This window comes from Tachyglossus aculeatus, chromosome 4, assembly GCF_015852505.1.
Source record: "Tachyglossus aculeatus isolate mTacAcu1 chromosome 4, mTacAcu1.pri, whole genome shotgun sequence".
NCBI lineage: Eukaryota > Metazoa > Chordata > Mammalia > Monotremata > Tachyglossidae > Tachyglossus > Tachyglossus aculeatus.
Genome location: NC_052069.1, coordinates 51,519,883 through 51,664,061, shown reverse-complemented (window position 1 = coordinate 51,664,061; position 144,179 = coordinate 51,519,883). Strand labels below are relative to the sequence as shown.

Below are 144,179 nucleotides of genomic sequence, written 5' to 3'. Positions count from 1 at the left end.
AGGTAATCAGGTTATCCCATGTGGGGCTCACAGTCTTAATCCCCGTTTTATAGATGAGGTAACGGAGGCACAGGGAAGTTAAGTGGCTTGCCGAAGGTCACACAGCAGACGAGTGGAGGAGCCGGGATTAGAACCCATGACCTCGGACTCCCAAGCCCGGGCTCCAGGAGGACTAATTCTCTGGAGAAGGCACTAATGCAAGGAAAGGTCCAGGAAAAATGTGGAAGATTTAGCCTGCAGCTAGATGGATAGAGAACATAATAACGATAATGGAAGAACCATTAGAAAGGTTACAAATTATGGCAGAAAACAGGATGTTCTGGAAAAAATACATCCATACAGTCACTACAACGTCACTTGATAAGATTGCTGCTGCCACATGGCTAGCTTGCGACTTGGATCCTGGGGCCCTATTCCCGACCTTGCAGAGATTGGGATGGTTTCCTGGAACCACTTAGACGCCCATGGGTTCCCAATTTATTTTGGAGTCATTCAACCATCTTATTTCATAGCTGCATATTAAAATTCCAAGTACCACCTAAAAGGAGCTTTGTAAAAGCTCTTCAGGGTAAATGTAGGAGAACTAAGAAAGGAAACCAGCATAGACTAGTGGAAAGAACACAGGCCTGAGAGTCTATTTATTTATTTATTACTCTATTTATTTATTTTACTTGTACATATCTATTCTATTTATTTTATTTTGTTAATATGTTTGGTTTTGTTCTCTGTCTCCCCCTTCTAGACTGTGAGCCCACTGTTGGGTAGGGACCGTCTCTATATGTTGCCAACTTGTACTTCCCAAGCGCTTAGTACAGTGCTCTGCAGACAGTAAGCGCTCAATAAATACGGTTGATTGATTGATTGATTAATTCTGACTCTGCCACATGTCTGCTGTGTGATCTTGGGCAAGTCAGTTAACTTCTCTGGGCTTCAGTTATCTCATAAGTAGAATGGGGGCTTAAAACTGTGAGCCCTATGTGGGACAGGGACTGTGGGTTCTACTTCTGGCTGTGCCATACGACTGCTGTGTGACCTTGGGCAAGTCAGTTAACTTCTGTGGGCCTCAGTTACCTCATAAATAGAATGGGGGTTTAAGATTAAGAGCCCTAAGTGGTACAGGGACTGTGTCCAACCCAATTATTTTTTATTTACCCCAGTGCTTAGTACAGTGCTTGACACATAGTAATCAGTTAACAAATATCATTTGCCCTCCTCCAAAAATAAAGAAAAATTTGGGGTTGCTCTCACAGTGAAAATCTTAGACATAGGAATGTTCTTCTGTTTCAAGAGAGCAAAAGAGGGTGAAGCATCTAAATCCCCATTATTACTCTAATCTGGTCAGAGTTCAGTAAGTGTATAGAGAAGCAGTGTGGCCTTGTCAAAAGAGCATAAGCCTGGGAATTAGAGGAACTGGGTTCTAATCCTGGATCTGCCACTTCTCTGCTGTGTGACCTTAGGGAAGTGGCTTAACTTCTCTGTGCCTTAGGTGCAAAATATGTTTCCTTATGTGCAAAATAAGGATTCAATACCTGCTCTTCCTCCTAGCCTAGGCAACGAGCCCCAGGTGAGACTTTAGTATCTTCTGTCGAGTATCTTCTAGACTGTGAGCCCACTGTTGGGTAGGGACTGTCTCTATATGTTGCCAACTTGTACTTCCCAAGCACTTAGTACAGTGCTCTGCACACAGTAAATGCTCAATACATACGATTGATTGATTGATTGATTGATTCTGTCTAACCCAGCGCTTAGTATAGTACTTGACACATGAGAATTGTACTTTCCAAGTGTTAGTACAGGGCTGTGCACACAGTAAGTGCTCAGTAAATACGACTGAATGAATGAAGTGCTTAACAAATTCCACTAATACCACTTCATTGTTATATAAGCTTTCTTAGGAATGACCTCATGGCACAGCCTATATAGGCAGTCACTGGGCTTTTGACAAAACCATTTCTCACAGCAATAGTGTTATAAATAGGTGGTTGGCTCCTGAACCATGGTCAGATAGACTATTCTTACCAAAATTACCAGAATTATATTCTCAATTATTGATGAGTAAAAGAGCTACATTCATGTATTTATAGAGGCAGAAGTTCCAAGAAAGGGTAGCTGACTGCTTCTTCATCATCAATAAAATGGACACGCCAACCTACTCTGGAGACTTTGTCTGGCCAATAGGTAGCTCTGATCCTCAGCCTCTCCAATTTTGGCTCCTCCATCCTCTCCTCTTAAAACTTTATTCCCATTTCTCCCCCTGCCCACCTCCTCATACTCCTCCACAGTTTTGAAAATCATTTCCCCCCTCCGCTGTGCTTCGGCAGCCTCCCCCATCACCTGTTGTAGAGTGGAAATTGCTGTGCTGTCAAGCTGAAATAAACTGTAAATCTACAAAGTGTAAGTGTCATCTGCCATGACTTGAAACGTAATAGACTCCCAGACTAGTTAATCAATCAATTGTATTTATTGAGCGCTTACTGTGTACAGAGCACTGTACTAAGCGCTTGGGAAGTACAAGTTGGCAACATATAGAGACAGTCCCTACCCGACAGTGGGCTCACAGTCTAAAAGGGGGAGACAGAGAACAAAACCAAACATACTAACAAAATAAAATAGAGTAGATACGTACAAGTAAAATAAATAGAGTAATAAATATGTACAAACATATATACATATATACAGGTGCTGTGGGGAAGGGAAGGAGGTAAGATGGGGGGATGGAGAGGGGGAGGAGGGGGGGAGGTACTCGCAGTGTGGCTTAGTGGAAAGAACAAAGAATTGGGAGTCAGAGGTCATGGGTTCTAATTGCAGCTCTGCCACGAGTCTCCTGTGTGACCTTGGGCAAGTCACTTAACTTCTCTGTGCTTGTTACCTCATCTGTAAAATGGGGATTAATAATAATATAGATGGCACTTGTTAAGTGCTTACTATGTGCGTTCTAAGCATTGGGGGGAGGATACAAGGTGATCAGGTTGTCCCACGTGGGGCTCACCGTCTTAATCCCCATTTTACAGATGAGGTAACTGAGGCTCAGAGAAGTGAAGTGACTTGCCCCAAGTCACACAGCTGACAAGCTGCGGAACCGGGATTTGAACCCCTGACTCACTAGCCACTGGCCAAGCTAGGAATGGAAAGGGTAGGCCTCTTCTTGACTCTCCCTCCTGTAGTCGTGACTGGTAGAGGACTGGAAATTCTCCAGTTGCGACCCTGAGAGGACAGGAGGAGCTTACAGTTTAGAAAAGAGACTATGAAAATATGAGGAACAGAATGTCCTCGTTTCCTGAATTTGAGAGCTAATTGGATGAGCTCCTCCTAAGCCCCTGCTGGCCTGACCCACCTCACAGAAGGTTTCCATCCCCAAAATCATTCTGGAAAATCTGGTCCTTGAAGAGCTTGAGAAAAATAGCCTCCTTCGGTTACCTTCAGATATAGTTCTTTCCTCAGTCGGGATGGTAGGAGAAGGAGCAGAAACAGCATGGCCTAGTGGAAAGGAGGTGGGCACCTGGGAGTTAGAGGACCCAGGTTTTTAATTGTAGCTCTGCCGTTTGCCTTCTTTCTGACCTTGGGCAATTCACTTAATTTCTCTGCCTCGGGTTCCTTCTCTGTAAAAAGGGGATAAAATATCAGTTTCTGCCCCCCAGTTAGACTGTGAGCCCCATACGGACAGAGGCGGTGCCTGAGTTGATTAGCGTGGCTCAGTGGAAAGAGCACGGGCTTTGGAGTCGGAGGTCATGGGTTCAGATCCCGGCTCCGCCAATTGTCAGCTGTGTGACTTTGGGCAAGTCACTTATCAATCAATCAATCATATTTATTGAGCGCTTACTGTGTGCAGAGCACTGTACTAAGCGCTTGGGAAGTACAAGTTGGCAACATATAGAGACAGTCCCTACCCAACAGTGGGCTCACAGTCTAAAAGGGGGGAGACAGAGAAAAAAACCAAACATACTAACAAAATAAAATAAATAGAATAGATATGTACACGGAAAATAAATAAATAAATAGAGTAATAAATATGTACAAACATATATACAGGTGCTGTGGGGAAGGGAGCACTTATCTTCCCACTCCCACTTATCTTCTCTGTGCCTCAGTTATCTCATCTGTAAAATGGGGCTTAAGACTGTGAGCCCTCCGTGGGAGAACCTGATCACCTTATAACCTCCCCAGTGCTTAGAACAGTGCTTTGCACATAGTAAGTAATTAATAAATGCCATTATTATTATTATTACCACAGTGCTTGGCAAAGAATGAGCACTTAATAATTATAATTATGATATTTGTTAAGCAACTGCTATGTGACAAGCACTGTTCTAAGTGCTGGGGTTTTTAGACTGTGAGCCCACTGCTGGGTAGGGACTGTCTCTATATGTTGCCAACTTGTACTTCCCAAGCGCTTAGTACAGTGCTCTGCACACAGTAAGCGCTCAATAAATACGATTGATGATGATGATGGGGTAGATACAGGGTAATCAGGTTGTCCCACGTGGGGCTCACACTTTTAATCCCCATTTTACAGATGAGGTAACTGAGGCACAGAGAAGTTAAGTGACTTGCCCAAGGTCACCCAGAAGACATGTGGAGGAGGTGGGATTAGAATCCAGATCCTCTGACTCCCAAGCCCGTTCTCTTTCCACTAAGCCTCACTGCTTCTCTATGAATACCTCAATTATAATTTTTAGTATTATTATTCGTTCATTCAGTTGTACTTATTGAGCACTTAGTGTGTTCAGAGACAATCCCTGCCCACAAAGGGCTCACAGTCTAGAGGAGGGGAGACAGACATCAATACAAGTAAATGGTCATCAATATAAATGAATAGAATTATAGATATGTACATATATACATAATAATAATAATGACAGCATTTATTAAGTGCTTACTATGTGCAATGCTCTGTTCTAAGCACTGGAGAGGTTACAAGGTGATCAGTTTGTCCCACATGGGGCTCACAGTCTTAATCCCCATTTTACAGATGAGGTAACTGAGGCACAGAGATGTTAGGTGACTTGCCCAAGGTCACACAGCTGACAAGTGGCGGAGCTGGGATTTGAACCCATGACCTCTTACTCCAAAGCCCGAGCTCTTTCCACTGAGCCACGCTGCTGCTCTATATAAGTGCTGTGGGGCGGGAAGAGGGGGGAAGAGCACAGGGAGTGAGTCAGGGTGATGGGGAGGGGAGGGGGAGCTGTGGAAAAGTGGGGCTTAGTCTGAGAAGGTCTCCTGGAAGAGGTGAGCTTTCAGTAGGGCTTTGAAGAGGGGGAGAGTGATTGTCTGGCGGATTTGAGGAGGGAGGGCGTTCCTGGTCAGAGGTAGGACGTGGATCATGGGTCGGCGGTGAGATAGGTGAGATGGAGGCACTGCTGAGTCTTCCAATAGTCCCTGAAACAGGACCCACCCAATCCCTCCGAGCGGGTCTAAAAGTCAGGGCAGCTAAATACCACCTTGTCTATGAGAGGTTTCCCCATGGAGTCACCCAGAGACCAAGGGGTCCTGGACCCCCACATACCCCTATATAATAATAACCGCTACCCTGCTCATTCAAGCTCTCATCCTATCCCATCTGGATTACTGTATCAGCCTCCTCTCCAATCTCCCATCCTCCTGTCTCTCCCCACTTCAATCCATACTTCACGCCACCGTCCGGATTGTCTTTGTCCAGAAACGCTCTGGGCATGTTACTCCCCTCCTCAAAAATCTCCAGTGGCTACCAATCAACCTACACATCAGGCAGAAACTCCTCACCCTGGGCTTCAAGGCTGTCCATCCCCTCGCCCCCTCCTACCTCACCTCCCTTCTCTCCTTCTCCAGCTCAGCCCGCACCCTCCGCTCCTCCGCCGCTAATCTCCTCACCGTACCTCGTTCTCGCCTGTCCCACCATTGACCCCAGGCCCACGTCCTCCCCCGGGCCCGGAATGCCCTCCCTCTGCCCATCCGCCAAGCTAGCTCTCTTCCTCCCTTCAAGGCCCTCCTGAGAGCTCACCTCCTCCAGGAGGCCTTCCCACACTGAGCCCCCTCCTTCCTCTCCTCCTCCTCCCCATCCCCCCCGCCTTACCTCCTTCCCTTCCCCACACCATCTGTATATATGTTTGTACATATTTATTACTCTATTTTATTTGTACATGTTTATTCTATTTATTTTATTTTGTTAATATGTTTTGTTTTGTTGTCTGTCTCCCCCTTCTAGACTGTGAGCCTACTGTAGGGTAGGGACCGTCTCTATATGTTGCCAACTTGTACTTCCCAAGCACTTAGTACAGTGCTCTGCACACAGTAAGCGCTCAATAAATACGATTGAATGAATGAATGAATAATAATGATGGCATTTGTTAAGCGCTTACTAAGTGCAAAGCACTGTTCTAAGTGCTGGGGAGGATACAAGGTGATCAGACTGTCCCACGTGGGGCTCACAGTCTTCATCCCCATTTTACGGATGAGGTCACTGAGGCACAGAGAAGTGAAGTGACTTGCCCAAAGTCACACAGCGGACAATTGGAGGAGCCGAAATCTGAACCCATGACCTCTGACTCCCAAGCCCGTGCTCTTTCCATTGAGCCACGCTGCTTCTCTACACCTACATCTATCTGCTCCCCAGAGAGGAGAACGGTGCTCAGTGGCAGGTCTGAAGCTCCTTGGGTTAGCGGTAACAGGTCCAAAATAGAACTCCTTATCTTCCCACCCAAAGCCTGTTCTCCACCCAATCACTGTAAATGGCACCACCAACCTTCCTGTCTCACAAGCCCTTAACCATGACTCCTCTCTCTCATTCAACCCACATATTCAATCCGTCACCAAATCCTGTCAGTCCCCCCTTCACAACATGGCTAAAATCCTCCCTTTCCTCTTCGTTCAAACCACTACCATGTTAATCCAGTCAAACTATCCCACCTTGATTACTGTATTAGCCTCCATGCTGACCTCCCAGCCTCCTGTCTCTCCCCACTCCAGGCCATACTTCACTCTGCTGCCCGGATCATTTTTCTACAATAAAGTTCAGGCCATGTTTCCCCACTCCTCAAGAAACTCCAGTGGTTGCCCTCTGCGTCAAATAAAAACTCATCACTGGCTTCAAAGCACTCAATCTCCTTTCCCCCTCCTATCTCACCTCACTACTCTCCTACTACAACCCAGCCTGAACACTTTGCTCCTCTAAATGCTAACCTTTGCACTGTACCTCGATGTCATCTCTCTCGCCACCGATCCCACACAGGCATCTTGCCTTTGACCTGGAACGCCCTCCCTTCCGATATCTGGCATACTCTCCCCATGCTTCAAAGCCTTATTGAAGGCATATCTCCTCCAAGAGGCCTTCCCTAAGACCCCCTTTTCCTCTTCTCCCACTCATTCATTCACTCATTCAATCGTATTTATTGAGCGCTTACTGTGTGCAGAGCACTGTACTAAGCGCTTGGGAAGTACAAGTTGGCAACATATAGAGATGGTCCCTACTCGACAGTTGGGCTCACTCCCTTCTGGGTCACTCTGACTTCCTCCCTTTATTCTTCCCCCAACCCCACAGCACTTATATATATAGATCTGCAATTTATTTGTTTATATTAACATCTGTCTCCCGCTCTAGACTGTAAGCCCATTGTTGGGTAGGGACCATCTCTATATGTTTCCAACATGTACTTCCCAAGCGCTTAGTACAGTGCTCTGTACACAGTAAGTGCTCAACAAATACGATTGAATGAATGAATGGATCCAGGGTCATCAGTCCCCGCTCAAACGAAGGAAAGGTGAGGAGACATCAGCAGTGCAAGACCCCTGTTGGTCCCCAGGACCACGGAGCCTTGCACCCCGAGAGAGATGCTTCCTTGTCTCCATGCCAGTGGGACTTCCCATCAGCTTCTGCTCCAACTGGTCCAGAGGGATGAGATCTCAACCTCTAGAACGCTGGAAAGTTGCAGTCCGCTAGGACTTCACCATGTCTTTCCCCAATACCCTCTGCTGTGGTGGCTGGGACTGTTATCAGTCAGTTAATTGAATTTATTGAGTGCTTATGGTGTGCAGAGCACTGTACTAAGCACTTGGGAGAGGATAATACAACAATAAACTGGCGCATTGTAGGGCCCTTAGCTGCAAGGAGTCCTCTCTCTCCCTCCCCATCCCCCCTGCCCTACCTCCTTCCCCTCCCCACCTGTATATATGCCCTCCCTCTGCCCATCCGCCAAGCTAGCTCTCTTCCTCCCTTCAAGGCCCTGCTTAGAGCTCACCTCCTCCAGGAGGCCTTCCCAGACTGAGCCCCTTCCTTCCTCTCCCCCTCGTCCCCCTCTCCATCCCCCCATCTTACCTCCTTTCCTTCCCCACAGCACCTGTATATATGTATATATGTTTGTACATATTTATTACTCTATTAATTAATTTATTTTATTTGTACATAGCTATATTATTTATTTTATTTTGTTAGTATGTTTGGTTTTGTTCTCTGTCTCCCCCTTTTAGACTGTGAGCCCACTGTTGGGTAGGGACTGTCTCTATATGTTGCCAATTTGTACTTCCCAAGCGCTTAGTACAGTGCTCTGCACATAGTAAGCGCTCAATAAATACAATTGATGATGATGATGATGTTTGTACAAATTTATACTCTATTTTACTTGTACATATTTACTATTCTGTTATATTTTGTTAATATGTTTTGTTTTGTTGTCTGTCTCCCCCTTCTAGACTGTGAGCCCGCTGTTGGGTAAGGACCGTCTCTATATGTTGCCAACTTGTACTTCCCAAGCGCTTAGTACAGTGCTCTGCACACAGTAAACGCTCAATAAATACGATTGAATGAATGAATGAATGTGTCTGTTAACTGTTATATTGTACTCTCCCAACGCTTAATACAGTGCTCTGTACACAGTAAGTGTTCAATAAATATGACTGAATGAATGAATGAGTGCAACAGCTCCTCTGCTCTTGTACTCAGTGCAATTTGGTGCCTTTTGGGGTCATGCAGGAACCCTGGGCCTGATTGTAGTTAGTAATTCTCAAAATACACACCCCTAAAAAGGCACCCCCCCCAACACACATACCCTAATACCTAAACCCTCTGCTGGTTTGTGTAGCAATCCAGCCCGGGAAACTAGATTTAGTAGCATTCAGCTGACTGTATCTTCGCCTCCGCTCACTAAGAGGTTTGTCCTTCCATACCACCGGCATTTTCATTTTCTAAAGCTCTTAAAACCAGCTTAACTTAATCAATTAGCAAAATCGGCACTGTAAAAGATGAAAGGTTTCAATATCCAACTAGTCAAAATTCCCATTAATGGTGACTCAATTCCTCGGGATCGTGAAGCCAATTTTCATGTAATCTTTCTAGAAATAAAAGCTGGTTTTATCTCTAGTTCTTAAAATGAAAATTAATCTTTCGGAAGAAATTTTACTTCTCCCAGCCAGATTGTAAAAAAAAGTAACTCATTGTTAGGGCTTGTTTCTTTTTCTGCATTTTCCTTTTTAACTGACCGTTTCCACAGTTTAATGAAAAGTGGCCTAATGGAAAGCACACAGGCCTAGGAGTCGGAGAGATTTGGGTTCTAATCCCACCTCTGCCACTTGTCTGCTGTGTGACCTTCGTCAAGTCACTTAACTTCTCTGGGCATCTGTACCGGACCTGTAAAACAGGGATGCAAACTGAGTCCCGTTTGGAACATGGACTGTGTCCAACCTGATTAGTTTGCGTTTGCCCCAGCGCTTAGAACAGTCCCTGACACATAATAAGCGCTTAACAAATACCATAAAGAAAAGAGAAAAGTTTAATAATAGGAAATTGTTTTAAGTCTTTGGCCTCTTAAATATTTTTGCCATGAACCTCTTTTAAATTTTTTTTCTCCTCCCCTACCAGTTTCTTCACTTTCACAGTGTATCAGAAGACCATAATCGATTTACAGTAATTATAGCACCTACTTTGTGCATAATAGGAAATTGTTTTAAGTCTTTGGCCTCTTAAATATTTTTGCCATGAACCTCTTTTAAATTTTTTTTCTCCTCCCCTACCAGTTTCTTCACTTTCACAGTGTATCAGAAGACCATAATCGATTTACAGTAATTATAGCACCTACTTTGTGCATAATGAGAAGCAGTGTGGCTTAGTGGAAAGAGCCCGGGCTTGGGAGTCAGAGGTCATGGGTTCTAATCCCTGCTCCGCCACTTATCAGCTATATAACTTTGGGCAAGCCACTTAACTTCTGTGTCTCAGTTACCTCATCTGTAAAATGGGGATTAAGTCTGTGAGCCCCACGTGGGACAACCTGATTATGCTGTATCGACTCCAGCGCTTAGAAGTGCTTCGCCCGTAGTAAGAGCTGAACAAATACTATTATTATTATTATAATTTCATTTATTATAATACAATATTAGCCTTCTGTAGAGTACCATAGAATTAGAAGACACAATTCCAGCCCTCAAGAACCTTACAGTCTAGTTGGGATGACAAGCACTGAGAGAAATTAAAGATAGAAAAGAAAAACAGAGCAGCAGCTTGGCTCAGTGGACAGACAGCAGGGGCTTTGGAGTCAAAGGTCATGGGTTCAAATCCCGGCTTTGCCACTTGTCAGCTGTGTGACTTTGGGCAAGTCACTTGAGTAAGCGCTCAATAAATACGATTGATTGATTGATTGATTCTCTGGGCCTCAGTTCCCTCATCTGTAAAATGGGGATGAAGACTGTGAGCCCCCCGTGGGACAACCCCATCACCTTGTAACCTCCCCAGCGCTTAGAACAGTGCTTTGCACATAGTAAGCGCTTAATAAATGCCATCATTATTATTATTATTATTATTAAAAACGGTCAGGTGAATGAGTAGGTGCATGAACAGTAAGGAATGAAAGTCAGTGTGTTCAGAAGTACGACAGGTAGGTATGAGTGATAAGTCACTTTTCCTCTGGGCGCGATCAGGAGAACTGTTCTCAGTCGGCAAAACCAGCCACACGATCTCTTACAGCGCTGGGGTATCGACTGCCCAAAACGCTCTCTTACAGCGCCGGGGTATCGACTGCCCAAAACTCGACACACGATGATACAGTCTTACGTAATGGCCGCACATCCACCTCTGCATCAAAGAGAAACTCCTTACCATCAGCTTTAAACAACTTAATCAGCTCATCCCCTCCTACCTCACCTCACTGATCGACTCCAGCCCGGCCCGTACTCTGCTCCTCTAGAACCACCTCACTCGCTGTGACCCCGATCTCATCTCTTCACCGCCCTCCGGCCTGGAAATTCCTCTCCCTCCATATCTGCCAGACCACCACTCTCCTCTCACCTCTAAAGCCTTTTTAAGGTCACATCCCCTCCATGAAGTCTTCCCCGAGACTCCCTCTCCCTGTTGTGCACTTAGATCTGTACCCTTTGGACGCTTACTATCCCATCCTCCCATATGTTGCCGATTTGTACTTCCCAAGAGCTTAGTACAGTGCTCTGCACACAATAAGCGCTCGATAAATACGATTGAGTGATTGATTGACGATTGAATGAATCCTCGGCCCCTCGGCACTGATGTACATATTCATAATTAATTTACATTAATGTCCATCTCCCCCTCTAGACTGTAAGCTCATTGTAGGCTATGTTCCATTGTTATAATAATAATAATAATAGTGGCATTTGTTAAATGCTTACTATGTGCCAAGCACTGCTCTAAATGCCTGGGGCGGGGGAATTCAAGGTAATCAGAATGTCCCACATGGGGCTCACAGTCTTAATCCCCATTTTACAGATGAGGTAACTGAGGCACAGAGAAGTGAAGTGACTTGCCCAAAGTCACACAGCAGACAAGTGGCGGAGCGGGGATTAGAACCCATGACCCCTGACTCCTAAGCCCTACTAGAGAGAAGCAGCATGGCACAGTGGAAAGAGCGCGGGCTTTGGAGTCAGAGGTCATGGGTTCAAACTCCGGCTCCGCCAATTGTCAGCTGTGTGACCTTGGGCAAGTCACTTAACTTCTCTGGGCCTCAGTTACCTCACCTGTAAAATGGGGATGAAGACTGTGAGCCCTCTACGGGACAACCTGATCACGTCGTAACCTCCCCAGCACTTAGAACAGTGCTTTGCACATAGTAAGTGCTTAATAAATGCCATCATTATTATTATTATTATTACTACTCTCCCCAGTGCTTAGTATAGTGCTCTGTACACAATAAGTGCTCAATAAATCCCGTTGGTTGATTGATTGTCTCAGGAGATTTTAAGAGTTATTACCAACTGAACCTTAAGAATATAAGCAATGTGATTCTGGGGTCAAACTACTGATCCGTCCAGCCGGTATGGTCTGGCAACACTGACAGTATGCTATTAGACTGTAAGCTCCTTGAAGGCAGGGATTGTGTATTGTTCTCTCCCAAATGCTCAGTACAGTACTCAGAGGCCTTCGCAGACTGAGCCCCTTCCTTCCTCTTCCCCTCGTCCCCCTCTCCATCCCCCCCATCTTACCTCCTTCCCTTCCCCACAGCACCTGTATATATGTATATATGTTTGTACATATTTATTACTCTATTTATTTATATTTATTTTACTTGTACGTATCTATTTATTTTATTTTGTTAGTATGTTTGGTTTTGTTCTCTATCTCCCCCTTCTAGACTGTGAGCCCACCGTTGGGTAGGGACCGTCTCTATATGTTGCCAACTTGTACTTCCCAAGCGCTTAGTACGGTGCTCTGCACACAGTAAGCGCTCAATAAATACGACTGATGATGATGATGATGATGATGCTCGAAGTGGCTGATTGACTGATAAGACGTTTGGGGGAACTGTGAAATGAACACCCATCCTAACATCCTTTTGTATAGTGGTGTCCACAGCCCCGATTTTCCCTCCACAGCCAATTATCGACCTTTCATCCAACTTACCTCCTTAAAAGGATCGCGCTTCATCTCGGCCACAATCACTTCTTTTTGAAGTGACGGTGGCTTGGATTTCCTCTTTTGAGACTCCGCCAGGAAGTAATCCTACAGCATTCCTATTCTTATCCCCGAGAAAGGGGCATTTCCCAGCCCGACCTTCCTGTCTCTCTCCCTTCCCCACATACTGAACTTGTACTGTGCTGCTTCTCGGTCCCAATCAATCAATCAATCAATCAATGAATCATATTCATTGAGCACTCACTGTTCTAAGCATTGGGGAGGGGAATTATAACAGAGTTGTAGACATGTTCCCTGCCCACAATGAGTTTACAGTCCATGAAGCGACACGGCTTAGTGGAGCAAGCACAGGCCTGGGAGACGGAAGGACCTTTTAGACTGTGACCCACTGTTGGGTAGGGACCGTCTCTATATGTTGCCAACTTGTACTTCCCAAGCGCTTAGTACAGTGCTCTGCACACAGTAAGCGCTCAATAAATGCGATTGATTGATTGACCTGGATTCTAATCTCGGCTCCACTACTTGTCTGCTGTGTGACCTAGGGCAAATCACTTCACCTCTCTGTGCCTCAGACACCCCATCCGTAAAACGTGGGTTAAGACTGTGAGCCCCGTGTGGGACAGAGACTGTGTCCAACCTTAGCGTGTATCTACCCCGGCACTTAGAACAGTGCTTGACAAATAGTAGGCGCTTAACAAATACCATCATTCATTCATTCATTCAATCGTATTTATTGAGCGCTTACTGTGTGCAGAGCAGTGTACTAAGCACTTGGGTAGTACAAGTTGGCAACATATAGAGACTGTCCCTACCCAACAGCGGGCTCACAGTCTAGAAGGGGGAGGCAGAGAACCAAACATATTAACAATATAAAATAAATAGAATAAATATGTACAAGTAAAATAGAGTAATAAACATGTACAAACATATATAGAGGTGCTGTGGGGAGGGGAAGGAGGTAAGGGGGGGGATGGGGAGGGGGAAGGAGGGGAAGCAGCGTGGCTCAGTGGAAAGAGCCCGGGCTTTGGAGTCAGAGGTCATGGGTTCAAATCCCCGCTCCGCCAACTGTCAGCTGTGTGACTTTGGGCAAGTCACTTCTCTGTGCCTCAGTGACCTCATCTGTAAAATGGGGATGAAGACTGTGAGCCCCCCGTGGGACAACCTGATCACCTTGTAACCTCCCCAGCGCTTAGAACAGTGCTTTGCACATAGTAAGTTGCTTAATAAATGCCATTATTATTATTATTATTAAGAAGGAGGGAGAGAGGAAGGAGGGGATTTCTGTTCTGTTGTTTCTGTTGGTTGCTTGGGTAAACAGGTAGTATCTCTCTTGTCCATCTTCCACTGTCTTTGGAGATTCCTTCCTTCCCTGTTTTGGCTGAAGCCTGGGTCTTTCTAAAGAAATTGCTAGGCTGGGGTGCTCACGATATCCGCTCCTTTTAGGTATGGTGACCTGGACGCTTCCCTCTCCAAGTTCTTAAGGCAGCGCTCTGTACAGACCAATCAATCAATCAATCAATCAATCAATCAATCGTATTTATTGAGCGCTTACTGTGTGCAGAGCACTGTACTAAGCGCTTGGGAAGTACAAGTTGGCAACATATAGAGACGGTCCCTACCCAACAGTGGGCTCACAGGCTAAAATGAGATGATGTACCTCAGATGAGGTAACTGAGGCTCAGAGAAGTGAAGTGACTTACCCAAAGTCACACTTCACTATTATTATTAGAGGGGAAGAGACTATCAATCAATCAGTCATATTTATAGAGCACTTATGATGTGTTAAGTGTTTGGGAGAGTACAAAATAACACGTTCCCTGCCCTCAATAACCTTAGTCTAGAGGGAGCTTACAGTAATAATAATAATAATGATGGTATTTGTTCAGCGCTTACTATGTGTAAAGCACTGTTCTAAGCACTGGGGGGATACAAGGTGATCAGGTTGTCCCACGTGGGGCTCACAGTCTTCATCCCCATTTTACAGATGAGGTAACTGAGGCTCAGAGAAGTGAAGTGACTTACCCAAGGTCACACGGCAGACATATGGAGGAGCCAGGATTCGAACCCATGACCTCTAACTCCAAAGCCCATGCTCTTTCCACGGAGCCACGCTGCTTCTCCACAATCCCCTATCTGCTCTTCCAACTAATCTATTTTAGTGCAGTGTTCTGCTAATCAATCAATCAATCAATCAATCGTATTTATTGAGCGCTTACTGTGTGCAGAGCACTGTACTAAGCGCTTGGGAAGTACAAGTTGGCAACATATAGAGACAGTCCCTACCCAACAGTGGGCTCACAGTCTAAAACTGTACTCTGCTAAGTGCTGAGTACAGTTCTCTGCACCAAGTGTTCAATAATCTGTGAGCCCGTTGTGGGCAGGGATTGTCTCTGCTACTGAACTGTACTTTCCAAGCGCTTAGTACAGTGCTCTGCACACAGTAAGTGCTCAATAAATACAACCGGATGAATGAATGTACAACTCAGACACCGCTAGGGCCTAATAGACACCTCGCTGTTCCCGCTCCATGGATGTGCCAACTGTTTTTGGGGTTGGCTGTAACTCTGGGCACTGCAGAGTCAGTCAGCGAATGTATTTATTGAATGTTTACTGTATGCAGAGCACTGTACTAAGTGCTTTGGGGCTAAAGCTGGACTAGGGGGTGTAAAGGGGAATGATTTTAGGGCTTTAGGCATAACTATCTGGGGACGTGCTACATGCATTCAAACGCAAGTATTTTCTTTAAATTTAAGCGGTCACATGAGGGAAAAAATCAATCAATCAATCAATCCTATTTATTGAGTGCTTACGGTGTGCAGAGCACTGTACTAAGCGCTTGGGAAGTACAAGTTGGCAACATATATAGAGCCCTACCCAACAGTGGGCTCACAGTCTAAAAGGCGGAGACAGAGAACAAAACCAAACATACTAACAAAATAAAATAAATAAAATAGATATGTACAAGTAAAATAAATAAATAAATAGAGTAATAAATATGTACAAACATATATACATATATACAGGACCAAGTAGAGGCTAGACAATCAGAGAATAACTATCCACAAAAATCAGGGCTTCTGTTAATGTTTGGCGAGCCTAATCATGGTCTATTGCTTAACATTTTTCAATGGGCTTCTTTGCCAAGATAGTTAACTGGAAAGTAAGCATTAAATTCAAAGTAGAAGTTTGTTCTCAATATTTCCACCGAAATATTAATAGGCAAACTGGGGAAAAGGGGGTCACAGATTGTGAAGCAGCTGTAGGAATCTGGTGTTTAGCCTAATGCTATAAGCGGAGAGAGGAAAAGCTAGACGCCGAAGTGGAAAAAAAAAACGAGAACGGAAAAATCCTATAGAAGAAAAACAACAAATGCCTAATCGGAGATGAATACCAAATTTGCTGAGGTGGTGGAGTTGTTTTTGGGTCCGAGTAAAAGATAATTCAATAAAAGGTTACACAATCTTCCCACCCGAAACTCATCCGCCCCTGACTTTCGAGCCCTCTTTGTCTGAAAAGCCTGTAACCTTGGCATTATCATCATCATCATCAATTGTATTTATTGAGCGCTTACTAGGTGCAGAGCACTGTACTAAGCGCTTGGGAAGTACAAATTGTTAACATATAGAGACAGTCCCTACATATAGAGACAGTGGGCTCACAGTCCTCAACCCGTCTCTCATTGAACCCACTTAATAGATCCGTCACCAAATCCTGTCAGTTCTATCCTCACATCGCTAAAATCCACCCTTTCCCCTCCATTCAAACTGCAACTACACTTATCCAAGCACTTACCCCATCCTGCCTCGTTAAAAGGACGTTAAAAACCTAATCAAAACACTTCTCCTCGTAGATAATGAATTTTCTTTTATTTATGACTGCAGATGGACCTTGAGTGTTCTTATAAGCTTAAAAATATTCAGATCCTTGAATAAAGTTTATTTAAAAATTTCAGTTTGCCTAACCCCCAGCTTCATTTTCTTAGACACCTGAAAGCAAAGAAGAAACAGTCTAAAAGCAGCATGGCTTAGTGGATAGAGCCCGGGCCTGGGAGACAGAAGGACCTGGGTTCTAATCCCGACTCTGCCACTTGTCTGCTGTGTGACCTTGGGCAAGTCGCTTAACTTCTCTGTGCTTCAGTTACCACTCTGTAAAATGGGGATGCAAACTGTGAACTCGATGGGGGACATGGACTGTGTCTGACCTGATTATTCTGTACCTACCCCAGAGCTTAGTACAGTGAGTGGCACATAATAAGCGCTTAACAAATACCATAAAAACAAAAGTACACCCTTTATGAAAACTCTTTCCTAACTAGGTTAACAAAGGGGAAAAAAATCTGTCATGTTAAAAACTGTGAACTACCATTTGCCACCCTAAATCTTTAAAATATTCTCCTTTCCCTACCATTTGTTCATTTTACATAAAAGATGAGAGAACATATTGTTAAGTACAGCATTTCTCCTTCCAAAATCCCAAGATAAAAATATATAGTTTGAAAAGTAAATTTTAATAGTCCCTACAAAGCCCAACAGCTAATGTTAAGTTGACAATGAAAGAAGCTAATTTCTCTTTGTGTTAAGATAAAAAGTAAATATAATACAAAAATGATGTTTCAAGTAGGTAATTGAATTGTCTTTAATTTCTGGTCAAGCCATATTTTAGTATTAGGTTTCTTGTAGCTCACCAATCTGGAGGTAAACTTGTGCTATTTTCTCTGGATGAACAACTCTATTCGTTTAGAAGATCAAGTCAGCCCATAATCCTATTTTTACGGGCTATTCTAATTTGATTCAGCAAATCTCAAATCAGATGACCCAGCCGATGAACAATTTTCAAACATTCTAATAACTACACTGTTCACTGGCATTTTACAACCAAAATAAGATGTAATGTTCATAGTTACCTAAACAATCGAAATATTCATTCAATTGTATTTATTGAGCGCTCACTGGGTGCAGAGCACTGTACTAAGTGCTTGGGAAGTACAAGTCGGCAACATAAATAATAATGGTGGTATTTGTTAAGCGCTTACCATGTGCCAAGCACTGTTCTAGGTGCTGGGGTAGATTCAAGGTAATCAGGTTGTCCCACGTGGGGCTCACGGTCTTCATCCCCATTTTACAGATGAGGGAACTGAGGCACAGAGAAGTTCAATCAATCAATCAATCGTATTTATTGAGCGCTTACTGTGTGCAGAGCACTGTACTAAGTGCTTGGGAAGTACAAGTCGGCAACATAAATAATAATGGTGGTATTTGTTAAGCGCTTACCATGTGCCAAGCACTGTTCTAGGTGCTGGGGTAGATTCAAGGTAATCAGGTTGTCCCACGTGGGGCTCACGGTCTTCATCCCCATTTTACAGATGAGGGAACTGAGGCACAGAGAAGTTAAATCAATCAATCAATTGCATTTATTGAGCGCTCACTGTGTGCAGAGCACTGTACTAAGTGTTTGGGAAGTACAAGTCGGCAACATAAATAATAATGGTGGTATTTGTTAAGCGCTTACCATGTGCCAAGCACTGTTCTAAGTGCTGGGGTAGATTCAAGGTAATCAGGTTGTCCCACGTGGGGCTCACGGTCTTCATCCCCATTTTACAGATGAGGGAACTGAGGCACAGAGAAGTTAAATCAATCAATCAATCGTACTTATTGAGCGCATACTGTGTGCAGAGCACTGTACTAAGCGCTTCTGAAGTACAAGTTGGCAACGTATAGAGACAGTCCCTACCCAACAGTGGGCTCACAGTCTAAAAGACTTGCCCAAAGTCACACAGCAGACAAGTGGTGGAGTCGGGATTAGAACCCATGACTTCTGACTCTCAAGCCCGTGCTCTTTCCAATGAGCCATGCTGCTTCAGCCAAAAAATATTTGTTAAGCACTTACTATGTGCCAAGCACCGTTCTAAGCGCTGGGGTAGATACAAGGTAATCAGGTTGTCTGACGTGGGACTCTTAATCTTAATGGGGAGTCTTAATCCCCATTTTCCCAATGAGGTAATTGAGGCACAGAGAAGTTAAGTGACTTGCCCAGAGCCACACAGCTGACAAGTGGGGTTGTCGGAATTAGAACCCACGACCTCTGACTCTCCCACTCAGCCAGGCTGAAATATCTATATCTCTGCAATGTTGAACCAGTACATTTTCAGCCACACCCACAAAAAATTTCAGTCAGCAATATCATCTTCAAAACCAAACCACTTTACAATTCTAAAATTCCACAATTTCACGTTTGCTAAAATTAATTTTATTTCCATCAGACTCATTCTAGGAGAGACACGATTATCTGTAGAAGTGGGCATCATAAAATTAGTTTTAGCAGGCTAGGGATACGCCCTTAGATTTACCTAATTTTAATCTTCGACCTTGAAGGAGCTGACCCTCATTGACAACCGAGCAAACTTAAAGAATAATAATGATGGTATTTGTTAAGCGCTTACTACGTGCCAAGCACTGTTCTAAGCACTGGGTTAGACACAAGGTTAACCGATTCTCCCACGTGGGGCTCAGTCTCAATCCCCATTTTACAGACGCGGTAACTGAGGCCCAGAGAAGTAAAGCCACTTGCCCAACGTCACACAGCTGACAAATGGTGGAGTCGGGATTAGAACCCACGTCCTCTGACTCCCCCAAGCCCGTGCTTTTTCCACTAAGCCACGCTGCTTCTCATAGATATTAGAATAAATACTAGATTCCCGGATATATAAAGGAGATGGAAGCAGCGTGGAAGCAGCGTATATAGAAGCAGCGTGTCTCAGTGGAAAGAGCACGGACTTTGGAGTCAGAGGTCATGGGTTCGAATCCTGCTCCGCCATATGTATGCTGTGTGACCTTGGGAAAGTCACTTAACTTCTCTGAGCCTCAGTTACCTCATCTGTAAAATGGGGATTAAGACTGTGAGCCCCATGTGGGACAACCTGATCACTTTGCATCTCCCCAGCGCTTAGAACAGTGCTTTGCACATAGTGCTTAACAAATGCCAACATCATTATTATTATTATTATGGAAGCACAGTCTAACGGGACGAAAGTCCGGAGGTCCAGGTTCTGGCCAATCTGGCCACTGATGTGCTGTGTGATCTTGGGCAGATTCCTTGACCTCTCTGCGCCAGTTTCTTCAACGGTAGAATGAGGATGAAATAGATTGTGAGCATCCCTGTGGGCCAGTGACTACATGCTATTTCATTCAATCGTATTTATTACACTGCACAGCACTGTGCTAAGCGCTTGGAAAGTACAATTCAGCAACAGAGACAATCCCTACCCAACAAATGGGCTTGCAGTCTAGAAGGGGGAGACAGTCTATTGATAATCTTGCAACTCTACCAGCGTGGCTCAGTGGAAAGAGCCCGGGCTTAGGAGTCAGAGGTCAGGGGTTCAAATCCCGGCTCCGCCACTTGTCAGCTGTGTGACTTTGGGCCGGTCACTTCACTTCTCCGGGCCTCAGTTCCCTCATCTGCAAAATGGGGATTAAGACTGTGAGCCCCACGTGGGACAACCTGTTCACCTCGTATCCTCCCCAGCACTTAGAACAGTGCGTTGCACATAGTAAGCGCTTAACATATGCTATCATTATTATTATTACTATTACCATTTCTTAGCATGTAGCTTAATAAATGCTATCATTATGATCACTGGCCTGGAATGCCCTCCCTCTGCCCATCCGCCAAGCTAGCTCTCTTCCTCCCTTCAAGGAAGGCCCTACTGAGAGCTCACCTCCTCCAGGAGGCCTTCCCAGACTGAGCCCCTTCCTTCCTCTCCCCCGTCCCCCTCTCCATCCCCCCCATCTTACCTCTTTCCCTTCCCCACAGCACCTGTATATATTTATTACTCTATCTTACTTGTACATATCTATTCTATTTATTTTATTTTGTATGTTTGGTTTTGTTCTCCGTCTCCCCCTTCTAGACTGTGAGCCCGCTGTTGGGTAGGGACTGTCTCTATGTGTTGCCAACTTGTACTTCCCAAGTGCTTAGTACAGTGCTCTGCACACAGTAAGCGCTCAATAAATACGATTGATTGATTGATATCCTGAGGGGTTCCCTGATGACCCAGGCGACGATTAGGCTGCTTACCTCTCACACAGCCCTGTCTTCTCTAATAAGTGTGGACTGATGGTGAAAGAAGGCACGCCGCGGAGAGAGGCCTCACGGCCTTCCGTCTCCCTGCTCGCATCCCAGTCCGTAACCCGTACCTGCTAAAGGAAAAAGTTTCGGAAGTAACAAAATACCACCCTCCTCATTCTTTCCTGGTTTCCCAGCAGGAGCCTCTGCCGCTCTGGTGGGAAGGCATCCCGCTCCCACATTTTTCGCCGGGTTCTGGCTGCCAGCCCAACCTATGAGCTGTGGGCGCCTCTAATAATAATAATGATGGCATTTGTTACGCACTTTCTATGTGCCGAGCATCATCATCATCATCATCATCAATCGTATTTATTGAGCGCTTACTGTGTGCAGAGCACTGTACTAAGCCCTTGGGAAGTACAAGTTGGCAACATATAGAGACAGTCCCTAACCAACAGTGGGCTCACACTGTTCTAAGCACTGGGGTAGATAGAAGGTGATCAGGTTGTCCCACGTGGGGTTCACAATCTTCATCCCCATTTTACAGATGAGGTAACTGAGGCCGAGAGAAGTTAAGTGACTTTCCCAAAGTCAAACAACTGATTAGCTAGCTCTCTTTCTCCCTTCAAAGCCCTACTGAGAGCTCACCTCCTCCAGGAGGCCTTCCCACACTGAGTCCCCTTTTTCCTCTCCCTCTCCCCGACCTCCTTCCCCTCCCCACAGCACCTGTATATATGTTTGTACAGATTTATTACTGTATTTTACTTGTACATATTTACTATTCTACTTAATCAATGACGTGCATCTAGCTTTACTTCTATTTATTCTGATGACTTGACACCTGTCCACGTTTTGTTTTGTTGTCTGTCTCTCCCTCCTGTGAGCCCATTGTTGGGTAGGGACCGCCTCTATATGTTGCCAACTTGTACTTCCCAAGCGCTTAGTACAGTGCTCTGCACACAGTAAGCGCTCAATAAATACAACTGAATGAATGAATGACTAGAGGCGGAGCCAGGATTAGAACCCATGACCTCTGACTCCCAAGCCTGGGCTCTTTCCACTGAGCCACGCTGCTTCTAGGGCAGAAAACCCCGCTTTTCCCTTAATTCCTACAATCTGGTATTATTCATTCATTCATTCATTCAATCGTATTTACTGAGCGCTTACTGTGTGCAGAGCACTGTACTAAGCGCTTGGGAAGTACAAGTCGGCAACATATTACGCTGGTAAAGACTCAATTCATTGAAGCCGCGTGGCCTAGTGGACAGAGTACGGGCCTGAGAATCAGAAGGACCTTGGTTCTAATCCCTATCCACTACTTCATTCATAATAATAATAATAATAAAATAATAATTATATTGTTGGTATTTGTTAAGCGCTTACTATGTGCCAAGCACTGTTCTAAGCACTGGGATAGATACAAGGCAATCAGGTTGTCCCCCTTGGGGCTCACAGTCTTTCTTTTTTTTTATGATGATGATGATTGCATCTATTAAGCGCTTACTATATGCAAAGCACTGTTCTAAGCGCTGGGGAGGTTACAAGGTGATCAGGTTGTCCCACAGGGGGCTCACAGTCTTAATCCCCATTTTACAGATGAGGTAACTGAGGTAAAGAGAAGTTAAGTGACTTGCCCAAAGTCACACAGCTGACAATTGGTGGAGTCGGGATTTGAACCCCTGACCTCTGAGTCCAAAGCCCGGGCTCTTTCCACTGAGCCACGCTGCTTCTCATGGCATTTATTGAGCGCTTACTATGTGCAGAGCACTGTTCTAAGCGCTGATATGTGCAAAGCACTGATATGGGCAAAGCACCGTTCTAAGAGCTGGGGAGGTTACAAGGTGATCAGGTTGTCCCACGGGGGGCTCACAGTCTTAATCCCCATTTTACAGATGAGGGAACTGAGGCAAAGAGAAGTGAAGTGACTTGCCCAAAGTCACACAGCTGACAATTGGTGGTGTCGGGATTTGAACCCCTGACCTCTGACTGCAAAGCCCGGGCTCTTTCCACCGAGCCAAGCTGCTTCTCATGGCATTTATTAAGCGCTTACTATGTGCAGAGCACTGTTCTAAGCGCTGATATGTGCAAAGTACTGCTCTAAGCGCTGGGGGGGGGGTGGTTACCAGGTGAGTTTTCATCCCCATTTTACAGATGAGGGAACCGAGGCACAGAGAAGTGAAGTGACTTGTGTTCGTCGGTTCACTCACCCAGTAAGCGTCCGATAAATAGCACGGATAAATGAAGTGGGCTGGGCAGGGCAGGCCACGCAGGCCGAGGTGGGGAAGGAGTGCGGTTCACGCTCATCATCGATCGTATTTATGGAGCGCTTACTATGTGCAGAGCACTGTACTAAGCGCTTGGGAAGTACAAATTGCCAACATATAGAGACAGTCCCTACCCAACAGTGGGATCACGGTGGGCAACAGTGCTGGGTTGAGGAGCAGCTCTGCGCTGTCGATCGTATTCAATAAATACGATTGAATGGACGTCACAGCTTCGTGGAGCGACGGGAGCCCCGTGGGTGCCGTGGCTGGGCTGGAGGGGGTGGCCCATTGCTCGTCAGGCAGGGCAGGAGTGCAGCGGCGTTCCAGGGAATCTCGCTGTTCCCCAATCCCAGCACCCAAGCTGGGGCCTGGAAGCAACGTGGCCTAGAGGTAAGATCCCGCCTTTGGGAGTCGGAGGACGTGGGTTCTCACCCCGGCTCTGCCGCTCGCCTGCTGGGTGATCTTCCCTCCTCTGGGCCTCAATCACCTTTTCTGTAAAATCAATCAATCAATCAATCGTATTTATTGAGCGCTTACTGTGTGCAGAGCACTGTACCAAGCGCTTGGGAAGTACAAGTTGGCAACATATAGAGACAGTCCCTACCCAACAGTGGGCTCACAGTCTAAAAGGGGGAGACAAAACCACACATACTAACAAAATAAAATAAATAGAATAGATATGTACAAGTAAAATAGAGTAATAAATATGTACAAACATATATACATATATACAGGTGCTGTGGGGAGGGGAAGGAGGTAAGGCGGGGGGGATGGAGAGGGGGACGAGGGGGGGAGGAAGGAAGGGGCTCAGTCTGGGAAAATGGAAATTAATAGATAATAATAACGTATTCGTTAGGCACTTACTATATGAGAGGCACTGAACTAAGCGCTGGGGTGGATACAAGCAAATCGGGTTGGACACTAGTCCCTGTCTCACGTGGGGCTCACAGTCTTAGTCCTCGTTTTACAGACGAGGGAACAGTGGCCCAGAGAAGTGAGGTGACCTGTATATATGTTTGTACATATTTATTACTCTATTTATTTTACTTGTACATATCTATTCTATTGCGTTAGTATGTTTGGTTTTGTTCCCTGTCTCCCCCTTTTAGACTGTGAGCCCACTGTTGGGTAGGGACTGTCTCTATATGTTGCCAACTTGTACTTCCCAAGCGCTTAGTACAGTGCTCTGCACACAGTAAGCGCTCAATAAATACGATTGATTGATTGACTGATTGATTGACTTGCCCGAAGTCACACAGCAGACAAAGTGGCGGAGCCGGGATTAGAACCCATGACCTTCCGACTCCCAGTCCCGGGCTCTATTCATTCATTCATTATTTTATTTTGTTACTATGTTTGGTTTTGCTTTCTGTCTCCCCCTTTTAGACTGTGAGCCCACTGTTGGGTAGGGACTGTCTCTATATGTTGCCAATTTGTACTACCCAAGCGCTTAGTACAGTGCTCTGCACATAGTAAGCGCTCAATAAATACGATTGATGATGATGACGATTCATTCAATCGTATTTATTGAGTGCTCTGCCCACAGTAATGTGCTAATAATGGCAGAGCACTTATTCACTACACCATGCTGCTGATTAGACCGTGAGCCCCATGTGGGACATGGACTGTGTCCAACTTCATTACCTTGTATCTACTCCAGGGCTTAGAACAGTGCTTGACATTTAATAAGCGCTTAACAAGTACCATAATTATTACTACGCTTATTATTAACAGCCCCGGGCCCGGCCCCCCAAAGGTACTAAAGCTGACAGGTGGCGGGTGTGCTGGACGCGGAGGAGGAGGGGGAATCGGTGTCAATGCAGCATTCCCACGGGACTTCGAGATTGAGAAGCCGGGAGAAGGGAATTCATTACAATTAACGCGGTTCTCAGATGTCCATTTATTTATTTATTTTACTTGTACCTAGCTATTCTATTTATTTTATTTTGTTAGCATGTTTGGTTTCGTTCTGTCTCCCCCTTTTAGACTGTGAGCCCACTGTTGGGTAGGGACTGTATATGTTGCCAATTTGTACTTCCCAAGCGCTTAGTACAGTGCTCGGCCCATAGTAAGCGCTCAATAAATAAGATTGATGATGATGTCCATTCAATTATTTACTCTGGATCCTCTATCCGTATTTACTTTTGTGTCCGTCACCCCATTAGAGTGTAAGTTGCTCATGGTCAGCGAAGTCCTTCTTGGATCGGTTGGATTTTCAGAAGTACAGTGTATTGCGCCCAATGCATACCGTTTCCCCCCTCTTTTCCATTCCTCCTCCTCCTTTTTTTACCCTCTTCCTTCTCTTTTTCCTCTTCTCCCCCCCATTCCCAGAGCAGTTACCCTTCAATGCTGGGCCCCGATTCACCCCCTTATCCCACCCCGGAGATGACTTCCAGACAATAAACTCATTGTGGAGCAAGGAATGTGTCCGTTTATTGTTATAGCGTACTCTCCCAAACGCTCAGTACAGTGCTCTGCAGACAGTAAGTGCTCAATACATATGACCGCCTGCCTGACTGATGGAAAAGTGTCCTATAATGCCTACTTGCATTGACGATGTAAATTTCCATCCTTATTTCCCAGAGTTCATTATAATATGTATATATGTTTGTACATATTTATTACTCTATTTATTTTACTTGTACATATCTATTCTATTTATTTTATTTTGTTAGTATGTTTGGTTTTGTTCTCTGTCTCCCCCTTTTAGACTGTGAGCCCACTGTTGGGCAGGGACTGTCTCTATATGTTGCCAATTTGTACTTCCCAAGCGCTTAGTACAGTGCTCTGCACACAGTAAGCGCTCAATAAATACGATTGATGATAATGATGATGATAATAATAATAATGGTATTTGTTAAGCGCTTACTATGTGCAAAGCACTGTTCTAAGCGCTGGGGGGGATACAAGGTGATCAGGCTGTCCTATGTGGGGCTCACAGTCTTCATCCCCATTTTACAGATGAGGCACAGAGAAGTTAAGTAACTTGCCCAAAGTCACGCAGCTGAAAGATTATCAACATACCCGATGTAAACCAACAGATTCTTTTTGGGTAATGTTTCAGCACAGATGGACCCATTTCCCCTTCCTGTCACCGAGTAATGTAGCCTGCTATGCTATTTCGTTCTTTTAGTGTTTCGGTTAATTTTGGGGGAAAACCTCAAAGTGCTTTACGATTAGTAGAGAAATCTTTAGCAGACACAAGAGATGAGAGGTGAAACTGCAGCAAGAGAGCATGGCAAACCTGAAAGATCTATTAGTGCATAAATCTACTTAAAAACAAAACAAAAAAACCAAAAGAGATAGAGAGAGCTAACAAGCTTCGGTACAAGTTATGTCTTTAAAGCAGTAGATTATAGCAGGGTGGGAAACATTTAATATGTGTCCTCCTGTACAACTCTCGCTGTCTTCTTTCAAGTCCAAAACAGCCGGTGTAATTTCACAGCATCTACATCACTGATGGTGTTAAATAATCAAGAAAAATGTAAGATTACTATTCCTTTCCCACCCTGGCAGAGAGTAAACATGAATTCAGAAGCACAGTGGAGTGAAAACAAAGAAGAAGGAGAGAGAAAGAGAGAGAAAAGGCAGCAGAGAGAGACAGAAAAGGTGAATACAGAGCTACAGAAGTGTTTATTGAGCATGCTACAGAGGTAAGCAGAATACACACAGAATGAAATTAAACGACCGTCAAACCTCCCAACTTTGTTAGAAAATTAATTTTTAATTGTGCCGCTTCCAAACTATACTGAATTTTACATTTCTAAAGATGTAAAAACTCAACTAATAGAAAATATACATGACCATTTTGTCTACATAGATTAACAGAATCTATGAATCTTGAAACTAAGTACATCAATTTCAAAAAGTGTTGGTCATCTGAACAGAATCAACAATTCGGATCGACAAGAACTGTTCTCAAATTAATTTTGACCTGGAGATTCTGAGCCATGTTTCTAGTAAAGTCAGATCTATTCCTAAATACAAAATATTTTGAAGATTTATTAAAACTGAATATTACAATGCAAGGTAAATTAAGACTAAAGGCACATAAACTTTGGTCCCACCTGGTTGTCAGTTTTGGAAAACTGCCACAAAATTAACCTTCCTGCAAGTGTCTGCAGTACACTTTCTTTGTCTTTGAAAAATACATGCACCAGTTCCTGAACTAGCTAGACCAGTCTGCACATGCTCAGAAATCCACAACCATATTCCAAATCTTAATTACAAACTAAAGATGGCAATATATAGTTAAATGCACATAAGTCATGTCAACTTCAAAAACATCTACGAAAAATATTCAGCCACAAACAAGACATTACTTAGTGCTGACATTTATGTGATACGTCCCACAAGAGTGTGTACAAAAAGGTTAAGATTCCACAATGCTTTTCCACACAGGGCTCAAACTTACAGAAATTACTTTGTTGTCTTAAGAAATTAATACGCTGCACCTTGTTAATTTTATACTACTGCCTACATTCATCAAAGCTGAATCTAGACCAGAATCAGGAGATACAGAAGGCCAATGTGTTTGCAAAAGAACGAGCCAAAGGAAATGGAAATCAAATATGCCGTGTTTCCTTTTTAATGCTACGTATCTCATCCGATTAAATAGAAAGGAACGTGACGGGCCAATAATGAACCAAAATAAGTTCCAAGCAGGAGAAACGAACAACTTAACCTTTTTACACACCCCTGCCTAATCATAGTTTAATTCCCATGTAACGATGTGCCCCAGACAACCAATTAATATCTCTAGTAAATGCAACGTTAGCAACACTAGTTTTCCTTTTTTTAAGGCACGTATGTCAACTAAGTTGAAAAGAAAAACGACAACAGCAACAAGGACAACGTGGGATTAAATGGAAACTTTTCTTAAACGAACGAAAATGGCTTCTCTACAGAACAAGTGAAAAAAACAGCAGTTTATACCTCTGCTCACTTTATGTATGCACTTCGTTTCATTATAACCAAGGAATGATAACAGCATGGAAAAAAAAAAAACCCAAAGAAACCCCCCAAATCAAACTCTGGTCCCCACTCTTCCGAACAGTCAATTGGTGATGACACACTGAACGACACGATGCCCCCTCGACCGCCTCCCTTTTTAAATAGTTGATTTGGAGAAGGAAACTCTCAGGTGATGATTTTCTCCCAGGTTATAATTGTGAAGATCAATCAAGGCCTGGATCGCTTCTTCCACTGTCGCCATCTGAAGAAGTGCCATCTTGTGATCTCTTCTGAAACAAAGTTACGACATTTAGAGAAGTCCGGGTAAGGGTGGTGATTATACTGTTCAAACCCTAACCGGGGATGCTTTAAACTCATAAGTTACTGAATTTAGCATTGGAAACCCCCAAAGCTCTGTCAAATACACTTCTGTTTGTCTCAGTGCTTGGCACAGAGTAACTGCTCAATAAAATACCGTAATAAATGATAAAAACCAGACTGACATCGTCTCTCGGAAACCCAAGAATTCGAAGGAGGAAGCTGGCTTACTGAAAAAATTTAAACGCTTTCACAGTGCCTCCAGTATTAGCAAACAGCGTGCGTAAATCTTCTTCGGCGACTGCCGGTCTAGAGAAAGAAGAAAGACAACGTCGGTGATAAATCTGCTTCTTCATCATTTATACATCTGCCCTTCAGGGATGCCTGTCCTTATACTCACGGAATATTAGACAGGTGAAGGGTTGCAGACGGGGGGAATATATTCTGAAAGTTCTTAGAACCGGGCTTCTTGAAGCGATGGAGAGGCGAGTTACCAAAATCTTTAGTGAGCCCTTGGTCATCGAGTCCCTCCCGAGGTAGCTGCACCGTCTGATGCTTGGAGAGGGTAACGCGGATAATCTTTCCGTACATTTTTTGGCCATTAAGATGGTTCATTGCTAAGGGAAAAACAGGCACGCTCGTTAAAACCCCAACAGGGTTCGTTTCAATACAAGCCTATTTCACGATTACCCAAAAACACCGTTTCAGACGAGATCCGTAATCTTAGGCATTGGTTAGTCAAACAGACCCATCATAGAAATTGATAAAATAAAGCAGGTGTACCTTGTTCCTAATCCAAAACGTCAACCACGAAAAGTGCTCTGTTCAGCTGCATTGATAAAAAAACCAAAAGCATCCAGCAGTGGAAACACTGACTAGGATGAAGAACAAGGTATGCCATTGATTTGAAAGCATAATCTGCCTATGTGTGTTTAAATTTAAAGACCCTCCACAAAATTCTTCTCAGCCCCAAGTTCTCAGTATCCTTCTGAAATCCCTTTTTGTATTATGTATTTGCCCTGCCTTTATGCCAATGCTTTGTTTCATCTCTCCTTTGTGGCCTGTCACCCGGCCCTTCTCCCCAATTTTTAGGTTTATACTGTGAGCTGCACGGAGGATAGGCGCAGGCTAATTCCCCGCTTTGTCTTCTTTGTCAGCACGCACTACAGTGCTCTGCACATAGTAAGCACTTAATAAATGCTATTAACAGTACTACTGTTATTACCCTTCTTCTATTCACGGAAGGCTGAAAATCTGCAGTTGAAACCGAACAAAAAACATTTTGATTGGTGCAATTCAGAGGCCTTCTGATCATGGTCATGACCAACATTTATTTTGCTACCTGCCTTACTGAAAAGAGCAACTCTGGCGGTACTCTAACAATGATAATTAAGGCATACTATCCAGGGAACCCAAGACTAATTGGAACTGCCCGGCCTAAACTGGGCATATCAAACTCCGGATCCTATGAGGCCTGCTATCAGGTTTTGTGCAGCGTGGTCTAGTGAAAACAGCATGACCCTGGGAGTCAAGAGGATCTGCTGTGTGACCTTGGGCAAGTCACTTAACTTCTCTGAGCCTCAGTTACCTCATCTGTAAAAATGGGGATTAAGACTGTGAGCCCCACGTGGGACAACTTGATCACATTGTATCCCCCCCGGCGCTTAGAACAGTGCTGTGCACATAGTAAGCGCTTAACAAATGCCATTATTATTATTATCTGGGTTCAAAACCCAGCTCTTCCATTTGTCTGCTGGGTGACCTTGGGCAAGTCATTTAACTTCTCTGCGCCTCATCTTCTTCATCCGTAAAATGGGGATTAAATCCTCCTCCCCTCTTCTACTTAGACCGTGAGCCCCATGGGACCGGGTCCCGCCTGAATATCTTGTATCTACCCCTGCACATAGTACAGTGCTTGACATATATGTTGCCAACTTGTACTTCCCAAGCGCTTAGTACAGTGTTCTGCACACAGTAAGCGCTCAATAAATACGACTGATTGACTGATGCAGTAAGCACTCAATACTAGTTTTTATAATCATCATTACTAATAAATCATCTGAATAAATGTATCGGGCTTATTTATCATCATCAATCGTATTTATTGAGTGCTTACTATGTGCAGAGCACTGTACTAAGCGCTTGGGAAGTACAAATTGGCAACATATAGAGACAGTCCCTACCCAACTGTGGGCTCACAGTCTAAAATTTATGTGTCTGTTCTTACCATAAGTGTATATTGGATTCTAAACTCAGCTCTGCCACTTGTCTGCTGTGTGACCTCGGGCAGATCCCTTAATGTCTCTGTGCTTCAGATACCTCATCTGTAAAATAGGGACTAACTCTGGGGTGCCCACATGGGTCATGAACTGTGTCCAACCTGATTAGCCTGTATATAATCCAGGACTTAGTACAGTGCCTGATACATAATAAGCGCTTACCAAATACTGTTAAAATAAAAGTGTCATCCCACTGTGGTTCTCTACTCCTGTGATTATCTCTCCCTCTCTCTAGAACTTCCCGAAGACATCCTGCCCATCGAAGCGTTCTGTGTACCATCAATAAACATTGTTTCTCGATGCCAAGTTCATTAGAATTTAACAGATTGCTAATAAATTATGAGCATCTTACATAAAAAAAAAAAAGGCAGCCCACAAGCAAAAGTAAAGCCACAAAGACAGTCCATTCCCCAGAATGAGTTTCTGATAGGTCATTTTTCATAAACGTGGATCATGCCACCACTCCTGACCGGAGTACGGGAATGGCCTCCGAATGAGAGTACAGTCAGCCCTCAAAGACGCCTTTCAACGGCCAAGAAGGACTGCAGGGATTCAAAAGCCCTAATTACACCCCCAATCTATACCTTTCCCTATCAGCTGGCAAATAGCAAGAATTCCCAGTTTGAGTTTCAACTTCTGCATATTTTCCGCTTACCCTCTGGTGGAGGGGCTCTCGAGCAGGGGCATCCCCGGTGAAGGGGAGAGGGAGGAAAGGGACTAAAAGAGCAGATCTGAGCTCCTTACCGTCGCCATATCCCTAGATTAGGAGTACATATGCCACCATCTGCAGGAAGCAGATTTCCATAAATATCAAAAACGAAATTTAAAAAGCACATTAAAAACTGTTGGCCTGCTTACTGATTCTCATTAGGCCTCTCTTTATTTTTAGCCTGGAAAGTGGATCAATGCTTGTTTTTACGGACATGTTAAATAAATGAATTTCTATTATTTGTAACGGGAGGGCAATGTCGATCGATCTGTGTGCAGAGCAACTTACTGAGCACCCGGAAGAGTAAAATAAAACAGAGTTGGTAGACTTGTTCCCGGTCCTCAAGGGGCTTACTGTCCCCTTTCCTAACAAAACTAGGCAGACTGCATTCACCCTCCTACAAAAACAGCATCTTGCAGGGATAACAATGATTGTGGTTACTATTCATTCATTCATTCAATCGCATTGATTGAGCGCTTACTGTGTGCGGAGCACTGCACTAAGCGCTCGGGAAGTACAAGTCGGCAACATCCAGAGACAGTCCCTCCCTACCCAACAACGGGCTCACAGTATAGAAGGGGGAGACAGACAACAAAACAAAACTTGGGTGTCGAAATTGTCAGAATAAACAGAATTATAGCTACATGCATATCATTAACGAAATAAAGAGTAGTAAATATGTACAAGTAAAATAAGTAGAGTAATAAACCTGTACAAATATATGCAAGTGCTTAGTATGTGCCAGGCACTGTACTAAGCGATGGGGGGAATACAAGCAAATCAGGTTGGACCAGTCCCTGTCCCACACTGGACTCACGGTCTCAGTCCCAACATTAACACCCCTCCACATACACACACAAACACACACACAGTGAGCCTGTTGTGGGCAGGGAGTGTCTCTCTTTATTGCTGTATTGTACTTTCCAAGGGCTTAGTACAGTGCTCTGCACACAGTAAGCGCTCAATAAATGACAATGAATGAATGAATCACAGATGAGGTAACTGAGGCCCAGAAAAGTGAAGTGACTCACCCAAGGTCACACAGTAGACAAGTGGTGGAGGCAGGATCAGAACCCAGGTCCTTCTGAATCCCAGGCCCGTGCTTTACCCGCTAGGCCAAACTGCCTCATTAAGTTTAGGGTGAAAAGCCTTCAGATTACAGCGTGCAGGGCACTGGGATTTGTGTAGTAGCTCTTCGGATCAGAAAGCTCCAAACAGTATCATTAGAGAGGCAGCGTGGCTCAGTGGAAAAGAGCACAGGCTTTGGAGTCAGAGGTCGTGGGTTCAAGCCCCGGCTGGGTGACTTTGGGCAAGTCACTTCACTTCTCTGGGCCTTGGTTACCTCAGCTGGAAAATGGGGATTAAGACCGTGAGACCCCGTGGGACAACCTCATCACCTTGTAACCTCCCCAGCGCTTGGCACGTAGTAAGGGCTTAATAAATGCCATCGTTGTTATTATTATATTATTTCCTCCTGGGTTGCAGACACGGACAAACGAACAGGCCTTTCCTTGGTAGGACCGACAAGGATGCGAGCCAATCAAGGACCGGTCGAGTGCGCTCCCCTCGCCCCTGATCGGGTGGGCGTTCAGTCTAGCTGACCCCTGAGTCGGCTTGACGGCGAAGCCCAGGAACCCAGCCTGCCGGGCTCCATTTGGGGAGGGGCCGGGTTAAAACGCATGACTGCTGCAGTGGGAGAGTTTCTTTCGATCCCTCTACCAGGCAGTTTGGGTGCCAGCCCTGAAAGTAGCTCCAGTAAATGCCTCCCCCTTCTAGGATTCGCCCCGTGTCAGGGGTGGGCTCAGTGGTTGATCGTTCGTCTTCTTCGACTAGACATAGCGCCTATGTATAAGTCTGTAATTTATCTATTTATTTATATTAATGTCTGTCTCCCCCTCTAGACTGTGAGCTCGTTATAGGCAGGAATGTGTCTGTCTGTTGTTTTTAGACTGTGAGCCCACTGCTGGGTAGGGACTGTCTCTATGTGATGCCAATTTGTACTTCCCAAGCGCTTAGTACAGTGCTCTGCACATAGTAAGCGCTCAATAAATACGATTGATTGATTGATTGATTGATTGTTGTGCCGTACTCTCCCAAGTGCTCGGTACAGTGCTTTGCACGCAGTAAGCGCTCAATGAATACGACTGAACGGATGAACTAGTTCAATTCAGCGCTACTCAGATGAGTCCTACGTGGGCGCGCTCCCTTGGAAACGCACGCTAGCCTCTCGGACTCAATGGCCAACCCCAAATTCATTTTAACGATGGGTGCTCAAGTCTGCTAAATTTCCCCCCAAATTTTGCAGTAATTATAACAACAACATTTATTAAGCGCTTACTACGTGCCAAGCACTGTTCTAAGCGCAGGGGTAGATACAAGGTAATCAGGCTGTCCCACATGGGGCTTGCAGTCTTCATCCCCATTTTCCAGATGAGGGAACTGAGGCCCAGAGAGGTGAAGTGACTTGCCCGAAGTCACACAGATGACAAGCGGCGGCGCCGGGATTAGAACCCACGACCTCTGACTCCCAAGCCTGGGCTCTTTCCACTAAGCCACGCTGCTTCTCTGTATTAGACTTTCGGTCCACGTCTATCCTGCCAGACACCGGGGGAATTAGATGGATCCTTATCTTTCCTCGTCTTCCTGAACTCTCTAGGAAGGACTAGGAAAGACACGGGTGGACAAAAAAACAAAAAAAAGACGCGTGTGGTTCGACGCGACTTTTAATCCTTACAAATCAGTAGAGGGTGGAAGCAAAGGATCTAATCTTACCAAGCTGCGACTGGTTCCCGTCAGCCATCTGTATAAGAGCACTGTCTTTCTTATTGTACAAAATCTTCACACGCTGCACATCCCCATAAACACCTTGTCGGAGTCACAGAGAGGTAATCCAAAAATGAAATTAATTTTAAGTCGGGGGTCCACCGGAGAAACACATCTCTGACATATCAATGAAACATTCAGACATCAACAAGATCACTCAATCTCAACAATCACACAAATGAATAAAGGAGATCAAGATTTTGACCGGTGAATTTTTGAAAAGAATAAATTTTCTGATAAACCCTCAAAAGCTATGTGAATGACATTAAATTAAAGATCATGCAAAATAAACCGGCATGCATTAAAACAAATCTTGTGTCTATGGAGAGTTCTTAAACAGCAACAGAAAAATAGCAAAAGATTTACTACTCCATTTTAAAGCCAAAAGTGCTAGCTACAAATAAATAAGAATTAAGGTGAAACCAAAATCAAATCAATAATAAAAGTATAGTGCTAACAATAACATACCGAAGAGGGTAAACAGACTTTGGGGCGTAACCATCTTTAGAAGGAGAGAAGAGCAAGCAGCGTAAGACAAGAAGAGAGAAGAGTCGAGGAAGAGCGGAGATGAACAGATCATCCATAACGAAGGGTGGTTCCCGCAGAATGGTGAGGTGGTCATGGATCATGGTTCAAGGCGGTTAATTGGGGCAAGTTGGTCCGAGGAACATTTGTTCAAGCACAGAAGCATGAACGGAGGGAATGGAGACAGGGAATGAAGACAAGGAAAATCAAGGATAAGACAGGGAAGGGCACGGGAATCGGGGGAGAGACAAGGAAAGGGGAAGGTGAACACACGGGGAGAAGGATGAAATGGGGAAGGGAAACAGCAATGCAGAAGGAAAAAAATAAGGAATTGGGGAACAAAAAAAATAAAATATAGGTCAGTACATAGGAAATGCAGGAATTTGGTCAGAAAATGGTTGGCTTATGTACTGTACAAGAAAAACTGAGCAAAATGCAGTCACCCAAGACAAATATGGGTAAAGTACATCCATATCAAAGAGTAATAAATTACAGCATTTCATCTCAACATGGGGGGCGGGGGGGGGGGGAGAGGAAGCATGCAATAGGAAATCTTCAACTTTGAACTTTAACCGCATAAGCATGGCTGGTTATGAAATGCAGGCAAAAGTCTTTAAAAAAAGGCACTCTGATCCAAACATTTCAGCATGCAAAACTAGGGATGACCAAAAACAAAAGTATCAAATGATAAAATAAGCTTAACGCTCACATTAACAGAGGCCAATTACAGACTGAAACAAATATTCAAACTAGACATTATAAACTGATACGCCAAGCTTCCCACATTTCATACCAGCTTTCACAGCAATCGAAATAAAATACAAGACATAAAATGTAAAACTAAAAAAAGAAAAAAAAAACCCAAAAAACCCAACCCAAAACAACCCCCAACAACAATCTCTAGATTTCAGAGTTAACAAGAAAGGTAAAGTATTAGGGTGAAGAAGGTTTTTTTAGAGGACAATGACTAATTACTGCAAAGAAAAAAAAATTACTAAGAAAGACTGGAAGAGTGCCTCGTCAAGGTCTTTGGGAGAACCTTCAAAGAAAAATGTATTAGAGTAGTTCACACAAAATAAGATTTAAAAAAAAAATGCAATGACACGTAAGCATGGGATGAATAAGCAAATAATTAGAAAAGACAGCCAACATTTTTCATAGAATTTAATCAGCAAATTAGATTCTCTATTGCCTTTGAGAACATAAAAATGTAAACTGAAACGAAAAAGCCAAACTACGACACATCTCCATATTTTTCTTGGGAAAAATAAGCAGCTGAGAATCAAATCGATGCATATATATATGTATACATGTATACACATATAAATATAGATAGATACACACATACACTTTTCTCTGTGTGTTCTGTGTAACTTTCTATCAAAACGAAAACTTTTTCTCACGGAAGCGAGCCGTTGAACTTATTTTAGAAATAGATGGAAATGAAAATACTTCCACACAAACATCGAAGGGGGCTGGGGTTGTTTTATTTACGTGGGCGGGGAGGGAACCGGACACGAAACGACCTTCCTAAATGAAATGTGGCCGAAGCATCGGAGGGTGCGACTGGCTCCACTCACCTCTTCGTTTAAATTGCTAACCAACAGGACCGTGTTTCCGCCAGCTGAGACTCCGGGCAGACCAACGCGGGCGGCGGCTGCAGCTGCGGCCGCGGCATTGGGGATAGCCAGAGGACTCAGAGCTCCTGGAACAGCTGCAACAGGAAGCCCTAATTTTAAAATAAAGCATATTTTACGAAACACACACAAGGCGTTTAAAAAGATCCACTTCAGAAGCCCTTCGCCTGGGGCCGGGGCCGACCACGCCCAACTTGGTCTTTTCCCAACGTTGAGGGAACGCCGTTCGGAGGTGAACCAGCCGGTCTCTGGAGCAGGAGCGAAGAAGCCCGGGTCGAATAAAGCAGGCGCTTACCCGAACTCACACGCGACACACTTTAGTTGATAAAACCAAACACAATTCAAGCCAGACACAACAGCCTTCATTCCCCAAAGGCCGATCACCCATGATGGCGTACTTCTAATTCATCCCGGTGACCTCCAGGAAACCTCACGGAAATTAGCTTTATCTTGCCCTCATAATCTACTCGCAGCAAGAAATGAAAATTGAGATATGCTGCCTTTAACATTATGCCGTCTCGCGTTGCTTTCCTGTAGTGCTTGTAACGCTTCCTCTCAACGGCACACTTAGAATCATATAGCTAATTAAAGTTTATGAAACACTGTGAAACAGACGAAGTCCTTCATTTCCTTGATTAGTGTAAATCGCTCAGATCACGTTTTGAAATCATCAAAATGACCTGAAATACACCCTGTGAAGATTAGTTTATTTTCCAATTCCACAGTCTGGTAGTTAAAAGTGAACGGAAGTTGTCTTAACGGTTGGAGTCGGTGGACTGACAGGATTTTTCATATGCCACTGATTTTCCACGTATTCAATTACTCCTGTCAGGCCACAGGCCCAGCCTGACCTAGATGGACGACTGAAATTTAGATAAATGTTCCCTATGCCTTTCCCGATTCCTTGGGACTACCACCAGGCCTTCCGGAACCACGCGGTAGCAGCAGCAATCTTGACCGGGCTCAACAGCCCCATTCAACTTGTGCATGGAAATTTCCACCGGCATCCAAACGCTGGATGGCCTGCTGAGCAGGAGCGAGAAAGTCATCATCCCAGAGCTCTGGATGGGCTGAGGTCACACCATGCTTGAGCTCTTTCACGCCAGGCCAAACACGTAACAAATAAAATCAGAACATGAGGAAGGTCCTCCTAACTTCCCCACTTTTCTTGCCTTCCCCCTACCAAAATACTTAAAAAATAAAAAAGGGCTTACCTCGGAATGGGTGGCATTTTGTGGTTCCTCTGAGTTATCTGATGGTAGGTAGTTCACCTGAAACCTGAATACGGTCTTACAAACGGCAGTATTTTGTGGGACACGTACTCGCACGTGCTAATCTCAATAGCCTCGGTCTTCTGGGTAGGTATTTGGAACCCTTAATCCCCTCAGACCTACCCACCACAGGTTCACTGAAAAAAATGCCCTGCAGAGCCAAATTTGCTGTGTGGTTTATCACGCTTCCATGGGTTCCTTGAGTCTTCAACCTTCTCAGGTTGGGCCTATCTGTCTGATTAAGTGTGCCTGATCAAATTCATAATTCCACCCAACGGCTGCCTCTCCCTTCTATGCCGTCTATGCGCTTGGGCCACTGATATTTGTCACACCTTCAATCCACAGCACTTACGTACGTATCTTTAAATTGCCTTCAGCTTACTTTGTCACAGTTTGACTGCAAGATATCAAATGGGACTTGAGGAAATGAAGTGACGGGGCCAAATAATTACCGCTTCCTCATCTGTGGCTACTGATTTGGGTAGGAGCTATGGCTCACAGAGACAGAGATTCTGTCTTCCCCTTCTCCTGCCATCACCAGTCTCCCAGTGACAGATTTGGCAGGGGGCGAGGTTTTGGAGGGGCATAGGTAGAATAAGGAGTGGAACAGTCTGCAATGGTGTCGGTCCTGCAGATGTGGTTTTACCGGGGTTCCAAAGCTCTGATTTGGAATGAGAAACACGGGGGCCTCTTTTAACTGTGGGGTCTGCGTACCCAGATCCACCACTGATAAAGACAGCAGTTAACATTACGCTTTCCTTATGCAGATACGGGGGGAAACCATTGCACCAAGATGTACTTCGAAAGTTAGATTATGAATCACTCTGCTCTTTCAACCCGCTCACTCCATGCTGGGTAACCTGCCTCCTTTCACTTTCCCTCATGATAAATTGCCCTCCTATTTAAACCTCCTTCAATTTTATTTTCTAGCTCCGCTTCCCCCTGCTCCTCCAAGTTCCTGGAGTTGGTGAGATAGGTATGACGCCCTACTTTTGATAAACCAACTCTCTTCTCCCTGGTGATTTGCTTTGTCAAGACCACCAATGTCCTTTCCTTGGCTGAATTTAATGGCCTCTTTCCTATATTCACCCTCCTTGACCTTTCCATTGCTTCTGACTTGAGTATAGTTTTTCTCCCTTAAATCCCTCTTCAATCTGGGCATCTACGCTCTCGGTCTCCTCGTTTTTCTTCCAAGTGCTCCTTTGGTGCCTCTGTTTATAGCTTCTTTCCATCATATGAATGGATGTGTCTCTTAGAACATCTTTTACTAAGAGCTCCTTCCACTCACACGACTTGAATAGCTGTCTCCCAAATCCACCATTCAACTCCTTGACCGATTCCTCTACTCAGTCTTCTCGCTTTAATTACCTCTCTAATATTTTCCTACGGCCACTTCAAATTTAATATGGCATACACTGTCCACTCCCTTACTCGACTGTCAATCTCAGGCATTCATTTCTTAGTCATCCAAAGACTTTGTGAATTTCTGGAAAGTATCCTCTCTTGCTTCCTTCAAAATATCTGTCAGGGAATCATCCAGAAAGTTTGTTTCTGAATCACAGAAACCGTATTTTAACAAAAACATCTGGGATGGTCATAATCCTAGAAATCCAGACTTGCATTACCTAGTGGAAAGAGCACAGATCTGGGAGTGAGATGGACCTGGGTTCTAATCCTGGCTTCCGCCACTTGTCTGTGGTGTGACCTTGGGCAAGTCACTTAACGTGGCTGTGGCTCAGTGACCTCTTCCCTAAAACTGGCGTTAAGACTATGAGCCCCATGTGAGAATGGACCGTGTCCGACCTTGCACCTACCCCAGTGCTTAGTAAAATGGCTGGAACATAGCGAGCACTTAAATATAATTTTTAAAAATGAACTACGATACCACAGGTAACATCACTGTTCTTCTCATTTCCTTTACTGAACAGGAACAACTACTTTCTATGTGATGTGAGGAACAAAGCAGTGATCCTCAAACGGTAAACAACTGTGGCACTGGCCTAGAAAAATGAAACCGGCGGACCACAACTCCCATTTTCTTTTCTTTAACCATTAAGATTATACCTCTTTTACTGTTCAAGCGAGGAGCTTTTTTTATTCAGTAGTTCCTTCTCCTTATTAATCCGGGCAATAAGACACCGGCCGATTTCGTTTTAGTTTCATTTTAACTTCTAAATAGGAAAGAAGCACTTCTCAGGTTCACCGTTAGAACAAAGTAGTTTAATAACTATGAATTTATCACCTATAAACTTTTCTTCCAGTCGACAAGGGGGAAAAATAATAGCACAGTGGAAAACCTAACACTCGTGGAATTAAATCAGCTCTGCCTCTGCCCCCTGCTATAGCTACTCCTTCCAACCACCACTTCATGGCCTGTCTTCTTCCTTCTATCTGGCTTGGCCTGGCCCCCTGCTTTCCACCCCTGAAAGCCTTATTTCTTTCCTCAATGCCTTTGCTTTTAGCATTTCCCGGCCTTCTATTTCAACCCCCACTCACTTCTTGCCCTCTCCTACTCTGAGCAGAGCAATTCATTCGCCAGTGGCGAAGAAAGGATGCAAATCTCACGATAAACCTACTCTCCTTGATAATCTGACCCTGTTGAGATTAGACTGGAGTTTCCCGGAGGAAATTTGTCTGCTGGTTCCCAGATTGGAGGTTTGCACTGCCTTACCGCTTCCTGCCCGACTCTGCCCACGCCATTCATTTTTCACTGGAGTGGTCCCCAAACGAGTCTGCAGAAGGGAATGATTCCATTCCAGGATCCATCTAGCCTCAAAACACAGGCAACTGCTCTCGTTACCCACTCTAAATGGAATCTGTTACCATAAAACATTTAACAACTAGTCATTTATTACATTTCCTTGAAAATTTTTCATAGCTCTCTGCAAAATTTTATTTTAAATAGGTGATATCTGACAGAGACTCACAAAGTGTTTGCGATAAAATTAGTGCCATTTTGGGAGAGGACGAATTTCTAGAGTACACCGGAGTTACAAAGCCATTTATATTCCCGAAAGATAGTCGCACGTACATACTGCCCCTTGGCCACTTCCCAGTTTTCCATGTTTCCCCAACAACCTCAAATTTCCCTTTTCATCACGCCCCCTTCCACCGATATTCTCACCCCACCCTGGCTTTCCTGCCCCAACTTCAAGCTTTTTCTTTTCGTTACTCTCTCCATAGTCACTCACCTTGAAGCAAAAATCTGTATATTTACACACACTCAACTTATGTACTTAGTACAGTGCTAAGCGCTTAGTATAGTGCTCTGCACACAGTAAGCGCTCAATAAATACGATTGAATGAATGTACCCAAAACTAACTCACCTGATGTAGCTGGAAGGACTCCAGGACAAGGGGGGAAGCAAGGAAGCCCCTAATGGCTCTTAGATTTTATCCTGCCTCAGGAGGGAAGTATTTCAGCTGAAATCAAAGGACACTCAAACAAGCGGCTTGCTGCTCTTAGCGGATTTAGCGGTGTTGTTATATTTTCTTTCCTCACATGCCTGTCGGCAATCAGCAACTCCCACTCTTAGACTGTGAGTCTTCGAAGACTGGGGGCTCGGGACCACGCCTATATATTTCTTCCCCAGCACTTAGAACGGTGATTTGCATGCATCAGAGGCATAATAAAAATTACTACCACTAATAAAGTGATAGGAGAAATGGGCAACCACCAATTTGTTTGGAAGAAGCCATCTGGACCACTCCCCAGCATCTGAAATTTGGCCCAGCCAATCCATCGCTTTTTTAAAGTTAAGTGCTTACTATGTGTCAAACACTGTTCTAAGCACTGCGGTAGGTACAAATTATTTAGGTCAGAAATAGTCCCTGTCCCGCATGGGACTCACAATCGAAGTAGGAGGGAGAACTGGCATTGAATCCCCATTTTAGTTGAGGAACTGAGGCACAGGGAAGTTAAGTGACCTGTCCAAAGTCACAGCAAACAACTGGCAGAGACAGAATTAGAACTCAGATCCCTCTGACTCCCGGGCCAGAGCTCTTTCGACTAGGCCAGGCTGCTCATTCATTCATATTTATTGAGTGCTTACTGTGTGCAAAGCACTGTACTAAGCGCTTGGGAACTACAAGTTGGCAACATATAGAGACGGTCCCTACCCAACAACGGGCTCACTTCATTGTAGCCCTCGTCTCCAAGAACGGGGACTGTTACAGAGAAGCAGCGTGGCTTAGTGGCAAGAGTCAGAGGTTGTGGGTTCCAGCCCCAACTCTGCCACTTATCATCTGTATGACTTTGGACAAGTCAATTTACTTCTCTGGGCCCCACTTACCTCATCTGTAAAATGGTGATTAAGACTGTTGAGCCCCACGTGGGACAACCTGATAACCTTGTATCTACCCCAGTGCTTAGAACAGTACTTGGCACATAGTAAGCGCTTAATAAACACCAACATCATTATTATTATCATAACTGCAGCCTTGGGAATCCTTAGGTCCTCTGGATCCCCTCCTCCTCCTCAACTTACCCTCCTCTTATCTCTACAGATATGTCTTCTCTTTTGCCAGCTCCTCCTCTGCCTCCCTCACTAGCTGTGGCTGTTCCTCAAGGTGCCGTTTTGACTCCTCTTCTCTTTCCACTTTACAGTGAGCTCATCCCCGACACTGGCTTCAACCACCACCAGATTTGGGACACCTCCCAAATCTCCCTCACTCCTTCTCTGCAATTTTGCATTTCCGCCTGCCTCCAAGTCATCTCTAAAATGGGTGACCCACCAACTAAACCACATCCCTACTGCATGGAAGGGCTGCTCTTAAACTTTCCCACAAAGAGAGTGATCTGCTCTCTTCTTAAAATTCACCAGATCAGGTGTGGGCTCGAATGTCTCAACTCAATGAAAGAAAATTCCTCCTTGTCTTTAATCAAAATCCTTCAAACTGAATCGAAGCCCATTTCCCCTTAAATTAGCTATAATGGAGACGGAGAACACATCATCTTCTGTACAATTTCTGTCCCTGCTGGACGTGAGACTAGTTTTAAGGGCTTTCAAATTTGTGTACCTGATGTTTTCTCTCCTTGAATACCACTCTCATCTACTCTTCCACTCTGGAGGATGATGACTGTGGTATTTGTTAGGTGCTTACTATGTGCCAGGCCCTATACTAAGCGCTGGGGTAGATACAAGGTAATCAGGATGGACACAGCCTCTGTCACACATGGGGCTCACAGTCTTAACCGGCCTTTTACAGGTGAGGGAACTGAGGCACAGAGAAGTTAAGGAATTTGCTCAAGGTGGCAGAGCGGACAAGTGGCAGAGCAGGGATTAGAACCCAGGTCCTTGAGACTCCCAGATCTGTGCTCAATCCGCTAGACCAAGGTGCCCTTACTACTACTACTAATGATAATAATGATGATGATGGCATTTATTAAGCGCTTACTACGTGCAAAGCACTGTTCTAAGCGCTGGGGAGGTTACAAGGTGATCAGGTTGTCCCACGGGAGGCTCACAGTCTTAAGACTCATTTTCCAGATGAAGGAACTGAGGCCCACAGAAGTGAAGTGACTTGCCCAAAGTCACACAGCTGACAATTGGAGGAGCCGGGATTTGAACCCATGACCTCTGACTCCAAAGCCTGGGCTCTTTCCACTGAGCTACGCTGCTTCTCTTTGATTCTGGCTCCATATCCCTTCGAGGAAGAACTGCCAGCAAGGCGCTCCCACCATGAAGGGCGGCAAGATCCTGTCAGCTCACCCTCAACTGAAGAAGCAGTGGAGAAGCAGTGCGGCTTAGTGGAAAGAGCCGGGGCTTTGGAGCCAGAGGTCAAGGGTTCAAATTCTGGCTCCGCCACTTATCAGCTGTGTGACTTTGGGAAAGTCACTTCACTTCTCTGGGCCCCAGTTCCCTCATCTGTAAAACGGGGATCATCATCATCAATTGTATTTATTGAGTGCTTACTATGTGCAGAGCACTGTACTAAGCGCTTGGGAAGTACAAACTGGCAACATATAGAGACAGTCCCTACCCAACAGTGGGGGATGAAGATTGTGAGCCCCCCGTGGGACAATCTGATCACCTTGTTAGCCTCCCCAGCGCTTAGAACGGTGCTTTGCACATAGTAAGTGCTTAATAAATGCTATCAAAAATAAAAACAAAAAACAAAGAAACAACTGACAATGTGGAGCAGGAGGATCACAGAGGATCTACCACTGCCTCCCACCCGGGTCACCGGTTCCCACTCGTTCCCTCCCTCCTACTGCCACCCCCCAGAGGCACACCTCTCCATCATCATCAATCGGATTTATTGAGCGCTTACTATGTACAGAGCACTGTACTAAGCGCTTGGGAAGTACAAGGAGGGGCCCTTAGGGTGCTAGGTCTGAGCGCCAGATGGTTTTGGGTGGGTTAGAGAGGCGGCTGCGGCGGCCCCCACTCCTACCTCTCCTGACAGGCCCTACTGAACCAGCGTGGCCTAGTGGAAAGAACCCGGGTTTGGTCGTCAGGGGAGGTGGGTTCTAATCCCGGCTCCACCACTTGCCCGCTCTGTGACTTCGGGCAAGCCACTTCACTTCTCTGGGCCTCAGTTTCCTCATCAATTAAAACTGATGAGGCCCAACTGGGACAATCAATCAATCAATCAATCAATCGTATCTATTGAGCGCTTACTGTGTGCAGAGCACTGTACTAAGCGCTTGGGAAGTACAAGTTGGCAACATATAGAGACAGTCCCTACCCAACAGTGGGCTCACAGTCTAAAAGGGGGAGACAGAGAACAAAACCAAACATACTAACAAAATAAAATGAATAGAATAGATATGTACAAGTAAAATAGAGTAATAAATATGCACAAACATATATACATATATACAGGTTCTGGTGAGCCCACTGTTGGGCAGGGACCATCTCTATATGTTGCCAACTTGTACTTCCCAAGCACTTAGTACAGTTCTCTGCACACAGTAAGCGCTCAATAAATACGATTGATTGATTGATTACCTTCTATCTACCCCAGTGCTTAGAACAGTGCTTGGCACATAGTAAGAGCTTAACAAATACCATTCTTGTTATTATTATTAATACCCTCCCAAAAAGCAGGATTCCAGAGAACTACTCCAGGGCCGGACAGCAGGGCGATCACCCCCAGGCACTCCAAGCAGCAGCAAGAGTCCAGAGACTTGCTCCCTTCGGATGTCAGGCAATTGGCCCAGTTAGCTCTGATGTAGGAATGGGCCTGAATGCCAGGGTGGAAAACTTTTTCCTTAATCGTCATAGTGGCTATTTCTTGCTTTCTTCTAGGACTTTTATTTAATGGTATTTGTTAAGTCAGTACAGTGCTCTGCACACAGTAACCGTTCAATAAACACGATTGAATGAATGAACCCCTTGTGGCCCCCTTTTTCCTCTCCTCCTCCTCATCCCTCTGCCTCTCCACAACACCTGTTTATATGTTTGCACAGATTTATTACTCTATTTATTTTACATGTACATATTGACTGTTCTATTTATTTGGTTAATGATGTGCATCTAGCTTTAATTCCATTTGTTCTGACGACCTAACACCTGTCCACATGTTTTGTTTTGTTGTCTGTCTCCCCCCTTCTAGACTGTGAGCCCACTGTCGGGTAGGGACCGTCTCTATATGTTGCCAACTTGTACTTCCCAAGTGCTTAGTACAGTGCTCTGCACACAGTAAGTGCTCAATAAATACGATTGAATGAATGAATGAATAAAAGTCCTTACTATGCGCTGGAACAGATATACACAAATCAGGTTGGACGCAGTCCATGTCCCACATGGGGCTGACGATCATAATCCCCATTTTACAGATGAGGTCACTTGCCCAGAGAACTAAAGATCATAAAGCAGACAAGCGGCGGAGCCGGGATTATAACCCTGGTTTTCCTTCTGACTCTTAGGCCTATGCTCTATCCACTGGGCCCCGCTGCTTCTCCACTTCCTTTCTTTCCTACAGCATCTTCTGGCCTTGGAAATCCTTCCATTTACGCTGAACAAAAATCCCTGGCACTTTCTTTCAGAAGCTATGCCGTAGCTGGTGACGGTTTCCTGGATAAATACTTCTACAATCTGAAGAATTAAGATTGATTTGATAGAGCCCTCGAGTTCCAGGAAATTACTGAACAATAATTTAGATAGATAGCCTTAACTGTATTTACCTTCTCAAATACGCTTGTATTAGAGCATATTCTAACCAAAAGAAAGTTTTGACTACTAAAAACTCACGATGCCATTGTTTACGAAACAAAAAATTTCCAGGATTGACGCCAACTGCTATTCAATTATCCAGGTGTTATTCAAAATCATCGATCTTTCAATTGAATCATTCCTCCTCCTTAATTATATGATTTTCTTTGAGGCGAGTGGTGACTCAGAAGTTAATATAGTCTTCGCAGACCGCAAGCACCGAGATAAAAACCAGCACGGCTACGCTGTCCAAGCTTTCAAAACACCATTTCACAAGAAGGGATACTTTGAGGCTACGTCTATACGGCTAAATTTAAGACGCGAGCGGCTCGATAATCCAATAAATTCACCATCACCTTGACAGTCAACCCTCGGGAATGTACAAATGGAGACAACAGGCTGCCACTGCACTGCTTAACCTTGTAAATCCTGAAATGGAAATGGAGGAGCTAATAAGAGGCCCAGCTGAGTTGAAGAGAGTTATGACTTCAGCCGGCTGGGAGGAGCAAGAAGAGAGTGTGCACAAGCGGAATATGTCTGCTAGAGGAAGTTGGCGGGAAGTTGGAAGTTAGAGGAAGTTAGTAAAGGGATGAGATGGAAAAAGAAAGGAGGGGGAAGGTGGCATTTACTACTTTTAATTAAAATAACCGCGTGATGCAGGTAAAATCGTTCTGCAAAGTGTTGAAGTCGACATTTTATGGAATTTTAGAGGCTATTCAAAGTTCCTCCAAAATATTTCAGCGTTTCTACAGCAGAATTGTTACAGGCAGATTAGCAGGCATTAGTAGACATTATTACTACGCAGTGTGGCTTAATGGATAGAGCTCTTCTCTGTACCTCAGTTCCCTCATCTGTAAAATGTAGATTGACTTGATTAGCTTGTATCTACCTCAGTGCTTAAAAAAAGTGCTTGGCACATAGTACGTAAATTAACATCATCATCATCATCATTAATCGTATTTATTGAGCGCATACTATGTGCAGAGCACTGTACTAAGCACTTGGGAAGTACAAATTGGTAAAATATAGAGACGGTCCCTACCCAACAGTGGGCTCACAGTCTAAAAGGGGGAGACAGAGAACAAAACCAAACATACTAACAAAATAAAATAAATAGAATAGATATGTACAAGTAAAATAAATAGAGTAATAAATATGTACAAACATATATACATATATACAGGTGCTGTGGGGAAGGGAAGGAGGTAAGATGGGGGGATGGAGAGGAGGATGGGGGGAGAGGAAGGAAGGGGCTCAGTCTGGGAAGGCCTCCTGGAGGAGGTGAGCTCTCAGTAGGGCCTTGAAGGGAGGAAGAGAGCTAGCTTGGCGGATGGGGAGAGGGAGGGCATTTAACAGTTAACAATACCATTATTATTATTATTATTATTATTATTATTATTATTATTATTATTATTTCCGAAACCAAAATGGCCCAAGACAGAAACAAGTATACAAAGAAAAGAAACAAGTGATTACAATCCCTATGCTGATGCCATCCTAAAGTCGAATTCCCTGTTGCTAATATATCCATGAGTAGCACTTTCTTCCTGGTTTCTTTCTTCCTTTCCTTTATATCTGACGGACCATGACTCTGTCTGCCATCATAGCCCTACTAAAATCTCATCTCCAAAGCTCGTTCCTTGACTAAGCCCTTATTTCCAGTAGTAGTCCTCCCATCTGCATCACCTAGGAACTTGGGTCTGTACCCTGTAAGTACTATATGATTGCCCCACTCAGCCTCAACGCACTAATGTACATTTCCTTACACTCGCCCGTTTCCCATATCTGTAATTTATCTTAATGTCCGTCTCCCTTTGTTGACTGCAACCTCCTTATGGGTAGGGGCTGTGTCTACCAACTCTGCTGTACTACACTCTTCCAAGCACTTAGTCCAGCGCTCCGCACACGATAAGCACTCAATAAATATCGTTGAGACACGTCATCCGCTGACCATACAAGAGGGTCCTGTTAAACTGGCATTATGGGCAGGGAATAATAATAATAATTTTGGTATTCGTTAAGCGCTTACTATGTGCGAAGCACTGTTCTAAGCGCTGGGGGAGATCCAAGGATGTCCCACGGCGTGAATGTGTCTGCTAACTCTGCTGCGTTGTAATAATAATAATAATAATAATAATGGAATTTATTAAGCACTTACTAAGTGCAAAGCACTGTTGCAAGCTCTGGCGAGGTTACAAGGTGATCAGGTTGTCCCACGGGGGGCTCACAGTTAATCCCCATTTTACAGATGAGGTAACTGAGGCCCAGAGAAGTGAAGTGACTTGCCCAAAGTCACACAGCTGACAACTGGCGGAGCCGGGATTTGAACCCATGACCCCTGACTCCAAAGCCCGGGCTCTTTCCACTGAGCCACGCTAACACCCCCAAGTGCTTAGTAGAGTACCTAGTGTTCCCAAACCACCATCGATCGATTGATAATATCGCTGTGACGATTCATTTCCTGTTTGCGCTCGCCCCTTTAGTGGGGAAAAAAGAATCCCAGGATATCTATTGAAATATTTGTTTTTCCACTGTTAGTCTGGAACGACATCTCATTGTTAAGGAATCTGTGCCGGCTGCAGGATCGGAAGAAGCCATGGCAGTTCAGCTAGGTCTCTGGCTTCCCAAGGTTGGCAATGCTGCAGGAGGCCAAAGAGGTTTCGCTAGCCACCTCACCCACTCCTATAGTCCCCTCCCCGAACCCCGCACACCATCATCATCAATCGTATTTATTGATTTTTATACACCACATAACGCTGGGCTCTCCACCCGATGCTGCAGCCAACTGTTGGCCCTGAAGCAGCGTGAGCTTAAGTTTCTTTCTTGCAAAATTACACGTGTGAATTCCAACATGAAAACCAAGGTCATAAAGCAGATTAATGACAGTTCTGGCAGCTCCTTTAATCGTGCAGAAGAAACGAATTTGCTGGGGACGGCCCTATGATCACTTGACGGGACTTCATCTCGGTTTTCAGAGGCAGGAGAGGCTCGGTAAAATCCAACAACATTTGCACAATGGGCAACCACATGAGTATATAAAAATATGATAAATTGGAAATCAAGACACACAGAAGTATTATATATATATAATAGTTACCAAAGTAACTGCATCTGAACCAAATTTATATTTATAAAATATATATATATTCTGACTTTGGTCATAAATATAAATTTGGTTCAGATGCAGTTACTTTGGTTTAGTTTTACTTGATCCAAAAGATGATCATATACAAACTCAAATGTCTATCAAGAGGCATTATGTAAATAAATGGCATTTCAAACTTTCAAATTTCCCGAGGTCCCAAAGGTTCCTCTGAATGCTACTTTTCACGTTAAATGCTTTTTCCATTTTAATAGGGAGGAGGAAGAAGGGATTCAACATAGAAGAGGTACAGAGCAATTTTGGTCAATTTAGCGGCCCAAGGAGAGATGCAGAAATTCAGAGAACTAGACCCTAGAGACCCCTGGCAAAAATGTAAACATTGACCTCTCAGCACTTACTCAGAGATGGGCATACTCACAGACATATATATATATATATAAATAAAACTACATATCACACTAGTTTTATCATTCAGAATTTTAACTAATTCAGGCTGGACCACTTTCCCATCCTCTAACAATGAATCAGTGCGGTTTTATTCAGCATCCTAGTAGTTAGAAAAAAAATGAGTCTAATCTAGTTTGAAGAAATAATTGTGGTTTTATTAAGTGCTCTTTATGTGCCAAGCACTGTACTAAGTGCTAGGGTAGATAAACGATAATTAAGATGGATACAGACCCTGTCCCACATGGGGCTCAAAGTATAAGCAGGAGAGAACACAGCTATTAAATCCCCCTTTTTCAGATACGGAAACATGCACAGAAGTTAAGTGACTTTCCCAAGGTCACACAACAGACAAGTGGCAGGTGTTTCTTTCCAACTTATAGCCATAATGCATTTACACAGCGGATTTTTCATTATCGTGGGATATAAAAATAATCTCCTTTGAATATATGGGTTGTTCGGTAGTTTAAGAAAAAAAAAGTTGCAAAAATCATAAAGAATCAATTTCTACTGTCAACTTTTCAAAACATGATTCACTTCACCACTAGTGAATTATCCTTCTCAAACATGATAAAAAGAATCACTAAAAAAGTTTCAATTTTTAATCTCAAGGATTTCTGATCATTATCTTGTTCTTTTATAGTACAGGAGCGGAATGAGAAATGTGTTGTCTTGCCTCGGATTATCTATTCGGATGTCAGGTCCCTTAGTGATTGCATGTAACTCGGAATCTTCCTTGCAAAAATTAGAATGCACATTTTGATCGACACAGTTTGAAAACTCCACTTTATATTTCATAAGACTACCACAACATTCAACTTTTTTGCTTAAGAAGCAGAAATGTGGGTGAGAAAAATATAGCCAATTGGAACTTCAAACATAGTTAGGGAATTTACAATTGACAGGAAAAATACGCATAACTATTTTCACAAACTTTCCTACATTATTTTTATACATATAATGTATATTCACGTATACACATATATAGTACGTAAAACTTTCTTACATTCATTTTATATATTAATATACAATTATGAATATTTTATAGATATATATTCATAATTGTATATTCATACAATTGAACATAGGAATGTTTTACATATAGTCATAGAAACATAAGTGGAGGTACTTTATGAAGGAGAAGAATAAAAAAATGTGTATGATAATCTTGGAAGAATACGGGTGCTCTAAACTCAAGAGTTTTTATTTGGAAGAACAGTACATGGTATTGGTTGTCAGAAATCCAACAGTTCATATAGTTTGGGGAATATTCATTTTCCATGTGTATGGAATCCGAGGAACTATTTAGCACTCCATGTCAACATCTTTGGCAAAAACAATGTAGTTCAAGTTTCCAAATGATAATATATCTAGTACGTCATCATCAACAGCAAATACCTAAGGTGTGCTATGGGCTTAATACCGTATTAAGGCAGTAAAAGGATTTTATCAATCAAGAAGGTGACAATCCTTGTCAAATTGGATTTTAACACTGTGAGGCTGCCTTAAGAGCAATTCCATATTGCTGCTATCTGCTCCACCACAGTACCTACATGTCTCTAAATAGTCAAGACAAATCTATGACAATAGTAATATTATAGATAGTAATATTATTTACTCTCTGTGGTCCATCGCCCTAAGTAAGCCTGAATACTCTGAAGTGCCCCTCAGTTGTTAAGGCACGTGATGACGACAGACTAAACCTTAAAGCCAACAGAACTACACAAACCCACTGAAACGTATCTAAACGTAACAATAAAGCCACAAACTCTTAAACAAAGGAGCCAGCTATGTAATTCGCTCAGGCTTCGAAATAAAATTTACATCTTCTTCACCCTTGCTTCAACCAAGATATTCTTGAAACTTTCAGACTGTGAGCCCTTTTAGACTGTGAGCCCACTCTTTTAGACTGTGAGCCCACTGTTGGGTAGGGGCTGTCTCTATATGTTGCCAACTTGTACTTCCCAAGCGCTCAGTACAGTGCTCTGCACACAGTAAGCACTCAATAAATACGATCGATTGATTGAAAGACGCTCTCCTTCCTCGTGAGAGGGTTTAGAGTTACAATCTCCACAGTCACAGAAAGGTCACGAAATGGCAAGCGTTTCAGTCTCTAGAGAAGCAGCGTGGCTCAGTGGAAAGAGCCCGGGCTTTGGAGTCAGAGGTCACGGGTTCAAATCCTGGCTCTGCCAATTGCCTGCTGTGTGACCTTGGGCAAGTCACTTAATTTCTCTGTGCTTCAGTTCCTCCATCTGTAAATCGGGGGTTAAGACTGTGAGCCCCCCGTGGGATAACCTGATCACCTTGTAACCTCCCCAGCGCTTAGGACAGTGCTTTGCACATAGTAAGTGCTTAATAAATGCCATTATTATTATTATTTAGCCCAGAAAAGGGATAAAACCAAGCCTTTTCTGTGGTGCGTTTCCTGGGTTTCTGTTGGGGTCCAAGGGCTAAAAGAGACCCCGTAAGACTACGGAGAAACCGGCATAATCCCGTTCCCGGTGCTCGCCGCCCCTCCAGTGCGGCTCTGGGGGCTCTGCAGTGTAGGACTGGGGTGGGGGTGAAAGACACCCCACATTAACTTCGGTAGCTGCTCACTAGGCCCTCAGCATCCTCCTCTACCCGACTGCCACGCTGCCTCGCAGAATCCCTGCTTCGAGAAGCAGCGTGGCTCAGTGGAAAGAGCCCGGGCTTTGGAGTCAGAGGGCATGGGTTCAAACCCCGGCTCCGCCAACTGTCAGCTGTGTGACTTTGGGCAAGTCACATAACTTCTCTGTGCCTCAGCTACCTCATCTGTAAAACGGGGATTAAGACTGTGAGCCCCCCGTGGGACAACCTGATCACCTTGTAACCACCCCAGCGCTTAGAACAGCGCTTTGCACATAGCAACGCTTAATAAATGGCATTATTATTATTATTAATCCCACACCGTCTTTTCCCCACGTTGCGGAGGAGCTTCTGTCCCCACCTGCCTCCCGACAGCCCGGCGGGACGGAGAAAAGCCTCCACAAACCCTCGGGGAGGCTGTAGCGGCTACCGCCGTGGCAGTCAACGTGGCTGACGACCCTGAGCCGCACGGAGCCTGAAATTCTGCTCCTCTGGCCGCAGCCCCCCCCCCCGTGATAGGCGCTTTCGCCTTTATGTTCTCTTACTGCTTTGCTTCATCATCATCATCATCATCAATCGTATTTATTGAGCGCTTACTGTGTGCAGAGCACTGTACTAAGCGCTTGGGAAGTACAAATTGGCAACATATGGAGACAGTCCCTGCCCAACAGTGGGCTCACAGTCTAAAAGGGGGAGACAGAGAACAAAACCAAACATACTAACAAAATAAAATTAATACAATAAATATGTACAAATAAAATAGAGTAATAAATATGTACAAACATATATACATATATACAGGTGCTGTGGGGAAGGGAAGGAGGTAAGATGGGGGGGATGGAGAGGGGGATGAGGGGGAGAGGAGGGAAGGGACTCAGTCTGGGAAGGCCTCCTGAAGGAGGTGAGCTCTCAGTAGGGCCTTGAAGGGAGGAAGAGCGCTAGCTTGGTGGATGGGCAGAGGGAGGGCATTCCAGGCCCGGGGGAGGACGTGGGCCGGGGGTCGATGGCAGGACAGGCGAGGACGAGGTACGGTGAGGAGATTAGCGGCGGAGGAGCGGAGGGTGCGGGCTGGGCTGCAGAAGGAGAGAAGGGAGGTGAGGTAGGAGGGGGCCAGGGGATGGACAGCCATGAAGCCCAGGGTGAGGAGTATCTGCCTGATCTCTTCTTATGTCTGATACCAGTCCAGTGTCTCCAAGAGGGACAAAGAGCGTGTCTAATTCCCACCTGGCTATTCTTTCTTTCTATTCTATTCTTTCCCTCTAAACTGTAAGCTACACGTGGGCAGGGAATGTGTCCACCAATTCCCTTGTATTCATTCGATTGTATTTATTGAGCGCTTACTGTGTGCAGAGCACTGTACTAAGAGAAGCAGCGTGGCTCAGCGGAAAGAGCACGGGCTTTGGAGTCAGAGGTCATGGGTTCGAATCCCAGCCCCGCCAACTGTCAGCCGTGTGACTTTGGGCAAGTCCCTTAACTTCTCTGTGCCTCAGTTCCCTCATCTGTAAAATGGGGATTAAGACTGTGAGCCCCGCATGGGACAACCTGATAACCTTGTAACCTCCCCAGCGCTTAGAACAGTGCTTTGCACATAGTAAACGCTTAATAAATGCCATTATTATTAATATTAATATACTCTCCCAAGAGCTTAGTACCATGTTCTGGACACCAAAAATGTTCAACAAATAATAATAATAACGACATTTATTAAGCGCTTACTATGTGCAAAGCACTGTTCTAAGCTCTGGGGAAGCTACAAGGTGATCAGGTGTCCCACGGGGGGCTCACAGTCTTCATCCCCATTTTCCAGATGAGGTAACTGAGGCCCAGAGAAGTGAAGTGCCTTGCCCAAAGTCACACAGCTGACAATTGGCAGAGCCGGGATTCAAACCCCTGACCTCTGACTCCAAAGCCTGTGCTCTTTCCACTGAGCCACGCTGCTTCTCAACTGATCCAACTGATTGGTTGACTGATTGATCTGCAACACTCAGTACAGTGCTACGCACACAGTAAATGCTTAATAAATACTATTACTGCAACTCTATTAAGGCCCAGAACTGCTTTAAGGCAGGACTATAGTGATTAGTTAGCAAGAGGGAGTTCTGCGCACGTTGGTAAATCACGGCCCAAATCTACGGAGACTGGCCTCGTTTACCTTCACGACTGGTTGTTCCAATTGGGTGGGATTCTGCTAGAGTCCTTTATGCAAACATCGGATTAGAGCCCTGCACGGTTTAAATCCGGCTTTTGGGCCCAGAAATGCCTCAGGGCAAGACAGGGTTGGGACACATGTCTTCCAGAACGCCCCACCTCCATCTGCAATCATTCTGGTATTGTATCTGCAGAGTTTTCTTGGTAAAAACAGGGAAGTGGTTTACCTCTGCCTCCTTCCACGCAGTAAAGCTGAGTCTCCGCCCTCAAATTTCTCCCATGCCACTGTTGCTCCCAGAGGCCTTCCCAGACTGAGCCCCTTCCTTCCTCTCCCCCTCTCCATCCCCCCATCTTACCTCCTTACCTTCCCCACAGCACCTGTATGTATGTATATATGTTTGTACATATTTATTACGCTATTTATTTATTTATTTATTTTGCTTGTACAGATCTATTCTATTTATTTTATTTTGTTAGTATGTTTGGTTTTGTCTCCCCCTTTTGGACCGTGAGCCCACTGTTGGGTAGGGACTGTCTCTATATGTTGCCAATTTGTACTTCCCAAGCGCTTAGTACAGTGCTCTGCACACAGTAAGCGCTCAATAAATATGATTGATGATGATTGATGATGATGACCAGGACTGGATGGTCGCCGGGGTCCCTCCAATCCTCCCTTTCACATCTTAATCGGACCGGGGACGGAGCCATTGTGTCGCACGATGTGGGAAAGAAGTCCTCCACCGCCGCATCCATAGACGTTCTGGTAGGATCCCATGGGGCCCAACTGGACAACTGACAGCAAATACGTGAAAGTCCCAAGACCGTTTCCATTCCCAAACAAACTACCAGGCGGCATCTGAAATGACGTGGGCACGGACGCGAAACTACCCCGCGAGTGAGACAATTTCTAGGTGCCAACAGAGGACAGGTACACGCCTCTGTCCATGCTTGCATTAACTGAACATTATTGTACGCGTCTTTCTTTTTAACGACAGAACTCAGTCTAACAGGAAACAGATTGCTCATCTATAATTCAGTGAACGGAGTAAAATATGTAGTATCTGACAGTTTTATGGTTCAACCTGAATCGAACGAATCGCAATAGGAAGGAGTAACGAAGAAAGATATCCTAATCAACAACTAAAAGAAAAAGCCCTGAGATTCTAGTTTCTGGTATTCACTGTGTAATTGCCACAAGTATAAAGCACTAAAAAAGACAAAATTAAAGAGATATTTCCCCAATTATTATAAATATCCTATAAATATCCCCTCCTACTGTTTCAATTTATTTGAATACAATACGTAAAATGGAAACAAGATGTTTCATGGCATATTTTCTGTTTACCAGAGCTAAATGACTGTATATTGTTTGAAATTAAGTCAGCCCTGTAAAACCTCACCAGGATACTAAATGTAAAAGTTCTAGTAACCCAGAAGATTAAGTACACATAATACTAGGAAGCTGAAATCTCTTCAGGAACCCTGCCTTCAGAGAACATCTTTAGCTTCATTTCTTGTGACAAACTCCGAAAAGGCCTCTACATTTCTGTCCAAATCATCATTTCCATCTGCGTTCTCACCTGGGAAAAATAGACATCATCGAGAAACAAACAACTTTCTGACTTTCAGAATGACCGGCTCATTCACAAAATGACGACTTGATACTTTCCCATTTGGTAACATGGGAAAAACAGCTTTCGCCATGTAATTCATACCTAGAAGAGATGTCTCCTTTGCAAACGCTGCGGCGATAGCTGGGTCCAAAGCCGGCTGGCCATCACCAGATGGAAGATCCGGTCGGGTATAATCCCGACTTTTATCATTGTTGTACTTAACGTTCAAATTCACCAGTTTGGAAAAATCAATCCTTAGGGTACAGCAAGCATTATAAATATTCTGACCATCCAGAGCCTGTAAAAGTGAACAAAGTACAGTTAGCGCAGTCTGATATAACTGGATCGATACCTTCTAAGTAAAATAAAGAACAGAGCATTATCTAGTAGATTGACTATATGTCGACTGTCTAAACAGACATCTCAGGGTCAAAAACAAATCCATTTGTGGCGCTTGAATGACCTGTTTGGGTTGCTTACAGGGCCACCTCACATAAGCTGGGCTGACAATCTAAGAAATCGAGACGTAGGAAGGGGCAAGGTGATGGAGAGCTGTAAAGCCAAGAGTGAGGAGTTTTGGTTTGATACGGAGGTGGACAGAAAAACACTGGAAATTTTTGAAGAGGGGGGTGACACGCACACCCTGAACGTTTCTGTAGAAAGATAATCTGCGCAGTGGATGGAAGAATGGACTGAAGTGGGGAGAGGCAGGAGGCTGGGAGGCCAGAAAGGAGGCTGATGCAGTAATCTAGGCAGGATAGGGTGACTACTACATAGTAGCGGTTTGGATGGAGAGGAAAGGGTGGATCTCAGTGATGCATATCTTCCCTTTAACCTGGAACTCCCTCCCTTTTCATATCTGACAGACTTGTCACTCTCCCCACCTTATTAAGATCACCATCTTCTCCAGGAGGCCTTTCCCGACTAAGCCCTCGTTTCCTCTACTCCCTCTCCCTTCTATATTGCCCTCAAGCTTGAATTTGTATCCTGTATTCACCCCACAGCATTTATGTGCACATACCTGTTATTTACTTTAATGTCTGTCTCCGTCTGCACTAAGTTACTTGTGAGCAGGGATGTCTACCAATTCTGTTAGACTGAATTTTTCCAACCGCTCAGTTCGGTGCTTTGCACAGAAGTAAGTGCTCAATACACAAGAGGACTAATTTTATTTCTACTCTAGAAGAAGGTGGCGAAAAAACACATCCACGCAGACTCCATTCGCTGAAGAACCAAACAACCTAAGCCAGACTCGATACCTTCAAACTGGAGTGCCAGGTGTGTGGTAATTTTAACATTTATATAGTTAGTGGCCACCACCAAACCTCCTGGATGTACTTACGTTGCTTCTGACACAATTCTTCCACTAGTCACCAGTAACTGAAAGGGTGGTCAGAACTGAAGAATCCAACCTGACAACTTTTATCTGAAAGGTTCAGCACTAACTGCGCTACATCACCTTCGGTCAAGTCATAATGTTGACTTATCTAGATGGGAATCATGCCTCACCACTTCATTTTATATTGCGCTGAAAACTAACACGCAAAATAGCCCCAAATCCGTAATGCGTGTACCAGCCGGGACATTCTGCAGCCATTATCTTCCAACAAAATCAAACTGCAGATTCATGAATGACAAATCTGAAATCCAAGGGAAATGGGTACCCCCACTAATCCGAGAATGAAGAATAGCATGGTCTGGGAAACACATTTTAGGTAGAACTCTTCGAGCCTAACATTTTATGGGGAAACTAGGTTTAAGTCGAGCCGAGGGGCAGGAACCATACACTGTCAAATAATGGTGTGTAAGTAAAACGCATCTTGTGATGGATTAGGACTATTCTATGAAGCTGCTGCAGCAGCAACCTAGTCTTTCTAAGGTTACGAAGGGTGAAAAATCAAAGAAATATACTCCAACAGGGAGTCGGTGTACTCTAAATGTGGCCCTGAAAACGATAAACTACAAAGGAAAAAAAAAATCTGTGAATGGTGAGGACTACCTACCTATATACTCTGTTCAAATGAGTCAAGGAATATAGTGAGCTTAGCAGTAGGAATAGCCTGTGGCTGGAAGACTAAGAAGGTAATTCTTGCTTTCGATGCTGGAGAGAATAATTTCTACTACTTCAATACCATTGTTGCATTTCTCACACTGTTGATTTTCATCATCAATAACAACATTTACATACTTGAATACTGAAAATAACTCAAGCAGAGAGATGGAATTATCCAGGAGTAGAATATCTTGTTAGGGAGGAAGCAACCCATTGAAGCGGCTTAAGTGTCTAGGACTTTTAATTCATGCAAATAGTCTTACTATTCTGAATGCCAAAACTCTTGCCTTGACGGAACTGCAATCTACATTCGAAACAACACATCGTGCCTTAACGCTTAACACGTTAAAAGGAAAATCATCATGCTGATTTTGTGAATAAAGATGTATTGATCAAACCCTGTGAGTCTGCAAAATACCAGATCTTTGAATGAAGAAAAAAGGATAGGATCTGGTACACTGAAACAGTACCAATCTGTTCAAAGATGAGCTGTGCAAATGAGCACAAAAAGGCTTGTAGTTACCAGCCATCTCTAAAAAAAACAGCCAATATTCCAGTCACTCCAAAACAGGCTTAATTAAACGATGACTGGGTGTTATATGAAAAGCCATAAAACAAAACTTTTAAACATGAATAAAAAATTGACAAGAAAAAGCTATTTACAAAAGGAATTGAGAACATAAATTTCAAGTTTTTTTACGATCAAAAACTATAAAAACTGAATGCATAATGGATTTTAAACCATTAAGAACCGTCACTTTTTTATGTTTTGATTTTCCATGCAAAAATCTCTCCATAGCTCTGCCACTTGTCAGCTGTGTGACATTTTTGGGCAAGTCACTTAACTTCTCTGGGCCTCAGTTCCCTCACCTGTCAAATGTCCCCACGTGGGACAACCTGATTACCCTGTATCTACCCCAGCGCTTAGCTCAGTGCTTGGCACATAGTAAGCGCCTAACAAATACCAACATTATTATTTACAGTTTTTAAACTATTTTAAACTGATGAAAACCACTGCTCTACTACATTGGGACTATCCAGAACAAAGCCAACAACAGTCAATTAATCAACAGACAACTGTTGATTATCGATGCACCAATTATTTTGTGCAGCGTTGCTTCGTGGAAAGAGCACGGGCTTGAGAGTCAGAGGTCATGGGTCTGAATTCCGGCTCTGCCACTTATCAGCTGTGTGACTTTGGGCAAGTCACTTAACTTCTCTGTGCCTCGGTTACCTCATCTGTAAAATGGGGATTAAGGCTGAATTGGCTGCTAAACCCTATGATCAGATTAGAGAATTAAAGATTTGGAATGAAGAGAGAAAATCATTTAATCAAGCAAGGATTTTTAACGAGCACCTGGGGGCTACTTTCTAAGTGTTCGGGAGAGGACAAACACACCAAAACACATACTCCCTTTTCTTAAATTTACAAGATAATGGTGGAATATATGCAAAAACGATTTACAGGCAATTACAGGCAGAGGAAGAACTATACTGTAAACCAGGCGTGGTACCAAAACACGAGGAAAAGGAGACTCAAATGAAAATGATGGCAAGAGGTTGAAAAGAAACGGGAAGAAATGAAAGGAATTATCACCAATCCTATTTAATATGGCATAAATAGATAATACATGGTAAGCATATAGAATTCAACTATATACGTAAGGGAGCCTGGGTTTTGGTTTCAGTTAAGAATTGCTTCATGGAAAAACAGGAGATGAGACTGGAAGTCTTGCAACAACTAAAATGCCTAGAATAATTAAACTTCGGCTTTCCTTTCCTTTGTAAGACTTCCAATATAAACTAATCTGCGCTTACAGTGTCTTTGTGAAATCGATATGAGCCAGGTAACAGAAACTGATCAATTTCTCCATTTTACAGAAAACTACTGCATGCAAATTATGGAATTTCTCTTTAATTTTAATATTAAAATGGATTCAGAGTGAAACGATTGACTGGTTTACAGTTTGGAGATTAATGGAAACAGTAGCAGAAGCCAGATTGGGACTATTAATGCATACCTTGTAACAAAAGAAAAGTAAAAGAAATTAGATTGTGAGCATTTCGAGTTCAGGGAAAGTAGGCCTTGCATCTGAGAAGCAGCGTGGCTCAGTGGAAAGAGCTCGGGCTTTGGAGTCAGGGGTCTTGGGTTCGAATCCCGGCTCCTCGACATGTCAGCTGTGTGACCTTGAGCAAGTCATTTAACTCCTCTGAGCCTCAGTTACCTCATCTGTAAAATGGGGATGAAGACTGTGAGCCCCCCATGGGACAACCTGATCACCTTCTAATCTTCCCCAGCGCTAAGAACAGTGCTGTGCAAGGTAAGCACTTAATAAATGTCATTATTATTATTATTATCTGTTGTCCCCTCTCATCATCATCAATCGTATTTATTGAGCGCTTACTATGTGCAGAGCACTGTACTAAGCGCTTGGGAAGTACAAATTGGCAACATATAGAGACAGTCCCTACCCAACAGTGGGCTCACAGTCTAAAACAGTCTCAAGTGGCTGCTACAGTACTTTGCATTCTGTAGGCAACCAATAAATACCACCGACTGATTAACTGACTGTTAGGCATCGGAAGTTAACTTTCCAAGTGACTATTATTAATTATTTTAATCTCTTCGTACAAGGAAGAGCCTCCCATTTAAAACTGCCGCACTTAAGAATGAGATCCTAAAGAAAATCCTGTATTCATCTTTTCACCGGTTTATCCTCTCCACCATTCTCACACAGTTCTTTCTTTTCCTCTGGGGAGTTCTCTGAGGCCACATTAACTTGGCGCTCATCATTTGATTAAGAGCAGAAGCTGAGAAGGCCAGGTGTACACTAAAATGTAAATCAGGACTGTCTGTCAGCAACAGCACAGATGGACGGGGACATGATTGATAGGCTGGGCTTTTAGCCTCCTTTACGGAGGCCCGGGCTGGTGGATGAACACCAAAGATGGTGACTGCTGTCCCCAGGAAATGGAGGAGACTTGAGACAGGCAGGCACTGCCCCTGGCTGGGAGAAAAACAGGAGACCTCCCACATCCTTTTTCCTACACAGAATTCCCTCCCCCTTCACATCTGGCGGAACACTTTTTCCAAAAAGCCTGCTACGATCACCTCCGGGAAGCTTCCCTGACTAATCTCTCACCTACCAATCAATCCATCGGTGGTATTTATTGAGTGCTTACTATGTGCACAGCGCTGTAGTAAGTGCTTGAGAGAGAATTAGCAGACACATTCCCTGAACACAGCAAGCTTGCGGTCTAGAGGGGGAGATGGACATTAATATGAATTAATAGACTATCAAGTATAAAGGTAGGTACAACACAAGCGCTGTGGGGTTGCGGGTGGGGTGAATATCAAATGTCCGGAGGTCACGTGTCCAAGGGCACAGATGACGCAGAATGGAGAGGGAGCCGGGAAAAAGAAGGTTTAATCAGGGAAGGCCTCTCCGAGAAGATGTAACTTCCCCAGTCTCCATGCTGTATCACCTGTGCTTATACCCCTTAAGCACTCAGGTGCTGACCGCCCCTGCCCCAGCCCCCCAAAGCATTTTTGTACTTATCTTTATACTGCTGCTTACCCTACCTGTAATTTATTTTATTGCTTGTTCCACAGACTGTAAGAGCCTGAGGGGCAGGGAACTCATCAACCAACTCTGTTGCATTGTATTAGTCAATCACTGGTACTTATCGAGTGCTTGCCATGTGCACGACACTATATACTAAGCACCTGGGAGAGTACAATACAACAGAGTTAGCAGACAACTTTCCCTGTTCACACAAACTTACAGTTTAGAGGGGGAGGTAGTCACTAATATAAATAATTTATAATAAAGGTATTTAAATTAAGATAATTTAAAGATATACACCCAAGAGGGTGGGGTGAGTATCAAATGTGCAAAGGTTACAGATCCAAGCGCACAGACTTTCCCAAGTGCTTCGAACAGTGCTCTGCACACAGCGGGCACTTAGTAAATAAATAATGGCATTTGTTAAGCGCTTACTACATGCGTGCTATAGGATCACTACACATTTCTGACGGATATTCAGGGACTTCAGCAGTTTTCACTAATTTGTGTTACCTTGGCCATCTGAGGAAGGATTCAAGATGCAAGGAGATACTAATGGGTATTTTTTTACAGAGGGGAAGGGCAGGGACAATCACAAAGCTTGTCAGACAGATGTCAAAGACAAGGATCATCACAAAAAATAAGTAATGAATCTTAGTGAAAACGTATTACAGATACTGGCTCCCTCATTCTAATTCTACTGTACTCTCTCAAACGCTTACAGTACAACAGGACTGAATACAGCAGACACTCGAATACCAATGACTGATTGCTTGGAGAGAACAAGTGAGCCGTCCCTGCAAAATGGAATGATAAAAATACAAATAATGAAGGTTTTTTTTGATCGATTAAAGAAATATATTTAATTTCCAGACTGGTGACAGCTGGGAACTGTAGCAATCAGGGACACGCCACTACCTCATTAACAAAAAATGACAGGTTAGGTTTAATGGCACGATTTTTCCCAACACCGCTAGCCACAAGGCCTTCCTCTATCCTCTGTTACTTTACCAGATACAAATTTTCTGTCGAGGATGCATGGGATGGACGGCTTCAATGAAAAAAAAAGTGGGGGTGTCTCTCCTACTAAATCCACCACACTATTAGTGTGACTGGGACTAGTCTTAGCTTGGGACCAGTGCTTAGAACAGTGCTAGATGCTTAAGAAGCACTTAAAAAATATTATAATAATATAGCAATGGTCTCTAAATGTACGATTCACTCAATTGTACTTATTGAGCACTTACTGTGTGCACAGCACTGTACTAAGCACTTGGAAAGTACAATTCAGCAACAGAGACAATCTCTACCCGACAACGGGCTCACAGTCTAGAGGGATGTATTTAGAAAATAACAATCCAAACAAACGTTCCCCCAAAAGGCTTCAACACAGTTCAAGTTCCCCCTGACCAGGGAATTAAGTAAAAGGAGCGAAAACAAAAAATATCTAAGGGCAAAAATAAATTGAACTAAATAGATTTTTGCTTTGTAAGCTACAGTTAGCTGTGGCTACCCTGTATTTGCTGGTATTGCCTCGGGGAAACTATACCTACGTTGAAGACTAAATTCTTAAGCCAAGACACACAAGAAGAAAAGATTTTAAGGAAAAAAGGACAATGCTCTTCTGATCGCTGCCTCAAGGGAAGAACTTAATTGCTGTAGGTAAAGTTAAATGATCTGAGCAGCAAAGTGTAGAATGTTGCAGAATACTGGGGTGAAGTACTGGAGAAACTACTTCAAGCATCATTTGGTGTGTGAAATTCAACATACAGACCGCACACAACCTTTAAACGCTCCAAAATGCTAGACAGGAGGTGGAGAGACGATGAGAAAATGAGTGGGGGAAATAGAAGTGGAATTGGAGAGCAAAATTTGAGATATTATCGTCGTGGATGATGATGATGATGATGACGATGATGGTATTTCCCAGGAGAACAATGGATGGGCCTCGGTCCTGAAGCTTCAGGACCAAAAACCTCTGCAAAGAAACTGATGAGAATGATTGAACTTGCCACTATGCGGTCAGGACAAGTCACGGAGGTCAGTTCCGGACACACAAGTATAAGCTGAAGTTGCCCGCAGGTAGAATCAAGTTAGCAGTGATGACCATAATGGCACCGAGACAGCTGGAAGGAGAATGAGGAGTGAGCCGGGAATTGGCACACAAATTATTTTTCCAAGGCAGAAAAGAGTATAACGCAGTAAGTGCTCAAAAAATGCCACTGACTGATTGATTCTGGGCTCTGGCCATCAACCCTGATGACCTTCTATCTACCCCAGCACTTACAATTGGGTTTGATAGAGAGTAAGCATTTAACAAACACCATACCAAAAATAAAAAAGCACCCCACCAGATTGGTTCATGTGACTACTTGGGTTACCAATTTCAGGTTCCTGGGAGTCACTCTAGAGCCTCTACTTTCTACAAAGATTCTTTGCTTGTATTCTCGTGGTGCTTAGTACAGTGCCTGACACATAGTCACCCAGACTCAATCCCTCACTTCCAAAGTTACCCACCCGTCCCTACTCAAAGCTCCCCAAAGCCATAATCATCCCAGATGTTGCCTCATCAGCTGGCAAAGTGGCTGGAAGTTTAGTTTACCTGGAAGAAGGTGGACATAGGGCCAGAAATAGCGAAATAACTAGAGTTCACCTCCAGAGTCTTCTTGAGGACTCTTAATAGATTCATTAGGTAACCTAAAAATCGGAGATTAGTCTCATACTGGATACTCCTGAAGCTCTAAAACGTCCAGCCCATGGTTGCTTTGACTGGGTAAATTCACACAGCCTCCGGGATCAGGAACTGTTCCAGAGGTTTGGGGGGGCAGAGAAAGCGAGGAGGAAGGCGACGGACGATAAAAGAAGCATGACGGTAAAATAAATAGCTGCACCAGCCAACAGGTCTCTAATTAAGGGAAATAAAGGCATGCCGCAAAGAAGGAATGAGAGAATTAAAGGAGAATAGTAATGATAGGAAAAGAAGGATACAAGAGAATCACAGAAGGAAGAGACTAGAAAAAATCATGGTATTGGGATCCTAATTTTCTAGTTAATCTCACAATATTCCTATCACATACACAGAGTAGAAGTTTTGATGAAACAAGGCCTGGGTCAGGAAGAAGGGGGAGAGGAGGCAGAGAATGGGAAAGAGAAAGCAGTTGCTATGGGATTCCGTTACCGAGTAAAATCATAGGCAGACCACGTTTCCTAATTTTCAAGTAACAGGGATTTCCTAAATTCACACAAAGAATGTCTAATAGAAATCTGATTTTTAGCTATTTAACCTCAGATCTCAATATTTCCGAATACAACGTATTACCAGATTTACTGTTTTATGGATTAATCATGTATAATGGTTATGTAAATTATATATCTGCAAAATATATTTGACACAGGGAAAACAAAAATATCAATGCCCCACCAAAAGCCAATGACTTACTAATTTTGCTTGTTGGGCATTTACTGGATCACCATACTGCAGCAGAGCTTGAAACTGGTTGTTTTTTGTGAATGTGATTATTTTTAATACAGCACCAAATTTGGAAAATATCTGTTTAAAAAAAAAAAAAACAGAAGAAAGAAAAATGGGTCATCGAGTTCAATAACGACGTTCCGAGTACGATCACAAAGATAAGTTTAGCTTACCTGGTGAAGAACGTCAAGAGTCACGGGGTAGTACATGTTGTCAATAATTATTCTCAATACCGGACTCTGGGCTGGAGTTACCGCGCTCTCGCTAACTGTGGTACCACTGAGTGGGGTATTTGCGGTTTGCACGGCCGTGACAGCCTGAAGAACGGCTTGAGCGCGCTGAAATGGAAATATACACGATTCTATTAATCAATCAATCAATCAATCATATTTATTGAGCGCTTACTATGTGCAGAGCACTGTACTAAGCGCTTGGGAAGTACAAATTGGCAACATATAGAGACAGTCCCTACCCAACATTGGGCTCACAGTCTAAAAGGGGGAGACGGAGGAAAAAAAAAAACAAACATACTAACAAAATAAAATAAATAGAATAGATATGTACAAGTAAAATAAATATATAAATAGAGTAATAAATATGTACAAACATATATACATATATACAGGTGCTGTGGCTCGCATCATCACACAAGTTTTCAGGAAATGCCCAGGCAGGTTGTTTTCACTGTCATTTCCCTATGCAATGCACCCAGATCTTCCATTCTCGACTGTGAGCCTGTTGTTGGGTAGGGACTGCCTCTATCTGTTGCCAAATTGTACTTTCCAAGTGCTTAGTAAGGTGTTCAGCCCACAGTAAGCGCTCAATACGAATGAATGAATGAGTCATATATTGCCGGAGTTCATTCATTCATTCGTATTTATTGAGCGGAGTTGTGATCTTTCAAAACAATACGTTACAAGAAAACTGGTTTTTATGTTATTCGCTAAGCACTGGGATAGATACAAGATCATCAGGTTAGACGCAGTCCCTGTTCCACTTGGGGCTCACGGTCTTAATTAATAATGACGGTATTTGTTAAGCACTTACTATGTGCCAAGCGCTGAGATACATACAGGGTAATCAGGTTGTCCCACACGGGGCTCACAATCTTAATCTCCATTTTATAGATGAGGTCACTGAGGCACAGGGAAGTTAAATGACCTGCCCGAAGTCACACAGCAAACAAGTGGCTGGAGCCAGAATTAGAACCCACGACTGATTCCCAAGGCCAACCTCTTTCCACTAAGCCACGCTGCTTCCCATCTTACAAATGAGGCAATAGGCGAAGAGAAGTGAAGTGGGGAGGAAGCGTGGCCCACTGAGTAGAACGCGGGCCCGGGAATCAGAAGGACCCAGTTTCTAATTCCGGCTCCTCCATCTGTCTGCTATGTGACCTCGGGCAATTCACGTTGCTTCTCTGTCCCTCAGTTACCTCATCTGTAAAACGGAGATTAAGACTGATCCCCATGTGGGACAGGGACTGTGTACAACCTGATTACCTTATATTCCATCATTCATTCATTCGATCATATTTACTGGGCGCTTACTGTGTGCACAGCACTGTACTAAGCGCTTGGGAAGTACAAATCGGCAACATATAGAGACGGCCCCTACCCAACAACGGGATGACAGTGTAGAAGGGGGAGACGGACAACAAAACAAGTAGACGGGTGTCAATACCATCAGAATAAATAGAATTATAGCTATATACGTATTAATAAAATGAATAAATATGTACAAATATACACGAGTGCTGTGGGGAGGGGAAGGGGGTAGGGTAGAGGAAAGGAGGGGGGGAGGAGGAGAGGAAAAGGGGGGGGGGGCTCAGTCTGGGAAGGCCTCCTGGAGGAGGTGAGCTCTCAGGAGGGCTTTGAAGGAAGGAAGAGATCTAGCTTGGCGGATGTGTGGAGGGAGGGCATTCCAGGCCAGGGAGAGGACGTGGACCGGGGGTTGACGGCGGGACAGGCGAGAACGAGGTACAGTGAGGAGGTTAGCGGTGGCAGAAGAGCGGAGGGTGCGGGCAGGGCTGGAGAAGGAGAGAAGGGAGGTGAGGTAGGAGGGGGCGAGGGGATGGAGAGTCTTGAAGCCGAGGGTGAGGAGTTTGTGCTTGATTCGTAGTCTGACAGGCAACCACTGGAGACTTTTGAGGAGGGGTGTGACATGCCCAGAGCATTTCTGTACAAAGATAATCTGGGCAGCAGAGTGAAATACAGACTGAAGTATAGTATTAGCTCAGCCGCCCGTGCGGTGACTAATGCCTGTCCCATTTCCTTCCGCTCTCCGCCTGACTGACTAACGCCAGGAGCCCTAGCTGATGAGGAATCTCTAGCAAACACAGCCAACATTTTCACTTTCTGTGCTGAAAAGGACAGCTTTCCCCCGCTCCCTTCAAACACTATGCATCGCTTCTTGGAAGTTTTTCTTTCAATTTCAGTAGAAGGCAAATAGTCCCAAGTGATGTGTGCTTGGGGGTGGGGGTGGAGAGTCGGGGAGGTGAAGAATCAACAGTTGAGTCTGTGGATTTGAAGGCCCATGTTAATCACATAAAAGTGAGCAAATCCAGACCAGGCCCTCAAATCAAGGGTCGCAAATAACTGACCATTCAAACTGAAACCATGAAAATGACATTGGGTAAATCAGGGAAGGATTGTGTTCATGCTGCAATTAATCAATGAATAAGGAAACTAATGAAGGGAAAAAATCCTGGTAAAAAGTAATTACTTAATATACATCAGGGTGGCAAAGAGATTTAAACAAATTGTTACAAAGAAAAGACCCATTTGCTTGTTAAATTTTCATTGATCCCATCCAGACTAATTAATGCTATTCGTAGCTTTCCTGATAAAGCGCCACCTTTACCATTCTCTATCAATAAGAACACAAGTCAGCACTTCAAAACTCAGTTCATGAAACACACAAGTTCCCGTTAATAGGTATACCTCCAAAATAAGTACACTTTTCAGTTTGCTATTCACTATTTTTACTCAGTTTAATTAGTTTTAAGTCCTAAGCTCATTTGCAAGCCTGAATCGAATCCTTCCAGTCTCCCCAAATCCAGTCCTTGTCGTCCGCGCGGCTTAGTGGCAAGAGCCCGGTCTTGGGAGTCATAGGACGTGGGTTTTAATCCCGGATCCGCCACTTTGCTGCATGACCGTGGGCAAGTCATTTTACTCCTCTGTGCCTCAGTTACCTTATCTGTCAAATGCAGATTAAGACTGTGAGCCCCACGTGGGACAACCTGATGACCTTGCACCTACCCCAGTGTTTATAACAGTGCTTGGCACATAGTAAGCACTTAATAAATGCCATCATTATTATTATTATTACTATTATTATTAAATATCATCACCATCATGATCATTCGTCTCTCTTTCCCTACCAGATGCTGTTTCTGCATTTATTTTAAATTGGCTGGGCCATCCCCTTTCCCAGCCTGCAACTCTCCAGGACCCTAATCAGTCGATCGATCCATCAGGGGCATTTGTTGAGTGCCTACTGTGTGCAGGGCACTGAACTAAGCGCTTGGGAGAATTCAACACAACAGGGTTGGTAGCCACCCTTCCCTGTCCGCAAGCAGCTTGGTCCAGAAGATTGCTACTCACCACCCCATTCCCCATCCTAGTTGCGAAACGGGTGAAAAATTTATTTTTCAAAGAACGACACCGGATGGAAGCAGATTTGGGGTACACAGAGAAGGTGTCTGGGAGATCTAAGGAAATGGGGAAATAATTCTGAAAGCCTTAAGTCATTGTGAGATTTGTTAAGCACTGTTGAAGCGCTGGGGTAGATACAAGGCAATCAGGCTGTCCCACTTGGGACAGTCTTAAACCCCCATTTTACAGATGGGGTAACTGAGGCTCAGAAGTGATTTGCCCGGGGTCACGCAGCAGACAAGTGGAGGAAGCGGAATTAGAACCCACATCCTCTGATTCCCAAGCCCGGGCTCTTTCCACTAAGCCACTCTTGGGGGAGATGTGACCATAGTAGTGCTTTGAAGGTGGAGAGAGCGGTGGTCTGGAAGATATGGCCGGGGAGGGCATTTCGGACCAGAAGACAGATGTGGGAAAGGAGTCGAGGCGAGAGAGAAGAGACACAGTGAATACACTGAGGCTAGAGGAGAGGACTGAGTGGGCTGCGCTGTAGTAGGAGATTAGTGAGGTGAGGTATGAGGGGGCAATGTGATTGAGTGCTTTAAAAACAAGGGTGAGGAGTTTCTGTTTGATAATGATAATAATGGCATTTCACTATGTGAAAAGCACTGTTCTAAGCGCTGGGGGGGGGATACAAGGTGACGAAGTTGTCCCACGGGGGGCTCGGTCTTAATCCCCATTTTACAGACGAGGTAACGGAGGCGCAGAGAGGTTAAGTGACTTGCCCAAAGTCACACAGCTGACAAGTGGAGGAGCCGGGACTTGAACCCATGACCTCTGACTCCAAAGCCCGGGCTCTTTCCACTAAGCCGCGCTGCTTCTCTGATGTGATGGTGGATGGGCGGCTACTGGAGGTTCTTGAGGGGTGGGGAGACACGGACCGAACATTTCTGTTGATAAATGATCCGTGCAGTAGGATGAAGTATGGACTGGAGTGGGGCGAGATAGGAAGGCATATCTATTCTATCTACATATCTATCTTGTACATATCTATTCTATTAATTTTATTAGTATGTTTGGTTCTGTTCTCCGTCTCCCCCTTTTAGACTGGGAGCCCACTGTTGGGTAGGGACCGTCTCTATATGTTGCCAACTTGTACTTCCCAAGCGCTTAGTACAGTGCTCTGCACACAGTAAGCGCTCAATAAATACGATTGATTGATTGATTGATTGAAGGCAGGAGGCCCTTTTATGGTGCTATTCCTGAAAGTCATGGAATGTTACAGCATATCATCATATGACATAGCCTTGGGAGCTCCTGTCACTGAGAAGCGTGTCTTTTATCCTTCAAGAATCTTAACCCCCTTTCCACAGTCCCTGCCCAAGACACATTCCCCTAGTTGACGGTGTAAATTGAAATGCCGGGTAATTCCAGTTCCAAAACACTATTCTATATTATGACATGTGGTATTTGCCCTCCAAAAAAGGCCTGCACAAGATCAGAGGCCTCGTGTGATGCTAGCCCTGTTCGCCTGAGGCATACCTAACGGCAGACTGACGACAGTTCCAGAAATCCATCTGGGACTTGAAAGGCACCAGCAATACCTGCCTTGTTAACCGGTTTAAAATTAGGGAGATTTAATTCATTCATTCGATCGTATTGATCGAGCGCTTACTGTGTGCAGAGCGCTGTACTGAGTACAAATCGGCAACATATAGAGACGGTCCCTACCCAACAGTGGGCTCACAGTCTAGAAGGGGGAGACAGACAACAAAACAAAATAAGTAGCCTACATTTAATGCTAGTATTTCTGTCATATTTCTAGACTGTGAGCCCACTGTTGGGTAGGGACCGTCTCTATATGTTGCCAACTTGTACTTCCCAAGAGCTTAGTACAGCGCTCTGCACACAGTAAGCGCTCAATAAATACGATTGATTGCTTGATTGATTTCTTGGAGAAAATGTAGAGAGAATGTGCAAGCGGATCCACTTTTTCAGCAGGGTCACCCGTCTCCCATTTGGCCCATAGATCCATGTGAAGTACACTCCCCAGTCTGGGGGGCTAGCATCTCTACGCGGCCCCCACACCCCCTTACCAACCTGCCTAGATGGTGGAACTATCTCACAGTTGCTGAGGACACGGTGAAAAAGTCCACAATTCTATAATAATAATAATAATAATAATAATAATGATGATGGCATTTATTAAGTACTTACTAGAGAGAAAACAGCATGGGTGTGGAGTCAGGAAGCCTGGGTTCTAATTTTGGCCCCACCACTTGCTTGCCATGCGACCGTCGGCAACTCGCCTAACTTCTCTCAGTTTCCTCATCTGTAAAATCGGGTAATCGGGTTGTCCCACGTGGGGCTCACAGTCTTAACCCCCATTTTACAGATGACGGAACAGAGGCACGGAGAACTTAAGTGACTGGCCCAAAGTCACACAGCTGACAAGGGGCAGAGTCGCGATTTGAACCCACGACCTCTGACACCCAAGCCCGGGCTCCTTCCATGAAGCTACACTTGTCAGCTGTGGACAAGTCACTTAACTTCTCTGTGCCTCAGTTACCTCACCTGTAAAATGGGGATTGAGACTGTGAGCCCCACATGGGACAATCTGGTAACAGTGCTTGGCACATAGTAAGCACTTAATACCATTATTATTATTATTATTATTAAAATGGTGAGGGAAAACCTGTTCCTCCTCCTCCCTAGTTGGACTGAGAGCTCTATGTTTTGGACAAAGGTATAAATGACATCTCCTTACACACAGTGTTCCTCACCAGGGCATAATGCCATTTGGGAGCAGAGTCAGGGTGGTAGCAAGTAGCCACCTTTCTGCCTGGCTGTCCGACCTGCTGATGATAATGCATTCATTCATTCAATCGTATTTATTGAGCGCTTACTGTGTGCAGAGCACTGTACTAAGCGCTTGGGATGTACAAGTTGGCAACATATAGAGACGGTCCCTACCCAACAGCAGGCTCACAGTCTAGAAGGGGGAGACAGACAATAAAACAAAACATATTAACAAAATAAAATTAATAGAACAGTAAATATGTACAAGTAACTCAGAGCTTATAACTTAGCAACCCAGCGCTTGATAAGTGCCTGGCACTTTGCAACTGCTTAACAAACACCACCACCAAACAGACAAACGGCCAAATGACGTTTTAGTATCGTACAATTCCCGAGATGTGTTGGAGTGTGGACACTTTGGTGCGCGAGGCATCAAAAATGTTGACCCTGACCTGTAAATACCTGGCCCTGAATTTGACCAATCTGAATTTGAAGAGAATTTGAATTCTCTTCCTCCCTTCAAGGCCCTACTGAGAGCTCACCTCCTCCAGGAGGCCTTCCCACACTGAGCCCCTTCCTTCCTCTCCCCCTCGCCCCCCTCTCCATCCCCATCTTACCTCCTTCCCTTCCCCACAGCACCTGTATATATGTATATATGTTTGTACATATTTATTACTCTATTTACTTATTTATTTATTTTACTTGTACATATCTATTCTATTTATTTTATTTTGTTAGTAGGTTTGGTTTTGTTCTCTGTCTCCCCCTTTTAGACTGTGAGCCCACTGCTGGGTAGGGACTGTCTCTATATGTTGCCAACTTGTACTTCCCAAGCGCTTAGTATAGTGCTCTGCACACAGTAAGCGCTCAATAAATACGATTGATGATGATGATGATGACCAAAGCTAATACAGGTTAGTAAAATCAAACTAACAGTAAAATCTAACTAACAGGGACCACACAGACAGTACCACTGACTAATTTAAACTCTCAAACAGGGACAAAGCCCACTAAAAGGAGTGGATGTCGTGGCCTTCCATCGGCAGAATCCACTCGGGGCTCTGCTCTGGCTCTTTTCTGATAAAATCCAATATTACTATGATTTCTGTTCTTCCTCTCTCCTTTATACCTCTGAAATAAAAAAAAAGGAAAACACCGACACAGCCTCTGGCAGTTGGGTTGAAAATGCTTAGTAGATCACATTTGGGCTCCAAAAGGTTGGGTTGATTAAATTCCCCATCAATCCTATCCACGTCCTGCAATTTTGGAAGGAAGAATGACGGAAAGAAGGGGTGATATACCTCTGATTCCTTGACGGATCTTTAAGAACTGTTGGCATTATTCACTCTAAAAAAGGGGGAGGGGAAAAGAGGACGCATTTTCAAGCTGCTAAAAAAAATTGGGGGGGGGGGGGCCTTTGCTTATGCACTTCAAATGAATCACCTATTTATAATTTATTAATCTCCATCTCAAGACTGTAAACTTGTTGAGAGCAGGGGATGTATCTGCCAACTATTATATTGTACACTCCCAACCATTTAGTAGGGTGCTATGCACGCGGTAAGTGCTCAGTAAATACCAATGATTGAAAATCCAAACTATCCAGGGTGCCAAGTAGACACAGAAAAATGAAATCAATCGTATTTATTGAGCGCTTACTGTGTGCAGAGCACTGTACTAAGCGCTTGAAAGATCACTAAACAATTATTCTCATTAAATTTTTTTTTTTTAATTCAGAAATAAGATGGTGATTCTGAAAAGGCCAACACTTGGTTTCTAGATATTCGTATGGTTTAGTCCCCTCTACCTTGCAAGTCGCTATTTGGGCTATGATTCCCCCTTGCTGGGTTTTCGGTAGAGGTGGAGGAATGTACCCCTTTACATAGTTTTGGGTGGTGGAATAAATGACGTTTTTACGTAGGGTGCTATCCCATGGAGGCATATGACCATCCGGGTGCAGAGCCTAGGGTGGAAGTTAGCAGTCGCCTTTCTTCTGCTATTCTCTCAACCCTCTGATCCTCTAGACTGCAAGCTCGCTGCGAGCAGGGAATGTGTCTGCTAAATCACTGCTATAATGAACTCTCCCAAGTGACAGTAGAACAGGGCTTTGCATATGTGACACACTCAATGAATTGATCGATCCCACTGGATTGTAACCTATTTGAAGATAGGAATCGTGTCTACCAACTCTGTTGTATTATACTCTCCCAAAAACTTGGTACACTGCACATAGTAAGTGTACAATAAATCCAATTATACCAGAAGCAGCACGGGCTAGTGGGGAGGGTACTAGGGAGTCCAAGGACCTGGGTTCTAATCTCCACTCAGCCACACTACAAACTCATTGTGGGCATGGAATGTGTTGGTTTATTGTTATAATGTACTCTCCCAAGGGCTTAGTGCAGTGCTTTGCACACAGTAAGCATTCAAAAAATACAATCAAATGAATGAGTTGCTTGCTGTGTGACCCTGGGCAAGTCACTTAACTTCTCGGTGCTTCAGTTCCTTGGCTGTAAAAGGGGGATTAAACACCTGTTCTCCCTCCTAATTAGCCCGTGAGCCCCAAACAGGATAATAATAATAATAATGATAATAATAATGGCATTTGTTAAGCGCTTACTATGTGCAAAGCACTGTTCTAAGCGCTGGGGGAATACAAGGTGATCAGGTTGTCCCATGTGGGGCTCACAATCTTTATCCCCATTTTACAGATGGGGGTAACTGAGGCTCAGAGAAGTTAAGTGACTTGCCCAAAGTCACAAAGCAGACATGTGGCGGAGCTGGGACTTGAACCCAAGACCTATGACTCCAAAGCCCTATGTATGTGCTCTTTCCACTGAGCCACGCTGCTTCTCTAGGACTGTGTCCAACCTAATTAACTTGCACCTACCCCGGTGCTCAGAATGTGTCTGACACATAGTAAGTGCGTAACAAGTACCAGGAAAATAAATAAATTAATAGCTAAATGCCACTGAATGACTGACTGGGTCCCAGCTTGGGTTCCTAACGTTCCCTGCTCATAAACAGACTGGAGAAGATATATGATTATTGTGGAGCGGAGCCCTGCCGTATGACAGTACAGTGCTCTGCACACAGTGAACGCCCAATAAATACGATTGAATGAATGAATAAAGGGCAATCCTCCACATGTAAATGTACGGAAATGCTCCGGATTGCCTGGATTCCGAATATTTTCATTTCAGAAGAGAATCTGAGCAGGGTAAGAACAGAGAGGAAGAGTGGATTTATTCTAGCTCCGTTTTCATAGAAATGGATCTTTGGCCAGGAGCCAGTGAAACATTAATACGTCAGATGAGACTTGGGGCTGACAAAAGAAATCAGAAAAAAAAAAAAAAAACCCAGCACCTCGTTATGAACGTTATTGTTGGTTTGATTAAGCAGCAGCGGACAGGAAAATGGATGCTGGCAATATCAGTCCCAGACCCGTGTTCCTTTCCCAATGCTCTAAATAAACGGTAACCCCTAATGTCCAGAAACCTTTACGACCGTTGCAAGTGCTATTTTCAAAATCATTTCCTTGTTCTATTAAAACACATATTATACAAGTTTTGAAGGAACAGGAGCATCTACACACATTCAAGATCAAATAACCTAAACCCCCTTTTTAATACGTTTTTTTTCCCCAGGGACATCATTAATGGACTTTTATTCAACCGGAATTGTACTGAATGTTGGAAATGCGGATCAAATAAAGTTCAAGTTCCCAAGTCACACCACTTTTTCTTAACAGAGCACTGGAAGTAGAATCCACACCAGCGCGAATTCCAAGAGCTATCTCCCAGCGGCTTCTACTGCAAAATATCAACTGTTAGCACCAGGAAAGAATTAATAGTGGATGTTGCAACACTCAACACAGAAACCAGAGTCACGGCAGCGTGCTCTTGGGCCAAGAATATCATAACATTTTATAAACACCGGGCCAAATTTTCCCAGTATGTTAGGTCAATAGCTAGCAATAAAGTCAAACTTTGCCAAAAAAAAAAAAAACAAGTACTATCAGTTCACTGGAGAACTGTTTGGGATATTACTGTAACAGTAGAGCAGTGATGCCTAAATGGTCCTCAAGCGCTCTCATTCCAGAGTGCCAAAATTACTACCACAAAGTAAGTTCAGGGGCTGAGAGAACGGCTCAATTATTCATCATCATCATCATCAATCGTATTTATTGAGCGCTTACTATGTGCAGAGCACTGTACTAAGCGCTTGGGAAGTACAAATTGGCAACATATAGAGACAGTCTCTACCCAACAGTGGGCTCACAGTCTAAAAGGGGGAGACAGAGAACAAAACCAAGCATACTAACAAAATAAAATAGACTAGATATGTACAAATAAATAAAATAAATAGAGTAAAAAAATATGTACAAACATATATACATATATACAGGTGCTGTGGGGAAGGGAGGGAGGTAAGATGGGGGGATGGAGAGGGGGACGAGGGGGAGAGGAAGGAAGGGGCTCAGTCTGGGAAGGCCTCCTGGAGGAGGTGAGCTCTCAGCAGGGCCTTGAAGGGAGGAAGAGAGCTAGCTTGGCGGATGGGCAGAGGGAGGGCATTCCAGGCCCGGGGGATGACGTGGATTCAATTGAAATCCTCCCAATCCAACCCAATCTGCACACTGTTTCTCTACTCTCCGTACTGGATCTGATTTCTCTCAACGTCGACCTCCTGCTCACGTTCTCCCTTGGGCCTGGAACTTCCTCCCCCTTCGTATCTGACAGTACCCTCTCCCCAGCTTCGAAACCCTCTTAAAATCCCACCTACCCCGAGAGGCCTTCCCTGAATAACCCCTCATTTCCCTTATCGGTGCTCCCTTCGGGGTCGACGCTGCCCTTTGCTGTTTAATCACACCAGCCCCACGGCATATCCTTCTGTACTTATCCTTATAATCTACAATCACTCCTTCGATTCTACGACTTCCCCTATCCATCCTTTATTTTAACACCCGTCTCCCTCTGCAGACTGTAAGCTCCTTGGCAGCAGGTATCACACCTACCACCTTTATTGTTTTGTACTTATTTGTATTGTATAACTTTACTACGTACATACTATACAAACTATTATATATTGTATAAAGACTGTATATTTATCATACATATATATTTCTAACAATAGAGAAGCGGTGTGGCTCAGTGGAAAAGAGCCCGGGCTTTGGAGTCAGAGGTCATGGGTTCAAACCCCGGCTCTGCCAATTGTCAGCTGTGTGACTTTGGGCAAATCACTTCACTTCTCTGGGCCTCAGTTACCTCATCTTTAAAATGGGGACTAAGACTGAGCCCTACGTGGGACAACTTGATCACCTTGTAACCTCCCCAATGCTTAGAACAGTGCTTTGCACATAATAAGCGCTTAATAAATGCCATTATTATTATTATAGTATGTACTATATGTAATACACACAATGGAAATAAACTAGAAATATAAATATATAATATTTATAATATATTATATATTATAAATAGATAATATTTATATTACATATTATGTCATAAACATTATACAACTGCATATTTATTGTATTCAGTCATTCATTCGTATTTATTGAGCACTTACTGCGTGCAGAGCACTGTACTGAGCACTTGGGAAGTACAAGTCGGCAACATATATAGAGATGGTCCCTACCCACCAACGGGCTATTGTATTGTATTTTTAGAGAAGTGGCGTGGCCTAGTAACTAGAGCACGGGCCTGGAGTCAGAAGGACACGGGTTCTAATTCTGGCTTTGCCGTTTGTCTGCTGTGTGACCTTGGGCAAGTCACTTCATTTCTCTGGACCTCAATTAGATCATCTGCTAAATAGGGATTAAGACTGTGAGCCCCATATGGGACAGGGCTGTATCCAACCTATTTCTTGTCAGCTGTATTTACTGAGTGCTTACTGTGTCCAGAGCACTTTACTAAGCGCTTGGGAGAGTACAAGCGTAACTGTACATTACTTCATTTAGCCTGGCTCTCCTCTTCTAGACTGTGAGCTCACTGTGGGCAGGGACTGTCACCGTTCATTGTCGAATTGTAATAATACTAATAATAATGGCATTTATTAAGCGCTTACTATGTGCAATTGTACTTGCCCAAGCGCTTGGTATAGTGCTCTCTGCATATGGTAGGTACTCAATAAATAGGATTGAATGAATGATTGAATGAATCCCGATTTGCCTGTATCCAACTCAGTGCTCAGAACAGTGCATGGCACAAAGTAAGCGCTTACCAAATATCACAATTATTATTACAATTATCACTATTCCTTTCCAAAATGCTTAGTCCAATGCTCTGCACAGAGTAAGCACTTAATGAACGTGAATGACCGATATCCATCTATAAAATGAGAGAGTACGCATATGTAGAACAAGGAGTTTAATCTGTGTTTTAAACTGCACACACTATTACATCATTAAGAAAACACTTAGCTAAAGAGCATTTTTTATTTTAAAGTTATGGAACTATGACTGGGCTGAAAAATGAAAAAGTCATTCTTTGCTAATCATCCCGTCCATAAAACTGAAAGGTCAAACACACTAGGTAGAACACAGCAATAAACAAAAGGGAATAAAAAAGAGGAACTCTGATCATTAGTAAAATAACACGCAAATTTCAAAGAATAGATACCCTATATACGTTAATGAAGCGGCAAAACAGTGTAAAAATGATCATTAACAACAACCGGCCCCCCAGTACTACAAGACTCTATTCTTTTCACACCACTCGAATTAAAAACGAACAACGTAGATTAGATGTACCTGGTTTAATGTATTATCTGTCTTGAGTTCTTTGTGATTAGAGTACTGGATATAGATGGGCTGGTTACGAAGGTGAGGCGTCACGGCAGAATAGTAATTCACCATAGTAATAGCGGCTTCTTCTGTGGCGAGCTCCAAAAATGCCTGCGACGCAAGCGAAGGATATCGTGAAACTATCAGCAAAGCGTTTGGCATGCCATTTCTACGTATGTCAGCGATCCCGCTGTTGGTTCGGTGGAGCGGTCACCGCCCTGAGCCTTAGTTCTGTTTCTGCCTGGGGCTAGCCCATCAGCGGTGCAGGTATTTGACCAAAGACCCACCTAGAGCCATCAGGAATCCAAAAAAAGAAAATAAAATAGCTGGACGACGTGGGTGGCGAAGGCGGCAACCGTCTAGTGCTTCGACCCAATGAGAGCACGGCGCTTCAGGAGCCGGCTCGCTGTGGGCAATCAACTCTGCTGTACCGGACTCCCCCAAGCATACAGCAAGCACTCAATAAATACCGTTGAGCGCCTGAAATGATGGGTCCTGCGTGTAAAGCCATCTTCAAATTGCACTTCGCAGGGCGCCACACCCCTGCCCGCCTACTAGTCCATCATTCTCTGGGCCCCGTTGGGAGTCTGAGTGATGAGGATGACAGAATGGCAGTGGCACTGTACAAATCACTATCACTGCAATCGGTTCCTCCGTATAGGTTCTCGGTTCTAAAATCGCAGAACTGATGCTCACCCGTCATTCGCGACCCCAGAGACTCCATCACTACGTAAGCCTGAACAGAGTCTTTACGGAATGGATTTATAAAACGTTCGGGTGGGAAAGTACTGAGAAACTGAGAACCGTTCATAAATTGTTTTACGGCGAAAAAGGGAATCGGGTAGAAATCTGATGCTTGTCAGAACTTCACCTCCGTGCATCTATTCAGTGACAGCTATATAAGTGGGTGGGTGAGTGGGAATGCATACGCATGTAATTAATAGCTAATGATAATATATGCATAATAAAATTTTGATGGTGTAGCTTCTGAACAATTCTGAATCCATCTCCAGAATGCCAATGTGCAGCATTCCTTAAAGATGAATACATTCATATTTGTCTTTTGTTTGCAAAGTAATTAAAATTGGCAGGGCTTCGTAATCTAGTACAGAAGTAATTAAGAAAATTTAATATTCAAGACCAATGGGAGACTTCAGGAGGGAGTTAACAGGAAAGAATGAACTTAAATTCTCACCATATTTCAAAAGATAACTATCTTGCAAGGGGAACGGGAATTAGAAAAGCATTTTTTTTCCTACTCCTCAAGTACCCTACTTCTGTTCCTGGTATAGGTCCTTTGAACTAAAAGACTCAATTGCCCAGGTCCAGCAGCATATATACGGGTCATTATCCCTGTGTATCTCTGAAAGAATAAAAGAGTTACCATCTTCCTAGTCTTCCTTCCTCCCAGACCTCAAATATCAGAAAATGAAATCCAAGTCCACAGACCGCAGAACAAGCCAGAAACTCAATTGAGACTTCAGCAATTTGGGGTTTAGAATTCTTCTTGCTAATCGGCCTTTCCTCCCCCTAACCCTCCCACCCCTACCCACAAAATAATCTGGGTGATTAGTATACAAACAGCAAGAATGTGGAGTCTAGCAGAATGTGTTTTCAATCACCCTTCTGCCCAGACAGCATATCTAAAGAACTCTGACCAGGTCATTTTCTCACTGCAGCCCGGTGATCAGCGGATCTCGACCTTCCAGTTGCAGAACGGAAGCTGTCTCTACCTGATAATAGCTGGTCATTGAAATTTTGAGTTCTGAAAGAGACATACCTGATTTTTTCCTTTCAACATAAGGATATTGGTTACCTTACCAAAAGGTAAGCCTAAAGCAATCACTTCAGTTTCTGTCACTTCACCGGGTAGTTTCCGGATATGCAGTACACGGGAAGGTGCGCCATCCATTTTATCTTCACCTTTGAATTTCTTATTGTCATTACCATTGGCTGAAAAGACATTTTTAAAATTTCACATGTATGAAACGTCAATTCAATGAAATTGAAAGAAAGCACAGCTATATATATGCATATATATGTATACATACATATATATACATATATACCAGAATGCAAACGTATTGACTTTTTTTCATAAATGCAAACATATTTGCAATGCAAAATACTGAAGGGATATAAAACAACTCGAACAAACTTATGAATGCATCAATCGTTTTTGCAAATACACAAAAAGTTTGTTTCTACAGAAAACCAATCCTGCAACTCTAAAGGCTCAAAGAAATTTACTAATCAGTAAGTTTCATTTCAAAACCTGATATTGAACAAATAAAATACGTTACGAAAATAACATGATTGACAAATAAATGAACTTATTCTGAAGGAATTATGCTAATGTAACCCCTGTAGCTTTACGAAATACTACATAATGATAGACTCACGCTCAATTTATCTCGTTTTTAGTGAACACTAGTGCAGTCTGAAAAAGAAAAATGATACAGAATCTAAAAAAAAAATGACGGTTTACCTAAAAATCATTAACGAGCCTATCAAGTTGAGAAATCACATAGTAAATATTACGTAAGGAAGACACCAATGATAAGCAGAAGTAACCAGGAGTTGTTCTAAAACAGAATTGTGAAATTATGCATATTTAAAACGTTTAAATTGTATTATGAATCATTTTATTTGTGAATTATATATACTCAAAACAAATGCAAATGAGGTCAAGTCTTAAAATTGTGTGAGCCCCCCCCGGGACAACCTGATCACCCTGTAACCTCCCCAGTGCTTAGAACAGTGCCAGGCACATAGTAAGTGCTTAACAAATACCAACATTATTATTATTATTATTATTTACAAGGGACTCAATCATACTCATTGAGTGCTTACTGTGCACAGAGCACAGTACTACTTAGCTCTTGGAAGAGTACAAAATAACAGAGTTGGTAGACACATTCCCTGTCCACCACGAGCTTAGTCTAGAAGGATAGACAGACATTAATATAAATAAATTATGGATAGGTATATAAGTGCTGTGGGGCTGAGGAGTGAATAAAGGGGGCAAATCAGGGTGTCGCAGAAAGGAGTGGGAGAAGATATACAAAAATATAATATTTATGTACTAAAACTATATAATATACTGCAATCATAAATGTAATTGGTGGAATTATATAAAGATGTTTCACTGACACCTCTTATGATTATGGCATTAATTTAGCATTTACTAGCTGCTAAGCATTGCCCTAAAGAAAAAAACCATCAATTGAGAATCCTGATTGGGAATACAAGTTTGAGCCGGCTTTCAATGGCATAGGATGATCCGCTTACCAGGCTTGGGAGAAGAGAGTACGGGAGGCTAACAGCTTCAACAGAAGTCAAAACAAAGTATCACTGAGGGTGGCCCCTTTCCAGAGTGTGGCAGCCATGGGCAAAGGGGGTACGGTACAGTACTCTCCTAGGCCCTTAGTACAGTGCTCTGCACAGAGTAAGTGCTCAATAAATACAAAGGAGGGAGGGAAGGGAAGAAGGGAAGGAAAGGAGAGAGAAGAGGAGGAAATGGGGCTAGGGGAAGGAGCCTAATTTTTGTGACTACCAACTCTACTGCACTGTACTCTCCCAAGCGCTTAGTACCTTGGCCTGCACAAAGTAAGCGCTCAATAAAACAAGTCAGCTGTGTGACTTTGGGCAAGTCCCTTAACTTCTCTGTGCCTCAGTTCCCTCATCTGTAAAATAGGGATTAAGACTGTGAGCCCCACGTGGGACAGCCTGATCACCTTATATCCTCCCCAGCGCTTATGAATAGTGCTTTGCACAAAAGTGCTTAACAAATGCCATTGTTATTATTATTATTATTAATAAATACTTTTTTACTGTTGTAAGAGGATCCTAGCCCAGATATGGGTGGGCCCAATGAAATGGCAACAGTCGACGCAGAGTGAGGGTGACTGTTGCTCCTGCAAACAGCTCACACCCAGGGCCTGGTTTGGGTGGCTAAGCCTTTAGTGGCACCTGGAAGACAGCTACTGCAGCTTAGCCCAGTGCTGCCTGAAAGAATTCCCCTGTAGACTAAGTCCAACACAGCCGGGAACCACTGCTGCTTGGAGGAGAATTCCGGGAGCAGAGGCCCAACATTCCCTGGAAAACGTCCATGGCCTGGGCTCAGTGCCGTATGGAGGAGGATTCTCAGGCCCAGTACTTCCTGGAAGAAAGCTCCTGCTTTATTAACCTCAATCAATCTGGGTGTGTGTGTGTGGGTGTGTGTGGGTGTGGGGGGGGGGTGTACATGTGCATATACACACATATATTCATATATATTAAAACACACACACACACAAAGTTGTTTATTTTGACCATTCGGGTCTTTTAGACTGTGAGCCCACTGTTGGGTAGGGACTGTCTCTATGCGTTGCCAACTTGTACTTCCCAAGCGCTTAGTGCAGTGCTCTGCACACAGTAAGCGCTCAATAAATACGATTGATGATGATAAATCCGTTTGTTACTCTCTCCCTCTGTGGACAGGGAATGAGCTGCTTCTTTATTCTGTACTTCCCAAGCAACTGGTATAGTGCACCACATCAAGTGGGTGCTCAATAAATGCTACTGCCACTGCTACAGCCAAAAGGAAACTAGGATGGTGTTCCACTCTGGGGATTTTGCCCGGGGCAATCAATCAATGTCAACGAATGGCACTTATTGAATGCTTAGTATGTGCAGAGCACTGTTCTATGCAACTTGGGGGAGTACAATACAAGAGAATTAGCAGATACGTGCCCTGACCACAATGAGCTACAGTATAGAGGGGGAGACTGACATTAATATGAATAAAATTGATTCTGGGATGAGTGCCTGGGCGGGCCTACTGGGACTACTGAAACGACCCTTAAATGTACAACGACTGCCCAAACCCATCGGTATCTCAGAGTTCTGGTCGAGGGGCTGGAAAAAACATATGGTTTTATCCCCCAGGGCAGTGGACATGGTGCCTTCCTGCCAAAGGAGGTGATGATTCAGAGGTTACATAAACCTACAAAACACAGGAACAGAACCACCCCAAATTAACACAAAACCAGGAGAAAACTTCAAAGCCACTCGATAAAATAGGATTTGGGATGAGGACATTTTCTCTTCCTCAATTTTCTCAACTGCACATTAGGTAGAAGAAAAATTCATCTTAAACCATGCTTTTGAAAAAAGTTCTGAAAATTTCTGCACAACCATAATTTTTCTCTTTAACCTGGTTACGAGACTATCTACAATGTCTTCCCAACTAAATCTCGTTACCCTGCAATAACGGCTGACAATGCAAATCCTTCACTTTCTGATCTGAAGCTACTGGGAGTGAAATCTTATCCACTGAAAAGACCTATGCAGGCCCAACAATCCACATGGTTTGGGGACGGAGTTCTCTTCCAAAGGGGCTAGGGTGTTTCCAAGAAGTGCCTATCAAACCTGCCTCTTTGGGAACAACATTCCACACAAATTCAGGCCCAGGAACAACCCTCAAGGAAAGGAGACAGACTTCCAGGGAGTTTAGCTGTGAAGTCCAACAAATAAAAAAATAAAATAAAATAGATTGGTGGGAACCAGCCTGAATCAGGTTCAAATGTAAGTGCAGGCTCAGTCTGTGGTATAGCACAATACAAGAGAATTAGCAGATACGTTCCCTGACCACAATGAGCTACAGTATAGAGGGGGAGACTGACATTAATATGAATAAAATTGATTCTGGGATGAGTGCCTGGGCGGGCCTACTGGGACTACTGAAACGACCCTTAAATGTACAACGACTGCCCAAACCCATCGGCTTTTGATTTCTCTCTTTTTTGTCTGAATGTTATTTTTTAAGCGATTACTATATACCAGGAACTGTTTTAAGACTAAGCCCCGTGGAATATCCAAGCAAATCAATCAATCAATCAATCGTATTTATTGAGCACTTCCTGTTTGCAGAGCACTGTACTAAGCGCTTGGGAAGTACAAGTCGGCAACACATAGAGACAGCCCCTACCCAACAGCGGGCTCACAGTCCAGGTTGGACACAGCCCTCGTCAGCTGTGAAGTCCAACAGATAAAAAAGTAAAATAAAATAAAATAGATTGGTGGGAACCAGACTGAATCAAGTTCAAATGTAAGTGCAGGCTCAGTCTGTGGTATAAGAGAGGCTTTTGATTTCTCTCTTTTTTGTCTGAACGTTATTTTTTAAGCGATTACTATATACCAGAAACTGTTTTAAGACTAAGCCCTGTGGAATATCCAAGCAAATCAATCAATCAATTAATTGTATTTATTGAGCGCTTACTGTGTGCAGAGCACTGTACTAAGCGCTTGGGAAGTACAAGTCAGCAACACATAGAGACAGTCCCTACCCAACAGCGGGCTCACAGTCCAGGTTGGACACAGCCCTCGTCCCACACGGGGCTCACAGTCTTCATCCCCATTTTACAGATGAGGTAACTGAGGCGCAGAAGTGAAGTGACTTACCCAGGGTCATACCATAGACAAGTGGCAGAGCCGGCATTCGAACCCGGCTTGGATTACCTGAAGTCACTGAAGCCTCTGTTGAAGAAGGGCAGCTCCTCTCCTGTTTGTTGCATGACCGGCTGATCTGTCTCCTATAGCTGTTCCCTGATAGGTCTTTACCAAATCATATTGTTTACTAGTATACTACATTATATCTTTAAATGTTGATATTTTTAAACATTTTATCTTTAAATCGTGTTTCCAGATGCTCTCGCTCAGCTTGCATATTCTGATCTCATCTACTCTTCTTTTCATGGTATTTGTTAAGCGCTTACTATGTGCCAGGCACTGTATTAACTGTTGGAACAGATATGAGTTAATCAGGTTGAACACAGGCCACGTCACAAATAGGGGCACAGGCTAAGGAGAACAAGGTATCGAATCCCATTTTTGGCAGATGAGGAAACTGAGGCGGAAAGAAGTGCCTTTTCTGAGGTCACACAGCAGAGAAGTGATGGAGCCAGAATTAGAACCCAGGTCCTCTGACTCCCAAGCCTGTGTTCTTCTCATGTGTCCAGCCTGATGAAGCTGAACTGCAGTGAGAGCTACAATGCTGGTGAAATGACTGCATTCGAGAATCTCACCGTTAATACCTCTGTCTTAATCGCCAATGCTGAGTATGGCTTACAGGTTGCACTGATAACACTTTCAATGCTGATGCAATCCTAGGATATGGATTTTGATGAACTTTTCAGTACAGCCAAAATTGTTTGGCGGAATCAAGAGTCTGGACCTGCTGGTGGTGTCGAATGCTACTGTAAGATCGATGAAATCTGTTTCATCTGGGAAAGCAATGTGGCCTGGTGGGAAAAGCATAGGCCTGGGTCAGAGAAACCGAGTTCTAATCCTGACTCCACTACTTGCCTGCTGTATGACTTTGGCCAAGTCACTTCTCTGTCCCTCAGTTCCCTCTTCTGCAAAACGTGGACTTCAATATCTGTTCTCCCTCCAACTTAAAATGTGAGAGCCCCACGTAAGACCTGATTATCTTACGTCTACCCCAGTGCTTAGTACAGTGCTTGGCACATAATAAGCGCTTCATAAAAATCAATTACTACTATTATCACCGGGTTCGTTGACACATTCGCACTTCTACCAGATCGTGAGGATCCCATCTGCTATAGCGTCGTATGCTAGCGAAACACACTGAAAGTAGACTACCTGGAAGGATCCTGGCCCAGATTCCCATTGGCAACAGAGAGCAATAATATGCGCCAGGAGATACCACAGTCAACTCTTTATTTTTGTAGACGGCAATTACAGAGTCTGAAATTCTATCTCATTTCTTCCAGACTCCATATACTGAGATAAAGACCCAAGCAGCTGCCTGAGCATTAGTCTCTCTTTGCTTCTAGACTTCTGCAGAAATGGCATCATATCCATATACCTTACCAATTTTCACCAATTAGAATGTCTTCGCAGCACCCACCCCAAATTGTGAATTGTGGCACTGAAAGTCTTCGGAGCTATCTGTACGGAGGTATTGTGTACAAGAGTAAATACAGGTTCTTTATAAGGAGTGGAAGTCTTTAGTTTGGTAGGTCACCTTAGTCCTGGATCCCAAAATCATGCCATCCCATTATTCAGGTTTCTTAGCTTGATCTATATTTTATGATTCTGTTTTTCAGGTCTCTCTTTTGTTATGGCACGCTCAGTCAGGGATTGCATATATAATTCTCTTGATTGTTAAAAAAAACACAACAACCCTCTTTCATGAGATTTCTGCTTTTTAATCCAGACAAAAATCAGATCTAAACAGCAATAATAATGATGGTATTTGTTAAGTGCTTACTACGTGCAAAGCACTGTTCTAAGCGCTGGGGAGGTTACAAGGTGATCAGGTTGTCCCACAGGGGGCTCACAGTTTTAATCCCCATTTTAGAGATGAGGTAACAGGCACAGAGAAGTTAAGTGACTTGTCCAAAGTCACACAGCTGACGTTGGCGGAGCACGGGATTTGAACCCATGACCTCTGACCCCAAAGCCCGTGCTCTTTCCACTGAGCTGCGCTGCTTCTCAAAATGTGAAAGGGCCAAACTTGCAGGCTGTAATTTAGCTCGTATTTTTTTCCTCCATAAAATTACTTGATGGCAAATATTTATTCTGAAATATTACTCCCTTCAGCTCTTTCCAAACCCAACTGCACCAGGTTAACGAGGGCTAATGTCCACACAGTATGCATAAAAACTGCCCTTTAAAGGGAGCATTAAGTCAATTCTGGGCTGAGAAGCCCCGAAGAAAACAGTCTGCATGCTGGAACTACAGTTCCTCTGCAAAAAGAGCCAGGAGGAAGCAAAGAGAATCAATTATCATTGCTTGCAGGGGAGGGGAGGGAAGCCAAAAAAAAAAAAAAACCAAAAAAGGAATGAGGAGGAAATTGGAAATTGCTGGTAAAATTAGGACGGTGGTAACTGGACCAGCACCAAGGGCTACTCTTCTACAGCCAACTCTCCGGGTGTCTGACTGGCCTAACTCCACTGATCTTCCCTTGCTAGGAGGGGAGGTGATTGGGTGTGGGGGTGGGAGAAGGCGAGGAAAAACAAATCCTAATAATGGTATTTATTAAGCACTTCCTAATTAGCACTGTCAAATGCTTGCTCTAAGTACTGGGGTAGATCACACGTCAGCTGGGGTGCCAGTCCCTGCCCCACAGAGGGCTCACAATCTAAGTATGATTGATACTGAATGCTTAATAAATGCCATCGTTATTATTAAATTCTCAAATAAATGTACAAAAGAATAACTGAATATGAATTCCTTACTAAGTAAAACACGCAACTTTATGTGGTAGTATGGTATGGTTTTTAAAGTACATAGCATTAAGTTTTAACTTCTGGAGTCACTCTAAGACAATGAAAGCAATCTTTCATTTCTATATGAACCTTTACTAATACAGGCATGCATGTCTAAAATGCTTCAGAATCTGGTTTAGTAAGAAAGGTTCGATTAAATGTTATTTCCTTCAGCTACTTCAGTGACCCAAGGTAAATATGATGGTAAGAGAAGCAGCTTCAGCAATTTTCTCAGCTAAAGTCCACTTCAAAGGGATAAAACACTTAAACTCAACTCTGTCTCAGTGTAAATTCTACAGTTTCCTTATCAAGACTAAAAAAGAAATTGCTTTTGCTCTTTCTGAACCTGGTCCAAAAGGTTTACGATTACTTTTCGAGGGACCAGGTTTTTGAGTTGTTCGTGAGATCGGCACGGCTATACGGAATTCTAGCATTAAAATAAAGAGTGAGCCCGTTCAGCAAGTTCTCCTAGAGAAGACAACGGGCCCTTGAAGGCAGGCTTCTCTCCAGATACCGCTCCATCTCCCTCCTACCATTTCTCCTCAAACTCTTCGAGTTGCCTGCACTTCCTCTCCAATTCTCTTCTAGATCCCCTCCAATCTGCCTTCCAACCCCTTTATTTCAAAGAAACAGCCCTCTATGGTGGTGACCATTGCCCTTGCAAAGCCCAACAAGCCTCCTCTCCAAACTAACCCTCCTCAACCTCTCAGCGGCCTTCAACACGGCAGACCACCCCTTTCTCCTGGAAACATTCTCCAACCTAGGCATCACTGAAGCTGTCCTCTCCTGGTTCTCCTCCTATGTCTCTGGCCACCCTTTCTCAGTCTTTTGTGAACTCCCCCTCTGCCCGCCACCCTCTAACTGTTGGAGTCCCTCAGCGGCTCAGTTCTGGGTTCCCTTTTATTCTCCATCTGCACCCACTCCCTTGCAAATCTCATTAGCTCCCCGAACTTCAACTAAAATCTCTACACAGATGATTTCCAAATCTACCTTTTCAGCCCTGCTCTCTCTCCTTCCCCACAGTCTCACATTTCCTCTTGCTTCTGGGACATCTCTACTTGGATGTCCTGCCAACGACTCAAATTTAACATATTCAAACCCGAACTCCTCACCTTCCCAACCAAACCCTGCCTGCCATGATTTTCCCATCACTGCAGACACCACCACCCCCCTCCCTGACTCTGTTAGTTGACTTAACAAACGTTAATTCCTTTGAAGTGCAAACCACTGGGCTATAAACATCAAGGGTAAAATAAGCAGAGCTGACTTGGGGGTGGCAGGGGTGCTGAGAAAATTTTATCCTCTTACCCAGTAACAAGGGAATGGAGAGAAGGAATGACAAATTCTGCCAATTATACACTTGCTCAGTTCCTACTGGAAGGACTCATGTTGGCTACGACGGAGGAAGTGCACATCAATCAATCAATCGTATTTATTGAGCGCTTACTGTGTGCAGAGCACTGTACTAAGCGCTTGGGAAGTACAAGTTGGCAACAATGTCACCTCTGCACGCTGCCAGTAATATTTAAGCAACTTTACCCTTGGCCAGGTAAGTCGGGTTGAGGAAAAAAAAGATACATGACAATAATAGAGGGCATGCCCTCCCGGACTAAAAGGTAAAAACTAATTGCGTTCTAGCCATTTAACTTGTACCTGGAAATTGCACATCAGCTTTTGCGTTGACTGATTGATTGTCTCAAGCTAATAGTGAAAGGCTCATTAAATTAGGTTAAATTAGGTTAATTTAAAAGGCATTTCTTTCAGTTACATTGGTGACCAGAACTAAATATGCTGTGTTAGCAATAAAAAAAGGGTGCTGAAATTCTAGGCAGGCACTCTGGTCATCCATTCATTCAAACGTATTTATTGAGCGCTTACTGTGTGCAGAGCACTGTACTAAGCGCTTGGGAAGTACAAGTCGGCAACATATAGAGACAGTCCTTACCCAAGACAAGGGGCTCCCAGCCTACAAGTTCCTTACAATATTTCAGCAATTGTTAAGGAAAGTTTGATGTGCATTTATCAAAAGGAATATACTAATATAGGAGCTATCTTTGTGGCTAAGGAAGTAATCTTAATGAAGTTAGGCATTATAAGTGACGATTCTCGGTTCAGACAGGTCTCACCCACTGTTTGAAACTTCCCCCGATATTTTCCAACACTAGGAATGGCTTAAAATACTACCCTTAGTGATGAAGACTTAATTGGTATGAGATAATCAAATTTTAACCTTAAAATTTCTAATTTACAAAATAAAATTGTTATTGTAACTTTCACTTTATGTCATAATCCCTTTATGACAAATTAAGCCAGTTTTCAGTAAGGGGTGACAGCAAGTTTTCAGTACGAAATAGTCTCAGAAAATCGGAGAGGAATAGTACAACATTTTTTTTTTTACTCCACTGTCATGAGCAACTTTAAAAAGGACATTCTCAGATATAATGAATACAGAAATATGCTTGTGTGTGCAGTTTACAAAGTGAATATGGTCATATAGTTTAGGCTGGGACGACACTACTATGCAGTGCAATCAGATACAATTGCATTCCCTGTAGTAATGCACTAACTACACATTTGTAGATGGGCCCCTTATGGAGTTGCACATTTCTCTACATACAACACATAAATTCAAATTAATAATAAAATCGTTATTATCCATATAGTCATCAGCATCCTAACAGATTCTGGTTGAACAGAAGGGCACTAACCACACATTTGTGTATGGGACCCTTATGCTGCACTATTTAAAAAGAATCCAATTAATAATCAAAATAATCAAATTAATAATCACAATATATTACTGGAAAAGTTAGTAGCAGCCTATAGATTCCGGCTGAACAGAGTACTAATAAAAAAAGGAAATGAACTGCATTTATTAATGCCCCGAAGAGAGTGTTAATAGGCAGGGCTTCCCCATGGGGAATGAGGACAATGGTCCAGATGATGAAAGAAAAAGGCATGAAAGGGAGAAAGAAACGCCCCCAAAACACCCTTTGCTCTCTGGCACATGTATACTGACTTGTATACTGACATGTATACTGATCTTCCTCCATGGGATGGCTGGCTGGAGGGCGGCCTAAAGCAAGACACTGGCACCTTAGGTCACTCTACCCTGCATCACCCGGAAGCCCAGCTTCTGTTGAAGCAACGTGGCTTGGGAGTCAGAGGTAATGGGGCCTAATCCCGGCTCTTCCGCTTGTCAGCTGTGTGACCTTGGGCAAGTCATTTCACTTCTCTGGGCCTCAGTTCCCTCATCTGTAAAATGGGGATTAAGACTGTGAGCCCCGTGTGGGACCATCTGATCACCTTGTATCCCCCCCAGCGCTAAGAACAGTGCTTTGCAAATAGAAAGCGCTTAACAAATACCATCATTATTATTAGTATGCACATATTATACTCTATTTCCCCTCTTCCTAATTTATTTTAATGTCTGTCTCCCCCTGTGGACTGTAAGCTCCTTGTGGGCAGGGATCATGTCTACCGACTCTACTATATCACTCTTTTCCAGCTTTACAACTGTGCTCTGCATACGGTATGCATTAGATGAATACCGTAAGCATTTGATCAATACCGCTGAACAATTATTCGGCTAAACGGTGCCTTAGGCCCGGCGATCGGTCCAGTGGAAAGAGCACACCTTTGGAAAACAGGAGACCTGGGTTCTAAGGCCTTGTTAGCTGGCTAACAAGGGTGAAGACCACATATGCCCTTTGTGATGTGCTTGCCACCCCTGCCCGTCTACTCACTCGTTTCGCCCCATGCTCCAGCAAGAATGTGAGAGCTGAGAGAAGGATGAGGGATGAGATGAAGGAAGGTGGGGATGAGCTGTGCAAGCCCCCAGCACAATAAACAATCCCTCTGCACAGAGTCTCAGGGATGAAGGCTCAGACTGTGGTGTGCTGTGGGAAGGGAATGGATCTACCAGCTCTGTTTTAGCACAGTGCTCTGCACACAGTAAGCACTCAATAAATACCACTGATCCACTGGTTGTTCATTATTCCTGACTAGGAACTCCCCCATCAAATGTTGCCCTAATGGTCTGAAAAGAGGTAACACTTCTTCCAAAGAACCTTATTCATTACCAGGAAGTAACTTCAAGTAAATAAAAACTGGCTTCAATGCTCAAAATGTGCGCTGTAATTTTTTGTTGTTGTTTATGGCCTGCATGGTTCATTTAACTCGCACATCTGTGCAGGGTGTGGATAGATAATGAACCTAACATTCCATACCACTTGTAACTAAAAAAAGTTAAACAGACTTTGTTTTTTCCCCAAAATACACAAAACCCTCTAATCTCTCCTGAGAGAGGTAAAAGAATGAAAAATCTTTCATTCAAGCATAGAAAAATTGGGGAATCAGTTCAAGAAGTAGCTGTGTGGTCTAGTGGATACAGCACAGGCCTGAGAGTCAGAAGGACCTGGGTTCTAATCCCAGCTCTGCCACCTGTCTGCTGTGTGACCTTGGGCAAGTCGTTTCACTTCTCTGGGCCTCGGTTACTGCTTCTGTCAAATGGGCATTAAGACGGTGAGGCCCATGTGGGACAGGGACTCCGTCCAACCCGATTTCCTTGTATCAATCCCAGCACTTAGTACAGCGCAGAATAAATACCACCACCATTATCATCATCATCATTATTATTAAGACAAGCATAGCAGAAGTAGTAAGTTGTAGTAGTAGTACTTGTCATCATCATCGTAGTAATAGTCGTAGCAGTACAGAACAGTGCTCGGCACATGGTAAGCGCTTAACAAATACCATAATTATTGTAAGTAGCAACAGCAGCATTTATTGAGCAACCACTTGACGCGGAGCACTACTGAGGTGACTTGAGAAGTTCTGAATAATGAATTACTGAGACAGACATCAAAAAGATTTACAACTACACAGGATGAAAATATATAAAATGGACTACAATGGATGAAAGCAAAAGTAGAGGTTGATGATTCTGCCTGCAGCACTTTGGATCAACCGGAGTGAAAAGACGTGAAATCAAATGACTAGAGGACCAAGTCAAAAACGGAGGAAGAAGAGAGTCAAAACTAATGTATAATACAGTTCCACAGCTACAAGAGAAGAAATGAAAAACAGAAGGTAATTCAAATTTAAATAAGGATCTATAATTTTCTAGTTTTGAGGTCCCTCCAAAATAACTTCAGTCTTCTGCCCCGCTAGACTGAAAGAATAATGATTATCAGAAGTGACAAGAGGAGCATGAAAGCTAACTTGTAGAAGCCGAGTTCAGTTTCAGACATGCTGAATTTTACGTAGTAGGAAGAAACCAAACCAAGAGCTACTTGGAGAGCAATTGTGAGCCAGCACTAGATACGAAGCGGATGGTCCGACAGAAACAGACTCCAAGGAGTTGGTGAAACTATGCTAGGAAGATAGGACGAAGGTAAAAGGAAGATGAGCAGATCTATAAGGAAAGGCTGTGGCCTAGTGGACAGAGCATGGGTCTGGGAATCAGATGCCCAGTGCTCTAATCCCTGTGCTCTGCCACTTCTCTGCTGGGTGACCTTGGTCAAGTCACTTAACTTCTTGTGTCTCAGTGACCTCATCTGTAAAAAGGGAATTAATCCTACCCTCTCCTACTTAGACTGTGCGGTCCATGTGGAAAAGGGACTGTGTCCAACCAGATTCTGTTATATCTACCCCGGCACTTAGTACAGATCTCGGGATATAAGAAGCTCTTCACAAGTGCAATAAAAAAAAATACTAAAGATAAAACTGCATACTGTTCACGAAACCAAAAAGGCAATAAAGAGGAGTAACTTGCAAAGTAAAAACTAGGAAGTACACGGATAATTTAAGAATGTAGAATCCTTGGTGACCTGTTAAGAGCAGGTTAACATTAGTCAAACCATCACTTTTCAAAAATATTTCTATTTCATTTCAGTATCCCTTAAAGGAAGATTTTTGGCAAAATACCTCTATCATTGTTAGGAAAAAACAAATTACTTTAACAGTAACTGAAGTTCTTCGGCTTCACTTCTTGTTAGGTTGCCCAAAGAAGCAACGTAAACCCATCTTCAGAGACTGCTGAATTTATTTTAAAAAGCTAATTAACTGCTCGTTTACTAAATCATTCTTGTCTGAAAAGACCTATGTTTCTATCAAAATTTGAGCTCCATTATGATTAAACCCATCAGTCGTTTAAAATAAATTATTGTAGTTCTTTAAGGGCACCTAATAAAACGGGTCCTGTTGATAAGATTTCAACACATGCAGAGAGTTTCAAGTTAAATGCATAAAAGAGGCTACTCACAGTTAGTCAATGGGTCAACAATATTCACTGCTGGACAACAGTGTAGCATTGTGTTCTCATGAACAATATATAGAACAGCGAACAACTGTAAGAGTGGTAAATCTTGCCATTAAAATGGAATCACTTACCAGTAACTACCATGCTGCTCATGTTAGAGTTTGGGCTACTGAGCACAGTGCCTGAAAGAAGTTCGTCAGATCCTCTCTATAAAAAGACCAAGAATAAAAAAAATAATGAAAAAAGGAAAGAAAAGAGAGAAAACATATTTGACTCGAGCAATATTCAAATTAAAAATATTATTAAAGCAGCCCTGTTTCTAACAGATACGACTCTTGTAGACTTATTCACACAGCTCTTTCAAAGAAGAAAATGCTACAACACCGAAAATGTTTAAAAATTTAACGCAGGCATGGAATGCAAAACAAACAAAAAGACTTCAAAATTCTCGTGTTTGTCAAAACCAAAGGTGGTTTTTGTCTCTTCCCTCCCTGTCTAGGCCCAACTGTACTTCCAAGAGAAGAGGTCAGGAAAGAGGAGAGAACAGAGGCCTGCTTTCCGCTGACCACCAGGCTACCCTACGGACATTTATGATGCTGCTGTGACTTCTTACCTTTGAAAGAGAGAAGTAAATGGAACTGCAGTTTCAGTGCTTACCATCCTGCCTCTCTTCTTAGACAATCAACCAGCCCACTTTTTAGACTGTAAGCCCACAATTGGGTAGGGACTGTCTCTATATGTTGCCAAATTGTACTTCCCAAGCGCTTAGTACACTGCTCTGCACACAGTAAGCGCTCAATAAATACGATTGATGATGATGATGATGATGATAGCTGTTTTAGGGGTTAGTTTATAAGCACCAGACCACCTCCCTCCTCACCATGGAGGTGGGGAGGAAGAGTTAGATAGCTATGCCAATCAGTAGTGAAAGTCTCTGGCCAAAGAACCACTAAGATCATCTAGATCTAGACTGTGAGCCCGCTGTTGGGTAGGGACCGTCTCTATATGTGACCAAGTTGTACTTCCCAAGCGCGCTCAATAAATACGACTGAATGAATGAATGAATCGTCTAATGTGGTGGGCAGGCTCGGCAGGAATCTTGAAAGTAACTCAACAAGAAGAAGCAGTGTGACCAGCAGAAAGAGCACACGCCTGGGTTCTAATACTGGCTATGCTAACTGCTTGCTGTGTGACCTTAGGTTAAGTGCTCTGCACACAGTAAGCACTCGATAAATACCACTGAATGAAGACACAATTTCTCTATGCCTCAACTATAAAATGGGGATTAAATATTTGTTCCCTCTTCTACTTTGCCAGTAATAATAATAACAACTGTGGTACTTGTTATGTGCTTTCTATGTGCCAGGCACTGTTATAAGCGCTGGGAGAGGCACAAGTTAAATGAGTTTGGACACATTACATGTCCCAAATGGGGCTCACAGTCTTAATCCCCATTTTACAGATGACGGAACAAACACAGAGAGATTAAATGTCTTTCCCAAGGTCACACAGCAGATAAGTGGCAGAGCCGGGACTAGAACCCAGGACCTTCTGACTCCTACTAGGCCATGCTGCTTCTCTATGAGCCCCATGTGAGTCAACACCTTGCCTAACACATCTACCCAGGATTTAGAACAATGCTTGACACCCAGTAAGCGCTCAATATCACAACAATTATAATGATGATAATAGACTGCAACGCCTAATGAGGCATCTTCGCTGGCAACCACCTGCTGGCCTCTGACGACCTAGGGCAGCAATGGCTCCATGCTGAATTTTTTTTAGTAAAATTCTGTGTGTTTTGCACTGTGCTGCCCTTCTGCTGACCTACTCACTTGATGCAACCATTTGCCCAAGTAAGACTACAAGAGGTAGGGACAAGGAACCGTGCAAACCACTGGCAAGAAAATCAATTCCTTCACGCAGGCTCTCGGTCCCAAAGTCTCCATGACTGGACCAGAACTGGTCTGTCACATGCAATGTGAGATTCACCATTACCATGAGGCGGTGAGGCGGCTAGGGAAGAGGCTAATGCCAAAATGCCACTGAGCCTGAGTGTGCATGAACTGACAGACTGAACATTGCTGTAATAATGTGTGGCTTATAGAGTGAATATGGATGTTACAAAATGAGTGGGTGTTGCTAACGGAAAACATAGGTCACTGACTGAGTGTGACTATGTGGTCGAGGACTGCACACAGTAAGCGCTCAATAAATATGATTGAATGAATGAATGTGTGTGTGTGGGGGGGAGGAGGTGCACAGAAGTCTTACCTGTCCTTCATGGAGAGTGCACAAGTGAACTGGCGTGTGTGGCTGAAGGTACGTATGTGTGACAGGATGCTCTTGTCATTATCTCACTAACCCCAAGGGAAAATGGGCAATTTCACTAGTACTGCTATACTCTGGTTAGTATGCTTAATTACTGCCAGTGCTTAAGCAAAACAGCGTTAAACTAAGTCAAGTTCCCCATAGAAAATAACGTAGTCAACCAATGTGCTCCTAAAATCTCAAATCCTGTCAGTGTATCACAATTATTAAAGTAAATCTATCACAATCAATAACAATAAAGATAGTTACAAAGATCTCACAATAGTTACATGATCAAATATAAATACGTACCAATAATAAAAGTTTGAATATGTTTTAAAAATATTTACAGTGTCATTTCATACTTATTCAACAAAAACGCAACTTGTACTACCTGACAAGCTGTTATCTGTGCTAGACCGACCTGCTACTAGACAATGCTAAACTGAAACGGGGCCTAATCCCTCATCAATTAGTCCCTGGATGGCACAGTTGGTTCCCAAAACCTGCAGCTAAAGCTAAAATGCCAGAGATCGGAAGCTATTTTCTAGCGCGACATTTGTACGTGTTTCTGAACCAAGATCAACTAGCTCACGTTTCATCCAAATTATGCACATTATCAATTACGGATGAATGATATAGCTACATTAATATACTTTTACTGAATCGGGGAGGGTTCCACGGTAGAGGGTCCAATTTTTACTTCACTGGAAATAAAATGGAGTCATCCCCCTGGCTCCTTCCCTGTGCCCTTCATTTCCCAGTCTCCCCTGTTCCCCCCCACCCCTTTCCTCTGTAACTTCGTCCCTCTGCATCACTACTTTAATAATAATGTTGGCATTTGTTAAGCGCTTACTATGTGCAAAGCACTGTTCTAAGCGCTGGGGGGATACAAGGTGATCAGGTTGTCCCACATGGGGCTCACAGTCTTCATCCCCATTTTACAGATGAGGTAACTGAGGCACAGAAGTGACTTGCCCAAAGTCACACAGCTGGTCAGTGGCAGAGCCAGGATTAGAACCCATGACCTCTGACTCCAAAGCCCATGCTCTTTCCACTGAGCCACGCTGCTTCTCTAATAAGCCTTCCCCAATTTCCCCACGGCTCCCATACAGAACCACCTCAGCCTGCTGCTCCCAAAGCTAGTGCCATAAAAGAGGCTAGTCTTTTGATTGACTTTTTAATACTAGCCTTATAACCTGAAAACCCATGCCTCCCAAAGCTGAAATGGGCTGTAAATTTAGAAGTGGAAGTGCTGTGTTTCTCATAACTCGAAACATAACTGCCTGAACACATGTCAGTCAAAGCACTGTGAAGATTGGGAATGAGCACACTGTACGGCACTATATCCAAGTGAGAGAGCGTTGTAATGCCAGCATTAAAATGCAGTAGCACAAGCACAAATGAGAACATTACAGTGCAAAGTGGCTGCATATAATTACTGCACGCTTATTCCCACATAAAGGCAACTTCTGCCAATTTGAAGAGATTTCCCATAGAGAAGAAGAGCCATGCTGCAAATCATTAAAGTTGATTGGGAAAAGGTGACTAGGTTCTAATATCACTAAGAAGGTCACTGTGGGATGAATTGTATGCAAAATCTGGCTTTCTATAGTTTAATCCTGTGAAGGGCAAGGGAACCACAAAACCAGAATCGGTGCACCTGAAGGAAGTGTATTCATCGAAGGAAAATGGTTATTCGATTAAGTTTAAATACTGTCGTAAATTATTACGATTTAAATAGAAAACACAATTTTACGTTCGCCAAATTACCAGCATATCGTAAATGGAGGCCAAGCAATTGTGCTTTCCAACTACTCTGGTAGTAGGGCAACATTCATCTGAAGTGGTGTACTAAGGGAACAAGACCTCTGTTTACAGGATAATTCATCGCCATTCAAAACAACAAGAAAAAAAAAATACATGAGCCTGCATAAAATCCTGCATGAATTAGCAACTTCAACATTTTAATGCAAGTCCGGGAGACGGAGCTGTTGGGAGGCTAATATCTCAATGTTCGCAGGAAATCTTTAACTCCCTGTGGCTTATCAGTTAGACTAATTGATCTAGATGATGCTGCAAGAGCAAACATGATGGAAGAAATAAATAGCATATAATCAAGTACTTGGAACAGTGCTCTGCGCATTGTAAGCACTCAATAAATATGACTGATATAAGGATCTCATATATTCATACTTTTTGGAGTAACATTGAGCAATCTTTTGGTAAAAAAAAAAAGGATCTCCTGAAAACACCTCTTCTCCCTTGTTCAAACCTGAGATCCAATAGTCCCCCATAATGGCTGAGGGCAACCCTATAATCAATAATGACGGCCCACCAGCCCACATCTCTAGTCACCACAACTATGAGTCTCTGACTGCAAGTTCATTGTGGGCAGGGAGTGTGTCTATCTACCTGCCTGATGGATAGAGCACAGGCCTGGGGGTCAGAAGATCTGGGTTCTAATCTCGGCACTGCCGTCTGTCTGCTGTGTGACCTTGGTAAAGTCCCTTCACTTCTCCGTGGCTCAGTTATAAAACGAGAACTAAGGCGGTGAGCCCCAAGTGGGACAGGGATTGTGTCCAATCCAATTTGCTTATACCCATCCCAGCGCTTAATACGGTGCCTGGCATGTAGTAAGGGCTTAACAAATACAACGATTATTACTATATTGTTATACTGTGTTTGTTATTTGTATTTGTTAAGCAGCACAATAATTATTATTATATTGTTACAGTGTACCCTACCATTTGCTCAGCACAGTACTCTGCACACAGTAAGCGCTCAATAAATACGATCGACTGACTGACTCTTGGCACCCCCCACAGTGAATTTTAGGTGTCATGGAACTGCCTCTACACTTGGGGGGAAAAAGGAACAAGAGAAAAAGCCATATAGTACTAGTTCTCCTAAAGTATCAATAAAAGCATCCAATCAAGACTTTTGCTTATTTCCTGCACTTTAAAAGGTCCAGATAAAAAGCCCGCCATTACGAACAACAACAAAGAAGACTGATCAGTTGGAAAGACTGGCCAGTTGGAATATTACTTTTCCATTCTTAAATCAGTTGTTAAATGGCGAGTATCCTGTGGGTTCCCTGGTTTTGCCTCAAATAAAGGCTCGATCTTGTTTGTAGAGAAGGCCCAATGTACATACTCATCTACTTGGCCTCTGACAAGAGAAAAAGCTTTCCCAGTTCAACAGCTAGAAGCAGGGAGGAAATGAGAGCAGTCAACAACAAGCAGATAAATCAAAGATGGTACACACTGTCAAACTGGCAGCAGAGGCAGGGCTATTTTTGTTTGGGGAAACCAAAGCAAGATTTGTTGGTCCCGCTCTATAAGTTCAGGTGAGTTACAGGGAGCATGTTTGTACACAAATTAATACACGAGTTCTAAGATTATGATTAATTTGTTTAATTGGTTTAAGTCCAGGGAGTTACTTATTTAACATACCCGGCACTAGTTCTATTTAGCACTCTTTAAATATTAATACTCTATCCATATTTATGCTTGCTCCTCTCAGTTTAACTCTTGTTTGCTTACTTAATTGTGAACACAGTATGCCACACTCAGAATATTCATTAACCGCTTAGGATGGCAGTAGCGGAAAGTTACTTAGCGCTTACTATGACACTAGTAGGTATGTGGGGAAACAGACACACACCATCTTATTCATTCCTATGCAAAAATCCTGCTGGTTCCTTTTCCTTAACTCCAAGCCCTGTAACCGGGAACCGAACTTCTCAGAGGTGAACAATGTTATAAATGGGAGCTCTGTTTCGGAACCAAGGCCTAATACCCTAATCTTATCAAAATTATCCAGAATTGTGTAGTCTATTATAGATGAGTAATTTAACAGCAATATATTTATATTGAAAATAACAAGTGCAATCATTTTAAATCATATTTAAAAACCAACAAAAGAAAATAGTACAGAACTGCACCACGTACATTACATCTTAAAACAAGTGATCTGCAAATAACCAATTTTAAACCCTTTAATTTTATTTTTAACAAATTAAGGGGTCACGGGTGGGTCTAAGTGGGTGAGGTTTAGAGTTGATTTGAAAGGGCTTGTTGAAGGGTTATTGGACGGAGTCTTCTCAGAATCAATCAGTGAGTCAATCGCATTTACTGAGCGCTACATGCCAAGCACTGCATCCCATCACTCATTCTATCGTTATTTATTGAGAGCCATATGCTGAGCACTATACTAAGTGCTTGGTAGAGTACAATATAACAATAAACAGACATTTTCTGCCCACAAGGAGCTTAGGGTCCACAACAAGGCTGATAGGCGCACTCAGAAGTCTTCAATTTGCCATATTAAAAGAAAGTGCCCAGGACAATGGCTCTCCTATCTCCTTTATTAAGTCCTCTACGGCAGCTGGGTATGTTGGATATTCCCTCCAACAAGGAAATGAGCACTTCCAAATGTCGAAATGACTCAGCCAACTATGGTGTCACTGGTGTAATCAAGATTTTATAAAGGTACAAAATCTCTTCAGCATTGCATGGTCTACCTCTGACATTTCTGCTGTTCCCATTCAGTTAAGTTCTCATTAGTTCAGTATGTGATGCCAACAACTCAACAGCCTACAGGAGAAGTCTAAATTTAGTGGGTGACCCATTTCGACAACATTTTTGGCTATCAATTCAAAAGTTTCTTTAAAACTTGGAAGTGAGACCAACCAAGGACACAGTTTTCTCCAACACCACTCAAATGTATTTGTTTCACTTCATGCTATGCCTCAACAATGGTCTAAACTTCGGGGTAAAAAGTTGTAGGTCTGATGAAATTATTTCAGAGTTGGCTCATCTTCCTTCTGTTGCCCAGGGCAAACGTGGCCTTGAAGGATGCAGTTTTCACAAGTCTATGGATAGTAATTGCAAAGTGGTGTTGGGGAATCAGAATCACTACCCTGATATCATAATGACTGGACGATCACCAAAGTTTAAGAATACTTCAGATATAAAATTATTTCTGCTGCAACAATACCTGACGGGTGGCAAAAATGATGATTAAACTAATCCTCAAATTTTTTGACTAGTCTATGCCTTAGGACTGAAATCTATATCGTGAGAAGCAGGACGGCCTAGTGGATAGAATGTGGGAGTCAGAAGGACCTGGGTTCTAATCCTGGCTCTGCCACTTGCCTACTGTGTGACCAGGGGCAAGTCACTTAACTTCTCTGAGCCTCAGTGACCTCATCTGTAAAGTGAGGACTAAAACTGTGAGCCCTACATGGGATGGGGGCTGAGTCCAACCCAGTTACCTTGTATCTACTTCAGTGCTTAGTGATGTGCTCAGCAAATCGTCAGCATTTAAATCCCACAATTATTATTATCATTATATGACTGGATAAATGTCCTAGAAATAGCTCTTCTAGACTGTGAGCCCACTGCTGGGTAGGGACCGTCTCTATATGTTGCCAACTTGTACTTCCCAAGCGCTTAGTACAGTGCTCTGCACACAGTAAGTGCTCAACAAATACGATTGAATGAAAATAGCTCCTCAAAGTCCTGGGGTCTTCTAAATAGTAATACTGGCGTAGTGGATAAGGCACGGGCCTAGAACTCAGATCATGGCTTCTAATCCCAGCTCTGTCACTTGTGTGCTGTGTGACCTTGGGCAACTCACTTAACTCCTCTGTGCCTCAGTTACCTCACCTGTAAAACGGGGATTGAGACTGTGAGCCCCACGTGGGGCAGGGACTGCGTCCAACCCGATTAGCTCGTATCCACCCCAGCGCTCTGTACAGTGCCTGGCACAAAGTAAGCGCTTAACAAATACCATCATTATTATTATTAATTTATTATACACAAGCAACAGTTCAGGTTTAAAGTCACTTGTAGGACTGGAACCAAGGTAAGGAGTGATCTCTCATTAGTAGCTCTGTACACTGTCAGAGCCCTGCTGTTGATCCAGTGGGAGAACCACTGCCCTGGGCATGAGGAGGCCTGGATTTTAGTCCCAGTTCTACCTGTGGTCAAAGACCGCACATGCCCTTTGCAATATGCCATGCTCCTGTACGCCTACTCCCTACTCCTCTATGCCTATTCCAGGCCCCAGCGGGAATAGGAATGGCACAGTGCTAGCCGCTAGCATTACCATCAATTTCTCTGAGCGGCTTCTCAAACGCAGGACCAGATCTCACGACAGAGCACTAAGGCCCACCCGTCATTTCTGACTGGGCGACTCCACCGCCCTGACGGAGCCCTGCTCTGAGTCCAATAGAAAACACACGGTTCCAGAAATCAGAAGACTTGGGTCCGCGTCTTGGCTCCGCCTGCCACGGCTGTGGCATCAGCCGGAAAGGTTTAGATCCCAAGAATGGTCCGTGGAGCTCTGTGAGGTGGACGGTCCCAGGAGGAACGTCGAGAAATAGCTGGCCATCGCGGTCGGCGAAGACCGCAGTGGCTAGCACAGCCTGCCGGGTTACGCGGCTAAAGCGCAGGATTGACACTCTGTTGTGGTCACTTTGGCCACAAATGGGTCCTGCGTGAAAAATATCTCTATGTTCTTCACGATGTTCTGCACCCTCGCCCGCCTGTTCCGTTCTTTGTGCTTCACGCTCCAGAGGAAGCACAACTGGCTGGACGAGGAGTCAGGGTGGGCTAAATACACCACCATTAAAATAACTTCAGTCCAGGTTCTTGATTCTGAAGTCTCAAGGTGGGGACACAGAAGTGTCACACCGGGAGAGAGCAGGGGAGGTGAGGAACTGGGATAGGAAAATCACAGGCGGGACCATGAGCTGGGAATAGGAAAAGGCAGAGAAAGGAAGGCGAGCGGGGAAATCAATCAATAAATCAGTGGTATTTACTGAACACTTACTACATGCCAAGCATCGTACTCAGCGCTTGAAAGAGTACAATATAATACAGTCAGTAGGCACATTCCCTGCACATAATGAACTCACAGTCTAGAGAACGAGGGATCAGGGTTACTTCCCCAGGATTATGCCCAGAGTGACATAGAGCTGAAACAGGGTGCAAACATATATCATCATCATCATCAATCGTATTTATTGAGCGCTTACTATGTGCAGAGCACTGTACTAAGCGCTTGGGAAGTACAAATTGGCAACATATAGAAACAGTCCCTAATATATGTGTTATTTGACATGGCTCAAAGATCTTCTGCCTGCCTTTTATAATCAGTATTAACCAGTCATGCTAGTTTTGTTTTGCAATGCTTCTAGATGTCTCCCAAAGTTAGTAAAAGATGCAAACATCAATGAATAAATGTCGGAAACTCAGTTCTGAAATTACGACACTTGAGATGTGTCTAGGGTTGCCTTTCAGATGCTTGAATTTTAAAATTCTGTTGTTTTTGAAGCTAAAACCAGAGAGGAAAATCTCAATTTTGATGTTCACAGTGCTCTCATGACAAAAGCCTACCTGTTAAGAGTCCGACTTGTTTAAAAGCATGTGAATGTTCCATAAAATAATGTAAATACACAACCAAGTGTCAGTTTTCTAAGGATAGACTTATTTGGTAATGGCAATGACATCTGTAATTACTCTTCAAAATTAGTGCTAATTAAATACGTAAAACCTGCAGGAACTGAGTAGTCTGGGGAAAGTGGTAATGCTATCTGGAGCTTTTCACCTCTAGATCGCTGGGTACAATCAAAAATTGACATTAGTTGCATCTCAAAGTCATTACCATTTGTGCAGCTATCCAGCAGTTGCTGTTGATGGAAACCCAGCGTGGTCTAGCAACAAGAATAAAGGATTGGGAGTCAAGAATGATGACCTACTGGTTGTCTCCCGGTTCAGTGTCATTTTGCACAAGTCACTTAACTAGCCTGTCTTCATTTGTTTGAATCCGAGGTATGGATAAACCACCAATCTCACAGTAATGGTGTGCGGAAAAACTAAAGGGGATTGTCAAGCACATCGAATCCTCTTCAAACGCTTATTTGTAAATTCATGAGATGTGTCCCGGTGGCCACAGCTTGACAACCACCTGTGGAATAACTACCATTTAAAGGCCACTGGGCCTGAAATCCTAAATTTCAACCAGTATCAGGCCAGGGCAGCAACACAAAGAGCCACGAAGGGGACATTCGTTTGGCTTCTTTTTTTTGTTGTTTTCCTTTTCCAGGGAATGTCTGTTGGTAGCAAATCAGATATTCCAGCCATGGGTTCATTTTTTAAATAACATTAAAAATTTTAAGGGCAATTTTCAAAACATCTTTACAATGAACACGCATTAATTATTGTACTCTCCCAAGTGCTTAGTACAGTGTTCTACACACAGTAGCCACTCAGTACCAATCAATCGTATTTATTGAGCGCTTACTTTGTGCAGAGCACTGTACTAAGCACTTGGGAAGTACAAGTTGGTAACAAATAGAGACAGTCCCTACCCAACAGTGGGCTCACAGTCTAAGTACCACTTATCCATTAACGTGTATTAAGCGTAAAGAAGAATAAAACGCAGCAATTCCCCCACTACCACACTCTTCTTTGAGCACTCATAAGTGATGGTGCTATTGAATTTTAATGCTGGTATATCTACAGTGCTCTCACTTCCGATAAAACTGCAAAATGGACCTTGGTTTAAACATCTCTTTCTTAACCTTTGAAGTATTTCGACTTTACTTCAACACAGCGATTATCCACAGCTAAACTGATGGGTTCTAATGGCAGTCTCTGAAGAACAGAAAATACCAGATCTCTAACCTTATAGGCAAGGGTACAGAGCAAGATGAAAGGTAACACTCTGAACCTACCGATAGCACTTATGGAGCTTACGCTGTGCACAGAGAACTATATTAAGAGCTTGGGAGAGTACAACAGAGTAAGTAGATGTGATTCCTGCCCTCAAGGAGTCTACAACCTATAATCTTCAAAATTAAGCTTGAAATAAAGTTTCAAAATATTTTATTAATGGTTCGGGTAAAATCTTTGGAGCTTGAGAATGCATGAATTTACTCGTGCACTATTTCTTAAAACACCCTATTTCCATGGAATCAATTAAGAATGCCAGGTGAGGTTTTCACACAAAACTGAACCACTTATGCAGTGAGTTAGTCTTTCTCTGACATTCAGGAGGGACTTGGGGAATCTGGCAACGCCTCCAGGGTCATCAGCATCGATTACTGAAGAATCAGTGAGGTCGCACTGGTAGACAGGAAGATGGTGAAAATATTGCTGTACTATATTACTACAGTACTCACTGTGAACATTGAAAGTTGAGGAAAGTATGGTGAAGCTGTGCTGACCGTCACACATTCTGAAAGTTGATAAATCCTGGTACCTGCTTGACTTCCTACCTTCTTTTTCCATATGAAGAAAAAGTGCACAGTATGAAACAGAACAATTTCTTGAACAGTGGAACATGGCTGATGTCCAGCAAATTAAATGACTATCAAAAGTTGAAGAAACGTTCCCCTAACAATTTGTCTTCCACTAAAATCTTTTTCTCTACTGCCTCTTTCAGTATCCTTTGACATGTCGGAATTCAAAACTGTCTATTATTTCTGCCATAAAAACTGTCCGTGTCACTTCAGCCCATTCTTTCTGGGTGTGACGGGGGACGTTCCCTCATCATTTCAAGAATGTCTGATAAAGTTGTTTTTTCCTTCCCTTCCCCCACCTCTTCCTTTTAAACCATCCAATTTCTTTGCATCAGAAGGCGCTTTGGCAACTATGACACTAGGACACAATTTTAATCAAGATCTTCCCAATGCTTCACTTCCAACACAATTCGGGGCCCAGGCAAGATTAAAATGTGACTCTTTCATGTGACTCTGGGATTGAAAATCTTAAAGAATGCCATCGTCATTGATTGGCTTTTTGGAGGAACCCTCTTCTATTTCTACCATTTCCTATTTGGAATCACGCCCTGCTCGAGAGGAAGAATCAATGAGGTTGCCCTGGTAGACGGGAAGATGGTGAAAACATCGCTGTTACTTTGGGACAAGTTCCACAACAAGCTAACAACACAACAGCTTTGCTATCATCAGTCCAGTCCATGATTCTAAAATTTCTCTCCCTGAAGGCTCCAAAACGTGAAACAAAATCCAAACCTTTGTCTATCCTTGAACGATAGCGCTCTTTCTAAACAACTGGTAAATCTGTAACACCTTTAACTCTGTAATGACAATTTCCCAATCGGAGTCACAGCCTAGTGGAAAAAGCACGGTCTCTGAGTCAGAGCTCCTGGGTTCTAAACCCAGTTCAGCTACTGCCCTCAGTTTCCTCATCTGTAAAATGGGCATTAGGTGCCTGTTTTACAAGACGATCAGGTAGGACAATCCCAGTCCCACATAGGGTTCACAGTCGAAAAAGGAGGCAGAACAGGTAATTAAATCCCCATTTTACAGATGAGGAAACTGGGGTGCAGAGTTCAGTGTCTTGCCTGAGACCACAGCAGGCGGGTGGAGGAGCCAGGATTACAAGCAGCATGGCACAGTGGCAAGAGCACAGACTTGGTCGTTAGAGGACGTGGGTTCTAATCCCAGCTCCATCACTTATCTGCTGTGTGAACTTGGGCAAGTCGCTTAACCTCTCTGTGCCTCAATTACCTCATCTGTAAAATGGGGATTAAGACTGTGAGCCCCACGTGGGACAATTTAATTACCTTGTATCTACCCCAGTGCTTGACACATAGTAAGCACTTAACAAATACTATAATAATTATTATTATTATTAGAACCCAGGACTATGCTCCTTCTCCTGGGCCAGGCGCTGTCCAAAGCTCCCCTTTCTTCTCCAGATCAAGCAGAAACTTCTGAGAGTAGTTAAATTCCTCAATCGGGAGTCTCCCTTCTACTCATCCACTCTCCTCTCCCACTACACTCCTCTTTTCATGTTTCAGTTCTCCCAAGCCAACCTAACTCCCTTTTACCTCATTCTTGTCTCTCTTGCTCTCACTCTCCCTTCTAATCCCGCAGATCACTGCTCTCTCCATTTTTACAGCTTTTCTGAAATCACATCTCCCCCAGGAGGCCTTCCTTAATTAACCTCTCATCTTTACACACTATTCTCCCCTAAACTACCACTTGAGCACTTCTAAGTCACCGAATGCTCACTGAGGGCAGGGAATGTGCCTTTTTATTGTTTTATTGAACTCTCCCAAGCGCTTAGTACGGTGCTTTGCACAGAGCAAGTGCTCAATAGATATGACTAAATGTATACATGTTTGTACATATTTATTACTCTATTTTACTTGTACATATTTATTTAATTTAGTTAATATGTTTTGTTTTGTTCTCTGTCTCCCCCTTCTAGACTGTGAGCCCACTGTTGGGTAGGGACCGTCTCTACATGTTGCCAACTTGTACTTCCCAAGCGCTTAATACAGTGCTCTGCTCACAGTAAGTGCTCAATAAATACGACTGATTGATTGATTTGTGTTTCCAGATTCAACAATAAGCCCTCTTTGACTGCCCCCCACCCTTTTTTTAAAAAAACAAAGAGCCTAGACATGGCCATGGAAGGGAACGTTTACATTTTTAGTGGCCTGCAATTTTTTATTTGATTAGATGAGTGAGCCATGTCCTTATTCAACATCCCCTGAGCATTCACCCTTTTCATTAGGGTGACGATTTAACTTGTCACACTTGGAATTTTCTATAACGCCTTACCCATTACATTCTTAAGTCACCGCTCTTTTTTTTCATCCCCCAAAATAAAATTTCCTATAAATTCTGAACAAGGAACCATCTGAGATTAGAAAACAATTCTTTCTAGAGCCAGACAGAAGGGAATTAGTGAAATTATCTACATCAGGGTAAAAGATAGGTCTGATATCTGCATAAGAGGTCATTGCATTTTATTCATATTTACGAAAACAAGAGTAAAATTAACCTCATGCTTCCCAGCTGATTAGTAAAAAGAGATCAGGAATGTCTTGAAATTCCAAAATAGCTAAAGGCACTTCTTGGGAATATAAGAGGATCTAGTTGAAAAGAAAAACAGGGGAAAGAGCTGCATATTATTCCATTATCCTTCAATTTGCACTCACCCTCTCAGGGAGCAGCAGCGACCATCTCTATGCAGACTGGATCCAAACTTCTATCTGCAGTCTTCACTTCCTATCTGCTTACCTCTCATCAAAGCTAAACTCATTTTTCTTCTCAAACTTTTTCCTCTCACCAACTTTCTCATCACAATACAACAACCGTGATGCCATGCTCAACTCCCCTCCCTTATTCCAGGTAAGCCCCCTGGTCTTTCCTCTATACCTGACAGAGCTTCTCTTATGGAATAGGACCTGGGTTCTGCTCGTGGCTCTGCCACTTGTCTGCTGTGTGACCTTGGACAAGTCACTTAACTTCTCTGTGCCTCAGTTATCTCATCTGAAAATGGGGATTAAGACAATGAGCCCTATATGGGTCGGGGAATGTGTCAAACCCTGCATTTACCCCAGTGCTTACTGCTATGCCTGGCACATAATAACCACTTAAGTAATATCATTAAAAAACAAACACAAAAACCCAGAGGGTTCCAGAAGGGAGCAATGGGAAAAGAGAAAATTCTGGAATGCCAAGTCCTCCAGACTGTATGCATAATAATAATAATAAGAATAATAATAATGACATTTATTAAGCACTTACTATGTGCAAAGCACTGTTCTAAGCACTGGGGAGATTACAAGGTGATCAGGTTGTCCCACGGGGGACTCACAGTCAATCCCCATTTTACGGATGAGGTAACTAAGGCCCAGAGAAGTGAAGTGACTTACCCAAAGTCACACAGCTGACAATTGGCAGAGCCAGGATTTGAACCCATGACCTCTGACTCCAAAGCCCGGGCTCTTTCCACTGAGCCATGCCGCTTCTCAATGAGGGCACGGAATGTGTCTACCAACTCTGTTATACTGTACTCTGCAAAGCGCTTAGTACAGTGCTCTAGATACAGTAAGCCCTCAATAAAAACAATTGATCGATGAGAATGTTACAAGTGGCTGTTTACTTGTACTTCCCAAGCGCTTACTACAGTGCTCTGCACACAGTAAGCGCTCAATAAATATGATTGATGTTGATGATGTTTTGGGGGTTTTTAGTTGTTGGTGACACCGACCAGAGCAGGACTTCGTGCAGCAGAAGAGCTAAGCTGCCTCTCACTGCACCAATCATTCATTCATTCGATCGTATTTATTTAGTGCACACGGTGTGGAGAGCACTGTACTAAGCGCTTGGGAGAATACAACACAACAGTGCTTGGCACTGTATATATGTATATATATTTGTACATATTTATTACTCTATTTATTTATTTATTTATTTTGCTTGTACATATCTATCCTATTTATTTTATTTTGTTAGCATGTTTGGTTTTGTTCTCTGTCTCCCCCTTTTAGACTGTGAGCCCACTGTTGGGTAGGGACTGTCTCTATATGTTGCCAATTTGCACTTCCCAAGCGCTTAGTACAGTGCTCTGCACATAGTAAGCGCTCAATAAATACGATTGATTGGCACATAGTACGCCCTTAACAAATACCATCACCATCAATAAACGGTCACACTCCCTGCCCACCACGAGCTTACAGTCTAGGGAGAGGGAGACAGACATGACTACAAATAGATAAAATTACAGTAGTCCAGGCAACTCAGAAGGGAGTGGGAGATGAGGAAAAGCGAGGCTTAATCTGGGAAAGCCTCTTGGCGATGTGCCTGCAAGAAGGCTTTGAAGCGGGGGAGAGGACCAAGCCTTGAGGAGGGAACGTGGGATCGGGACCGCAATCTACCGGGCGGCCAGTCCACAGCCAGCAGCACTGTCAGCTCCCAAAGCCGCAGAAGCTCTGGGGAGGAAGGATGGTCCACGCTCCCTTAGCAGGCACTGGCCCCTTGCCTGGCCTGGAGACCTCTTGGGCCAGCTCAAGGGGCAGCATGGGCAGGAATTTTGCCACCGCAGTGACTATTTTAATGGTATTTGTTAAGGGCTTCCTAGGTGCCAGGCACTGTACGAAGTACTGGGATAGATACAAGCTACTTCGGTTGGGCCCAGTCCACGTCCCACATGGGGCTCACAGTCTTAATCCTTGTTTCACAGATGGGGTGACTGAGGCACAGAGAAGTGAAATGACTTTCCCAAGGTCACACAGCAGACAAGCGGTGGAGTCAGGTTCTTACTCCCAGGCCTATGCTCTTTCCGCTAGGCCACAGTTTCTCTATTTAAATCCCCTGGCTCTGATCTTCTTCCCAGATAGTCGTGTTTCACTTTACTTGTTTCTCTTGCTCTCCACCCTTCCAATCTCTACCCTGGTAGTTCTCATTCCACCCAGCTAAACTATTATTACATACAGTTGCATGTAACATTTTTAAGTGACTATGCAAGATATCACACCTCTCTCCAAAAATGCCCAAGAGCTCCCCTTATCATCTAGCAAAAAACAAACAAAAAATCCTCACTATTGACTACTGGCTTCAAGGCCAACTGTAAAGGAAATGAGTAATTTCCCTCTTATCTCTGTCTTCTTCTCCCACTAAACTTTAGCTCATACTCTTTATTCCTCCCAAGCAAACCTAAGGTTCAGCCCTTCCTCCACAGCCTGGAAGGATCACCCTTCTCAGTTTCATCAAACCATATCCTCCCTCTTTCGAACATTTTCCAAAGAGCCGCCTCTTCCAAGAGGGACTTCCTGTAAGCTCGTTGCGGCCGGGGAATGTGTCTTTTTATTGTTATACTGTACTCTCCCAAGCGCTTAGTGCAGTACTCTGCACATAGTAAGTGCTCAGTAAGTACGATTGACTGTGACTGACTGATTAACCCCCACCTTTCCAAGTTATGTCATCCCTTCAGACATGTATTTTTCTTCTTTTATTTACTAAGTACAACCAACTGTATTTATTGAGTGCTTATTTGTGCAGAGCACTGTATTAAATGCTTGGAAAAGTACAATATAACAAAGTGTGTATATAAGTGCCCGAAACCACAATGAGCTTGCAGTCTAGAAGACTGTATTTTCTCACTCTTAATCGTGGAACATCCTTCAACTTCCATCTAGTGTCATTCCTGTTAGGATTGTAAGCTCCTCATGGGCAGGGATGACTTTTTTTTAATAAAAACTTCTCTTGTATATTCTCCAGAGGCCCATATTCTGTGCTGCACGGAGAAGCACTTAATAAACTCCATTAGCACTCTGAGGTCTCCCAACTACTGAGTCTGGGAATGTACCAAATGTAAATGAATTCTCCGAAGCTATACAAAAGTGTGAGAATATCGTGATACCTATTGCTCACTGATAACCTCTGTGGATATAACACTTGTCTGCTATTCCACCTCGGGCAAGTCACGTAATTTCTCTGGGCTTCAGTTACTTATCTGTAATGGGGATTAACACTGAGTCCCATGTTTAAGATGGACTGTGTCCAACCTGATTAGTTTATATCTACCCCAGGGCTTAGTTCAGTGCCTGGCACATAGCACACACTTAAATACCATAAAAAACAACTGTTTTTTGACTACAGCTCTTGTCAGGACAAAAAACAAATATAACTGTTTTCCACAGTTACGAATCTTCACCTTACCTCGCCAAATTCCTACTAAAACGCAACCTGCACACCGCTCTTCTAACGCTAACCTACTCATCGCTATACCTCCATCTGGTCTATCTTGTCACCAACCCCTCGTCCATATACTTCCTCTGGCCTGGGACTCTCTCTCCCTTCATTCTTTCATTCAATCGTATTTACTGAGCGCTTACTGTGTGCAGAGAACTGTACTAAGCGCTTGGGAAGTACAAGTCGGCAACATACAGGGACGGTCCCTACCCAACAACGGGCTCACCATCAAATCTGACAGGCCACCACTCTCTCCCCAGTCAAAACCCTCCTAAAAATCCCATCACCTCTAAGAGGTGCTCCATGATTAAGCCCTTATAACCCCCACTCTCTCTCCCATATGCTCTTTGATCTGTACCCCTGAAGCACTTGATAGTCACCCCAGTCACACAGCTCTTATGTACGCAGCCTTTCACTCTCCCATGTTCCCCTCCTCTAGTTTATTTTAATGTCTGTCTCCCCTTCCACATCCTACACTCTTGTCTTCCGAGGAGCAGAAGAGGGCTGGGACCTCCGTAACGCCAGAAAAGCTTTGGAGAAAAGAGCTGGGGTTGGAAGGGAGTTGAGGAGGAGTGGGAAAGTGTGTGGGGAGGTTGGTGAGGCGGGGGGAGCCTCGGGGAGAGACTAGCAGAAGGAGGATACTCAAGCCTGTGGGAGAGGCAGCATGGCTTAATGGATAGAACACAAGCACGTGAGTCAAAAGGTCATGGGTTCTAATCTCGCCTCCACCACTTGTCTGCCATGTGACCTTGGGCAAGTCACGTCACTTCTCTGTGCCTCAGTTACCTCATCTGTAAAATGGAGATTAAGACTGTGAGCCTCGTGTGGGACAGGGACTGTGTCCAACCCAATTATCTTGTATCTACCCCAGAAAAGTGCCTGTCTGGGATAAGCACTTAAATACCATTATTATTATTACTATTATTATTTCTCTGCACACATTAAGCTCTCAATAAATACCACTGAGTTCTGGACTGAATGAATGGAAGTAAAAAAATGTGTGCTTATATATGCCCCTGTCCTTACCCTATAAGTCTTTTTGTTTTATACTTAGGCCTTGTGTATTTTCATCTTTGTGTTTTTCTAAATTGAAACTTCTTGTGGGCAGAGACCAGATACACTACTCAGGGTGTGGCTCTGCATGTTCTAGGCCCCAAATACACTAAATTAATAACTATGTAATGTCACAGTCCTTGTTCTTTACCTAATTTTATAACCCATGAGTACTGCTAAGGCCCCATTTTTAGCTCTAATTTTTACTTTCTATCTCATTTCCATTCTCATTCAGTAGACTGGACCACAGACAGTCTATAAACTCACTATACTTCAAATCACAGAGACTATTCAATAACTGTCTGATCATCAAAGGCCCTCTCCCTCTTTTGGCTCCAAAACTGAATGAAGGAACTCATTGTGGAGGCTCACCAAATGTTGGCTCAATCTGCAAAACAAAATTACTAATGCTAGATGGTCTTTAGCTTTCTTTCTTTCGAGTTTGTTTTCATTTGTTTGCTATCTTCTTACAATTTCTGACTTTCGTAACTGTCTGACTGACTGCTGTTTGCTCTTTATACATAGGATTGATGGGCCACCCAATCCTCAACCTTGATCTTTCTCATTAATGACCACACACTTGTAAAGGTGTGAGCCACAATCTTCGTGGACCACTTCCATCTCACTGCATCTCGATCACTACATCAACCTCGTTATCACCAGGTTCCTCTGCTTTTCTTTTTTTTTTTTTTAATTATCCCAATTGTAATCTGCAACAAAGAGTGAGAGAATAGCACAGGGCTCCATATTTTCCTTCCCTGAACTAATTTTCAGTATGTTGACTTCAACGATAGATATGGTGGATAAGGGGGAGCAAAAGTCATCATGCCTTCCTCTCTCTCCCTGGCCCCCGCCACCCATAGTGGGCTATAAATACAACAAAGGAGGCTATAAGATGCTTGTTTCCCTGAATCTAGTCTCTGCACCTACATGAGGACCCATAAATTAATCAGCTGGTCCCCGCTGAGAAATTTCATCTCTCTCAGACTTTCAAATCCCCGTTTTTCTCTATCAGACCACCAATACAAAGTGCACATAAGTATGAAAAACATTTACTAAGTGCCTACATGCATCTGATGGCATTTGATGGTATGCTAGAGATCACACAAGACGTCCAGACCTGTTAAGGAGACTGTTTCTGCCTTTTGTGAGCTTCCAATATAAAAAACGATAACTCCATAAACAAATACACTACAGTCCCAACCAATATACTCATACATTCATTAGTGAAAAGTGAAAAAGCAATGCTGACTAGAAAATACTAACTGTACTTAAAAAACAGCAATGGGAGTCAGAGGAGCATTCAGATACCAAACAAATGAAAACAAAGCATTCCCAGACAAAAAGGCAAAAAACAACCAGCTAGCAGTCATTTAATTTAGCTGGTAAATTACATTAACATATGGACAGGCAAAAGAACAAACATAATAATAACAATGACACTTGTTACGTGCTTATAGCCAAGCACTGTACTAAGTGCCAGGGTAGATACAAGGTAATCTGACTGGATACAGCTCCTGTCCCATAGGGGGTTCAGTCTAAGAGGGCGTAGGATTTAATCCCCATTTTACAAAGCGGAAACTGAGGCACAGAAGAGAAGTGACTTTCCCAAAGTCATACAGCAAACAACTGGCAGAGCTGGAATCAGAACCCAAGTCACCTGAGTCTCAGGTCACACTGCTCCTTATTCAACAAATACACGAATAAGTGAAGAATTTTGACTCATTTAGAGGCCAAAGATAAAGTAGGTTTTGGGAGGCAGTGCAGTTTAGTTGAAACAGCCTACAACTGGGTGGCAAGATACTCAGGTGGTTCCAGTCCCAACTTCATCACTCACCTGCTGGATGACCTTGGGCAAGTCACTCAGCCATTCTAGGCCTCAGTTCTCTCACCTGTAAAATGGAAATAAAAATCTCTGCTCCCTCTTGCACTGTGAGCCCCAAATGGATTGAGGACTGCATCTGATGTGAATATCTTGTACCTCCCTCAGGGCTTGACATGGTAGATAGACCAGAGCAAGTACTCAATAAACCACCATTATTACTCCAAGGAGATAGTGAGTGAAAACAGAGCTTGTATGGCAAAGAACCTTGGTTCCTTCCTTTCAGGGACTGGGAGAATGCTTCACGGAGGAAAAGGGATTTCAGGAGTTATCTCCACATTGGAAAGGAGAAAGTTTGGTGAGACGGAATTTGGTGGGACATCTAAAACTGGAGTGCAGCCGAAGAAAAGGCTCGGGTATAGGACTAGGATGATGTAACGCAGTTCTCAAAGCTCATCTTTAGACTGTAAGCTTGTGGGAACAGAGCGTGTCTACCAACTCTGGTCTATTGTACTCTCCCAAACGCTTAGTACAGCACTCAATAAATACCACTGAATGACTCCTAATGATGCACATTTTATTGGTCTCAGTCTGATGATTCCGAGCAATGGGGGAAAATGATTCCAGTCACATTCAAGAATTGTAACTGACAGCACAGAACCCATCATCTTGCAGTTTGGATTATTTTTTTCCTACACGCATTACCTTGCACTTACCCACACTGAATCTTATTTGTCATCGTTCAGCTCAGAGATTTTTTTGAGGTCTTCCCGCAATTAATCTTCTTATTCGCCTCTACAGTATTTCACCACCCAGAAACTTAACATTATTACCGGTAAATTTGGAGATGTCATTGTAGCCCTCCCTCTTCTAAATAGTTTCGTTAAACGAAATCAATCCTAACACCAAAAAAGGTACCATTCAATCCTCCCCTTGTTTCCAGATTTCTATCCAACCCTGAATGTCTTTCAATTCCCCTAAAAACAATAAAAAATAAAAACTGAGGTGGAATCTTTGGAAATGCCTTTAGGTAACTTAAGTATTCTGTGTCCACTGGTTCTTTCTGTCCACGGGATTTCTGACCTCTTAAAAAAACTGGAACAGACTAGTAAGGTTTACTATCCCTTACATAAAGCACATTATGTTCTCTCAGTGGACAGCATTTTTCTAAGCGCTCACTGCTTCTAAACTTCATTGTAAATTCTACGACTATTCCATATGAGGAAATGATATTCCCCAATTTATAATTCCCCCGATCACCTCTGGAATCCTTCTGAAGATGGGAGTTATATTGGCGATCCTCCAGTCCTCCAGGACAGTGGCCGTTTGTAATAACAGTTTACTCATTCTTGCCTGGAGTTCTGCAACTACACCAACTGCCACCCCCTCCCCAAATTTCTTTAAAACTCTTGGATGGATGCCCTCCAGCCTCGGTAATTTGCTTACATCTAGTTAATTAGATCTAAAATATTGTATGGGCCACCAGGGTTCAATTTAGTTTTTCAGTGCTTGACACACAGTAAGAGCTTAACAACTCCTGCTCTAATACGAACCACTAATCAATCAATGGTATTTATTGAAGGTTTACTGTGTGCAGAGCACTGTACTAGGCGCTTGAGAAAGTACAATATAACAGAGTTGGCAGACACGTTCCCTGTCCACAATAAACTTACAGTCAAGAGAACTATGGATCAGACGTATCATCCTTCTCCAAATGGGAGTTATTAAATCGTATTTATTGAGCGTTTACTGTGGGCAGAGCACTGTCCTAAGCACTTGGAAAGTACAATTCAGCAATAAATGGAGACAATCCCTACCCAACAACAGGCTCACTGGCAAATGACACTAAACCACACATTTCCATTTAAAAGGATCTAGATCTGCTGATGTTCCTTATAAGGAGGGCTTAGCTGATGGTGCCAATGTGACTCAAGTCTGATGCCTGACTGACATCTCCTTATGGATTGTGTGCACAGAAAGAGAGTTTCTTGTTGCTTCCCTACAAGTTTTCTGTAGGTTATTGTACCATACGATTAAAGTTTTTTTAATATATGTATATGCATACATATATATATACACACATATATGTGTGTGTGCATATATATGTATATATGTATACATATACATAAAAAATTTTTATATTTATACATTTTTATACATTTATATACATTATACATTTTACATTTATATATAAATGTATTTGTTAAGCTCTTTCTCTGAACTAGGCACAGTACTGACACTAAGCTTTGGGGTAGATACAAGCTAATCATGCTGGACACAATTCAGGTCCCACGTGGGGCTCACAGCCGTAATCCCCATTTTACAGAGGAGGAAACTGAGGCACCGAGAAGTGACTTGCACAAAGTCACACAGCAGACGTGGCGGAGCTGTGATTAGACCACAGGCCCTTCTGACTCCCGGGCCCATGCTCTATCCATTAGGCCACGCTGCTTCTCGCTAGGCACGGACCTCTGGTGAGTCAGGGAATTTTTCTAGCCCCCTCCCCATCCGAGTTTGATACTGCATCCCTAAATAGGATGCTCAGACATCCCATATTAGCGAACACCCTCGTTGTGGTGATATCTTGGGTGAATCACCGAATGCCACTGCTGTCTCACGAGCGATCAAATGACCAATACACTCTGCTTCTAACTTGCCTAAGACTTATATTTAGGGAAGGGACACCTCACCACCAGTAGGACTTGGGCACGACTAGAAAAAGACCTATGGATCGTATCCGGACATTTATATTTTTCCACAGGTTCTAGAATGGATCTTACTCTGTAATGTAGATTATAGGAAAACACAACCCACAATCATAAATACAGCCACATTTTCAAGGATCATAACCCAGATATAGGCAAGTATACAGAATTATTGTTCCCCAAATTCCACACCACAAGGAGGGAGCAGCAACTGAATACCACCATTGAATTTAAAGCATTCAATCGCCTTGCCGCCTCCTACCTCCACCTCACTACTCTCCTTTCATAACCCAGCCCACACACTTTGTTCCTCTAATGCTAACCTATTCTCTGTGCTTCGATCTCCTCTATCTCGCCGCTGACCCCTCACCCATGTCCTGCCTCTGGCCTGGAATTCCCTCCCTCCTCAAATCCGCCAATTACTCATCCTTCCTTGAAAGCCTTACTGAAGGTACATCTCCTCCAAGAGGCCTTCCTTACCTAAGCCCTCTTTCCTCTTCTCCCATTCCCTTCAGCATCCCCCTGATTTGCTCCCTTTGTTCTTCCCCCATCCCAGCCCCACAGCATTTATGTACGTACCTGCAATTTATTTACTTCTATTAATGTCTGTCTCCTCCACTCTAGACTGTAAGCTGCAACGGAATGTGTTTATTGTTGTACTGTACTCTCCCAAGTGCTTAGTAGAGTGTTCTGCACCCAGTAAATGCTCCAAAAATACGACTGAATGAATGTGTGAAAGAACAGCAGGTGACAAATAAGGAATTTCCCCTCACAGGAAGTTGTGCAGCTGGAAATACCTCAAAATTTACGTGGATTTCCAGGGAGCAGTACACGATGGGATGCCCAAGGCCATGGGCTGGGGCAATGTCATCCCAGAGTATGACCAGCCCCTGATCTGGGGCAGAAATATGTATTAGAAGGGTCACAAAGAGGCTCAAGTCTTCCTGCCCCGATACCTTCCTACCTCTACCCCAAATCAATCGATCAATAGTATTTGAGCGCGAGCGCCGTTATGCAGAGCACTCTTACTAGGCACTGGAAGAGTACAGTAGAATTGACAGACTGGCTGGTTGACATTCCCTTATGGATTGTGTGCACAGAAAGAGTTTCTTGTTGCTTCCCTACAAGTTTTCTGTAGGTTATTGAACCACAAAATTCAAGCTGCTTTTTTGTGTTTGTCTTTTATAGGTATTTGTTAAGTGCTTTCAATGAGCTAGGCACTGTACTGAGACTACGCTCTGAAGTAGATTCAAGCTGATCATGTTGGACACAGTTCATATCCCACATGGGGCTCACAGCCTTAATCCCCATTTTACTGCCCTCGGGGAGTTTACAATCAAGCAGGACATAGATACTAAAAGAAGCAGTAGAAAACATGTTCTACATGTCAATGTTCTGGTGCTTAGGTGGTGCAGAAAGACGAAGTGGATGATGGGGGAGGTAAAAATTAAACAGGAAAAGCCTCCTGGAAGAGGTGGGACTTCAAAAGGGCTTTGAAGATGGGGAAAGTAGTGATCTGCCAGGTTTGAGGTGGGTGGAAGTTTCAGGCAGGAGGGTGGGTTTAAGATAGAAGTCCGTGGCAGGAGAAATGAGTTTGAGGCACAGGGAGTAGGTCAGTTTGAGAGAAACAAACGGTGCGGGCTGGGGCAGAATGGAAGAAGGGAGTGGATAAGGAGGAGGAAGAAGGCTGGCTGAGTCTTCAAAACCCAATGGTCAGGATGCTGAGCCGTGGTGAGCACTTGAGGTTTCTGAGGTACAGGGAGACGTGCGGAAAGTCATTTTTGAAAAATGAGCTGGATAGCAGGAGGCGGTATGGACAGGAAGGTCAGCAAGGCGGCTGACCTGACAGTCGAGTCAGGACCTGACGAATGCCTGGCCCAGCATGGTGGCTTTTGTGGATGCAGAAGAAAAAGAAATAGAAACTGGCTGAATATAGGGCTTGAAAATGAAGATGGAGTAAAGGATGCTGGCACAGTATGAGCCTGGGAGGAGGGGAGCACGGGGGTGGCGGTGTGGGCTATGATGGGAAAATTACGGGGAGGAGAGGACTTAGGAGGGAAGGTGAGGTCAGTTTTGGACACAGTGAGCTTGAGGGCATGTAATAATAATAGTTACGGTATTTGTTAAGCACTTACTATATGCCGAGCATTGTTCTAAGCGCCGGGGTAGATACAAGGGCAATCAGGTTGTCCCACGTGGGGCTCACAGTCTTAATCTCCATTTTACAGATGAGGAAAATGAGGCATAAAGAAGTTACATGACCTGCCCAAGGTGACGCAGCAGACAGGTGGCAGAGTCGGGATTAGAACCCATGTCCTCTGACTCCCAAAGCCCGTGCTCTTGCCACTAAACCACACTGCTTCTCTAGGACATCCATGTAGAGATTTCCTGTCGGCAGAGAAAAATGCACAACTGTGGGGAATGAGAGAGGTCACCGGATTGGTGGGGTAAATTTGAGTCACCTGCACAGAGGTGGTAGTTGAAGCCAAGGGAACGCTGGCTTCCTTACTAGGCACTGGATGAGTACAGCAGAATTAGCAGATTGGATCCCTACCCTCAGGGAGTTTACAATCAAGCAGGACGTAGACACTACAGGAAGTGACAGAATATGTTATACACATAAATGTTCCAGTGCTTAGGTGGCACAGAAGGATGAAGCAGATGATGGAGGAGGTTAAAATTAAACAGGAAGACCTCAAGGAAGAGCGGGGACTTGTGTTCATCCTGATTATCCTGCATCTACCCCATCACTTAGTAGAGTGCTTGGCATCATCATCATCATCATCAATCGTATTTATTGAGCACTTACTGTGTGCAGAGCACTGTACAAAACGCTTGGGAAGTACAAGTTTGCAACATATAGAGACAGTCCCTACCCAACAGTGGGCTCACAATCTAAAAGGGGGAGACAGAGAACAAAACCAAACGTACTAACAAAATAAAATAAATAGGATATGTACAAATAAAATAAATAGAGTAATAAATATGTACAAACATATATACATATATACAGGTGCTGTGGGGAAGGGAAGGAGGTAAAATGGGGGGGGATGGAGAGGGGGACGAGGGGGAGAGGGGGACACAGTAAGTGCTTATCAAATACCATAATAATAATAATAACAGTAACGACAGTAATTAACAGGTGAGCACAGATTGAGAAGATGATCCATCAGGAGCCTTAGAGGACACCCGTAATCGGCGAGTGGGATGCACAAGAGGAGGTGGTAAAAAAGACTGAGGAGTGGCCAGAGAGATAAGAGAACTAACTGGAGAGGGCTGTATCAGACAAACCAAAGTGAGATTGGATTTTCAAAAGGGACGGGTCCGAAGCGTTGAAGGGAGCCAAGAGGTCACAGATGATAAGGCAAGGAAGTCTTTGCCGTCCACGGTCTCAGTGAAGTGCCCTGAGGTGGGGGGAAACTGAATTGGAGGTCAAGACAGAGGTTGGAGGAAAGGAAGTGGAGAGGCAGAAAGTGAATACAACTCATCAGACCCTCAGTCTCCACTCCAGCTCCCTCTCCCTGCCTCATCCGAGGCATTTCTGGGCCACCTCGGGGCCTACGAGAAAGAGCTGGGGAATCACCCCCATAGCCAAAGTCCTATTCCCCATACGGGGCCAAGAAGGCCTGAGCCGGCCTGTCTGCTTCTCCCAGCCTTACGGCCCATAAGCAGGATAGTCATACCACCTTTGGCCCCATCCTCGTCTCTAGTTCCGTGCCACCCTGGCCAACAGACTGCAGAGAGCATCCTTCCCCACCAGAACCCCCACCAGTTCCCTCCCAATTCCACTCTCGGGCTTTCTCAAGGCCATCCTTGCCCCGCCACCTACACCCTGTCCTGTCCCCTACCTCCCCCGGGGATCCCCGCTGCACTGCGGACCAGGAGGCCCTGAGAAGCAGCAGCAGAGGGGAGGCTTGAGCCATTTTCCTGTCCCTCGCGGTGAGGAGAGAACCAACCCACACTGCAGGACACCCTGGAGGTAGGTGGCCCGTGAGCACTTCAGCGTGGGCCTTGGCTTCCTTATACTTATATACGATCTTTCTGAAGAGAGGACTGCGGGGGGAGGGGGAGGAGGCGCCCCCAAGTCAGCCCCACCCTGCCCAGGGATCCGTCTGGTCCACTGAGTCATTCATTCAATCGTATTTATTAAGCGTATTAATTACAAGTTGGCAACATATAGAGACAGTCCCTACCCAACAGTGGGCTCACATGGGAAACACATCTCCACTTCCTGGAAAGTGACCGCCGGCAGCAGCAGAATCCGAGTCGAGGGCGAATCACCCGGCTTTTTAACAAAGTCGACCAAACCCACTCACGGGAGTCTGGCTCTGTGAAAGTTAACGGCCCTGCCAAAAGCAACAGCGATGAGACAATTCCAGCTACCCGGAATGTCGTTCTGAGCCTCCTTTTCCCCCTCCCCTGGCAACTGCCAACGGGCAGAACATAGTTCAAGACCCCTGTGGATTGAAAGAACAAACCCTCTCTCTGCCACTCAAAAAACAGTTTAAAAAGTTCACTTTAGGCATTCAATATGACGAGTTATTGCTTCCCTAAAGACTTTAAACAGATAAAAGCAAGTTACCCACTAGTGGGTCTTTAACACTTATATGTTTACGCTCTTGAGAGGAAGGCATAACTTGCTAAAACCGTCACATTTAAAGGGATGGAAGTGGAAAGTAAAGGCCTAAATGATTTCCAACAACTCTATAAAAAAATGAAAGAGAAAGTTTTCAAAGTTTCACATTCATCCCGTTCAACCGGGATCTCATCCTACCTTCACGCCAACTGCAACATCAGTGACCATGCTGGAAAGGAAAATGAAAAAAAAAAGTATTTTAACTTTTTTTTTTATATTTCTCCCAGAATGTGCCCTAAACACTACCCTTTAAGTTTTATAGAAACCCTAAATTGGCCCGTTACTGGGAGTGCCCTGGAAAGAGGACAGAAGTATAAAAGACCCTAAAAATGCCATTACTTTTCTGTCCCCTGATCAGTTTTCTAGAGCCAACCTAGATGTTTTTAATGGGAGAACCTATCTATGTTACGATCATCAGATGATTTAACTTTTTGTGAACCTAAATGTTGACACATTTCGTGGAAGACGCCTGCAACTTCCCAAACTTAACGCCGGGAATCATGCCTTATTATTTTTCTCATTTAATGAAATTGAGGCTTCTTATGGTACAAAAGGCTAAATAAATAGTACTGTACCTTGAGCAGAAAGAGGACCACAGATCCTTCCACATGGTCTAGTGGTCGGAGCATGAGTTGGGGAGTCAGAGGATGTGAGTTCCAATCCTGCCTCCGCCACATCTGCTCTGTGACTTTGGGCAAGGCATGTCACTTCTCTGGGCCTCAGTTCCCTCATCTGTAAAACGGGCCCTGACTCTGCGAGCCCCACGTGAGACGGGGACCACGTCCAACCCGTTTTCCTTGTATCCACCACAGCGCTTAGTAAGGTGCCTGGCACACAGCAAATGCTTAACAAATACAATAATAACAATAATAATAATAATAATAATAATAATTTCCTTAAGTTGCTCACCCTTTCCCTCTATAACTGGAAGCTCACTGTGGGTGGGGAACGTGTCTACCAACTGTTACAGAATGCTCTCTCACACAATACGTGTTCGATAATAATAATAATAATAATAACAGTGCTATTTGTTAAGCGCTTACTATGTACCAAGCACTATTCTACGCGCTGAGGTAGATACGAGGTAATCAGGTTGTCCCACGTGCGGCTCCCGATCTTGATCCCCATTTTCCAGATGGGGCCACTAAGGCCCAGGGAAGTGAAGAATAAATAATAATAGTAATTGTGGTATTTGTTAAGCACCTACTATGTGCCAAGCTCTGTTCTATGCACTAAGGGAGAAACAAGGTAATTAGGTTGTCCCACGTGGGGCTCACAGCCTTCATCCCCTTCATCAGCCTTCATCATTTGTTAATATGGTTTGTTTTGTTCTGTCTCCCCCTTCTAGACTGTGAGCCCACTGTTGGGTAGGGACCGTCTCTATACGTTACCAACTTGTACTTCCCAAGCGCGTACAGTGCTCTGCACACAGTAAGCTCTCAATAAATACGACTGAATTAATGAATGAACCCCCATTATACAGATGAGGTAACTGAGGCATACAGAATCATCATCATCATCATCAATTGTATTTATTGAGCGCTTACTATGTGCAGAGCACTGTACTAAGCGCTTGGGAAGTACAACTAAGCGCTTGGGAATAATGATAATAACAGCATTTATTAAGCGCTTACTATGTGCAAAGCAGTGTTCTAAGCGCTGGGGAAGTTACATGGTGATCAGGTTGTCCCACAGGGAGCTCACAGTCTTAATCCCCATTTTACAGATGAGGTAACTGAGGCACAGCGAAGTGAAGTGACTTGCCCAAGTTCACCCAGCAGACAAGTGGCGGAGTCGGGATTAGAACCCACAACCTCTGACTCCCGAGCCTGGGCTCTTGCCATAAAGCCACGCTAAGTACGACTGATGGGTGGGGGTTTTTCGAGCCTTTTCGGGCGTGTGCTCCGTGTTGGGGGGCTTTGGAGTCATTCAATCAATCAATTGTATGTATTGAGCGCTTACTGTGTGCAGAGCACTGTACTAAGCGCTTTGGAGGTCGTGGGATCGGGCTCCACCGCTTCTCTGCTGGATTAACTTGGGCAAGGCATTCATTTCACTTCTCCAGGCCTCAGTTGCAACTTGTACTTCCCAAGAGCTTTGTACAGTGCCCTGCACAAAGTAAGCACTCAATAAATACTACTGAATGAATGAATAAAATGGGGGTGAAGACTGGGACCCCATGTGGGACAACCTGATGACCTGTCTCTCCCCCAGCACTTAAAGCAGTGCTTGGCACATAGTAAGTGCATAACAAATACTACTATTATTACTATTATTATTAGAGAAGCAGCGTGGCTCAAAGGAAAGAGCACAGGCTTGGGAGTCAGAGGCTATGGGTTTAAATACCATCTCCACCAATTGTTAGCTGTGTAGCCTTGGGCAAGTCACTTAACTTCTCTGCGCCTTAGTTACCTCATCTGTAAAATGGGGATGAAGATGGGACCACCCGATCACCTTGCATCCCACCCCGGCGCTCAAAACAGCGCTTTGCACCTAGTAAGCGCTGGCTCAGTGGAATAAGCCCGGGCTGGGGAGTCAGCGGTCACGGGTTCAAATCCCGGCTCCGCCAACTGTCGGCTGTGTGACTTTGGGCAAGTCACTTCCCTTCTCCGGGCCCCAGCTCCCTCATCTGTAAAATGGGGATGAAGATGGGACCACCCGATCACCTTGCATCCCACCCCGGCGCTCAGAACAGCGCTTTGCACCTAGTAAGCGCTGGCTCAGTGGAATAAGCCCGGGCTGGGGAGTCGGAGGTCACGGGTTCAAATCCCGGCTCCGCCAACTGTCGGCTGTGTGACTTTGGGCAAGTCACTTCCCTTCTCCGGGCCCCAGCTCCCTCATCTGTAAAATGGGGATGAAGATGGGACCACCCGATCACCTTGCATCCCACCCCGGCGCTCAGAACAGCGCTTTGCACCTAGTAAGCGCTGGCTCAGTGGAATAAGCCCGGGCTGGGGAGTCGGAGGTCACGGGTTCAAATCCCGGCTCCGCCAACTGTCGGCTGTGTGACTTTGGGCAAGTCACTTCCCTTCTCCGGGCCCCAGCTCCCTCATCTGTAAAATGGGGATGAAGATGGGACCACCCGATCACCTTGCATCCCACCCCGGCGCTCAGAACAGCGCTTTGCACCTAGTAAGCGCTGGCTCAGTGGAATAAGCCCGGGCTGGGGAGTCAGCGGTCACGGGTTCAAATCCCGGCTCCGCCAACTGTCGGCTGTGTGACTTTGGGCAAGTCACTTCCCTTCTCCGGGCCCCAGCTCCCTCATCTGTAAAATGGGGATGAAGATGGGACCACCCGATCACCTTGCATCCCACCCCGGCGCTCAGAACAGCGCTTTGCACCTAGTAAGCGCTGGCTCAGTGGAATAAGCCCGGGCTGGGGAGTCGGAGGTCACGGGTTCAAATCCCGGCTCCGCCAACTGTCGGCTGTGTGACTTTGGGCAAGTCACTTCCCTTCTCCGGGCCCCAGCTCCCTCATCTGTAAAATGGGGATGAAGATGGGACCACCCGATCACCTTGCATCCCACCCCGGCGCTCAGAACAGCGCTTTGCACCTAGTAAGCGCTGGCTCAGTGGAATAAGCCCGGGCCGGGGAGTCGGAGGTCACGGGTTCAAATCCCGGCTCCGCCAACTGTCGGCTGTGTGACTTTGGGCAAGTCACTTCCCTTCTCCGGGCCCCAGCTCCCTCATCTGTAAAACGGGGATGAAGATGGGACCACCCGATCACCTTGCATCCCACCCCGGCGCTCAGAACAGCGCTTTGCACCTAGTAAGCGCTGGCTCAGTGGAATAAGCCCGGGCCGGGGAGTCGGAGGTCACGGGTTCAAATCCCGGCTCCGCCAACTGTCGGCTGTGTGACTTTGGGCAAGTCACTTCCCTTCTCCGGGCCCCAGCTCCCTCATCTGTAAAATGGGGATGAAGATGGGACCACCCGATCACCTTGCATCCCACCCCGGCGCTCAGAACAGCGCTTTGCACCTAGTAAGCGCTGGCTCAGTGGAATAAGCCCGGGCTGGGGAGTCGGAGGTCACGGGTTCAAATCCCGGCTCCGCCAACTGTCGGCTGTGTGACTTTCGGCAAGTCACTTCCCTTCTCCGGGCCCCAGCTCCCTCATCTGTAAAATGGGGATGAAGATGGGACCACCTGATCACCTTGCATCCCACCCCGGCGCTCAGAACAGCGCTTTGCACCTAGTAAGCGCTGGCTCAGTGGAATAAGCCCGGGCTGGGGAGTCGGAGGTCACGGGTTCAGATCCCGGCTCCGCCAACTGTCGGCTGTGTGACTTTGGGCAGGTCACTTCACTTCTCCGGGCCTCAGTTCCCTCATCTGTAAAATGGGGGTTAAAACTGTGGGCCCCCCCGCCCCCGTGGGACAACCTGATCACCTTGTAACCTCCCCAGCGCTTAGAACAGTGCTTTGCACGTATAAATGCCACCGTTATGCTGATGCTTCGGCGGGCCTCGATGGGGCTGGGCCACCCTCTCTCCTCCCGGCCTGCACCACGCGGCCCGCCAAGATGGCGTTAGCTTGGCTCCCTCCACACGGACGGACGGACAGATGGATGGACGGACGTTTACTTATTTATTTTACTTGTACATTTCTATCCTATTTATTTTATTTTGTTGGTATGTTTGGTTCTGTTCTCTGTCTCCCCCTTTAGACTGTGAGCCCACTGTTGGGTAGGGACTGTCTCTATGTGTTGCCAATTTGTACTTCCCAAGCGCTTAGTACAGTGCTCTGCACACAGTAAGCGCTCAATAAATACGATTGATTGATTGATTGATTGGTCCTGCTGTGTCCGCCCCCCGCGGCGTTGGGCGAACAAAGGAGTGGCCAAACCCGCGCACGGGGAGGGACCCCCACCCCCACCCCGCCTCAGGCCGGAGGCCCATGGCGTCGGGCCGGGCCCCTTTCCCTCTCCTCAGGGAAGGCCCCTCGCCTCAGCCCGGAGACGCATGGCGTCCGGCCGGTGTCGTCCCCGCCCCCCCCTTTCTCTCTCTCCTCAGGCCGGAGGCCCATGGCGTCAGGCCGTCCCCTGTCCTCAGCCCGGAAGCCCCTGGCGTCGGGGCGGTCCCCTCTCTCCTCAGCCTGGGGCCCCACGGCGTCAGGCCGGGCCTCTCTCCTCAGCCTGGGGCCGCATGGCGTCAGGCCGGTCCCTCTCCTAAGGGAGGGCCCCTCGCCTCAGCCTGGGGCCCCATGGCGCCAGGCCGGCCCCTTTTCTCCTCAGCCCGGAGGCCCATGGCGTCAGGCCGGCCCCCCCCCCTCTCTCCTCAGCCCGGAGGCCCTATGGCGTCAGGCCGGTCCCTCTCCTAAGGGAGGGCCCCTCTCCTCAGGCCGGAGGCTCATGGCGTGGGGCCGGTCCCCCCTCTGTCTCCTCAGCTCGGAAGCCCATGGCGTCAGGCCGGTCCCCTCTCTCCTCAGGCCGGAGGCCCACGGCGTGGGGCCGGTCCCTCTCCTAAAGGAGAGCCCCTCTCCTCAGCTCTCGGAAGCCCATGGCGTCAGGCCGGTCCCCCCGTCTGTCTCCTCAGGCCAGAGGCCCACGGCGTGGGGCCGGTCACCCCCCCCCCGTCTCCTTAGGCCGGAGGCCCAGGGCGTGGGGCCGGTCCCCCCTGTCTGTCTCCTCGGGCCGGAGGCCCAGGGCGTGGGGCCGGTCCCCCCCACTCTGTCTCCTCAGGCCGGAGGCCCATGGCGTGGGGCCGGTCCCCCCTGTCTCCTCAGGCCGGAAGCCCGTGGCGTGGGGCCGGTTCCCTCTCTGTCTCCTCAGGCCGGAGGCCCGTGGCGTGGGGCCGGTTCCCCCCCTGTCTCCTCAAGCCGGAGGCCCATGGCGTCAGGCCGGTTCCCTGTCTCCTCAGTCGGGCCCCTCTCCTCGGGCCGGAGGCCCATGGCGTGGGGCCGGTCCCCCCTCTCTCTCCTCAGGCCGGAGGCCCATGGCGTGGGGCCGGTCCCCCCTCTGTCTCCTCAGCTCGGAAGCCCATGGCGTCAGGCCGGTTCCCTGTCTCCTCGGGCCGGAGGCCCATGGCGTGGGGCCGGTCCCCCCTCTCTCTCCTCAGGCCGGAGGCCCATGGCGTGGGGCCGGTCCCCCCTGTCTGTCTCCTCGGGCCGGAGGCCCAGGGCGTGGGGCCGGTCCCCCCTGTCTGTCTCCTCAGGCCGGAGGCCCGTGACGTGGGGCCGGTTCCCCTCTGTCTCCTCAGCTCGGAAGCCCATGGCGTCAGGCCGGTTCCCCCTCTCCTCAGGCCGGAGGCCCATGGCGTGGGGCCGGCCCCCCCTCTGTCTCCTCAGGCCGGAGGCCCAGGGCGTCAGGCCGGTTCCCTGTCTCCTCAGTCGGGCCCCTCTCCCCGGGCCGGAGGCCCATGGCGTGGGGCCGGTCCCCCCTGTCTGTCTCCTCGGGCCGGAGGCCCATGGCGTGGGGCCGGTCCCCCCTGTCTGTCTCCTCAGGCCGGAGGCCCATGGCGTGGGGCCGAGCCCCCATCTCTTCAGCCCGGAGGCCCATGGTGTGGGGCCGGTCCCCCCCCCCGTCTCCTTAGGCCGGAGGCCCATGGCGTGGGGCCGGTCCCTCTCCTAAGGGAGGGCCCGTCTCCTCAGGGCGGAGGCCCACGTCGCGGGGCCGGTCCCCCCGTGTCTGCCTGTCTGGTCAGGGCGGAGGCCCACGTCGCGGGGCCGGTCCCCCCGTGTCTGTCTGTGTGTGTGTGTGTGTCTGGTCCCTCTCCCCAGGCCGGCGGGAGGCGTTGGGCGTTGGGCGGCACCTACCCGTCCATTGCCGAACCGGACCGAGCTCCGCTGCGATGGACCCCAACCGCGCAGCCGGCGACAGGCGCGCACACACGCACACACACACACCCTCTCACTCACACACACACACTCACACACGCACGCACACCCCCCCCTCCATGCACATGCACCCACACACACAAACGGGCGGGCGGAGAGAAAATGGCGGCCGCGGCCCAGCGGAAATTGCCGAAGGGGGCCGAGCGCGCGGGGCGGAGGCGGCGGAAATTGCCGAAGAGGGCCGAGCGCGCGGGGCGGCGGCGGCGGAAATTGCCGAAGAGGGCCGAGCGCGCGGGGCGGCGGCGGCGGCGGCGGCGGAAACGGCCGAACGGCCGAGCGGCCGAACGGGGGAAGGTGCGCGCGCCGCCCCACCTGGTTGGGCCCCAGCGACCGTTAGGACCTAATTTGCATACTTTCATTCATTCATTCAATCAATCAATGGTATTTATTGAGCGCTTCCTGTGTGCAGAACACTGTACTAAGCGTTTGGGAAGTACAAATTGGCAACATACGGAGACAGTCCCTACCCAACAGTGGGCTCACAGTCTAAAAGGGGGAGACAGAGAACAAAACCGAACATACTAACAAAATAAAATAAATAGTCCATTCGATCGTATTTATTGAGCGCCTACTGTGTGCCGAGCACTGTACTAAGCGCTTAGGAAGTACAAGGAGGCAACATATACAAGTTGGCAACATATATTCTCCTCTTGCAGGACCTCTCCGCGACATTCATTCATTCCATCGTATTTATTGAGCGCTTACTGTGTGCAGAGCACTGTGCTAAGCGCTTAGGAAGTACAAGTTGGCAACATATATTCTTCTCTTGCAGGACCTCTCGGCAACATTCATTCATTCCATCGTATTTATTGAGCGCTTACTGTGTGCAGAGCTCTGTACTAAGCACTTGGGAAATACAAGCTGGCCACATATACACGTTGGCAACATATATTCTTCTCTTGCAGGACCTCTCCGCAGCATTCATTCATTCAATCGTATTTATTGAGCGCTTACTGTGTGCAGAGCACTGTACTAGGCGCTTGGGAAGTACAAGTTGGCAACATATATTCTTCTCTTGCAGGACCTCTCCGCAACATTCATTCATTCCATCGTATTTATTGAGCGCTTACTGTGTGCAGAGCACTGTGCTAAGCGCTTAGGAAGTACAAGTTGGCAACATATATTCTTCTCTTGCAGGACCTCTCGGCAACATTCATTCATTCCATCGTATTTATTGAGCGCTTACTGTGTGCAGAGCTCTGTACTAAGCACTTGGGAAATACAAGCTGGCCACATATACACGTTGGCAACATATATTCTTCTCTTGCAGGACCTCTCCGCAGCATTCATTCATTCAATCGTATTTATTGAGCGCTTACTGTGTGCAGAGCACTGTACTAGGCGCTTGGGAAGTACAAGTTGGCAACATATATTCTTCTCTTGCAGGACCTCTCCGCAACATTCATTCATTCCATCGTATTTATTGAGCGCTTACTGTGTGCAGAGCACTGTGCTAAGCGCTTAGGAAGTACAAGTTGGCAACATATATTCTTCTCTTGCAGGACCTCTCGGCAACATTCATTCATTCCATCGTATTTATTGAGCGCTTACTGTGTGCAGAGCTCTGTACTAAGCACTTGGGAAATACAAGCTGGCCACATATACACGTTGGCAACATATATTCTTCTCTTGCAGGACCTCTCCGCAGCATTCATTCATTCAATCGTATTTATTGAGCGCTTACTGTGTGCAGAGCACTGTACTAAGCGCTTGGGAAGTACAAGTTGGCAACATATATTCTTCTCTTGCAGGACCTCTCCGCAGCATTCATTCATTCAATCGTATTTATTGAGCGCTTACTGTGTGCAGAGCACTGTACTAAGCGCTTGGGAAGTACAAGTTGGCAACATATATTCTTCTCTTGCAGGACCTCTCCGCAGCATTCATTCATTCAATCGTATTTATTGAGCGCTTACTGTGTGCAGAGCACTGTACTAAGCGCTTGGGAAGTACAAGTTGGCAACATATATTCTTCTCTTGCAGGACCTCTCCGCAACATTCATTCATTCCATCATATTTATTGAGCGCTTACTGTGTGCAGAGCACTGTACTAAGCGCTTGGGAAGTACAAGTTGGCAACATATATTCTTCTCTTGCAGGACCTCTCCGCAACATTCATTCATTCCATCATATTTATTGAGTGCATACTGTGTGCAGAGCTCTGTACTAAGCGCTTAGGAAGTACAAGCTGGCAACATATACTAGTTGGCAACATATAGTCTTCTCTTGCAGGACATCTCGGCAACATTCATTCATTCATTCATTCCATCATATTTATTGAGCGCTTACTGTGTGCAGAGCACTGTACTAAGCGCTTGGGAAGTACAAGCTGGCAACATATACAAGTTGGCAACATATATTCTCCTCTTGCAGGACCTCTCCGCAACATTCATTCATCCACTCAATCATATTTATTGAGCGCTTACTGTGTTCCGAGCACTGTACTAAGCGCTTGGGAAGTACAAGTTGGCAACATATACAAGTTGGCAACATATAGTCTCCTCTTGCAGGACCTCTCCGCAACATTCATTCATTCATTCAATCGTATTTACTGAGCGCTTACTGTGTGCCGTGCCCTGTACTAAGCACTTGGGAAGTACAAGTTGGCAACGTATACAAGTTGGCAACATATATTCTTCTCTTGCAGGACCTCTCTGCAGCATTCATTCATTCAATCGTATTTATTGAGCGCTTACTGTGTGCAGAGCACTGTACTAAGCGCTTGGGAAGTACAAGTTGGCAACATATATTCTTCTCTTGCAGGACCTCTCTGCAGCATTCATTCATTCAATCGTATTTATTGAGCGCTTACTGTGTGCAGAGCTCTGTACTAAGCGCTTGGGAAGTACAAGTTGGCAACATCTAGACACGGTCCCTACCCAACAGCGGGTTCACAGTCTAGAAGGGGGAGACAGACAACAAAACCAAGCATATTAACAAAATAAAATAAATAGAATAAAGATGTACAAAAAAATAAATAGAGTAATATATACGAACAAACATATATACATATATACAGGTGCTGTGGGTGCGACAATAAGTATAATAATAACATCATCATCATAATATAATAATAATAATGATGGTATCTGTTAAGCTCCTACTATGTGCCAAGCACTGTTCTGAGCGCCGGGGCGTGGTGGGGGATACGAGGTGATCAGGTTGTCCTACGTGGGGCTTGCAGCCTTCATCCCCATTTTACAGATGAAGCCACTGAGACCCGAAGAAGTGAAGTAGTAATAATAATAATAGTAATGGTATTTGTTAAGGGCTTACTATGTGCCGAGCACTGTTGTAAGCACTGGGAGAGATACAAGGTCATCAGGTTGCACCCCGTGGGGCTCACAGCCTTCATCCCCATTTTACAGATGAGGCCACTGAGACCCGGAGAAGTGAAGTAATAATTCATTCATTCATTCATTCAAGTCATATTTATTGAGCGCTTACTGTGTGCAGAGCACTGTACTAAGCGCTTGGGAAGTACAAGTTGGCAACATATAGAGACGGTCCCGACCCAACAGAGGGCTCACAGTCTAGAAAGGGCGAGACAGACAACAAAGCATATTAACAAAATAAAATAAATAGAATAAATATGTAGAAATAAAAGAAATAAATAGAGTAATAAATCCGTACAAACATATATACATCTATGCAGGTGCTGTGGGGAGGGGAAGGAGGTAAGGCGGGGGGATGGGGAGGGGGAGGAGGGGGAAACAGTGTGGATCAGTGGGAAAGAGCCCGGGCTTTGGAGTTAGAGGTCATGGGTTCAAATCCCGGCTCCGCCAATTAGCTGTGTGACTTTGGGCAAGTCACTTCACTTCTCTGGGCCTCAGTTGCCTCATCTGTAAAATGGGGATGAAGACTGTGAGCCCCCGCATGGGACAACCTGATCATCTTGTAACCTCTCCAGCACTTAGAACAGTGCTTTGCACATAGTAAGTGCTTAATAAATGCCATTATTATTAAGGAGGGGGCTCAGTGTGGGAAGGCCTCCTGGAGGAGGTGAGCTCTCAGTAGGGCTTTGAAGGGAGGAAGAGAGCCAATGAAGTGCTCTTACATACAAATCAATCAATCATATTTATTGAGCGCTTACTATGTGCAGAGCACAAAAAAAAACCTATTACTGCCTGAACACAACAGCTACCTATGCAGAGCCCTACAGGCCAGTATAGTATCGAATGCCAGAGTCCAATTATGGCAGGCTGCAGCATGCAACATATATATAATATATTAATTATATTAATATAAGTAATATATATAATTAATATATAATATATAATTAATATATATTATATAGATATATATATATATTAATGGCATTTGTTAAGCACTTACTAGGAGCCAGGCACTGTTCTAAGTGCTGGGGTAGATACAAGATAATCGGGATGGACTCATTCCCTGTTCCACGTAAGGCTCACAGTCTTAATCCCCATTTTACAGGTGAGGGAACTGAGGCCCGGAGAAGTGAAGTGATTTGTCCAAGGTCACACAGCAGGCAAGTGGTGGATCTGGGATTAAAACCTATGAATAAATGCTTACTGGGTGCAGAGCACTGTACTAAGGGCTAGGAGAGAATACATAGGTGGAAATTAGACACTGTCCCTGACCCTCATGGGCTCTCTATTGTTAAATTTACTAGAAAAACCCTCCCAAAACAAAAAACAAACCAAAAAAAAACCCATCGTGAATGTTAAATTAGTCTCAGGGATCTGCATTGCTGGCATACGAGTTAAAACGCAGTGGTAGTCCTTAGAGAGTATTGCAAGATTTTGATCAAGGTTTTCCAAGGAAGCTCGTGACAGGGGGTAATTTCACAAATAACTGGTATAATAATAATAATAACAATAATAATAATAATAATAATAATATTTGTTAAGCGCTTACGATGAGCCAAGCACTGTTCTAGGCGCTGGGGGAGATACAAGGTCATCGGGTTGTCCCCTGTGGGGCTCACAGTCTTCATCCCCATTTTACAGACTAAGCGCTTTGGAAGCAAGCGCTTAGTACAGTGCTCTGCACACAGTAAGCGCTCAATAAATACGATTGATGAAGTACAAGTCGGCAACATTTATCGACGGTCCCTACCCAACAACGGGCTCACTGCCTAGAAGGGGGAGACAGACGACAAAACAGAACAAAACACGTGGACAGGTGTCAAGTCATCAGAATAAATAGAAATAAATAGAAATAGAGAAGCAGCATGTCTCACTGGAAAGAGCCCGGGCTTTGGAGTCAGAGGTCATGGGTTCAGATCCCGGCTCCGCCAATTGTCAGGTGGGTGACTTTGGGCAAGTCACTTCATTTCTCTGGGCCTCAGTTCCCTCATCTGTACAATGGGGGTGAAGGCTGTGAGCCCCCCGTGGGACAACCTGATCACCTTGTAACCTCCCCGGCGCTTAGAACAGTGCTTTGCACATAATAAGCGCTTAATAAATGCCATCATTATTATCGTTATAATAAATCCAGTGCTTAGAACAGTGCTTTGCACATAATAAGCTCTTAATAAATGTCATCATTATTATCGTTATAATAAATCCAGCGCTTAGAACAGTGCTTTGCACATAGTAAGCGCTTAATAAATGCCATTATTATTATTATTAAATATAATTGCTTTGCACATAATAAGCTCTTAATAAATGCCATCATTATTATCGTTATAATAAATCCAGCGCTTAGAACAGTGCTTTGCACATACTAAGCGCTTAATAAATGTCATCATTATTATCGTTATAATAAATCCAGCGCTTAGAACAGTGCTTTGCACATAGTAAGCGCTCAATAAATGCCATTATTATTATTATTAAATACGATTGCTTTGCACATAATAAGCTCTTAATAAATGCCATCATTATTATCGTTATAATAAATCCAGCGCTTAGAACAGTGCTTTGCACATAGTAAGCGCTTAATAAATGCCATTATTATTATTATTAAATACGATTGAATGAATGAATGAACGATCAGAAGTGCTGTTTCTGTACCTGAAAGGTGGCTCTTCTAAAACAGGCGACATTCACAGAAACAAGGATTAAATAAGGTGCCTTCCACCAAGTAGGAAATAGATGAAGAAATTTTTGAAGAATGTAGTTTGCTATTTCTGCCATTTCTGTTGTCTGAAAGTTTAAGAGGTGGGGAGAGGGCAAAGCAGGAAAAGGAATAATCAGATTAGCGGAATATGGTGCGGAGAGAAAAAAAGGAAAGGTTAGGGAAGTCATTTGCCTGGTTTTATGCCATACAGTCCAGTTTTCAGTTAGTCTGCCTTCTGTCCACCATTGATTTGGCACCAACACCTTTAGAACAGCGCTTTGCACATAGTAAGCGCTTAATAAATGCCATCATTATTATTATTATTATTGTAATTTTGAGCATTCAGCCTCCCTCACCTCAACTCCTGCCACCGAGTTCAGCGGTTTGGAGCAGTACCCATGATCATAAGGACCTGAGAGGAAAATGCAAGATAGTAATAATAATAATAAAAAAATAATAATGGGATTTGTTAAGCACTTACTATGTGCCAAGCACTGTTCCAAGCACTGGGATAGATACAAGGTAAGCAGGTTGTCCCGCGTGGGGCTCACAGTCTTAATTCCCATTTTACAGATGAGGGAACTGAAGCAAAGAGAAGTGAAGTGACTTCCCCAAAATCACACAGCTGATAACTGGCGGAGCCAGGATTAGAACTCATGACCTCTGACTCCCAAGGCCGGTCTCTTCCCACTGAGCCACGCCTCAGGAGCCGATGGGAGTGTGGTCCTGGAACTCAGAAGGACCCGAGTTCTAATCCCTGTTTTGTCACTTAATAATAATAATAATAATGTTGGTATTTGTTAAGCGCTTTCTATGTGCAAAGCACTGTTCTAAGCGCTGGGGTAGATACAAGGTAATCAGGTTGCCCCACGAGGGGCTCACAGACTTCATCCCCATTTTACAGCTGAGGGAACTGAGGCCCAGAGAAGTGAAGTGACTTGCCCAAAGTCACACAGCTGACAAGTGGCGGAGCGGGGATTTGAACCCACGACCTCTGACTCCAAAGCCCGGGCTCTTTCCACTGAGCCACGCCGGGGCTTCTCTGCTGTGTGACCTTGGGCAAGTCGCTTCACTTCTCTGGGCCTCAGTTCCCTCATCTGTAAATTGGGGATTACAGACTGCGAGCCCCGCGTCGTACATGGCTGTGTCCAACCTGATTATCTTGGATCTACCCTAGCGCTTAGTACAGTGCTTGGCACATAGTAAGTGCTTTACAAATACCATGGAAAAAAAAGAAGCGTTCTGAGTTCAGGTGGCCTTAGATTTCCCCACAATGATGCGTACGACGTCATCACATGATGCTGTGTGCTTGACATCACACATGATAACACGTGTGTCTGCCTGGTGTCTGTTGGGGTCATCATCATCATCAACTGTATTTATTGAGCGCTTACTGTGTGCAGAGCACTGTACTAAGCGCTTGGGAAGTACAAGTTGGCAACAGAGACAATCCCTGCCCAACAACTATTGCTCTATTTTACTTATTACTCTATTTCACTTGTACACATCTATTCTATTTATTTTGTTTTGTTAATATGTTTTGTCATCTGTCTCCCCCTTCTAGACTGTGAGCCCGCTGTTGGGTAGGGACCGTCTCTAGATGTTGCCAACTTGGACTTCCCAAGCGCTTAGTACAGTGCTCTGCACACAGTAAGCACTCAATAAATACCATTGAATGAATGAATGAATGAATGAACAACGGGCTCACAGTCTAGAATAATAAATGATGGTATTTGTTAAGCACTTACTATGTGCCAAACACTGTTCCAAGCTGTGGGATAGACGCAAGGTGATCAGGTTGTCTCACGTGGGGCTCACAGTCTCAAACACCACTTTCCAGATGAGGGAACTGAGGCACAGAGAAGCTAAGTGATTTGCCCAAAGTCACACAGTGACAAAATGACTTGTGGGGCATCGGTGGCTACTGTAGAGACGATGTGGAGGAAACTTGAGCGAGTCATCATCATCATCATCGATCGTATTTATTGAGCGCTTTCTGTGTGCAGAGCACTGTACTAAGCGCTTGGGAAGTACAAGTTTGCAACATATAGAGACAGTCCCGACCCAACAGTGGGCTCACAGTCTGAAAGGGGGAGACAGAGAACAAAACCAAACGTACTAACAAAATAAAATGAATAGAATAGAGATGTACAAGTAAAATAAATAGAATAATAAATATGTACAAACATATATACATATATACAGGTGTTGGTATTTGTTAAGCGCTTACTTTGTGCCAGGCACGGTCCTAAACACTGGGATGGATTCAAGCAAATCGGACTGCACACAGGTCCCTTGTCCCACATGGGTCTCGATCCCTATTTTGCGGATGAGGTAACTGAAGCACAGAGAAGTGAAGTGACTTAATAATAATAATAATGACATTTGTTAAGCGCTTACTATGTGCAAAGCACTGTCTAAGCGCTGGGGAGGCTATAAAGTGATCAGCTTGTCCCACGGGGAGCTCACAGTCAATCCCCAGTTTACAGATGAGGGAACTGAGGCCCAGAGAAGTTAAGTGACATGCCCAAAGTCACAAACCTGGCAATTGGCAGAGCCGGGATTTGAACCCATGACCACTGACTCCAAAGCCCGTGCTCTTTCCACTGAGTCACGCTGCTTCTCCAAGCTCCTTGCCCGTGACTTGCCCAAGGTCACCCAGCAGACACGTGGCAGACCCGGGATTAGCTCCCCTGACCTTCTGATTCCCCGGCCTGTGCTCTATCCACTATGCCACGCTGCTTTAGAATGTACATATAAATAAGTGAAATTTCCAACACCATCATCATCATCAATCGTATTTATTGAGCACTTACTATGTGCAGAGCACTGTACTAAGCGCTTGGGAAGTACAAATTGGCAACATATAGAGACACTCCCTACCCAACAGTGGGCTCACAGTCTAAAAGGGGGAGAGAGAGAACAAAACCAAACATACTAACAAAATAAAATAAATAGAATAGATATGTACAGGTAAAATAAATAAATAAATAAATAGAGTAATAAATGTGTACAAACATATATACATATATACAGGTGCTGTGGGGAAGGGAAGGAGGTAAGATGGGGGGGATGGAGAGGGGGACGAGAGGGAGAGGAAGGAAGGGGCTCAGTGTGGGAAGGCCTCCTGGAGGAGGTGAGCTCTCAGCAGGGCCTTGAAGGGAGGAAGAGAGCTAGCTTGGAGGGCTCCGGGGGTCTCGTAACTAGTTACATGCCTTCTCATCAATAACTTCTGTTATTCAGAGCATCCCAGTGAGGAAGAGAGGGACCGGGATTATTATGTTATTATTATTATTATTATTATTATTATTATTATTATTATTATGCCCCTCCATTTACTCTTCTTCTGGGGAATCCAGGAAGAAAGGACTGGAAAATTCATTTTTCCAGCTGGGATGGGGGTTGGGGATGGAGAGACAGGGGGAGATGAGAGTATTTCTAATAGTTCCATTTATCCTAAAACATTGGGGTTGCCTTCTCACAAAACCCCACATTCCGGAAAAGTTACACTTCGGAAGTCACTGGGCCCGACACCACAAGCGTGTTCTCAAGCCATTTCTTCCCGTGCCGTCCTGTAACCAAATAGTCTCAAGCTGATGGGTGAACACTCCGTAATTCCAGAACAGCACTTTAGCGCGTTTTCACTGTGTGTTCCGGCTGAACTGGATGTATCTTATTAATCATTAAAGCTCTAAAAATGAAGTGTAAATAATCTCCAAAAATCCACTTCAGAAAAGGGAAATCTTTTCACAGATAGTACTGAGAAACCTGGAAACATTCAAAGGGGAAATCCGTTAAATGTTACTTTAAAAAAAAAATCTTCAAAGAGGATACCCAAGCTATGTGACTGTTTTTGAACATGAAAATCTTCAAAGTGCATTTCCCATTCAATGTTTGAAATCCTCAAAGGGGGATCCCTCTGGAGAAAAGTCCTTTGAAGGTGAAATCTATTCAATAACGGGAACTTTTTCAAAGAGCAAAACCTCTCCCAGGTTTGACAGAAGAATTTCTGTAAGACATATTCCTGGAGGAAAGAGTCCTACCTTAAAAATAGGAAAAGTACCGAGCTACTGGGGGGGATAGTAGGATTGTAAGGTCCTTATTGCATCTTTAAAGATGTAAACAGAGCAACACATTTGCGCTGCAGATGAAATGGGCAAGAAACATTTTTTCAACCATGTCCGACAACAAGCACCTTTTGAAGGGATATTTAACCTCAAAACCACCAGAATTAGGGCCAATATATCCCAAATAGACCAGTGTAGTAAGGTTTCTGACAACCTGCCTCCTTCGCAGTGGCCACTCAATCGGTGGCAACCTACAGCAAGTTGGGCACCCTCCTGAGTTCACCTGTAGCCAAGTGCATATTTCCTTGCCTCAGGAAGTTTACAATTTAATGGGAAAGGCAAACAAAGTGATTTACAGAGCCTGGAAGCCAGGGAAGAGAGCAAGGACACCTCAGGAAGCCATACAACCAAATTAGAACAAAACAGCTGAACAAATCACCAACTGTACATCTAAATATGCAGATGAAATATGCACATAAATAAAATATAACAATAACCATGAGGGAGGGGGAGAATAATGGAGACACAAGTGCTAATTTGCTGGCCAACCACAGTTTCTACAGTCCTTCTGTCAGTTGACCAGTTGGAAAGGGTTGGTTTTAATTAACAAATCTAGCAGAGTGAAATGTTGACTCTTCAATCAATCAATCAATCAATCAGTCAATCAAGCACTGAGCCATTGCAAAAAGTCAAAGCGAGAGAATCTAAGAATCTGAATATATAAACTCTCTGCTTCCCTTTGAGAAGTAGTGTGGCCAAGTGGAAAGAGGGAGCCAGAAGGACCTGAGTTTTTAATTCTGGATCTGCAGTCCATCATCCATCAATCCATCAATCGTATTTATTGAGCGCTTACTGTGTGCAGAGCACTGTACTAAGCGCTTGGGAAGTACAAGTTGGCAACATATAGAGACAGTCCCTACCCAACAGCGGGCTCACAGCCTAAAAGACTTCACCATTGGGGTTGTTTGAAACCCCATTGTCTGTTGAGCAACGGGCTAAAATTAAGCTTCTCTTCCTCAGATAATGGAGAAACGGGAGACTCAAAACCAATCTGGAATCAGGATTTCATTTTTGGTGAGCGCCAGGGTAATCTCACTAAATCAATCCATTGCTTCCTAGATACAGGAGGTGCAGACAATTTCAAATGATCTTAATATTATCGTAATCATAATAATGGCATTTATTAAGCACTTACTATGTGCAAAGCACTGTTCTAAGTGCTGGGGAGGTTATAAGGGGATGAGATTGTCCCACGGGGGGCTCACAGTCTTAATCCCCATTTTACAGATGAGGTAACTGAGGCACAGAGAAGTTAAGTGACTTGCCCAAAGTCACACCGCTGACAACTGGAGGAGCTGGGATTTGAACCCATGACCTCTGACTCCAAAACCCGTGCTCTTTCCACTGAGCCACGCTGCTTCTCGTCATTATAAATGAGTCATATAATGATAATAATAATAATTTTGCTATTTGTAAAGTGCCTATTCCCCTTTCAGGATCGTACCTGCAGAGTTTCCAGTCCTCTACCAGTCTCAACTATGGGAGGGAGAGTCAAGCAGAGGCCTGTCCATTCCATTCCTAGCTTGGGCAGTGGCTAGCAAGTGGAAGGCCATCTGCTAAAAGTCAAAACTCATTTGTGCTGGGCAGCAGCCGCATGGGAGAGAGTTGACGGCGGAGTCTCAAATTTACTGTGTGGAAGAAGGCGATGGTAAGCCACTTCTGGATTTTTACCAAGAAAACGCTATGGATCCACTACCAGAACGATTGCAGATGGAGGTGGGGCGTGGTGGGAGAGATGGGTCGGAGGCGAGTAGACAGCTTAAGACAAAAAAGTGCCTATTATCCATCTGTATCTATCCACATGGGGTTCACAGTCCAAGGGGGAGGGAGAACGGCTAAATCCCCATTTTATTGAGGAGGAAACTGAGGCACAGAGAAGGAAAGTGACCTGTCCAAAGTCATTTGGCAGGCAAGGGGTGGAGCCAGGATTAGAGCCCCAGTCTTCTGATTCCCGTAGGACAATGTGGGACAACCTGATCACCTTGCAACCTCCCCAGCGCTTAGAACAGTGCTTTGCACATAGTAAGTGCTTAATAAATCCATTATTATTATAGGCCACACTGAATCTTGATCGTAGATTCCTCTCTCGGATGGATGATGGGATCATCATCATCATCATCAATCGTATTTATTGAGCGCTTACTATGTGCAGAGCACTGTACTAAGAGCTTGGGAAGTACAAATTGGCAACATATAGATACAGTCCCAACCCAACAGTGGGCTCACAGTCTAAAAGATCCAAATTCATTCATTCATTCATTCAATCGTACTTATTAAGCACTCATTGTGTGCAGAACACTGTATTATGTGCCAAGCACCGTTCTAAGCGCTGGGGTGGATACAAGGTAATCAGGTTGTCCCACAGGGGTCTCACAATCTTAATCCTCATTTTACAGATGAGGTAACTGAGGAACAGAGAAGTTAAGCGACTTGCCCAAGGTCACACAGCAGACAAGTGGCGGAGCTAGGATTAGAACCCACAGCCTCTGACTCCCAAGCCCGGCTGCTTCTCCAATTTTGGCCAACCAGTACCCAAGTTCGAAGGTCAGTTTTGTTGCCCCCTTTAGCTTTCTCGGGATTTGTTTATATCTCTCAATCCCGAAAGTTTTCCAGAATGCTATCATCTGAAAAAAATGGCTGAGTTTTTCACTCACCTCAGACAAAACAACAGGGGGGATTTAGGAAGGAAGGTGTCTGCCCATGTCAATATGCATTTCCGTTTATATATGAAGGAAGGAGGGTTGGGCTCAGGGAGGATTAGACTCTAAGATCCCTCTAGATTGTAAACTCATAGTGGGCAGGGAATAGATCTGCTAATTCTTTTGGATTATACTCAACCAAGCAGTGCTCTGCACATAGTTAAGGATTTAATAAATACGATTGACTGATTGATTGAGTGATTGGAGGAGTCGGGGAGTGGTGGCCAACTTGTACTTCCCAAGCGCTTAGTACAGTGCTCTGCACACAGTAAGCGCTCAATAAATACAATTGATTGATTGATTGATTGATTGATTGGAGCACCTGTATATATGTATATATGTTTGTACATATTTATTGCTCTATTTATTTATTTATTTTACTTGTACATATCTATTCTATTTATTTTATTTTGTTAGTATGTTTGGTTTTGTTCTCTGTCTCCCCCTTTTAGACTGTGAGCCCAATGTTGGGTAGGGACTGTCTCCATATGTTGCCAATTTGTACTTCCCAAGTGCTTAGTACAGTGCTCTGCACATAGTAAGCGCTCAATAAATATGATTGATGATGGAGAAAGGAGTCCTAGAACCCTGAGGCATCTGAGATTTGGGACAGTTTTCGGCATCTTTGTTATCCCAGCGCTTAAAACAGTGCTTGGCAATAATAAGCGCTTAATAAATGCTATAATCATTAATAATAATAATAATCATGGCATTTGTTAAGCGCTTACTATGTGCAAAGCGCTGTTCTAAGCGCTGGGGAGGTTACAAGGTGATGAGGTTGTCCCACGGGGGGCTCACAGTCTTAATCCCCGTTTTACAGATGAGGGAACTGAGGCCCAGAGAAGTGAAGTGACTTACCCAAAGCCAAACAGCTGACAATTGGCAGAGCTGGGATTTGAACCCATGACCTCTGACTCCAAAGCCCGGGCTCTTTCCACTGAGCCACGCTGCTTCTCTAATAATAATTATTATTATTATCTAAGATCCAGGCTCTGAAGCTTCTGAGGCGAGTCATCAACTTTACCCATCGGCCTATTGGATATCAGACTGTGAGCCCGCTGTTGGGTCGGGACCGTCTCTATATGTTGCCAACTTGTACTTCCCAAGCGCTTAGTACAGTGCTCTGCACAGAGTAAGTGCTCAATAAATACGATTGATTGATTGATTGATTGATCAGATGACCATAGCTGCAGCATGGAAGGAGCATGGTCAAATAGAGAAGCAGCGTGGCTCAGTGGAAAGAGCCCCGGCTTTGGAGTCAGGGGTCAGGGGTTCGAATCCCTGCTCTGCCACTTGTCAGCCATGTGACTTTGGGCAAGTCACTTAACTTCTCTGGGCCTCAGTTCCCTCATCTGGAAAATGGGGATTAAGACTATGAGCTTCCTGCGGGACAACCTGATCTCCTTGTAACCTCCCCAGCGCTTAGAACAGTGCTTTGCACATAGTGAGTGCTTAATAAATGCCATCAATATTATTAATTAAATAGAGCACAGGCCTTGGAGTCAGAAGGACCTCCCTCCCTCTGCCCTACCTCCTTCCCCTCCCCACAGCACTTGTGTATATTTGTACATATTTATTACTCTATTTATTTTATTAATGATGTGTATATAGCTATAATTCTATTTATTCTGATGGTATTGACACCTGTCTACTTGTTTTGTTTTGTTGTCTGTCTCCCCCTTCTAGACTGTGAGCCCATTGCGGGGTAGGGACCGTCTCTATATGTTGCCGATTTGTACTTCCCATGCGCTCAGTGCTCTGCACACAGTAAGCACTCAGTAAATACGATTGAATGAATGAATGACCTAGGTTCTAATCCCAGCTCTGCCACTTGTCTGCTATGTGACCTTGGACAAGTCATTTCACTTCTCTGTGCCTCAGTTCCCTCATCTGTAAAATGGGGATTAAGACTGTGAGCCCCCCCATGGGACAACGTGATCACCTTGTAACCTCCCCAGTGCTTAGAACAGTGCTTTGCACATAGTAAGCGCTTAATAAATGTTATCATTATTATTATTATTATTCTCTGGACCTCGGTTTGCAAAATGGGGATTGAGTCTGTGAGCCCCACGTGGGACAGGGACTGTGTCCAACCTGATTTGCCTGTACCCACCCCAGCGCTTAGTACAGTGCCTGGCATATATAGTAAGCGTTTAACGAATATCACAGTTATTGATCATTATTATGGTATTTGTTGAGCGCTTACTACATATGAGTAGTAATTCTCTACATTAGAGAAGCAGTGTGGCTCAGTGGAAAGAACACGGGCTTTGGAGTCGGAGGTCATGGGTTCAAATCCCGGTTCCGCCACTTGTCAGCTGTGTGACTTTAGGCAAGTCACTTAACTTCTCTGTGCCTCAGTGACCTCATCTGTAAAATGGGGATGAAGAATGTGAGCCCGCCATGGGACAACCTGATCACCTCCCCAGTGCTTAGAACAGTGCTTTGCACATAGTAAGCGCTTAATAAATGCCATCATTGTTATTATTATTACATGTGCGAGGCACTGTACTAAGCACTGGTGTAGATACAAGATCAGCTGGGACACCATGCCTGTTTCAAATGGGGCTCACGATATCACCTGTATATATGTATATATGTTTGTACGTATTTATTACTCTATTTATTTTATTTTTACATGTTTATTCCATTTATTTTATTTTGTTAATATGTTTTGTTCTGTTCTCTGTCTCCCCCTTCTAGACTGTGAGCCCACTGTTGGGTAGGGACCGCCTCTATATGTTGCCAACTTGTACTTCCCAAGCGCTTAGTACAGTGCTCTGCACACAGTAAGCGCTCAATAAATACAATTGAATGAGTGAATGAGTGAAAGTGGGAGGGAGGCCAGGTATTGAATCCCCATTTAACAAATAGGGAAACTGAGGCAC

The 144,179-nt window shown here is 44.4% G+C and overlaps 1 protein-coding gene across 4 annotated transcripts; it reads right to left on the bottom strand.

The window, feature by feature from the left end:
- Nucleotides 1–26,776: 26,776 nt before the first annotated feature.
- On the bottom strand, nt 26,777–128,491 carry PTBP2 (polypyrimidine tract binding protein 2). Of its 4 annotated transcripts, none has more exons than XM_038745762.1 (14): nt 128,358–128,491; nt 121,750–121,780; nt 93,691–93,766; nt 79,803–79,975; nt 77,990–78,133; nt 65,020–65,184; nt 64,814–64,924; nt 55,858–56,053; nt 36,354–36,502; nt 34,717–34,750; nt 34,198–34,290; nt 28,838–29,054; nt 28,669–28,746; nt 26,777–28,409 (listed from the first exon to the last, which is right to left on the bottom strand). In XM_038745762.1, exons 1-14 carry the CDS (start codon nt 128,363–128,365, stop codon nt 28,277–28,279), a joined length of 1,608 nt encoding a protein of 535 aa, XP_038601690.1. In that variant the 5' UTR covers nt 128,366–128,491; the 3' UTR covers nt 26,777–28,276. The 4 variants fall into 4 exon arrangements, with proteins under 4 accessions (XP_038601690.1, XP_038601691.1, XP_038601692.1 ...); XM_038745763.1 differs by having other exon boundaries at nt 26,777–28,406; XM_038745764.1 differs by having other exon boundaries at nt 36,354–36,487.
- Nucleotides 128,492–144,179: the final 15,688 nt, after the last annotated feature.

What these genes read in the sequence shown, in the direction of transcription:
- PTBP2 (XM_038745762.1), bottom strand. An exon ending in CTCTTGACGTTCTTCACCAG is followed by an intron (nt 64,925 to 65,019) that starts GTAAGCTAAACT and finishes TTTTTTAAACAG; the next exon opens with ATATTTTCCAAATTTGGTGC. An exon ending in ATGCCCAACAAGCAAAATTA is followed by an intron (nt 56,054 to 64,813) that starts GTAAGTCATTGG and finishes TCACTTTTACAG; the next exon opens with GCTCTGGATGGTCAGAATAT.